This window comes from Xiphophorus maculatus, chromosome 6 (assembly GCF_002775205.1).
Source record: "Xiphophorus maculatus strain JP 163 A chromosome 6, X_maculatus-5.0-male, whole genome shotgun sequence".
In the NCBI taxonomy this organism is placed as follows: domain Eukaryota; kingdom Metazoa; phylum Chordata; class Actinopteri; order Cyprinodontiformes; family Poeciliidae; genus Xiphophorus; species Xiphophorus maculatus.
Window position 1 is genome coordinate 11,166,592 of NC_036448.1, and position 128,835 is coordinate 11,295,426.

At 39.1% G+C, this 128,835-nt stretch overlaps 1 protein-coding gene across 3 annotated transcripts; it reads right to left on the reverse strand.

Annotated features, from left to right (window-relative positions):
* Window positions 1-8,172: 8,172 nt before the first annotated feature.
* Window positions 8,173-113,857, reverse strand: LOC102217912 (ephrin type-A receptor 3-like). 3 transcript variants are annotated; one of them, XM_005797084.2, is made up of 19 exons: window positions 113,679-113,857; window positions 93,886-93,950; window positions 85,261-85,461; window positions 84,079-84,186; window positions 82,036-82,387; window positions 59,528-59,683; window positions 56,566-56,901; window positions 54,801-54,913; window positions 52,742-52,904; window positions 50,637-50,745; window positions 30,844-30,911; window positions 30,070-30,195; window positions 29,309-29,494; window positions 20,187-20,248; window positions 17,320-17,526; window positions 14,467-14,616; window positions 14,155-14,348; window positions 13,052-13,192; window positions 8,173-12,762 (listed from the first exon to the last, which is right to left on the reverse strand). In XM_005797084.2, the coding sequence occupies exons 1-19, from the start codon at window positions 113,794-113,796 to the stop codon at window positions 12,663-12,665; spliced, it is 2,955 nt and encodes a 984-aa protein (XP_005797141.1). In that variant the 5' UTR covers window positions 113,797-113,857; the 3' UTR covers window positions 8,173-12,662. The 3 variants fall into 3 exon arrangements, with proteins under 3 accessions (XP_005797141.1, XP_014331494.1, XP_023191277.1); XM_014476008.2 differs by having other exon boundaries at window positions 17,320-17,529; XM_023335509.1 differs by lacking the exon at window positions 113,679-113,857 and adding an exon at window positions 112,867-112,890 and having other exon boundaries at window positions 17,320-17,529.
* Window positions 113,858-128,835: the final 14,978 nt, after the last annotated feature.

Consider the following 128,835-nt stretch of genomic DNA (forward strand, 5'->3'; position numbering starts at 1 on the left):
TGCTGACATTTAATATTTGTTGTAAGTAGATGGTAGCGAGTGCCTAGGTGTAAGCCAAGTACAGTTAGTAAATAAGACAGCTGAGACCATTTCTGTTGAGAGAAGCAGAATCATTGTAAAAACAATTGCCTTTTTCATAATATTATAGTTAATACTGGAAATGATTAAATATTTAAATGTAGCTAGGAGTTTCACACTAATTTGCAGTAAAAAAACAAACAAAAGCAAAATAAACAATTATTTCTACTAGCCTTTGAAAAAATATCCTGAGACAAAATCAAGTAAAACTATAGTCAAAACCAAAATTTTTAGAAAGTGCTCACAAGATTGGTCATAAAACTAAGACTGGCCTTGATTACCACACATAACCGTGATTTAAACTTCTCCAGAACTGCACCGCTGACTATTGTTTTTCTTGGTCTTTGTAATTGTTCTCTAACCCAGTGGTTTTCAATCTCCAGACCCATTGACCTTCATGTTCTAGATGTTTAACTGCTGCAGCACACCTGAATCAAATGAATACATTACCTCCTCAGCATGCCATTAAGTGCTTCAAAAGCCTGGTAATCAGCCATTTATTTAGGTCAGGTTTGTGAAGGCAGGGAAACGCTTAAAGCATGCAGAACAGTGGATTGTGAGGTCCAGGACTGAAATGTACTGACGCAACTCTAAAGTCTTCACAAAACAGCTGTGAATATACAGAGATTAAATAACACTCAGGCAGACTAATTGACAATTAGATGACTCCTGAAAACTGTGATTTCACTTTAGGGCTGTCAGACTAAATGTGAGTAAAACGCATGCCACACTTTTCAGGTTTTTATTTAGCAAATTGTCAAAAACTAAGTACCTTCTTTTAGATTCACAATTATTTTTAACTCGGGGAAGTTTGTGCTTGTAATTGAACAAATTCCAGATTAGATAAAATTTGTTTTCCTTTGCGTAGCACTGTGAACAGCTAAATTTGCAAATGAGGGCAGAGATCTTCAAACGTGGACGGATTTGCACTGGGCAAAAAACAGCAGTCTGCTTTTGAGGAATTTACATTATATATAGAAGGAAATTAAATTATTATATGCTTATCCTCCAGTGGGAATCAGAACAGTTGTCATAAATATCCTCTTAGCTTTTCATTGATTTAGGCTACAGACACATTCTGAATAATACCACTGATGTCTTTATGTTGAGGCATTTCTAATCCTAACCAAAAGTGGCTGTTTTTCTAACTCTGTGAATGTTCTACTTGCACTCACAATTGCAAGGGGAGAAATGGAAGAGCCAGACACCACTGCAGTCTATATATTAGAGGAATATAAAACAAAGTAGCACCCAAGCTTCTTAAAGTCATCATTCCAGTGGGAATTAGATTCCTCAAAGATAACTGGAATCTCCTCTTTCTGCCTTTATTTAGTTAGCATTTTTAACACAGAATGCACAGAGAGTTTGGATACTGACTTCTGCTGCAAACACAATTTCTGTGTTTTTCCTATTTGTTTTTAATATTTTCACAAATGTACGGGTGTAATACGTGGCGGGAACATTGGGAAGCCATCAACAGTTCAACAGCGTTCTACTGCTGGAGAGTGCATGAATATGGCGTCTTTACTTCTTATTCTCTGCAAATGACGAACAAAAGAAGTTAAGATGACTGAAACAGGAACAAAAATATGCTACACTTTAAGAAAACGCTTATTGTTTTTATTGCATATACAATTGAAAAAAGATAAGCCAAACAAACAAAACATTGCAAAGTAATGTTATAGATGTTGCAGTTCTAAACCTGACCATTGTACTTGTGGCTGCATGTTAATCTCATGCTTCTGCTGCAATGGGTTTTCTTTATGAGAGGCTTATATTTAGTGATTATCCTATTGTGCTATCCAAAGCATGATACTGCTACCACCAAATCTTTCACCGTGGATGTGGTGAGGTACCATATTAGCTTTACACCACATAGCAGTGTGCTTCTTTTTTTTGCTTCTATTGATGCTGTCCAGTAATTTTCTCTAACTGGCCTCTGAGGCTTTCACAAGACAGTTGTTTACAGTTATGTGAAATGCTGATGATATCTTGTTCTGTTCTCTCCTTTGCACAAATAACTAAAAACACAATATTTGAAACATCCAGACCATCCATTGTCTACTTATCAGAGGCCTGCACTTTTAGGAGCTCACTCAGGACTGTGATGAAATTTTAGGGTTTTTGGAGACATTGTTTGCAGCCTGCTTTCATGGTGAACTCATGTGGGTTATTACTTATCTAGCATCTCAGAAGTCCAGAGGATGCTTACTTACTTACACTTAGCAACCCAGAACAGGGATTAGAACTTGAAACCCAGAAAAACTACCTTAGCATTTTTAGACTTTTGAAACACTTGATAATATTAAGTCAGCAGGTTGTGAGGATCATAACTAACATTCTGACCACTTCTCTTACTTCATTACTTTTTGTACTTTTTTTTAAAATTATGTTGCAAAAACTGTTTAATTCCACACGTTCATTTTATCTATTATTGAGTCTCTGCCAGATTCCTGCCAGTCCTTTGCTTATTCAGTGTTATGACGATATAAAACTTTTGTTTATTCACTGGGGAAATGGAACCTGATTAACAGAAGTTTTCCAAGAAATTGTTATTGCTCTTCTTTGTACTGCTTTGTCCAAGGACACAGCTGCAGCCTGAGTTGTAAGGAAACTGTGCTTCCTTTGATAAGCTGATGGGAAGTCCCATGTTTACGTACAAATATTAAAAGTGATGCACTTTATCATTTCTTAACACTCTACGACTAGCCAGGGAGTCTCATTTTCTTTGATTGGCCATTGAATAAATAATAATCAAAATGCATTTTGATTCGTTCTTGATTGACTCAGTGGTTCCCTATAAATAGGATTTATTCATCTCCATAACATCAGTTAATTGCTTTCTCAAACTTAATTGATCTTGGTCGGGATTGAGAGAATATTCAAGCTGTTGGTTGAATTAAAATTTGTTCAGTCATATTTTTTCTGTTAGTGGTCCTGAATGATACTTTGTAATTAAAGCTGTGTTAAAAAAATCTTTATATTAAATCTCTTTTTTAATTATGCAAATCAAGAAAAAATGGTTTTAATTTCCAATAATTAAAATTTTCCCTCTGTATTTCATTTTATGCCACCTTCTGCAATATGTTGAATTCGTTAGACACAGAAAACCTCTTCTCGGCCATTGTTCCATCAAGTTTCACAATCTGCTCTCTCAAGATTTCTGTGTTTTTTGGCTTTTTAACTATACACGACTCCACTAAACTCAACCAATCTGCTATCGATTTGACATTAAAACAAATGCCAGAAATTGATTCCACACACGGTCGGACCCAGGTGTATTATCTCTGATGCTATTTGAACATTCTTCACCACTGTCTGACTTTTCTGCCCCAACAAAGAGGAAAAAAAAACTTGCATGAATCAAATCTCAACCCTGTCAGCATCCATTTTCCCGATCCTCCGCATCCTCAAGAGGACACACAGCGACCGCGCTTCAGACATGCACCCAGGGTGGCGTCTCATTCCTGCGGCTGATGAGAGCCGGCATGATGGGAGTGAGGCATATAATGTGATTTATGGAGCTCGGCTCACTTTTCAAATTCAATCAGGAACTTTGATTACTGATGAAAATTTGAGACAGGAAATCGCTTTGATAGCAAACGAAAACCTCACGAGACACAAGAGTACCGATGTGTGCAAGTGTGCACAGCCAAACAAACACTGAGCCCATCAGAACCTGACCAAATTTGATTAGGGGGAACACACGCAATGTAATCATAATTGACAAAGCAGGAAATCCTGAAAATCTAGCCAATAACTGATGAAATCTCTCCTCTGCTTCAGATCAGGGTGTTGGTAGACACAAAGCCAAACTGAGACAAGATATCTGAATATAAATCCAATACAAACTGATGTTTCTATTTTTGTATATAGATGCATAAACGATGCCTCCATCAGTTCTGATGAACTTTTCTGTCCCTGTTGAGGAAAAACATCCCCACACCATAACACTGCCACTACCAGCTGGTATGGGGTAGTTGATGTGAACTTTTCTGCCACACACATCATCTTGTAGTTTTCACATGGGAAACATCTTTTCCTGTTTTAATCTTTTGTTCAGCTTGCACTCATTGAGAGCAAGAAAGCTTCCTTTGTACAGTTTTTCTTCCGTCTAAGAGTTTTCAGCAACACCGAGCCGACCCATGCGTCTTTCTCCCCAACACAAACCCTCGGCAAGTATCAGAGGAAATGAAAAAATGCGAGAAAAATGATTCAAGCTGATTCACTGACGCTGTTCTACTGATGCCTGTGCACCAGTAAAGCAGTTTTCAGATAAAATCTATGGTTTTCAAATTTCTACGTTGGTAAAATGTAAATAAAAGATGCCATGTTTGTGAATGAACTGCTGTAGGGCTGTTTGTACACTATTGCTACTGCGTGAAGCAGATAACTGCAATGAGTGAGAGTGAAAATAAATAGCGAAACATTTGAGACTCGTCAGTCCACAGCAATTTAGTTAATAAAGATGAACCCATTATGTAACATTTGAGTTAAATGGACAAAGGGACAGTTTTACATGTTGTATTCTGAAGTGTACTAAGGTTCTCTATCTTTATTATTATTATTTTACTTAAAAAAAAAAAACATTTCTAGCCACTGTTAAGATTCATTGCTGTCATGGCTGATATTTATTTAACAGTGAGACTGTTAATTGATTGTGTGAACGTCGGAAAGTTAATGTCTTATTTAAAGGCAGTTATTAATGGTTTGTATGTGATGACACCTATCTTCAGAAAGTGTCCCACTCTGTCATGATGGACGTCGAAACGGCTTTTGCGTTCATTAACTCCTGTAAAGCTAAAAGCAGACAGTTGGTAGCCTGATACTGCTTTTGTTTAGTTGATTTCACTGTGAAAAGGGTCAAATGGTGCTGTGGGGTCCAAACATAAAACATGAGTGCACAAGAAAGAAAATAGTAGCAGGGATGAACACATAGTAAAAGAAACAAATTTTATCTTTCGTAAACGAGAAATCCTATTCAGTGATTATTGTTTTTTACTCAAACTGGCTCCTGATTGCCAAATCTTCTGCAAAAACAAGCCATTCTTTACACTTACATTTTTGATTTGCACTTTCTTGTACTTTTTTTTTAAAGTGCATCCTTACACACTTCAGTTTAGGAAATAAAACGTTCTGTTGAAAACATATCTGTAATTTAACTGGCTCGCAGACGATACGTTCTGGCCCAGTAAATTGGAACTGGTGATGGGTATGATTCAGATCCTGAATCATACCCGCTCTAACACATGCAATAGTTTCAGAAACCCAAGCATCACAAGCACACCGATGTAACTATCACGCGTCTCGCAGATGTGCACATATATGCCCGACTCTATGACAGAAGTTCTGGTTGATCTATGGCTGTTTGGTCTCTTGTGTTATTATAATGACTGCACATGAGGGGGACACTCAAAAATACACCTGACAGCATGACAGAGGGGCCCAATTACCTTTCCCCAGAGAGAGTGTGTGTCACACATGGAGAAAGAGCAGAGCGGAGGAACAGATAGAAAAGTGAAGGTAGAAAATGAGAGGCACACTGCTTGTGCATGTATGCGGCAGAAACACGACAGGCTCATCAGTCACCAATGGCCTTTTAAAGTGTTTTCTGTGGGGACATCTGACCTTTTCACTTGATGTCAATAGCAGCTGCATGATGAATCAATCGCCTAAGCCTGTGGCTCCTGGAAGCCCCTCTTATCCAAAGTAAACATGTGAGATGACATTCTGCCTGTTGCGACACCGGCAGACAAAAGCCGGAGGTAATGGATCGGCTTTTAATGGAGAAAAGGACTGAAGTGGTGGCGGCGAGGAGACTGAACCACATAGTAATCCTCGTAGAGGAAAACCTTTGGATGTATAACTCAATGTAAAGCGCTAGAACTGTATATTGAGTATAAAGAGAGGTAAATGAGCTAATGAGGTAGTCAAGGTCAGAGAAGACTCTGCAACCTTACTGTCTGTCTGCACAGGATGGATAGGAAAGGGGAGGAAAAATGGAACAGAACGCAGCCAGGGGAAAGATAAAGAGGAGGGCAAGGGGATGAGATAGATACTGTGGAAATGGAGAACAGGGCCTGGATTTTTTTGCACGTGTGTGTGTGCGTGCGTGTGTGTTTGCCGAGGAGCCTAGGAGTGAGCAATAGGGGAATATGAAGCCTAATATGATGGGCTAAATGAGGTGGAATGGCGGTAACATAGAGTGACAGCAACTGAGCCAGTGCATTAATGGGTTAACCAAGGCCAGGAGTCAATGACCTCTCTCCTCCCCTGAGACCGAATTATCTTTCAGTATGACACACGCAGGCACCCACGCCATACACACACTGATAATGAAGATGTGGTTGCCAGACCACTATATTTTATCAATCAAGACTACTATGCTATTTTCATCCTTGCTAAAGCTATTGATCAAGAAAACCCGTGACAATAGAAGGAAGGACTGAACAATTATGAAGTAGTCATTGTTTTAATGAACAGTTGCACTTAAAATTATTCAAACTTAAAATAAGTTTTGCTGGTGAACTTGCAGATGTTTGCATTAAACAAATCAGGCAAGCTCAACATAAATGGCTAATCCTCAGAACTGGACCACAAAGCAGTGGAAAAAGGTGGCCTGGTGTTATGAACCACATTTTGAACAATGTCTAGTGCCACTCATGTGACTGTTACTTTGACACAGGGGTGTCAAACTCCAGTCCTCAAGGGCCGGTGTCCTGCAGTTTTTATAAGTGTCACAGGTACAAAACACTGGAATGAAATGGCTTAATTACCTCCTCCTTGTGTAGATCAGTTCTCCAGAGCCTTGCTAATGACCCAATTATTCCATTCAGGTGTGGTGCAGCAGAGGCACATCTAAAAGTTGCAGGACGCCGGCCCTTGAGGACTGGAGTTTGACACCTGTGCTTTGACATATGTCACCTGAGCAACAGTGTTGCAAATTATGCATACCATTTCATGGAAACAGTCATTTCTCTTATAACAGGACATTGCTCCCTGTCAGGTGCTGTGGTGGTGCAGGGGTGAAGCACAACCCACAATAAGGAGGCCTTAGTCCTTGACGTGGCCGCTGCAGGTTCGATTCCCGGCCTGGTGATCTTTGCTGCATATTTTCCCTCTCTCTCATTACCCTACTTTCCTGTCTTAGCACTTTCAAATAAAGGCCCTAAAGCAAAAAAATAAATAAAAAAAGAAATGCTTTGAGAAGCACAAGAAGCTTGAGGTGTTTACCAGAGATGTAATGATTCGATATTAATATCGGTCCAATGTTGAAAAAAATTTGAGATTGATTATCGGTGACAATGTGCCCAATCTTTAAGGGCAGATCTATCCACTCTAACTCTGTGCTCTGTGGGCTGAGCAACGTCATGCTTTATTTTACATCATATTTAGAATTCCTAATTGCACCTTCTGATCCATTTGAAAGGTTTGTTGCAGTTTCTTGTTTTTACATGTTTGACCAAGCTTGTGAAGCTAATGGTGTATGTAAATGTGCTGTGCTGGTTCAGAGTTATCAAATGAAGTTGTAAGTAAGTACGTTTATATCTGTGTTTTTAAAAAGCGAAACACTTTAGTCAACTCAGCACTGTTTTTCTCTATTGATTGATGCTAAACCTCAGATACTGTATCTTCTCTGATATCAATCCCGCCAAGGATGTGTGAGATGTGCTGAACAAACAAGTCAGATAAATGGAGGCCCCATACTTTCATCTTATAGGTCTGAAAGGATCTGCTGCTAACATCTTGGTGCCAGAATCCATTTCAGAGCTTTATGGCCCAATGTAGTTTATATCCAGACGAGTCCCGACTGTTACAGCAGATAAAGTAGGACGGACACCTATTCAAACCGCAGTCATAATGATGTATAAACTCAAATTTTTGTGTAGGAGTTTGCAGATGCTCAATGAAAAAAAAAAGTTCTCCAAGAGCTCTTATGTCCGTCTCATTTGAAGAGACATTTGAGTTTTATATCACTTTGACATTTAAATTACTGTTCCAATAGCTGTTCTGAGTAAGTGTTTCTAAGAGAGACAGAAAAAAAAATAGATGAGCAAAGAATGTGTAAAAGAAAAAGACAGTGCAGGCTGCAGGTGAGAAATTAGAAATATTAGCATATTTATTACAGCAACATGAAGACACAAGAATGCCTACACTCTTTACAACAAGCAATGCAGAGCAAACTGGCATAGGAACAAATAACCTTTATTGGTGGGCAACAAAAGAGAGAAGAGAGATGACCAAGGGAGGAGAGAGAGAGAGATTTGACTGAAAACATCAACTAAGAATCTGATGAACACTTAACATACGTACCTGGTGAGAAACAGAAACAAACACAGCATTTCAGATCAAGAGAGCCAGCCCACATAGCTTTAATTGGCAAGGTACAGATTGACAGTGATGTGGGATTTAAGAAAAGGACGTGGGTATGGATTGGAAGTGCTGAATAAGAATACAAAAAGCACGCCAATGATTTCCTTCATTTTTTGAGGGATTAATTGAACACACGTTCCTTGTAGAGTTTTTCATTTTAAAACAATTATGTAATGAAGACTTTTTTTAAAAAATAAAAATGTTTTTTTTTGTTTATTTGAGATATGAAAAGAAAAACCACTTCCTACTTCTTTCATTTGCTTTTCAGGTTGGGAGCTTGAAGATTCTCTAACATTATTTTAGAAAACAACTGCTGTTCTCTGCTTAAAGGAATCCAAGGGGTGGCTATGTGGAGGTTTCTGCAATGTTACACAAGAAGGGTGCTAATGTGAGGTCACCTTAAGTAATGCAAATAAATACAACCTTTATATACACTTTACTCTTAATATCACCTCTATATGACCATGGAAAGTATATAACTCAGTAAATAAGGCATCTAAAAGGCCAGCAGTCCCAGATAGGCCGCTAGAGTGTAATTATAGAGTTAGGAAGCGTAGAATGAACAGTTTTACTTAATCCCATTTTCTAGGACTTTAACTTATGTTGTAAAAGAAATGTGAAAATTGTTTGTAAGGACAGAAAAATAAATTTAAAATTCTTTTCTTTTATGGTGGAACATTTTTATGAGCAGAAAAAATGGTCAGTTCACTGCCCTTGAATCCTCCATCACATTACACGCTTAGTTTTTAGGATACAGCTGACAGGTTTTTTAAAAAAAAAATAATAATAATAATAATCCATAATAAGGAAGACAGAATAAGCCTTTAATTTCAAACTAACAAGCTGAACTTACTTGAAATGCCCTATTTTTTTCTTTAAGTTAACCCCTTAACTGGCGGCATCCCATCCATGGGACAAATCTAGTTTGAATACTCTGCCTTTTTCGTCACCAGTTAACATTAACTTGGAAATCTGTATATGATTTTGTTATTTATACAGGAAGCTGCATTTAATTGTTCTGGTTTCAATATAATCAATGAAGTTACAGCTCCTATAATATTTTAGCAATTAATATACTTTATATACTATATACTTGATGTAGCATACTGTTGTGCAGTTAGCAGGATTCTAATAATTAGTCAAATTGTAGAAAACAAACATGTTCTTCTGTGCTATTTTCTCAAAAATAAGATAAAATTTTCTACTCTATATATTTTAGGTTTGTTTACAAGGCTTTTCTATGTTTTAAATGTAAAGTTTATTACCCGTTGTATGCGGGTTGCTTCTGCAATAAATTTAATTTGAAGTTTTCTTTTTCCTTTTTAATCCCCATCCATTTTCAAAAGTGGTGTTTTGTGCAGTAATTTAATGATAAACAGAAAATGCTTAAAGTTTAAAGTGGACATGCAAATAAAACAAGCTTGAAAGTCCATTCTACTCTTCCTAACGCCGTCATAAAAACTGCAGTCACTGTCTCTTGTCTTTCAAAGCTGACGCTTTTCTCCTTGCTACATTCCGTGTTCAATCTAATGATTTGCCTTCACTTTTCACCTGTACGAGCCGCCCCTGAACGTAAACCTCGAAATCTCTTTTTCATATTAAAAGCACATCAAAGTCATTGTCATTGTTGTCATTACAAACATTCTAATATTGGAAATTAGCACTGTACATATTTTACACTATGGTACAATCAAATACTATACTTCATGTCACTCTTGGTCCTATGGATTACCACATGTATTAAAACTGAGCTTTGGAAAACATTATGTCCAGGCTCAGTGCTATTGACACAATTAACATGAAACGGGTCCCTTTGAATCTAATTGTGTAATTATCGTCATGAGCAAAAATATCGACAGACGTATTGGCTTATTCTTGTAAACATTGTATTGTAAATTTGTAAGCAATGGGTGGTGACTGAAAATAAGGATGATATAAACAGCTCTGTAACCAGCAAATAAGAAAATACACAGCAGACAAAAAAAAAGAAGTTTTTTATGCAAGATTTACCCTCTTGTGGTGGCACATCTGAAATTCAACACTTCACCTTGTCAATAAAGGGACAATTCTATCAAGAAATGACGTTGGAAAACACAACTCTGTAATCATGGTGAGAGTACTGTGTAGCCATCCAGGCATAAGGACAGAGGAAATGAAAGTGCACAGCTAGAATTAAGGTATGTCGTCGAGATTAACTTTTTCATATTTCTGTACATGGCACAAACCCGTAAAATCAAGTTAGACGTCCTCAACAGTGTCACTGGCTTGCATCGCCTTTGCTCCGCACAAACACTTTGACTGTCTAAACACACCTGAAACACTGGAAGGCTTCATCTTAAGATGAGTTATTCCTTAAAGTATGTTGTAAAACAAATATTCTTTGCACGCCTTTCAAAAGGACTCACACCCTTTGAATTTTTTCACATTTTGCCACATTACAACCACAAACTGTAATTATTTTCATTGGGATCAGCACAAAGTGTAAAGAAATAGAATTATGGTTTTCAATTTTCATTTTCAGAAATAGAATATGAAAAGTATTGTGGACAATTGTATATAGCCTGCTTTGTATTCTGGCAGTTCAAAGTAAAATCCAGTTCATGTCTCTGCACTGTATTCTCAGTATGAATTAAGCCGAGAACAAAAAGCCTAAAGAAAACAATACATAAGAGATATTTGGAAAAAAGTTGTTGAGAAAGCAGAATAGGCTTATAATACCTCTGGAGGATTCGTAGAGATCCACAAGAATCTTTCTACAGGACAACTACAAATCATTCACTCCACAAATCTGGCATTTATGAAAGAGTGGAAGAAGAAAGCTGAAAGAAGTTTTTAAATTGCCACAAGGCATGTACAGGAAACAGCAGACGTGGTACAAGGTGTTCACGAAAAATGAGACCAAATTTTTGCTTTTTAGCCTACATGCAAAACGCTTTGTGTGGTGGAAATCCCAATGCCGCTAATCAACCTGAACACCGCATTTTCCATTTTTTTGTCCAATTTATTCTGAAACCAAATGGGGAATACCTTATAGTGTAAGACTAAAAGAGACCTACTGAAGATGAGTCGCAGATATAATTTTAGCAAGAGCTGATTCCACTGAGTACATACTCAGTGGGGTTGAACACAAATCTAAACAAAACTTTTCATTTTTTGTTTTGAAAAAAGTGAAAACCTTGTATTGTTTTCCTTACACTTCACTATTATGCATAACTTTGCAAAAATCCCAATGCAAGACACTACGCTGTGCTTAATGTGAAAAAACTTGAGGTACGAATCCTTTTGCAAGGCTCTGTAAACTATGCTTATTTTGTCAAAGATATTGGAAGAGTAACATTTCATCACGTTCTGTTATTTCTTTGCAATCTGTAACATCATACAGTAAGTGCACGTAAAGAGGCATACGTGTATTGGATCTACTTTCTATGGAAGTGTGTCTGAGAGCAGTCTCTAAGGAAGCCCTTTTCCTGGCCAAATAAACTTATTAAAACATACTTCCATCCTACACAAGCTAGCAAAATCTACATCCCCCTTATATGTCTACAGGTCCATTTATTTATCTCCTCACTCCCCTCACATTCATGTCATCCATAATCTCTTAGCTTTCTTTGAGCAGATACCAGTGGAAGAGTTCATACATTTACAACAATTGCTGTTAGCGCTGTGCAACCACAGATACAAACGTTAGGTCCATCTCTATGCTTGTGGCATACACCGCCCATATAAACATATATCTACACATATACACGTCTTATGACCCTTTTTGAAAACCTTCATCATGAAAACAGAAAACAAACAAAATGACGGTAAAGCCAACTGTACACCTGACAAACAGTGACAAGCATTATATTCAGTTTTTTAGTCATTATGTTAATTTTTTTTTTTTTTTTGCTTTTTCTTCATTTATGTTTACATGATGTGAAATGGTCTCTGCGTGCGGATTTGATGTCTCTGTGCTGCCCTGACATGGTGAACGGTGTTGGACAGATTCCGAGTGCCCAAGGGCACGTCCAGGATGGGGATTATGGGAGGGTGAAGGAGTCAAGAGTCAACATTGTCTCCATCTTAGTGTGCCTAAAAAAAAATAAAAATAAAAATCATTGGAGACCCAAGCACAAAGTATCCATTACAGCTCCATTTGAGTGGGGGGGAGACTGTCCACAGGAGCGTCCAATTCAACTATGTCTCTCTGTGTGTTTCTGTGGAAACTGTTATACTTGGACGTGTGTCCCCTGGGTTTGTAGGCTCTGCACACTGGACAAAATCTTCTTCTGGTGGCCGGCCAGCGTCACTCCCATCTTAGCCAGTTCACTAGATGAAAGATTTAGGAAAACAAACAAAGATATTATAATGCTGTAAATTGTAAAGGATGCATATTGGCGTGCATTGTTTTTGTTTTTATCTTCTTTGATTGAGTTGGAGTTTTGTTTGAGCTCAATTAGTTTTAATTTGAGGGGTTTTTACGTAGAGCTACAGTTGAGGTCTACAAATACACTGTTATGATCGCTATATTGTACATCCTACACAAAACCACTGGCAACATTGAGGCCCAGAACGAGAGGTGCTTATTTGAGCAGGATAAGGCTCCTTGTGTCTGTACCTGACACTGATATAGAGGATGGAGTCCAAGCTGACATATCCGGCACTGGAAAAGTTCTCCTTGTACTGGCCCATCTTGATGGTGTCCAACCAATCATCCACAGTGCTCACACTGAACTCTGGGGTGGGTGGGTCCTCCCTGCTGAAATGGAAAGCACATTTCAATCCAATGGTAGTTGTAGCTGTTCAGAATTCATGCCAAAAAATATGCAAGTCAAGTTAGAGAAAACAAACTTAATAAACACCCACATTTCAATTTCTCAGAAAAAATCATAATAAGAATTATAATAAATAAAATTTGAATCATAATAAATAAAAGCAAACTTTTAGGATAGAAATGGTACATTATGGTCTGTACAACCATGTCACTTCTGACTTGAAAGCTGTGTAGCAGAGTCACTGACGCTCTCCACAACGCCATGCAGACATCTGTGGTTTGCAAAAGTTTTAAGCATGAGGTTCGATTTATATGATTTTAAAACCCGGCATAGACCGGATCATAAACAGTAAAGTTTTTAAATTACAGTTAGTATATATATATTTTTTAATCATATCTGCCCTGAATTCCTTCCATCGATGATAATGTAAGATGTGTTTCTGGTCCTGTGGTTTATTCAGGCTCTTCTAAACTCTCTGGGGGTATAACTGAAGTAATTTTGAGCTTCTACTGTCTGTTGGTTTGTGTTGAGCCTTGTTTTTTTCTCTCCCCACTTTCTGTTTAGAGCGTTTGTCTCTGAAAAAAAAAATTCATTGTATGCTGCACTGATTCTGAACATCAACTAAGCGCCTGAGGTGTAAAATGTAAATGTAAAAATAATGATATTCTCTGGGTGCGGGCAATTCAGCTGGGGATTCGGAAACTCTAAATTGAACAAGGAGAGGGAAGATACACCAGCCCCCAAACTTATATTCTTTCATTTTCTACTTTCAGAACTAGTTATTATGTTGGAAAACAGCTTTAAAGAATAGAATATATTTGAAAAATAACATTTCCGGCTTACAGATTTCAAAAGCAGTCTCATATTTTTTTTCACACGTTAAACCTTCAGACTGTCACTATTCTCATCCGACTGTACATCGGTGAAATCCTTTGTTTTCACTGACCACGCTGAGCTGTTGGCCAGCTCTCTGAGACTGGCCGGGTTTCTGATGAGCTTGTCCAGGATTGTGACAATCTGTCCAAACTTTGGCCGGTCACTGCGCCCCTTCTCCCAGCAGTCCAACATGAGCTGGTGCAACACCACCGGGCAGTCCATAGGAGCAGGAAGACGATAACCCTCATCTATTGCTTTGATCACCTTCACAGGGAGAGAAATGCAAATCTATTGATCTTGTATTGATTGAAATTAGTAATCATTTTTATTGTTTAGATATGTCTGAAAAAGTGCAAAATGTCTGCTTGTGTTTGGGACTCACATCCTGGTTGGACATCTCCCAGTACGGTCTCTCTCCATATGAAATCACCTCCCACATGACAATGCCGTAGCTCCACACATCGCTGGCTGAGGTGAACTTCCTGTAGGCGATGGCCTCTGGTGCCGTCCATCTGATGGGGATTTTTCCTCCCTGTAAACACACCGCATAGACAATGTACTTTCACTGAAATTGTCAGACGAAAGACAAAAGTCTAAATGCTTTTTCCTGTTTGTTCTGACTAGTCAAAATTCAACATGAAACTGCAAACATGTCAGCATTAAATGGATGACATGTTCTTGCCCTCTGAGAGTGGAGGTACTGTCAGTACACAGATTCATGAAACAGTTCAGTCCTGTGCTGTAGTGAAGTGCAGTTGAATCTTAAGAAGCAATATCCTCTAATAATCAATACTGACTAGTTCGCACATGACCTAAAAAGATCCAACTTATATCCTGGGAACTTAGTTTGTAAGAATGCTTTCTTTTTTTTGTATTCACAAGTACAACACATTACACAAAGTATTCGTAGCCCTTTTTTTTTTATTTTTTAACCACAAACTTTAATTTATTTTGAGATTTTAAGGTGAGAAGGAACAGAAAGGACACTAATAAATAGCTTACATTTTTGTTGTCAAATTTGAAAAGTGTGGCTTGTCTTTGAAATTAAACCCACTATGTCAAAACTTTATACCATTCACATTTTCACTTCCTTTTCAGCTTCCATCATTCTTTCTTCCTGGATGGAGAGTGTCTATAAACGGAAACTTTACAGTCTTGTCAGAGAGTCTAAACTGGATTTCGGTCTTTCCCCGAGCCACTGCAAAATCTGGATATTTTTAATTTACACCTTTTCACTGTAACTCTAGCTTTATGTTTGTGACCATGTCTAGTAGGATGGTGGACATCCACGCCATTTTGTAATCCTTTACAGTCTTTCACTGTTTTATTTAGGTGTATGAAAGTGAAGGGGACTGGGCACAAACTTTTCAGATTTTTATTTGTAGACAATTTTTAAAGGAATGTATAATTTTCCTTCCGCTTCACAAATAATGTATAACTATTAATCTGAATAATCTTCAGATAAAACCCCATAAAATCCATGTTTGTGTTTGCAAGGTGACAAATTGGAAAAAGATCAAGGCAATATAAATGCAGAGGTGATTTAGAGGGAAACATATAATAGGAAAATGTTTGAAATGTCGTAATAAGTGGTGTTAACCAAATATCTGTCTATCATTTTTTTAGCTCCATCATCCTCCCAGCTTTGACCATTTTCCCCGTCTCTGCTTAGGCGCTGCATAATGCTGCCACCACCAAGTTTTACAATGGAAATGACTTTACACCCCAAATCCTAACTTTATTTGCATCTGACCAGACTACATTGTACTTGTATGATGTCTCATTTGAGGCTCAATGCAAACTTTAAAGGGCATTTCTTGTGAAGTCTTGTCGTGCACCTATTTCTAAATTTGTCTAAGAGTCCAAATAACAACTGAGTGCAATATCCCTAGCAGTGTTAAAAACAGTTTATGCTTGTTTTATTACCAAAGATTGTCAGTGTTACAAAGAAAACTGCGCATGATTACACGAGGGGTAACACAGAAAGTGAAAACCCCACAAATTTATATAATAGCAACACAACAGTTTCCTGGGGAAGTGGCGATGTTTTAAAATATAAAGCTTCTTCCATGTTTAGAATTGTAAAAGTAAAACAACGCTCCACTATTGGTAGTCTTCTGGCTGTTCTGAGTGTGGAAAACGCTAACCCTCAGTTCTTACAGTCTGTTCTCATTTAATGAGAGCGGTGGCGGGATAAAGAGTGTGTGTATCAGGTTTTTGGGATAAATTCCCTGAGCTCCCCCTGCCTTTGTTGTTGACACACAGATCAAAAGGATTCCATACAGCCCCCTGTATGTATAGGCACCCCCACCCTCCCTGGTTCACTGACGCACGCAGGCATCGTACCTCTATAGGCTCGTCTCAGCTTTTTAACATGCGGAAGATGCCTCTGCACCACCTAGCATTCCCCACCTCTGCTCGGTGAAAGTCAAATGAAAGACAAAGCTGCCAAGTTGCTCAGCACTGTACTTTAGTTTCCCCCACCCCCTTGCTCACCCCTACCCAACATCATCTTTTTTTTTCTCTTAACTGCTCTCATTGGATCACTATTCTTCCCCTCCCGCATCCTCTCTCTCCCTTTTTCCCTCCCTGGGTCTCTGGCTCCTCTGTCTGTCTCTTCCCCATCTCCGCCTTTGCTACCCTCCTCCATCAGTGCCTGCAGCTCACTATCTAGGTCTATTGACATCAGTGGGAGTTTGTGTGTGATTGCTATAGAGCTGTCAGCGGCTCATCCACTCCTCCTAGGGCAATGCTAATGCCACATTAAGAATAACTTCCCTAACTTTTCTTATGAATATGAATAATGCCATCTCCTTGTGGACATTTTTGATGAGTTACTCCACAGTGGTTTAGCTCATTGATGTTTGAGTTTCTATAGTTTTACTAAGGGCTGGGAGACGATGCCGCAGTCACCAAAGACTGATTTGACTACATAAATACAAAAGTGTTAGGGGGTTGTTTTTTGCCTCTGTCTGCACTGTGTATATTAATTAGTTTTGTGAACAGTATATCTTCAACATCTATATTATTATTTAAGTTAATACTCTGTAGAACCACTACTACAGTGACAACAGAAATGTTGTCACAAGGTTTTGATGGACATCTTTTAGGAACAACCATATTGTAAAAGTGCCACAACGAAAGCCAATCATGTTTTGTGTCTGATTTAGTTTGTGACTGAACTGTAATTTAGAAAACGTGTTTTGGTCAGTAGTAAACAGCGAGTAGGTCTTACCCTCGTAGTGTAGGCGGCCTCGGGGTCGTCCTCCAGAACTCGGCTCAGGCCGAAGTCGGACACCTTACACACCAGGTTGCTGTTGACCAGGATGTTTCGAGCTGCCAGGTCTCTGTGAACGTAGCTCATGTCTGACAGGTACTTCATACCCGAGGCGATGCCGCGCAGCATACCAACCAGCTGGATCACTGTGAACTGGCCGTCATGCTTCTGAAGCAAAGCAGAAATAAACATGAAATGATTTGCAGAAGTCAGTATTTCTGCTGACATCGACCAGTAACATGGCAGGGCACCAACAACAGCTCCAGCTGTAATTGAAGGTTTATGCCAGGATTTGAGTTGCACTGGCAGTATTTCAGAGTCCCCAGAGGTTCCAGAGCATGACATCGTATCGCTTTCAGCTCCTGCTAACCCTGCGCTCTGACCTCAAACTGAGAGGCTAGGGGGGCGGAAAAAAAAGATGAATTTCTGCTTCTAAGGATCAAAGGGGGGGATCATGAGAACAAAAAAGTCCCACTTACAGAGGATTGAACCTGACACAGCAGAGAAGACTTTCCTCTTTAGCACTAAGCTTGTGTCGGCCCAGCTCTGCTTGGATTTCAGATTTTGAGCTGTGGTTGGCAAAGACTTTGCAGCCTGTTGATCGATGATGGTCCAGCTCACCTTCCTCTGCCAATTATTCCTGCCCTGGGCCAACGATCTCTGTTAAAGAGCCATTTATGTTATCGGTCATCCTCTCTCCTTCATATCATTTCTCCTTCTTCTGTCCCTTTGTAATCTCCATCCATCTCCTTCTCATCCTGCTCTCTGTCGCAGAGAGGGGGAAGAACTCAGTTGCACTTTGATTCAGCCTCCGTCTATCTGTCTATGTTCATCTTTCTGTGTCCATGCATCCCTCCCCTCCCCGCCTGTCTTCTGTCTTTTTCTTTCTCTTGTCCCTCGGCAGCTGCGGAGTAAGTTAATTAGCCGGTGGTTTTGTGAGATGCTGATTGATTGGACTGTCTAACAAACCTACAGACTTCCTCTATCAATCTGCCCACCACACTGTACTGCCAGAAAGGAGGAGGCATGGCAGGAAAGAAAGGAGAAAAATAGGTTAGATGGCAAAAAGCATCTTTAAAAAAATATTTTTTTTAATTAATAAAATGCATATCCAAAAAAAAAAAAAAACACTTCATGAGATGATAGATTGTGTTGGACTAAGAAGAGGGAAGCTGGTTTTGTTACTTCAGAGGGATTTCTGCTTAATAAATGCTCATAATTAAAGACAACTGTAAAGATACCACAGCTGAGCTGTTAAAACCATAAAAAGCCAGGCTCTGCAGACACTTTATGACCTTCCTTTCAGCACCTAGTATTGCACAAAAAAACCAGAACCCCCCGCCCCCCAAAAACATGCATGTGGCATCTTTTTATTGTGTGTGAGCGAGTAAGGACGGTTGGGAACAATATCCTTGAGTCGTTTTGTATCTTGTCACTTCATTGTGCTTCAGTGCTACAAATGGGATCTGCACCTACTTAGAAACAGGCCCATCATCACAGCTTTAATGACTTAGCAGCAGTGCAGTGATTTTACTGGCTGACAAACAAGGCTGAATATGAATCAGGGGAATGTCGAACATGAGGCGCACCAGGAACTGTGTGCCATTTCTCTGGGCTGATGCAAAAATGTGTTTCAACGTTCCCCAGTTAAATCAATGCAGCATCTTTGATGATCATAGCTGAAAACATATTTTGAATGTTCAAACACTGCAGAGAGCTGAACATATTTATTAACACTCCTAATAACAATGCATAAAAAGCCTGAAAGTAAATAGATTTTTTTTTATTACAGCTGCATATTCTCATACTAAATACATTTGAAGAGTTCAACCTTTAATTTGAGTACATTTATTCACTGAGTGGAAAGAAATTAAAGTTATTAAAGCATAATACATGGCATCCCTGTATTAAAAGTGACCAATTCTGGCTTTTTTATTTATCCTTTGTTTTTTAAGTTAATAAGTGTTTCTAAACACTTCTAATTAGTAGTAAACATATTATTTCATTTGAGTAGGAAGCAGTTGTGACATATTAAATATTTCAAAGTTCCTGGTCTATTCCTACATTCTCTATGTTGAAATACAGAGAGCAAACGTTTCCTCCTTAAACACTTCTCATGGAAGTTTGTGTAGTGTCTTTCTCATATTACGATCATGTATGTTCTCAGAGAGTCTTCAGTAAGTTTTGTCTGATGTTTTAAGAGTTTTTGGAGACTTCTTTTAGCATAATAAAGTCTACTTTAAGGGTGAATTATCTTGGAAAGCCTGATCTAAGCATGTTGGTAGTTGTTTTTAACGTCCCTCCATTGTAAAGCATTTTTTATAAAGTGGAATGGCTGATTTTAAAACTTCTGCAAATCTCTTATAAGATTTGTAAGCGTCAACAATCTTCTTTTTGAAGGCTAGGATCTCAACATGGTGTCTACTCTTGCACATTCAGGAGCACACATAACTAAATATCTGAGGTTTAAACAGAGGAAACCGTGTTGAAAATACACAGTAACACTGTTTCAGTCATATGCCCCACATGTGAAATAATTGCATATACATTTTAAGTGGGAATAAACATGAATTTATTCCTCCACGGAAATAAATCATTTGTTCAAGTTCACAGAAAAACAAAACTAAAATAAGGAAAACAATCATTTATTCTGTTTGTATTGTTTTGTTATGTTGCTTTCATTTAGGCTTTTTTTCCTTTTTCATTTTAACACTTCAAGTTACATTCAATAATAGCCTTAAAAACGATCTCAGAGTAAAATGTTGTGATGCCGCCATAAGAGAAAATGAAAGTGCGGCGCTCTGTCCTGCTGATACAAGACTCACCTTCAGAAAAGTGTCCAGAGACCCATTTTCCATGAACTCTGTTATGATCATCACGGGCTTACCTAAAAGAGGCACAATATAGGGCAGTCGTTAATAAGCCACAGTTACAAGGGAGAAACGCACAAACTATAAAAAGACGAGGACGGAAAAGAATCAGAGTCCACAGCTGTGACCATCCTCTCTTTTCGTCTCTGTGCCTCTCTCAGGGGGATAACAGGGTATGTCGTCATCAGTCACACTGACAGCTTCTAATCAGCCCTCTCCATAAACGCCAGGAGATAATTAGAATAGACCAATCCACCACAATATATATGTGCATGTGTGAGTGTGTGTGTGTGCATGGGAGCCTCCTGAGATCTCATGAATACTAATCAGCCTCGAGGGAAGTGGAGGGGTAGTGGGGGGATTGCGGTTTGATCGCTATGCACCTGCACGAGTGTGTGTTTGTGTGCAACTTTGCGGGTGATGAAGGGGAGCCTGAGTGACAGACCAGGCACCCTATGATCCTCAGCTTGGCATCTGGTGAGGCTTACAAATGATTAACAAAGTACCTGCAATCACAAGTATGCACACACACACGCAAGCGCACCCAAAACAGCAGTTGTCCCTGGTTTACAGCTATCACCCTCCCCCCGCACTCCACCACCGTACCTCCACCCAGACCCCCCCTGCAGTCAGGCATTGCCAATCACCAAACAAACACTCTGCATGCAGCTACAAATGACGGAGCATGGCTTGTAAACACACAGGCTATGTCACCGATAATGAATAGTTCGCATTTCCCAAATCAGACCTCTATGATGTGAGGGGGAAAAAAATCCTGGGGGAGAAAACCTAACATAAGGAGGAAGAAAGGAAAGAGATGTCTAGACAGGGAGTGCTGTTGTAAATGGGTCTAAACTAAGACAAAGGATGAGCAGAGCTAAAAATAATTTGACAATAAATGGACCTAAAAAAAATATGTAATGGAACCTCCAAATGCCATTTTTTAACATTTGTGGCCAACTTTTGGACTCTGGTTTTTGTACAGCTCTTACATGCTGGTATACTTTTCAGTAAATTTCTTTAGATACTGTGTGAAACAGCAACATTATCTTTTCCAGCATTCCAGCTGTGAGTGGTCTTTATGATTATTTAGATTAGAAGTAGAGGGAGTATCACACTGTGTGTCTGGGAGAGCAGTTATTGAAAATTAGGGTCGTACTCATGTAGATGAGATTGTTACAGTCAAGGTTCCTCCAGGGTTCTTGAAGTTTTAGAATCTTCTGGATATTTACATAAGATGAGCCTTGAAATGGTTTTATAGTAAATGGATCTTATTATATTTTTCCCAATGTGAAAGAAATCTCTCTGTAACAAAGAAAACAGACTTTAAAATATTTCTGTAGTTTATAAATCACTGAATAGCTGAGCACCTAAATACATTACAGACTTGTTATCATTGTGTCAACCTTCCACAACTCTCAGGTCCTCTAGGTCTAGTTGACCCAGCATTCCCAGGATCAGAACTATGCATTCACCTTAGAAGCTTGTTCCAATTTTCTGGAGAAAATGTCAGAAAATTGCAAAACAGCTGAAACACTGAGTTCCTTTAAAACACAACTAAAAATCTACGTGTTTAGGAGTGCCTTTGATTAAAAGATCTGAAGCATTGATTAATACAGTCAATGTATATTTGCTGATGTTTATTCCTGATGATTTTTATGATGGCATTTGACAAAATGTAATGTTTGTCGCTTGTTTCACAACTGGTTATTGTGTTATGATTTTTATATATAATTTAAAGCACTTTCAACTTCCTTGTTGGTGAAATGTGCCATACAAATAAACATAACTTGACTTGACTCTCCTAAAAGGAATGCTCTGATTTTCAAAGTGAGGTACTGGGATATTTACATTTTGGTGACTTTGGGACTAAAATAAATCTGCTCCATTTCAAAATCTACAACTCTTGGACTTATAAATGGTTTTAAATCAAGATTGGGGTGATCTAATTTAATGGAAAAAAAAATACTTGTGAAAGACAAGTGAGGAAAATCAAACATTTTCCATACTTGTTTTTTTTTCAATGTAATCCTGACATGGGGCATGGTCAAAGCAAATGCCATATTTTTTCATACCATTAGTGCTTTCTGCACTAGTAAGTATAAATGTCACCCATTTTGAGTGAATTCATACCGTTTTACCAACGTGGATATTTCAAAATTCAACTGGGCTTCTAATGTCCACACAGTAATGGGTAAATTGACTGAATTTGTATGGGGGGTTTTCTTGTCATAATGACCATTTAATGAAAGTGACCAATTAACCAATGGTATGTTAAAAACAGTCACACTTCTAAAAGTTGCAAGACACAGGATGGAATCTGACAAATGCTTTACTGTATCTACGAATCACACACGCATTTATGCACACGCTGTATGTCTTTGTTTGAATCAAAAGTGAAAGAAAGTTATGACTACTATATAAGTGAAAATGTAATAAAACACATAAAACAAATGAGAAATTAAATACGTGAAAGAAGGTGGCAGTAAAGACATATGAAGTAACACGAAAAAAGAGAACAATGACAAAAACAAAACAAAACAAGAAGTGGCAAGAAGGAAGAGAGGAGAGCAGATGGACTTGAGGGAGGAGGCTGGTCACACGCCTGTCATAGACGGGCAGCAACAACACCACCAAGGCCTACAGTAAGATTGTAGGTAAAGACAGCAATACATCACTTTAAATGAATTCACTATCTTACTGCAGAAAACAGACACACACACCACACACACAAACAGAGTCGCCTGGTCTCTAGTGGTGGTGTCTTCTTTGACAGTAACATTAGTCTCAGGGATAAAAGTGAAAGAGAATTGGATTTTCTTCTGCTGGGGGTGAGGACTGCTGGTCACATTTATCTCCACACAGAGCCTCTGTGTGTGTGCGTAGGCGGGTGCGCGCGCGTGTGTATATAGGAGAAAGAGAGCTGGTTTCAGGCCATGGCATGAGACGGATGGTGCTATAATGACAGGCTGATTTGAGCTCTGTTTAGAGAGGGAGAACATTTGTGTGTTCAGTATGCAAATGGAGCAGTAGATGGGTCTAATGCCGACTGAAAGGACAGCCGACCCCTCAATGCTTTCCTGTTGGTATGTGCAGGTGTGTATCAGTGCTTGTTGGTGTTCAGTAAATGTGAATACATGTGTTTTGTACTGCATACACATGTTACACCGTACAAAGTTAACACCCATGAAATGGGAAAAGGGACGATAAAACATACCTTAAAAACCAATTATGTGTGTGACTGTGTGTTGGGGACCACACATGCAGGTGACGTTGGATATTGCCTTTGGGTCCAAGGTGTTAGATATGGTCAAGAGAGAAGGACAATGAAACACATTCATCCTGCTGTCCAGTCTTAGACAGCTACATGATTTGGGTGTGTTCTCACACACACGCTGTCTATAACAATAATCCGGCATCTGGACTTGGCACAACACCCTTAAAAGGTAGAAGGAGCAGCAGATATCTGAGGGCTTACATTAGCTTGTTTTGTCTTTTCTGTGTGGTGACTGCAAAATCACACTAATGCAGACGTTTTGAGAACATAGTCAATCCCTTTTACATCTGGTACCTTCAAAGAAAAGGCTTTATTCCCCAAAGTCACACACACAAACATAACTTTTCCCACTTAAGGATGTCATGGAGCTACAACATAATTAACTGATCACACTGATATTCATCGTATAGCTATTACCTTTCATCTGCTTTGGAAATAAAGCATTCCTAAAACAATTCTCTCTGCTTCTAATCTAAATATCTCAAAACTTTTCATAGCAGTAAGTCAAGCAGTATTTTGAATGCTGTTTTCTTGTAGAGTAAATGTGATTTTTTTAAAAACTTTAATAAAAGGTAGGTCAATGCTCTACAAAAAAAATTTGATTTGGAATGGGCCCCAAATTTCTGTTTAGTGGATTTCTAGTTTTGATGTTTTACCTATTAGCTTGATATGCAGTAGTCATGAAAGAAGCTTTCAGTATGTTGCAGTCCTTTATGATGGTGGTCGAGGAGAAGGCTGCCGTCCTTTGATAATGGTCTAATTATTTAGGAGTGGCACCTATGTGTGAATGCATTTATCAGCCTGCAGACTAAGCATGCAGTCCAGTAAATTACATTATGAGAGGCAGTTTTACTTTGCGTTGGTGTGAGTGTAAACGAAAGCGATAGAGTCTGTATACATCCGGACAATTACATTACGAGTAGATATCTCTGTGTGTGCCACGAGGCCACATTACTGCTTTATTGAATGAGGCGGCCCAAGGTACAAATGAGAAAATGAAATAACTTCTGCATTGATTAATGTTAAGGGTCTGGACTAAATGATACAAAGCTTTTAACACAGGGCAGATCTCTGTTCTGGGAAGCGCCATGTAAGGATGTGGGGCTGTGGAGAACACGGACAGACAGAAACTCAATAACCTTATCTTCTCTCCTCTCTTCACCTCTCCTCCTACTTCTCTTCTCCGCTCATTTCCTCATGTTTGTCTCCTCTGCATCTCCCCTCTTTCCATGCCACCGTCATTTAAACTCAAGCCTCATCTTCTCTCAATTCCTCACTCTCGTACGTTATCTCATCCATCCACGCCCCCGTTCTTCCCACCGTCCCGCACCCGTCGTCACCTTTTCCTCCGTCCCGTTTCCTGCCCATGCTTTGCAATCTTCAAATCTCCATGTGTATTCAAAGCATGAATAGTTTAAAACACTCTGACAGGAAACACTGAGACTCTTATTGTTCGGCGGACAAAGACACGCAGTTAAATCCAATCACTAGTTTCTTCAAACAGAAGACGCCTGGAAAACACGACTTTGCCAGTTTTAATAGCACCTTTGTAGACCAGCCCTGTAATGACTGCGTGCAGGCGTGCGTGTGTGTGTGTGTGTCAGATGAGATTGAGTCCTGTAATTGAGGGTTTTCCAAATGAGCCGATTGTTGCAGTGATTGTGCGACACATAAAGGACGGATGGATGAAATGAGGTACTGGGGAGATAAAGGGAAGATAAGAAGAGTGAGGGGAGAGGGTTTGGGGGGCAGGGATGAGCGGATGAGGGCAGATTGCTGCACTTTCGTTATGTGTAAAAAGCCCGATAAAGAAAAGAGGGACTTTTTCTGCATGCAGTGGTCTAATTAGCATAAGAATGGCAACAATCAGGTGACAGACAGCGGAGTAGGTTATTAGAGCTGCACATGGCAGCGGCTGGGGGCTTATGAGGTTTTAAGCAGAAAACATTCACCCACCCACATGCACGCAGACAAGCAGAGCAGCTGGAAGTGGAAAATTCAGTTAAGAAAGAGACTCATGCATATACACAATCCTAGCACAATCACCAAAACTATTGCTCCAATAACTACTACAACTTGGTTATTTCAATCCTTTTAACACAGGCAAAAAAGATTGAAAGGGCTGCATGTAATTTTAAAGCTGCTATTAATACAATAAAATCTAAATAATAAAAAAAAGATTAATTCTGCACTACCATTAACAAAATGTCTTATTTAGTATACTGATTAGGTAAGTGGCCATACATCCAGCTCAAGAGGTTTTATGAGAACAATACTTTTGGAAAAAACTAGGGAAGGTTTTTTATGTTTTCATAAACATAATTAAGGCTACACAGGTTGCAAACTGCATTTAATCAAAGTGGAATATTTTTGTCCAGGTTGGATTAGTCCACTTATGGTTATGCCCTGAATTATACCCCTGGCATTTTTAGATTTAAAGTAAACTTTTAAATTTACCAAAATGTTTCTTCTAACTGGAAGCTTTTAAATACTAAAGGGAATCATTGTAGTGAGCTGGTGAGTAAGAAAGCTTTCCAAACTCAAACACTTTTAGCTCACCAAAGATAAATTGTCAAAATTAAAGTGGCAACATGTAAAAAGCTAGTCAGCAGTTATAAGAAAGATCTGACTGTTCTCATGCTAATAGAGTATTTCCCACTAATTACCAAGAAAGATACATTTTTTGACATGCCATTTTTATTAAACTGTAAATATTTATAAGTATGTTTCATACTTTAATTAGCCTTACGAGGTATGATGCTTCATAATAATCATATCAGACTAAGCCCTACTTACAGTTTTATTGTATTAACAACAAAGCTTTTTAGTTTTTTTTCTTTTTACTTAACTTTAATCTCTGCTAGTGAGATCAAAAGTCTACTAGCTCCTCCTGCCTGATATCATATCAGGGCTACTTCAGCGTTTTTTTGTTTTACAGCTTTTGCTGAACTAGCTTCAACGTAGCTCCTACTCCCACCACAGCAGAAAAGCAATTACTCCCAGTCCAACTTAAACCAATACTACTACGGCGTCTACTTCTACTCACACCTACACAAACCAATCCAGCACACCTGAGTCCAGAGCAATCAGGTCGGCCTGTCTGATTAGAGTGAGGGCAGTGTGAGAGGACCAGCTGGGGCCAGAGAAAAGGGGGCCTGAAGGAATTATTGACCCATCTCAACTCTCACCCCCTTTTGCTCGCACATGCACACCCTGAGCTGTGACCTGTGAAATTACTGCACTGCTAGTGAGATTTGTTTCTGCAGGGCTTTATCAGCTCGTCAATGTGCCGTGAAGGCAGGTGAGAAGGGACACAAAGAGACGCATGTGGAGAGGAGACAAGCACTCATTACGTATGGAGAAGCAACGGAGACGCACAAACAAAAATAATCGCATTCAGAGAACACTACAGAGAACTTTATTATGCTGAAATAAATTGCTTGTCAAGTCATTTTTCAGTTATTTAGCTGTTTCTGCTGTCAACCATGTCATTGCTGTCAAAAATCTTCAAGCACTTCGCAGTAATTATTGGATTTATTTTGGTGTTTCAAATTAGACTTGTGAGTTATTCAAGCGACTTTGCCATAATTACATGTCTACGTGTTGCGTGCCTCTCTAATATCTCCACGAAGAGGAAGAAAGGGAGTGAAACAATAGGAAGGAATTAATAAGAAGCTCAGTATGGTGTCATTCATAATACACATGCTGCTGAATATTCATGAGGCTAAAAACACAGCCAATTAACTTTCCCCGAATATAAATATTCATGGTCGATGCAGGCATATATCCGTTTGCTCTTTTGTTGTTTGGCCCGGGTGCTGTAGAGCACTTCTGCGTGAAGGACTGAAGATCTGAGCGTGTGTGGCAGCGGGGTTGGGTGACGGGGGGCAAAAGCGGAGCTTCGTTTGTCTGCCTGCATGTTCAAAAATCCTGCTTCTTTGTACCGCCTCTCTCCATCCCGCTTTCTTTGTTTGCGTCTAGATCCTCTCGCAAACATCTGCATAACAAGATGTCAGATCAGAAGAGTGATGGAGCGGTGCATACTGAGTAACAGGAAGAGCACAGGGATACAGAGAATGTACTGTACTTTAGATCATTAATCTAAAGAGACCGAATGTGCTCACACAAGTGGTACTTATTTCTGCGTAGTTTGGGGATGTTTTAAAGGAGAATTGCATCATAATAAAGTAAAGATGTATAACACCCCTTAATACCTTGTTTAATCACTGGAGGCAGATAGGTACATTTGTTGACAGACTTTTCATAGTGCACTTGTTGTACTGTAGTTACAAAACAATCCTTCTTCAAAAATAAAGTTATTTAAAGTTAAATGTTATTCACATTCAGCAGCAAAGTTAATTCCTTCAGCAATCTTATATGACCTTATGCGATTAAATACACCCAGGTTTATTAGCAAAATGGAATTTCTTTTGGAAGTTATTTTAATGTTTTATTTTTAAATATTACACAAATATTACACAAATGTAATAATAATATAACATGTTTTTTTTTTTATTGTTAACATATTATTTAATGATGGAAAAATCAGATTAAAATATTGTCTGGTTTTGCATTATAGGCCGTTGTCGGTTGGTACAGGAAAGTGTGGAGGGTGCTGCATGTTTCATCATTGGAACACGTGTATGGCTAAAATTAGCATTAGCTAGTGATGTCAGTCAAAATGTGGAAACTTTCTTTGACTTTTTTACAACGCTCTCCAGAAGCATTTGTCATAAAAAAATAAGTAGTAATTGTAGCTGTGTGTTCAAAGACCTTGGAATGGAAAGAATGACTCTGTGGTTTGAAGTGAGGAAGAAAAATAAAATTATATAGCAGGATTTTTTAAACTCTGGTCCTTTAAAGTTGTACTTCAGGAAATGTTCTTCGTTGCATTCCAAGCCTGAACACAAAGTGGTGCTGTCTTTTTAGATTTACTACCCAATACATTTCTCATTTTAACTCCCATGCTTGCTTTTTGCAAAGACTATCATGTGGGGTGGGTGTAATGGGGGCCACAAAATGACGGCTATAATTTCAGATCTCTCATTACTTGCTGCTTTTTCTTGCTGAGAATCACACGAAACTTTAATTTTTGCTGTTTCTGATTTCAGTTGGCAGGAATACCAATTTATAAATCCATATTTTTAGTGTTTTCTTGTAACTGGGCGAGATGTAGAGCCAATATTGAGTATTATGCAAAACAGGACAAAGACATTCATATGTTAGCATGTCTAGATTTGAAATTGCAGAAGAAACAGAACGATAAAGTGAGAACGGAAAAATTAGACGGAAAGAGACACAGAGAGAAAATGAGAGACTGAATGAGACGATTAGATGGACACTGACTGGGAGAGAAAGCAGGAGTACGAGATAGCGGCATGAAAGCAGGATGGCTGGAGAGAGCAGCGATAACAAATCAGCTATCTTGTTGAACCAGGCCTGCGTCTGTCTCACCTGCATCAGCAACACACACGCTCACTCTAATTGCTCAAACACAATCATGTGAAGTAAACAAGTGGCCATTTGAGTGGTGGACAGTTACATCACGTGCACGCTGCCATGCCATGCGTCACCGCTGTGTTGCCATGGTAATGGGGCTTTTATCTGATCCAGGGTCAGCTCCTATTCACATCAATGCCACATCTGCTGTGTTTCAAACAGGTATGTGACAGACAGACTTCCACACCCGCTCATATGGAGAAGAATTAATTAAGAGCTTTGCATGATCCGACCAAAATCTGATTAAAAAGGAAAGCATATTGAAGACAAAGGGATTTTTTTTTTTAACGTGTCCACTCACATTTTGTGACGACACCCTCCAGTCTGATGATGTTCGGATGGTCGAACTGTCCCATGATGGATGCCTCAGAAAGAAAGTCCCTCCTCTGTTTGTCAGAGTATCCGGCCTTCAGGCTCTTGATGGCCACGTAGATCTCCCTCTTCCCCTGAACACGCAGGCGACCGCTGCACACCTCCCCAAACTCTCCTGCACAAACACACAAAAGAAAGATCAAATCTCAAATGAATTGTTTAATATTATACATATGCACAAAGTTCTTAAATTATTGCGTATGAAAGAACATTTTAGTTTGTGGTTGTCTAATATTTGTTTATTGACATTTCAGGCAAAAAAAAAAATAAAAAATTACACATAGTAAAGCCTAATTGTAGAGGTAAAATAGCCCATGGTTTTAAAAATACTTCACAAGACACAATGCTTAAACTGCTAGGTGAACTGGTATTCAGCCCCCCTAATACAATACTGCAATAACAGTGAAAGATATCAAAATCTATTAGGGTTTGCCCCAACTTGTTTTACGCATGTAAAGGGTGAAATCTTTGACTATTTTTCTTTGCAAAGCAGCTCAAATTCAGTCAGACTGGATAGAAAGTGTCTGTATACAGCAACTCTAAAGTCCTACAGCAAATTCTCAGTTGAATTTAGGTCTGGGCAGTGGACAGTTCTGAAAGGGACTGTATGTGCTCTCAAAGTAAAAAAGCATGTACATATTGATTGTAATGTTGAACAGATTTCTGAGTAATTCTTCCGTTCCAACTCACCAGCTCCAATGACTCTTTCTATGCGAATGTTGGAAGCATCTATCTCTTTGGCAAAGTCTCGGACAGCTTGGTTTGGGTCTTCGTAGGTGTGAGGATGAATGTACGTTCTGCTGCCTGGAAGCTTCACTGCATTGGAGGAAAACGAGAGAAAAACATAGACATTACTTACTTCCCAGATAAAAATCATCCAAAGCATGGTTTATAAAACTTCTGATTGATGTTACACACGTAGGGAAAAGCTTTTTGCTACTGCAAATCATGAATTCTGTGTTTTTCAAACAAGGTCATCCCATTTTGTTGAAACTGGAGCTTTATTGTGAATGTTCTCCATATGATGTAACACATAATAACACAATTAGACAATTCATCAGCTATGGTGCTAAAATGAGTCATAATTTTAATAGGAGCCCATATGGAGCAGCACTCTGCCAGAAGACATTTATATAAGATTCTGTGAAAAACAATGACTTTGATTGAGCTGCAAAGTCTGCGCACTCAGAGATCCGGGCCTCGTTCTGTAACTCAATGATGATCAGCTACAAGACAAGCAAAGAAAGTAGTGCTCTTGTACGCAAATAAACAAACAGAGTCAAGTTGTGTTACCCAGCGTTTTCACATTAAGCTTTTCCTCCCTCGGTCAGATACTTCCAGCTCCACATGCAGCACGGAACTGATTCATCTCAAGTGGGTGTAAAGTCTGGTTTTAAGATGAATGTCATCAAGGAACAAATCCTTCATTTATTCATGAGAGTGTGAACGCATTTGTGTCTTTACCTCGCCCATGTTGGAATTGCATCTTTTCTTCATCGGGGTCCTGCTTTGCCTTTATGTATCCACAGTGTCTGAAACAGAAATGCATGGTTGCATTTTCAACCTAGAAAGTAATGACAGTTCTCCAGCCAAAAGCAGTTTGATAAGATTGAAAATCCACTTAAATGTTTGCAGATGATGCAATACTACATCATGTTTTATGTATAATTTTCCCAAACTATAGATCAAAAGACTAACGAATAAAGCTTCCAACAAGAATCTACAAATATTTTTCATACATCAGTATTTTCATGTTGTACATACGTCCTTGTTCTATTCAGGTTTTAAAACTGAAATAAGACTTCAAGACAGGAAAGTAATTTATGATCGATGCCAATTTGAGTTGGGTTTCAGTTGAGGTCATATTGCAGCTAAATCAAAGAATACTCTTTAATGAGTTAAAAGCTAATAAAAACATTTTTACAAAGGATGGTAAAGTAATGATTAAAGTGCAAGCTGACTGACGGATTCTGGATGAAGATTAAAATTTTTGCTGGTTTTCTTTTCCTACGTGACACTTTCAGTGTGAATTAGTGCAGAAAAGGCTTCAAGCTATTTGTTTTTAGCTGTTTTGGTTAAAAATGAAAAAAGGGACTTTTTATGACTTTTAATGATTTAAAATACAAAAATAAAGTAATACATTCCTTGAATTATTGGTTAAAACTTTCCCTGACCTAGCACTTGTGATGTTTGGTTAAAAAGAAGGAATGTTTGTGCCACAAATTTGTGTATTGAAAAAAACATCTTTTGTTTTACCAGTCTAACCACGATCATCAGATACACCCACTAATGTGTGTTACACACCTGCTTCAGCACACTTGTGCACGCCTTTGGGCATGGGTCAATCAAAAGATCAATACAGAAATACTGACAAATTGATCAACTAAATCCTGCAGTGCATCTGTGAGGATGTGTTTAACTTAGACTGTTCTGCAGACCTCGCAGTGGGGATCCATTGCCAGGATGTGTGTTGTGTTTTTTCTAGGCTTTTTTGCAGCTTCTCTGTCAAACACTGCTAAGAGGCATAATCAGCTAGCAAAATAATAAAAAGATTTAGGGATCTGCTTTAATTCTGAAGAAAGCATGAATGTAAAACATGCACTAGTTTACTGCTGCTTGTCTTCTTTTTATTTAGGGAACAGAAAACTGTTTAAGCTAACAATATGACAAAAGAGCAACAAGATTAGAAGGATAATGACTCAAGTTTGGACTCAAATTGCACTCAAGTCAACAACACAAGACAAACAATTGTCTATCGCTATATGATCCAGGCGGAGTTAATGCTGCAAGTCAGTGATTCAATGAAATCTGTTGATTTTCCTTGGATAGAAAACTCTTTAACTAATGTGAAGGATAAGCGAAACTTAGTATTGTTTGATAAGTAGAATGCATTTGAAAAGTATTTACTGGACTTTGAATCTGTCTGCATGATTGGATTGAATTGACTTATTTTGTGATGAAGTGTATTGTGAATTGTTACTATTTAAATAAACTGAGTAGACGTGAAAGATGCTTGTTTGCCATTAGTGCTTACTTGGTGGTTTATTCTTTATTTCTTAAAGGTCATTTTGTTTTACGTATCAGCAGACAGATGGTTTAAAGTTGCAGGTCTCCTGGTACAGGGAGAAAAGCATCTAGTCAGTATACCTGTCCTTCAAGAAGATAAAGTGAATTGGGCTCACGACCAGGGGTAACTGGGAATCTATGGCACACACAGTATGTGATTTAAGAAATCAGCAGAGAAAACGACAGAAGCGAAAACTGAGACTGAACGAGACAGAGAACAAATATTTGATAGGGAAAAGGAGCGGAGAAATGGGATGAAGATGGACAGAAGAAAACGGAGGAGACAGAGGAGCCTGCTCTGACTGAGAATGAGATAGTGGAGCAGAAACAGGGAAAATCCGGGATCTTAGTATGCTCAGCAGCACTCACTCATTTAATGTTTAGTTCTTCTGTTTACTTTACACAGCTGAAGGCCTGCTGTAGCCCTAACATCAATAAGCTGCATTGGGAATACACACATCCACACACGCACGCAGGCACATGTGCATAATGGTGGAGACTGCTGGTTGGTGTCTGAGGATAAAGAGGCGGGGGGGATAATGTTCTTAAGAAGGGCTCATTTGGTCCCACCTGGTTATCAGCTGAGATCAAGCTAGCCGAACACTAAGGGACTATCATTACCCCCTTGACGTCCACTCTCATATACTCAGTGCTCTGGGCCATGTGTGTTAAAACATATGGGGAATGGGGACATGGGTGACACCTCTGCTCCGATTGTGAGAACCCCCAAGGGAGGCAAAGTCATACACAAAGACACACACACACTCGTATGCATGCACATGTTCTGCAAAACCTGTCGGAAACAGCCCCCACCTCTACCTCCGCCACTGCTGGGTGTGTTAATGTGTGTGCGTGACTCACTGAGTGCATGGCTGCATATGTATATGTGTGTCTGATGGGAAATGAACACATTTCCATAGTAATTAGAGAGCAGCTCATTCCTCCTCTCCAGTTAGAAGTGTCATGACTCATTAACGCAGCAGTCTTAAACATGGCGCAAAATCTGACACGGACATGCTTTTTTGTTTCCCTCGACAGCTGCGTCTGGGTGTATACGTTCCAAATAGCTATTTAATACTTTTAACTGACCTTTGGTTCATCTGTTAAACACACTAGAATTGGACTCAGGAGGACAATATGGCGATCATTTTCTGCCAATATAAGTACTTATTTTCCTATTTCTATTCCTTACTTGTGCACAAGGTTTCAGCAAGTTTCAGAACATCAAAATTAAAACCGTGTCCTACTCTCTTAAGCCCATTCCAATTTACATTTAAGAGTTTTGTGACTTACTAAAAATCAGTCCAATAAGTTTAATTATTAGCCTTATTAGATGTATTTAGCTTATTTAGTTCCTTAAGCTAGTTAAAAATCACTTTGTTAACTTACGTTGATGTTTTTGACTTTGGCATACGAGTCTTTAATTCAGTGTCGTCTTACAGTATACATACAGCCTCATGATGGTTATTAAAGCAGATTTTACCCAGCTATTGAAATTAGTGACATGCGGTGAGGTGCAAAGCTGGTGAGGCACTGACTTAATCATAATCAGACATACAAATGTAGACCACCTGCTTGTTATTGTTTACATTAGGAAATTTCGTGCATGCAGACAACACTGGAGGGCAAGAAGACAATTCTTTTACATTCCATGCACAGTCGCGCTGTCGCGGTAGAATAATTACGTTAACTCAATCAAACTTGGAAATGTAGGTATTATTAATTTCGTGCTAGGAAAAACCGTTGAAGTACAACTCAAAACCACGTCTTTCTCGCTCTGTGCATTGGCCAGGCTACACACAGACTTGTTGCCATAGCAACTGACAACAACGCCCCTACAAAACACTGAAATATTTCCCACACAAAGAGCAGGACATTCAGTCTGTTGCAGTGGTATGGTTTTAGGCTTAATGTCTATTTTGCGATTATTAATAAGTGATTGCTGTGGTAAGAGGAGAAAACTTTAAATATATCGCTGCACTTGACTGTATGGCTAGCTCCGTGGCTAGCTCTCTGTTACTGTCTCTTACTCTGTGGAGTCACAATGTCTGGGATCATGAGCGCCCCCTGCCATGAGGCAAGAGAACTGCCTGCCTCCCCTTGAATCTGTTCTCTGCCGTTTATGATCGCTCATCAGCACACGAAACACGTTACACACACAGTTGGTGACAAAAAACACTACATTATATACATAAGCTAAATTATAGAAAATCAGTTCATATATTAAATGTTTTCTAGCCATTTTATTGGAGGCGTACAGACAGGAGGAGCATGCTCCCATGAATGGCAGCCAGTGCAGTTAGCGAGAGGTTGATCAATCCCAGGTGAGGCTCGGCTCGCTGCTGCCTCACCTGCTGCGCTTCCGAGCATTTCAATGGGAAAATGCGAAAACACAGCGATTTTGAAGAAAAATTATCAAAATTGGTTAAGCTAAATAAAAAATAAAAATTTTGCAGTATAAACCACGGGGTGACAATAGCAATATAAATTATTTTATCATTATATGTTCCATTATGACAGGTGAGGCTGTGCCTCACTTGCTTCACCTAACCGCACGTCACTGATTGAAATGTGCCTGAAGTAACATTTTTATTTCAATTACACAGTCCTGTTTTGTCAGAAACAGGTTCAGTATGTTTATGAAATGTAGAAAACAGAACGAGCAGTTAGTTAGATTAGAGAAGGACTCAAACATTATCAACTACCAGTTTGAACTTTAGGCTATAACAACATGATCAAACTTCACTGAACCTCTTCCACAGAATTAAATATAAAACGAAATTGGTAAAATCATGTGAAAGAGTTGTACTGATTGTGTGTCATTGTGTGTTTTTTTCACTGCTGCTAACGTTACCCTTTGAGCTGCTAAATATTTAGCTATGCTTACCATTCAAGCTTTGACCATATAACTGGTCATAAAGCATTACACGTTGAAGATTCATTTTGTCTTGAGAATTTTAACTTTTTCTTAATAGAAATCTTAATAAACATTAAGCATTTGTTGTAATACTCACAGCTAATTGTTAATTGTGGGTATTGATTGGTGAAGGAATCCACAACTGTTTCCAAAACAGACCAAAACCACCATTCAGAAAAGTTATTTCAGTGTCGGCATACATACAGTCTTGAATTTCCTCTATTTCTACCCATCTTTCTCCTGTTGTGTGGTATGAACACCACCAACAATAGGGGGAAAAATTATTGTCCACTTAGTCATCACCCAGCTTCACTAAACTTAGCATGCTTTGCATTGCAAGTACACTCACAACTCCCACCCCCACCACACTTGCTATACATCCAACCCTGATATAAAGTACACACTCTTGCACCAATGAGAAAAACACACACATTAATGGAGTGCTGTATCGCTATCAGAACCCCAGCTCTCACCTTTCTCTCTGCCTCTGTTCTACTTCAGCGAGGACAACAGGCTATCCCTGTCCTCCAAAAGCCACACACTGCACATTTGCATATCAATTTACTTTTTAATATAATACTCTGTCACTTGAGACCCATTTGTCATTCCACTAGCAAGCCCCCATCCATATATTATCGTTACTGTTGCCCCTCCTCCATTTTCCTTTTCTTTTCCATCCTGTCTCACTGCTCTTTATCTCTCTTAAGTTTCCCCTTTAAGCAAAGTATTCCCTCACCCAAAAACAAGTCTATTCTCCTTTTATGTTTGCTGCAATTTGTTTATCCTCTTTAAAGAGGCTGTATCTGCTGCCCTTTTGCAGCTGTGCGACTGTTTTTCCTCCTATTTGTTATAAAGAGTGGACATGAGTGGCTGGGAAAAGGGATGAGGAGAGAGAGGGAGATGGAGGAAGAGAGTGATGACAGGCAAGGAACGCGCAATGGGGGTTCGAGGCTGCATACCAACTAACAAGCAATCAGATGGAGGGAGGAGCAAGGAGAGGTGGAGAGGCAGCTATAGGAATAGAAACTCCAAGGGTACCATAAGAGATGCAGGCAGAAAGTGAGGCAAGGCGGTGTTTGTGCTGCGACAACAAGAGCTGCAAGTTTAAAGGAAGAAGGGGGGAAATGTGCGAGAGGGAATATAGCACAATAGGAAGAGAAACAAACCAGGGATGTTAAATCTTAATAATAGGGACGGGTGAGACAAAGAAGGATGTAGAAGTCAAATACGAGCTGTGTAAATCGAGTATTAACAAGGACAGAGGGCAAGTACAACATAATCAGTACATAACTCAGACATGGAAAGGGAAAGCGAAAAGAGAGAATAAATGAAGGAAGAAAAAGTATGGTAAAGAATCGGCTCTCTAAGAAACACTTTTCCTGCATCTACTATGTTTTTTTAAAAGCTATTTATGTTCTTGAAACTGTTTAACATTTTGTCTCAATATAACAACAAGCCTCTCTAAATTTTATTATGTGTTCATGTGATGCACCAACTTGGGGTACTGAATGATTGACTGTAAAGTGGGAGCACTTAAATTGAGTTTCCTGATACAATCTTTTGTTGCAGCTATTTGCTATTTTTGTTAAGCTCAGTTAGACTGGAGGGAAAGAATAAAAGAACATTCATTATCAATTTCGCAGAAATGACTCCCAGGCCACACTTTAGTCACCCCAGGTCTTGTTTGCTTTGCAGTTGTACCATCCTTGTCATGATTTGCTTTGATTTTTGTCTGTCTGTACTTTGAATATTTCCTTGTTGATTTATTTCAGCTAAGCTCTTGCCTCAGTAGTTTGTTCATTCATACTTAGTTTTGTTTCTTGTATTCTTGGTGTACTTTTGAGTATATTAGTGTGAAGCCCTTTCCATTCCATGTATACTTTCTCCTCAGCTTCCATTAAAGTTTATTAGCAGAGAACGACCCTCAGCCTGCCTGTTTGCTCCCTGCTCTTAGTTCACACCTGCAACCAGTTCCAATTAGTCATCTGTTTCTCATCCAGTAAACAGGTTTGCCTGTACTAAGCCCCTCTCTCTCAGTCGTTCTCTGTTGGATCCTACTGTTGCCTACCTTATTTCTTCCCCATGACTGCTCTGTGCTCGTTTCCCCTCCTGGTATTTTTGTAAGTCTCCTCGTTCTGATATTTAATAAACATTCAATACTACAAATTGTCAGTTACTCTGTTGCTTTATGTTTAAAGCTTTTGATACTGTTTCATAACTTTATCCATGATCCTTGATTTTCATTATGCTGTTTATTCTCTAATATTTCCTGACAAACCTCTTGGGCTTTCATATAAACAGGTGATGTCTGATGGCAAGTTGTTGCGGTGGATTTTATTTAGGGGTATGAGAGTAAAAGGGATGAATACAAATGAACACCATACATTTTTTATTTGAGTTTGTAAAATTACAAAAAAGACATAGCCTTTTCCTTTCTCTTTACACGTCTGCTCTACTTTCTGGGTGGCTTTCAAGTAAAAATATTTCAATGTTTAGGGACAAAAACTGAAGGACACTATTACATTTCTAGAGCATTGAAGGTACAGTGCCTTTACAGTCACTGTTGCAAGAAACTGTGGAGGATGAAACAAGCCACTGAACAAGCATTTAAAATTACACCTTCATTAACTCCACCTCATAAAACTGCACCTCTCAGTCCATGTTCTTTCCCACTTACTCCAGCTTAAGATAACAGGAAGCTGCTGGATCTCGTCCCAGTGAGCACTACCCAGAAATCATGAAAACATGCCGGGCAGTTTGCCAGTCCATCATAAGACGAGCACCAGATTTACTCAACAGCACAATTGAGATTATTCAGTTAACTTGACACTGGGAAGAAATCTCGACCCAGTGAGGTCAACCTTGTGAACACGGGGTAGATAATGAACTTCCGTTTCCGTTGTCAAGTGATAGAGTCAAGTGATAGCTCCATGAAGGTCCAGCAATATTGTTAGCTCTTGCATATGTGAAAATTAAGACAGTATAGAGTTTGAGGTGAAGTGAATGAAAATGATAGACAGCTTATGCATAAAAAGTGAAAAGTGTGGTGCACGTATCAATAAAACTTTGTACAACCAGTCATCTTGACAAGGCAGCTAGTGATCATTCAATCTGTGCATGATGCTATTTCAGTAGAAACACATCTAATCTGTCATTTGGCATTATTGTTTCATCAGATCTGCATACATTAACCTTCTGCCTTTTTGTGTGACGGAAAGCTAACACTGCAAATTCCCCAGAACTCACCACCCTATCATGCTCTGTACTTACATAGCGCTTTATCAAGTCCAGAGGACCCAGATGCGCTTCGCACTACATTCAGTTTTTCACACATTCATACATACATTCAAACACTGATGGTGGCAAGCTATTTGGGAAAAACAAAACAAAACAAAAAAAAACAGGGCAAGTGAATCTGCTTTGCCAGAGCTACAATAGACTGCTTGAGCATATTTGTGTGCTGGAATGGCGTAGTTAAAGTCCCAACCTAAAACTAATTGAGAATAGAGTTTCTGTTGGTTCTTTAAAACCACAATAAAACACACTGAGGTTTGTGGTTGTAGTATGAAATAGTATATTGTATCTGAATACCTTTGGCAGGAACTCTATGGTATTTGTATTAAATATTTTTACTAAAGAGAACAGAAACCTGCTGCCAATTTAAAATACAAAATTGAATTTGATTTTAAAAAATGTTTAATATATTTCATTCTTCAGTCTGCATGGCTAAAGAAGCACAAGAGATAGCTGGCTGTTTTTCTCTTTTGCTTGTATTTTTCATTTCAACATCAGTTGACCTCGGGCTCTGAGGCTGATTTTGCTTCCCTCTCAACTTGTCTCTTGTCTAACCTGATAGACACAACACGCCCCGGCTCTGACTTGTGTTGGCTGGCAAATCCTGTGATTATTAAAATCAGAACTCCTTTGTTGTCCTCTTTCTGCCTTCTGCCCTCTTTCTGCCTTTCTCCTTTCCTCCCCTCTTTTCTTCCCACCTCTAAAAATCTGCCCCCCTCTTTCATTTCCTGTCTGTCTACGTTATTTTCTTCCTGCTAATCAAAATAACTGAAAAAAAAAATTAAATCAGTTAATCATTAGTCACCCCTCCAGTACGACACAATAAACTGACACATCTACCCTACTTTCTCCATCGCTCTCGCCTCGCTCTTTCTCACACAAACAAGCCTGCGCCCTGCTGGGGGTATCTGCTCTCATCATTACTCATGAAAATGGTTATTCCATTTAATATCAAGCCATTGAATCAAAAATAATTACAAGGAATGAAATCAATGGCTTTAATACATTCTCATTATTCCACGGAAAAATTAAGCCTCCTTCATCACCTGAAAAAACTAAGCACGTTTGCTGCTCGGGTGCTAAAAGGCAGAACGTGGAAGCCGAGGAGAATTACACATAAGAAAATTAAAATGGAAAAGTGACAAAAAGTCAGGGTGATGCAAGTGAGCCGATCAGAAGTGAGTGAGCTTTCTTTTCCCGGCCTTCTCCAGCTCCATCCTGGCTCCGGTTCAGCACTCTCTGACCACAGTGTAAAAAGATTTACTCAGCTCAGCCTAATTATCAGGAAGGGGAAATGATTAGCTGGAGACTTATGACTAATAAATCTGTCCATGTTTCATTAACACCCTGTTTGGAAACATTTCATTTGGAAACCGCTCATTAAAGAGAGTGGTAGAGCTAAGAAAGGAGGAAGAGGACTGGGGCCAGGGAAAGGAGCTACGTTGCGGTAATTGGTGTAGCGTAGTAGAAGTTTTAACAACCTGGTTGAAAGGTCAAATGGCAGAAGACAGAAGGAAGCAAGGAGGAGCATGCGATCTGTATCATTAATTGAAGTGTATCTTTATGTTTGATCTGTGCATGGGAGTCAGTGTGAAACTAATTTACCTAATGATTCTAAAGCTACTACACCCACGCATCTTGATTAGGTCAAGTAACAAGTCCATCTGCGCTCGTTGGTGTGTCTCTGAATGCGTTTACAAGAAGCAGACAAATTACTGTCATTTTTTCCGTGACGTTTGCCGGACATTTGATCCATTTTTCTGCAGCAGCTGCTCATTTGCATAGAGCATGTGTGGAGAAAAAGTTCTGCACCTGCTATTATTGCGCTGTTCCTTAGCTACTTTCAAGGCATTCTGCAGACAAAGCTGTATTTAGCTACACCCTGCAGCTTAGCCGCATTAATTGAAAACACCATCGTTCAAGCAAGCACACACAAAATCTGGCTAATGACATTACACGCACCTTGCCATCATTAAGTAAATGTGCACACACACACACAACTCTAAACACTGGCCTGTTTTGTTTCTGAATTTGTAAACATGGGATCTTTTTAGCTGCCAAGTCATTATTAGTGCTATTATCAAGCAAACACCACCTAGAGGGAACAAAATATATTGGTAAATTTTTACCTTCACCTCCTAATGAATATCTCTCTCTCTATGTCTCTCTCTCTCTTCTTAAAGGCATGTTTTCATTAGCAAGCTTCCCCTTTTTCAGTCTGCCTTTCCTTGTTTGTGTCATGAAGTTTTTAATAATAACCCTGGGCTGTATGGCAGCTGCTGCTGCTGAGGTAAAAGAGCTTAGACACTCAAACATACAAGTTCGTGAACAAGACTTGTTAATGTGTAGAGAAACTAGAGCAGTTGACACTCTCTATTAGAGAGACTGAGAAGCCTGACATTATTATAATCAGCCTTTGAATGACTTACTTTGCTTTGTATGTTTTTCCCTCAGCCGTTTTCATGTTCTCCAATGAAAGGACGTCTCAATAAGTTTTTATATAATAGATACAGTGGCCTGCAACCACAACTTTGATGTATTTTTATGTAGTACAGCAGGGGAAAACCTCTGAAGTCAGATGTCATGTTTAGACTCTCCACTGAAGCTTTTTTTTATGCATCCTCTCTTTGGCATTTCAGGCATACCATATAGAGAAGATGGTTGCCTACATGTTGCCTACGTGTCTTTGTAGACTTGTTCTACAAAGACATGAAGACGGTATTCTAATTGCATAATTTACTTTACTGAACCAAGACTGCATCCTGCATCAAAGTGGGCAGGCTACATTGATGAAACAGTAACCTGTGTTTGTCTGACCTTCAGCCACTTGGATTATATGCGTGTCAGTGCATGTGGATCTGTGTGTGTGGGTGGGTGGTCAGAGTGTATGGCAGAAATGATTACTTTACACAAGCAGCGTCCTACAACAGACCCCAGACACTCCAATGCTGCCGTCAGAGGCCCCCAGGTCGTCCCCACACCTCTTGGGGCACGAGCAAAAGAGGACCACGACAAGCCCCTCCAACCCCCTCCCTCCGTCCCACAGTGTTTGCTTGTGTAATTGTGGCAATGTGAAGAATTAGAAAAGATTCAGAAGTGTTTGTCTAAAGTGCTTTATAACTGGGACTGTGGCTGGGGTATGCAAGACTCTACTGCCTGCTGAAAGCAGGGTTCCCCCCAACCTAACCCCAGAGCCCTAGGTGGCTAGAACGCTGGTCTCAAATTGCATTTCTCCAGTCCTGCAACTTCTGGATGTGTTGTTTGAATTAAATGTCAAAATTTTTATTTGCAAGAAAAATCCTCTGTGCTTTTGCTTCTACTTCACAATTTTGTGTTACACTGTTTAGATGTATCACATAAAATCCCAATGAAATACTTTTGCAGTTTGTTATTAAACGAAACCTTTGGAAAAGTTCAAGGATGTTATTCTTTTAAAAATAGTACAACATGTACAGTTGTGGTCAAAAGTTTACATACACTTGTAAAAAACATAATGTCATGGCTGTCTTGAGTTTCCAATAAGTTCTACAACTCTTATTTTTCTGTGATAGACTGATCGGAACACATACCTGTTTGTCACAAAAAACAGTCATAAAGTTTGGTTCTTTCATAAATTTATTATGGGTCTGCTGAAAATGTCACCAAATCTGCTGGGTCAAAAATATACATACAGCAACATAAATTGTCAATTTTGGTGAGGTAGAGAGTTGTGTCAATCAAATTAGCTTCATGTCATCACCTCTTCACTTCTTGTAAGTGATTCTGATTGACTACAGCTGTTGACTTCTCATGAGCCCATTTAAATAGGGCTCATTTGACCCAGTGATTAGACTCAGCCACAAAAGCTACAATGGGAAAGTCAAAGGAACTCAGTGTGGATCTGAAAAAGCGAATTATTGACTTGAACAAGTCAGGGAAGTCACTTGGAGGCATTTCAAAGCAGCTACAGGTCCCAAGAGCAACTGTGCAGACAATTATTCACAAGTATAAAGTGCATGGAACAGTTGTGTCACTGCCACGATCAGGAAGAAAACGCAAGCTATCACATGCTGCCGAGAGGAGATTGGTCAGGATGGTCAAGAGTCAACCAAGAATCACCAAAAAGCAGGTCTGCAAGGATTTGGAAGCTGATGGAACACAGGTGTCAGTCTCCACAGTCAAGCGTGTTTTACATCGCCATGGACTGAGAGGCTGCCGTGCAAGAAAGAAGCCCTTGCTACAGAAAAGGCACGTTAAGACTCGGCTGAAGTTTGCTGCTGATCACATGGACAAAGATAAAACCTTCTGGAGGAAAGTTCTGTGGTCAGACGAAACAAAAATTGAGCTGTTTGGCCACAACACCCAGCAATATGTTTGGAGGAGAAAAGGTGAGGCCTTTAATCCCAGGAACACCATGCCTACTGTCAAGCATGGTGGTGGTAGTATTATGTTCTGGGGCTGTTTTGCTGCCAGTGGAACTGGTTCTTTGCAGAAAGTAAATGGGATAATGAAGAAGGAGGATTACCTCCAAATTCTGCAGGAAAACTTAAAACCATCAGCCCGAAGGTTGGGTCTTGGGCGCAGTTGGGTGTTCCAACAGGACAATGACCCAAAACACACATCAAAAGTGGTAAAGGAATGGCTAAACCGGGCTAGAATTAAGGTTTTAGAATGGCCTTCCCAAAGTCCTGACCTAAACCCCATTGAGAACATGTGGACAGTGCTAAAGAAACAGGTTCATGCAAGAAAACCATCACATTTAGCTGAACTGCACCAATTCTGTCAAGAAGAGTGGTCAAACATTCGACCTGAAGCTTGCCAGGAGCTTGTGGATGGCTACCAAAAGTTGCCGTGAAAATGGCCAAGGGACATGCAACCAAATACGTATGTATGTATATTTTTGACCCAGCAGATTTGGTGACATTTTCAGCAGACCCATAATAAATTTATGAAAGAACCAAACTTTATGACTGTTTTTTGTGACAAACAGGTATGTGTTCCGATCACTCTATCACAGAAAAATAAGAGTTGTAGAACTTATTGGAAACTCAAGACAGCCATGACATTATGTTTTTTACAAGTGTATGTAAACCTTTGACCACAACTGTAAATCAGTTTGTCTGAAAAAACTAATAACATGAATCAGATTTTGGGCAATTTTTCTTTTGCAGTGTTTTTCAGTTCTTGACCCTGCCGAATAATCTGCAGCTCAATCAAAAGCTATCCCTCAGCTAAAGAATTTAGGGAACAAAGTAGATAAAAAATTTAAAAAATGTGCGTCGGTCAAGGCGGAACAAATTTATGCTGACTTTTCTCCAAAACTCCCACATTAAAAAGATACAGACAGAAAAACACACAGGAATCTGGCGCGTAACCGAAGCCCGCAGCAAATCAGAAAAGGAGATGTCTGATCGGCCGTAGGATCATTAGATTCCAAACAAAACTACGCCCCAAACCTGTACACGCTGAGACACACAGACAAAGACACTCAGAGGCAGAAGCTGTAAGATGTTCAACAAGGAGTGGGAGAAAGTGAAGACCAAAGGGGGAGAATGCTTCTTGAGTGAAAGGCCATCTGCTAAATCCATGGCAGTGCCAGTTTCCTAGTCACTCCCCATCGTTTGCACCTGCCAGCCTGCCAAGCCAACCTCAGGAGGACAAAAAGAAAACTTCACACGCAAGCCACACATGCTTGCAAACGCAGACTCGCCGAGCTGAGCAATAATGGCATGCACACAGCAATAACTGGTGTGATTTGTCAGCAGCGTGCTGCGTCTGAGTAGCTTTGGGTGTTTTTTCATGTTTTCCCTCCCGCTGTAACAATAGCATAACAGCACTTTATTAAATGAGAACAGGAGAGAACAGAATCGCCTGCAAATCAGCTTGTTTATGTGGCAGAGTTGTTCAGTACGCTGCCGGCGAAGGCTGCAGCACCATCGCTGCAGCGATGGTGAAAGTGTTTGAAGGTGAACATGGGACAGGAAATGACAGTAACAATTCGAAAAGTTAAACTAATTTTTTTTCCAAAAAGAGTGACATATTTTTGGTGTAAATTTTGAGTATTTTGTTTTGCAGCTAATGAAAGATCAATAAAAAAAGACATTTAATACAGAAGTGTCGGCTCACTGAAAGCATGTCCATACCCACACTATGAAGATTTTTTACTTGATAAGGACTCCTGCACAAATCACTGCATCAATGCGGTGTGGCATGGAGCTGATCAGCTTTTGTCAATGCTGAGGAAACCCAGATTGCTTTAATGACAGTCTTCAATGTGTCTGCATTGGATATGGTGTCCCTGAGATTTCTCACACTGTTCCTCAAACATCATGGATTTGTTGGGATTCTTTTCCACTTTTCCTTCAGACCTTAGGGCTAACATTTCAAATAAAATGGAAATTTACTTTAATCTAAAAAAGGATTTGGGACCACTGAGCAACAGTAAAACACCTTTTTCTCCTTAGCACAGGTAAGGAGTGAGTGTTGTGGCACTATTTTACTATTTAACATTTACTCCACTTGTTTTTTCTACTTAACTTTCCATTAAAATGCTTGGACACTGCACCTTTAGAACACGTATATTCCTTGCCAATGGTGTTTGGACAACTGTGGAGGTAGAGGTCTTCTACATGGTTGTGTATAACATGTCATACCCTAACATTTCTTTGCTAAAAAAAAACCTTTTAAATTTGTCTTTGTTCATGACATTTACTTTTCCAAACAAACTTTAATTTTGATCTGTATTAGTTAGATTTTCTAATAATTAAAATTCTGAGAAATACACATTTGAAATATATCACTTCCAGTGTAATCTTTGTCCCTTCTTTGAAACATTATTGGAATGAATTCACATTTGAATGCATTTTGAATTTCTTGTAATAAACTGTATCCATCAAATACATAATTATTGCTCCAGAAGAACAAAGAAAAAACCCTCAGCACTTTTATTCAGTTTAATGATTATTGAAACAGCTGGCATTTTGGAAGAGACGGGGGTCTTTCGAACGCCTAGTAGAAAAATCAATTAAAACCTGGCTGCCTCTCAATGTCAATTTCAGCCCAATCATTGTTCATATTGAGCCGGTCACAGCGAGTACATGTGATTGTCGATAGATTCATCCAAATGCAAATTCCAAGAACAAAACAGGAAATGAAAGCTGGAGAGTCGGAATAAGAGAAGAAGGGGAAGCATGTCAGAGAGGGTGGAGAGAATTTGAATGACAGATAAGAGGGAAGTGATAAAAAACGGGGAGGAATAGACGACACAAGAGGAGATTAGTTTTAGATATTTTCCCCTCCACCCCCAATTCCTACCAGCTTCAAGGATGACAGCCCTATTGCACCTAACAGCGCAATCGCCCACCCATCATCTCCTCTTACCCTTTTCTCTCCCTGTTTCAAACACACTTGCAATCTGCCTTTTCATCTTCTGCTCCTTGCACCTCCGCTTTCTTTCCCCTGGCTCTTCGCTTTCCTCCATCAATTTCCTCCAGGCCTCCACCTCCTTCTCTCTATCTTTCACATCATCTGAAAATGTGGCTCTCCAGCGGCACCATTATGCTTCAGATGTACCTCTCCTTCCCCCTCGGCTGCAATCCGTCAATCCTAGCAGCTTTCTAATATGTTTATTCTCCACTTGTGTCTCTTCCTTTCTCTTCCTTCTGTCCATCCTGACCAAATTTCTCTAAGCGCACACACTCACGCGCACGCACTCGTCGGCTCTCTCGCGATTCGGCTTTGATCTTTATACTCAAGTCACAAACAAGGCACACGCTCCCACCTGTGAGCGCACACATTTCGACAGATGTGCTTTAATAGAAAGCAGCCATCACCGCATCTTCCTCCTGAGCGTCCAAACCTCTCATCGGACGGAAGATAGAGACAGAGGGGAGGAGAAGAAGGAGGAGGAGAAAGGCCTGAAATTGATGGTACGGCATCGACCTGTCCGTAAAACCTAGTTAACACCTCCCCAGCCTGTGAAATCTGATTAGATGAGTGTGAGTCTGTGTTTGTGTCATCACATGTGTTCATAACACAAAATGTTTCACAGGTTGATTTTTTTTTTTTTTTTGGTTTTTTGGGGGGGTGGGGGGTGAACAAGCCTGTAATCCCTGTCTGATTAAAAACATGTTGATGGGTTCCCGTTTGCGTGCCCTAAGTGCTGTGTGTGTAGGGGTGTGTGTTCCACAGCACCCTCAACAGTCTCTGCTGATTACATCCCTTCGAGTCAATAGTGAATAGAGCACTCAGCCTGATAAGCAATCACATGAATCAATACTAATGTTTTTAGTGTGTGTACATAAGCATGCGCGTGTTTAACCGTGTGTCATTCCTGAAATGCGGGTAATCTAGTCGGAGCGCAAGGTGGATAAACATTTGGTTACAGGTGTTGTGGTTACAGGTCCCCTCTGGTCCGTTACTTCCTCTCCAAAGAGCTTTTTCACCTAACACCTGATGCTTTCATCATGTCACCTCTTAGAGATCGGAGCTCTTTTTATCCCCCCCCCTTCCCTTCTCCATTCTTTCCATCTCATCTATTTCTCCTCTCTGGCCTCCATTGAGGCTGAGCATTAACAAACCGTCTAACCTTCAAAGTGAGTGACCAAAGAAGTCCACGCTTGTCACATTCAGCGGAGCCCAACCTTTAATCAGACTTTTTGGTAAATGTCAGTGATGGACGCCCTCCTTTTTCACACCTATGTGTAATCTCTCCACAGACTGATGTTGAGAGGGATATGAGGGAAAATCCGATTATAAATAGGTAAATGCAGCTTTAGATTGCCAAGCATGGCATCTGATTGCTCTTAGCAGTAAAATGAAGTGATCCTCAAAAAGCTTCCTGTGAAAATGTGTCACAAAAGTGTTCACTCCTCTTGAACATTTCTACATTGAGTTACGCAATTAATTTGGATTTTATTTGCCAGGTCAACAAACAATAATAGTCCATTATTACGAAGCTGAAGCAATACTCCATACTTTACAGTTAAATTAAAGCTGCAATATATTGTCAAGAAAATCCGAGCTCATCCCACTTCCCCATGCTGGAGATTTTAGTTTAACAGTAATAATAAATAAAGTTATCTTTAAAATGAATCACTCAAGTGACATCAAGGCCCAACAGTAGACTTAAGTGTCAATAAAATAAATCTGGTTGTGTGTGTTGTTTTTGTCTCATACAAACTTTGCTTTAATTCTACTTTTTTCTATCTAATCATAAGAAATCATAGTCAGTCAGAGAGAGTCATTAAACAGGAAAAGCAGGTTTCCTGGAAAAAGAGGAAGTAAGTTCCAGCCTGCAGATTTATAAAAATAGCTGAGACTATTCCTTATTTTAAAGCATGAAAGTTTAAAGAATGAAATCTAAACATTTTGGTAATTTGATAAGATTCAAAGTAAAATACTTATATTAATATTGGTTTACTTGTAATAATATTTACATGTACATTTGTGGGAACAATTCCAAGAAAAACAAGTAACTGTAACTTTGGTATCAAATAATTAGAATCATGAATTATTCTTGGTTTCTTTTCAGAAAAACATCTGTAATAACTCACATTAAGATCATAATAAGAGTAACTAATAAGTTATGGTTATAAAATCATAAATGAATGCTAGATCAGAGAAGCTAAAGAAAATAAATGTGATATAAATGTGATTTTGACATTGAACTTGAAATGGTGTAAAAAGGTGTAACTGCAATTAAACATCACTGATATGTTGGAGGTAGAGAGTAGGTGAAAGGTGAAAGGCAAGGAACTAACAGGAGAGCAGAGATTATCAACGCCTTATTTAGAGAAAAGGTCGTGCAGACAACGGACATAGGAGGTTGAGCAACCCTGAGACATTAGCACAGACATTAGGACATAATGTCTGTAAGACAGTGATGGATATGAGATCATCTGTCTAAGCAGACAGCCAATGAAACACGCCCAGCAACAGTGCTAGCCAAAGAAACCCTATAAAAGGTGGGTGCAAAAGAGGAACCTTTAGTTGGATCCTCCGGGCAGCTTCGAGCCAAGATCGAGATGGACAAAGAACTCTGCAGCTGAAGAAGAGCCGGAGCCACAGAGCCGAAGACTGTCCCGCTCATGGAGACCAACCGGTCAGGCCCACAACCTGTGGCTTCACATCGCACTTCTCTCATCGGCTGGGTTCAGACCCCAAAGACAAAGATGAAGACAAAGACAAAGGCAAAGACAAAGAAGAAGAACTGGTGCCTTTTTTCCTGCCAGCACCAAGTCCTGTGTGACCTCGCCATCCATGCGGAGAGGAGGCTCATCAGACCTGCGGAGATCCTGGCCTTCATCGATCGGCATCTTCCTCCTGCTGCAACACCTTCTTCATCATCAAGCCAGGTCTGGGGTTCGAAACACCAAACTCCGTCCGTCTCTCTCAAAGGTTCCCTTTTTTAGTTCTCAGTGTCAGCAGTAGGGAAAGACAGACTAGATGATTGATTTTACTTATTTGATTATTTCTGCTACTGAATTAAGCTGTACTGACCCTTGCAAAAATGCTTTACTAATAAAATATTTAGCATAAAGAAAATCTAAAAGATGTTGTGGACATTCAGTTAATGAGTCACCTTGAAGTTCTTTGATGGTTGTAAAATAGCTGTGATGTTTGATTCTGGAGAGGAAGAAGTGGAAAATGTTTTTAGGTTGCTGGTAGCCCATATGTAAAAAACAACATCCTTGGGACTCGCCCGAGTCACTAAAACCTACCTGGTTCAATAACAAATGCAAGTTGTTAAATAGAGAACGAGCGACCGTTAACAGGTGTGCTCTGTGAAACTAGTTGGCTGTAGGCTGCTCAGTCTGGCTAATTCACAGGGGGAAGAAGGGTGGGACACCTGGATGTAGGCCGTCAAAAATCAGGTGAATCGTTTCTCGAAACCAGCTTAAACAGAGTTTACTTCAGTTCTGGACAGGGTAAATCCCAGCAGATTTAGAAAACTCAATTAACCCGTTAGAAGGAGAGCTGGTAGCACATCTCCCCTCTCAGAAGAGGAAGCAGAGAGTGAGAGAGTACAGAAAGGAGGGGGGGGGGGGGGGTGTTGCGCAACAACAATATTTAGTGAAAAGAAGTCGGTGCTGATGTCACCATTTTTTAAATTTTGTTTTACTGTGGGGATGGTTTGTTCAGGGTTATATGCAGTGTGAGTTTTCTCCCACACAGCAATTTGCATGCAAGTAAAAATAAAACACAATTTTGATCTCCTACCACCATAAAACCCCATTTCATGTTTGATGCCTTTTCTTCAAGGGCTTTAGCAAACTACAAACAGGAGTTTTTATGGCTTTCTTTTTACAATGACTTTCTTCTTGTCACTCTACTTTGAAGACCAGATTTGTGGAGTTCATGACTAATAATTGTCCTTTCTGCAGAATTTCTTTGTAGTTGTCCCTTAATGTTCCCAGTTTCAAATGGTGGAACAAACAGCACTCAAAACATGCTTTAACTTCTCCACTATTCAATCCTTGACCTATTTGGTGATTCTTAGTCTTCATGATATTGTTTGGCAGCATCATGATGTGTCAGTGTGAGCAATGAAGCTAAACAGGAACATATTGGAAGTAAACCAGTTAGAGACTGTAAAACACTTGAGACAAAGACCCTAAATATAGAGCCAAAGCTACAATGCAATTGCTGAGATTAAGGCATATTCATGTGTTTGTGTGGCATTGTCAAAGTTCAGAGCTGAATCCCATCGCAATTGCAAATCTGTGGCGTAAAAACTACTACTTAAAGTAAAAAAATATATATATTTTATTTTAAAGTTAAAGACATAAACCAAGAGATTTGATGATGTAATCGCAGCAAAAGGTGGTTCTAAAATGTATCTCACCAAGGTCAACTATAAAACACCTCCACACTTTTCAGATTTTAGTTCCATAAAACAGAATGAATACACATTACTTGTGTCTCATTTTACTTGCTGTACTGTTAAATTGTACTTTCATATAAAAGTTTGGGTTTTCGGGTGCCCATGTCTTTCCCTTACCTTCCACTAACAACGAAGCAGGTCACCAAGAAGATGAGGAGAACAATCCCTCCTGCAATGGACACAACCAGAATGGTGGACTGGTTTGGGTCCCCAATGGCCAAGACGTCTGCAGAACCAGGGGGAAAAGAAAGTGAACGTTATAAAAGTTTACTAAAGCAGGTCTTGGCGAGAAACGAATGAAGCCCACGGCATTTTCTGTTGGAGGTAAGGTAAGATTAAGGCAGGCTAGAAATGAAAAGACAGAAAATGATACCACGGACATGGCGAGGGATAGAGAGAGCATGAAAAATTATAGTATTAGAAAAGACATAAAAGACAGAGGCAGAAGGGAGAGAGAGAGAGAGAGCAGCAAACAGAGGCACAAGAGAGGAAAGGGAGGTGGATGGAATAGTAAGTAAGGCTCTTGATGAAAAGCTTTCTCCCTCTCTGTATCGCCTGTGAGGGTACAAGAGGAGACATGAAAGCCATTCCTATTCGGCCGCGCTGTCCAAATGGATATGTTAACATTGCACATAACAAGGCTAACGCCAAGAACTTTCTGCAAAGACGCATCGATTTTTACGCCACACCAATCGAGCCATTACTCAAAACAAATACCCCCATTTATCTGGCTTAGCTGAGCATGAGCAGACATCCACGTCTGCAAGTGTGTGTGGCGCACATATGCATAATACGGCTGGGCATCTTGAGAAGTCATAATAATCCAGGTATTGATCTCCTGTTACAGTTGGAGGCTCACACATACACGGATCGTTCATGATCAATGCAGCTGATCTAATTAGATAACTGCATGTGATTGGTACAAGATCAGCCAATTTACATTTTATGATGCCTTACTTTGATGTGAACCTGTTGTGTGAGGAGGCTGTAGACCACAGAGACCCGTGCAGCATGTTGAGGCATCAAATTAATGATAGTTGTTGGAGCGCCGGAGAAGAAATAAGGCTCTGAAATACTTTTATTGACAACTGAATGATTTATAGGCTAATGCATGCCTTTTCTGTACTGCACAGTCAATGTACTTTGAAGCGCTACACATTTACTGATTCACTCCACTCTCCCCGTCTGTCTAGGAATCAATGATCGCTTTGAAAGCCACATTAAAGAGAGTAAAAAAAAAACCCCAAAGAGCTCATGATGAAGCAATATTAAAGGTGGCGAAATGGATACGTGACAGGGAGTTTGACAACTATATCATAGGGATTCCACATAGTATGCATAGTATGAGGCTTATCTGGTCTGAAATAACAGGGCTTGGGACAGCCAGCTCTGTGATAGGGGAGGTTGGATGTAAAAAGATACATAAATCCTTGTTCTATGAATTTGTCCTGACTTTAGTTGGAGTAAACCTGTTCAGGCCTTTCACTTTGCTCCAAAAGTCTGTTTGAATCAAGATCTCCAAAACAATCCCCTATTCACATATTTCTCTTTCTTGTCAAATTGATTTGTCTTTCTTTTACCGGAAAAAGTATTTCAGCACACTTTGAAGCCACTGACTCAAATGCGTGCACGACAACATGCGAGGCTGCCAGGGAGTCTCTGCCTAACAGCCAAACCGAGGAAGGAGCTGGAGTGAAAAGCAGGGAACTTTAAAACCACAAAGTGAATTCATTTAGTGAATTGGAAGGAATGACTCATCTGATAATCATCATGGCAGCATACACGTGTAAATATCTCGTGGCATGAGATCTTGCAATATCAAAACATCATGTCAGACTTCACCGTAAAGTGGAGTGTGTCTGGAAAGGAGTGAATGATTTTCTGTCGGTGCTGTCTGCTATAAGAAATATTTATAAAAATACACACTGTACCAAAACTTATGATCTTCATCTTCTCAAAGTCTGACATTACATCAGACTTATGTTTTCCAACATTGCCAACCAAAAAAATCTCTAATCGCAAAATATCAGAATACAATAAGATGTAAGACAGTTCAAATAATTATATCTGAATATAAAGACTATCCAGCTATTAGAACATTTAATAAGGAGACATTCTGTGTTGCTTCCCCAAAATCCTAGAAAAAACTGAGTTTTGAGCAGAAAAGACAATGGAAGGAAAACAAAAAAGTCAATAAAAATGAGATGCAATTTTGTTTTTACCCTCATGGCTGGTTTCCAGTTCAATCTCCCCACCGTACGTCCCGTATCCCCCATCAGTTCGAGCCCTGACTCTGAACACGTAGGTGGTCCCAGGCTTCAGGCCGTCCACTGTCATCATGTTGGATCGAGTCTTTAAAACCGTGTAGTTCTGTTCCCGCTGGTTCTGAAGAGGAGGATTAAACAACAGGAAACAAAATAAATACTCAAAACAAGGAAGACATAAAAATGAAAACGGTTTTGATCTGGCGCTCTGGGCTGTGGTATCAAGAAAGGCAGAATAAATAGAAATGTTTAAATCTAATAGAACATCTTAAATTGTTGAATTTAGCAGTCTCTCGGAATCTAATGCACTTCACATCATTTTCAGCACTGGTCCATTTGGCCACATTTATATTTGAGCATCTGTCAAATCCCAAATCTTATCTTCTCTTAACTCTGGGGCAATATTTGGTCAAAGCTGCTTCACTTTGTTCCTCTATTACCTTTCAGGTGCGTGCACCCCTACTTAGATATGTGTGTATGGGGGTGTGCGGGCGTGTGTGTGTGTGTGTATGCAGAGGGATGATGAGAGAACAAGTTTGTCCGCCAGTAAGCTGATTCCCTGCTGAGAGAAGACCTTCTACAATACGGACTAACGTGATTTTACTGTTAATACATGCCAGCACACGCAGACACACAGGTCTAATTTCATCACCTTAGCTATGTTTTACAAGGTTTGTTGGACAGATGTGTGGTTAATTACCTTGATGTGAGCAGTGGAGGGGATATGAGAAAAAAAAGGCAGAGGAACCAGAGCGATAGCGGCATGTTTGTGATGAAAAAGTCATTAGAGACGTGGCCTTAGGCTAAACCCATATCCTGCCAACATGTAGGAGGAGCACAAGTAAAACAGGAATGAATGTACTGTATTAAATCTGAAAAAGGTTTGCTGCAGTAATTTAGAAATAGTTAATTTAGAAAAAAAATAGAAACAATGAACAAATTTAGATTACTTGCATGCTACCTGTTATTGTCAAGACGTCTTTTAGGATTAATAACATCCCTAACCACATTTAATGTCTACATGTGCTAAGATAATTCAAATCTTCTGGTGTAATCTTTTTAAAGAACTACAGTATAAAAAAATGATAAATTTATATGCAAATATGAAAAATTTGAGAAAAAATCATTTGAATGAGATGCCACAAAAGATGCTGAAGCAACCACCAATTTCTCAGAGCATACAGCAATGTAGCACTCCTCCTCCCTGAGCTGTTGCTGCACACTTTTGGTCAGCTGGCTGAAATCAGTCTAACCAAACCAGAGACTCCTACTAAAAATCTACTTACATTAACTTGTTGCACTTGATTTTTTTTTCGATAAAAAGCAAAACTGCAAAAACATTTTCAGATTTTACAGCAACAATAAAAACATTTATTTGATAGCAGATATTCTGTACTTTTGTTCTGATCTAAAGTAAAATGACTACACAAAGTAGTGCTGCCTTGCATCAAGAAGATCCCCGAGTCATGGCTTGCCTCCACAATCCAAAAAACATATATGTTGGATACGCAGGTGTAAATAAAGAATAGATGGATATAGGGTATCATATGGCATGATCTTTTTTAGCAGACTCTCAGCATAATATATACCCTCAATGGAGTATAGGAAAGTTGATTTGTTGTATCCTTTGAGTGCTTAACCTCTGTCACTGTTCAATGCAGGAATTGAACATTTTGGCAACCTTTTGGACTTTTCAGCGTTCTTCATTCTCTAGGGAACACACATATAAACTGTGGTTTCAGTCATTTTTAACCATGTTAATGAAAGATGCTAAAGCCAAATTTTGGAGGTGTTCCAATATTATTATTGGCAGGTGAAACGTGCATAAAAACAACAATCTAAAGTCTCAGTAAAACTCTACTTTAGAATCTTTAAGAAATATTTTGATACAAATGTTTTGAGCTTCCACAGAAAGAGGGGACATTTTTATATCATAACACTTTTTTTTCTATAACAGAAAAATCGAATTACTTTATCTCTATCAGCAGAGGACAGTGCTTTTCAGTGCCTCCCTCACCTTCTCGTAGTAGATGACCTCATACTCCACGATCGCCCCATTAGGTCTCTCCGGACCCTGCCAGGCCAATGTTACACTGTCCTTGCTTCGCCTTTCCTTTAACACAACACTCACTAAAATGACAAGAAGAAAGCATGAGCAGCAAGGAGAAAGATAAGTTAAAATGATTACAAAAGAGGAACAAAAAAGCAGATGGTTTGGCCAAACAAAGACATCAGAAAAAGAATGCCTACGACGCTTTATTGCACAAAGCCATATTGCAGTGTGTCAGTCATACATTTTGGTAATCACACAGCCCACGACGTGTTATGTACAGTACACGTGTGTCAGCAGCATTTAATGAAGCGCACATTTATGCTGCTCATAGGAACATTATGTGATCTAACCATTATCAACGTGAAACCACTAAAACTGTGTGATTTCCTGTGCAGTGTTTCCACACTGGGACACCTGCTCTGGTGGGATGACGGTGTGGGTTTACTCGCTTGCGCCTGTATATGTGTAAATGTGTGAAACTCGGGCTTATAGCTGTGAATAGCATGTGCAGCTTGTAATGTGGTTAACAACCTCCTCCACCCCTTTTCACTTTCCACTACACACACATCCACGCATGTAGTAGGAGGCCTATTACTCATCAGCACCTTGTCATGAACACCTATCTTTTACACAAATTTCAGTCCCACCAAATGACAGATGCACATACTATTATGCCTACACGTGTAAGCATAGACACGTCAGGGTCATTTTGTGATATCAGCGAAATTCCCCATTGCAGCAAATTAAGATTGTCACTTTTTTTTTTTTGGACAGTACAGTGCCTTGCAAAAGCATTCTAAATAATTTTACACGTTTTAACATTTTCTCACTATGCAACCTCGAATTTAAATGTGTTTTAATGTGATTCTGTGTAATAGACCAACATAAAGTTTAATGTAAGTTTGAAGTGGACAGAAAAAAATAAACCTTGATGCTTAAAGATTTGTAAATTCAAATTTGGAAAGTGTGACAAATTTTGATTTGTATTTGGCTTCACAGAGAATTCTTTGCAGAACCACATTTCCTTGCCTTGAAAAGTGCACGTCTTAGCATATTTTCTGTACTATCTTTGCACATATAGAGATTAATTTGATCTCCTAGTTGAGTTAGATTAGTGGTAGAGCTTCAGCAAAAATGCACTTTTAAGTGTTACCACATGGCCTTTAGATTTTTGATTGCCTTTAGATCTGGACGTTGAGTCATTTTGGAGTGAGGTCTTCTGAAAAGTGTTCCTCTAGGAATGCCTTGTTTTAGCTACACCATGAGTACACTGTGTTCAGGGTGATGTGAGCCATACATCCGATTCAGCATGTATACCAAAAAGTGCCAGAGTTTCATTTTCAGCATGTTTGCCTAGTTTGGCCTGTGGGAAACTAAAAATGGGACGTTTGTAGCTTTCTTTCTTCTCATCACTGTTTCATTAAGGCCAGCTAGAAGAGAGCACAACTAATCGTTGTAAAGTTCTGGCTCTTTGCAGCTTCTCCAGAGAAACCATGAACTTCCTTGCAGCTTTTCTGATTTACATTTTATTTACCAATAACATGTAATATAAGCTTTTGAAAGGCTCTTTTGTTCACAAGAAAAATAAAATCTTATTGTTACACATTAAAACTTACTTTCTTTGCTCAGGAAATATAATCCGACAGATTTCAGGTTAAAATGTTGCTTTTTGTGTTTTATTAACAGTCATGTTTAAAACCATTACTCCAGTAAATGTGCACGCTCTCACCTGTCTGCGATGTTGTAACATTTATTACCACCGTGCCTCTCAGGGTCGGACTCAGATCTGAAACTCCGTTCTGGCTCTCGATCGTAAAAGTGTAGTTAGAATCCGGCTGGAGGTCAGTGATCAGCACGCTGGCTGACGAGAGCCCGAACTGTCTCGGGACAAAATGGACGCTGCTGCCGCACGGTGCGCACTTTTTGCCTTCGCCGGAGCACTTTCTGCAATGGAGGCTGTAGGTAATGTCCCCTCTGCCTCCTGTGTCGCGGGGTGGCGACCACTCCAAGGTCACGCAGGTCTCATTCACAGAGGAGATAGGGTTCTCTGGAGCAGATGGAGGACCTGATGGAAGAGAATGGAGGATGTATGTTTCTGCACGTGGAAAAACTTCATTCAATTTGTAATTGGCAAAAGAAGAAAGTTGAACCTTGTTTTTTCTTCCCCCTATTATCCTTGATGCCTACTCCTCAGCTATTTCCTTATGCATCCTTTTTGAACTCTATCAATAACCAAAAAATGCTTGAAAACAAAATTTTAAAATCAGAGGAGCAGAAGTGCCCACAGCGAAATTCTAATGGAATCACCTCCACCAAACACTGCCTGTGAAATCTGATGTAGCTTTTAGCTTCTGCCCTAAAGCAGAGATGAATGGTGAGCTACAGAGACACTGGAAGCGCTCTCCCTTTGTAACCCCAGTTTAAATAGCAACATATTGCATTTCCATTTGAAGATAAGTGTTTACTTCCTGATAAGTCAATTGTGGTCTTTACTGCTGAAGCTAAAACACAGCCTCTTCTTGTCGTACATCTAACCAGATGACAGTGTGTCCACTACTAAAGTGTATGAATTCACTTATATTTGGTAGAATGTCACAATTTATTGTTTTGTCTTACACTAAGTTACACATCCCCTGAGTTATTAGCAGTTACTTACAAATGTATGACTCCCATATCAGCCTTTTGTAAATTATTAAAACAAACGGCTTTGTAGCTATCCTAATGTTTTGTGACAGAGGAGTCTCTGCATTCTGCATATTCAGATTCAAAACAATGTATATTATAATATATTTCTAATATATTTGTATATAACTTGTGCCTCCCAAATTAAAAAGACTGTCCCAAAAAAATTTGATCCATATTTGTGTACTGCTGCACAACAAGTTTCAAGGTAATTCAATGTTTTTTTCAAAACATTTCACCTCCAGTTTAAATACATTTATACAAAATATATAAATGTATTGATACAGAGATCTTCTTTATACCTTACAGCTTGTATTTCTGATAGAGGTTTTGATAGTTGAGAACCCCTGCGTCTGCTTAAATGACGCTCATTTTAAAAAACCCTTCAGGAAGTTATTCACTACGGTATTTACACCAACAACTAAGTAGAGGTAATGTCAATTTCTATTCAACTCAAAAAAATTTTCTTGTGTGTTTATTTATAGGACAGTTCTAGAGCTATTCCATGGCTGTCTTGGTCTGGCTTTGAGAAGATTCCAGCACATCATCAATGAACACTGAGCTCATTCAATGCCATTCATTTTCCATGGAAACCACTTGAGAGGAAGCCTCTGATTTTGGCTGCTTACAGCCCAGCGTGGTGCAGGGATCTCAGCCATATGAAAATTTTGCTGGACACAGATGCCAATTTCTCATGACATCTCATCAGGTCCCAACTGAGCAGCAAGCCTCAGGGGGTTGGGGGGATCAGCGGGGTCTGGGACTTTGTCTGATTGGTTTCCCCGATAGTGAGCGCCTCTTCGTGCTAGAGGACGGGTGGGTAAATGTTACTGATCTGCTAATCCTGCCATGGTCTTTTCGCCATCCCCCAACTTCATTGAGTGATACTCGAGTCTGTCATCACCATTACTACTGATCAGCCTTTTTTGACACTTTTATGACACTTAGATTATATGACTTTTATAGACTCCTATTTCCCCCCACTGTTCTATTCTTTTCCTGGGTCTCAAGTGTCATTATCCATGTCTATGAATAATTCTTTCACCTTTTCTCCTTATTTTCTCATTTTTCACTCTCAAACCTGAAAATGGTGCTGCTAACCACTCAGCAGAGCACATGTGTGCGTGTGTGTGTGTGTATGTCTGTGGCCGTATATATTTGAACAAAACCGTTACTCATTTCCAGCTGATAACATCAGTCATATCTCACCTGCTACAACGATTAATGAGTGTAATCTACCATAACCCGATAATGGGTTTGGGTATATCTGTCCGTGTTGGGGTGTGTGCGGGTGTGTCATATGTCTGCACGTGTGTATTCCTCCACACTTCCTTTTTCTCTCCAACATGTCCAACATGCCATTGTCGTAAATCCAAGTCTTATTGTTTACTTCCCCTGCGTGTTTTGAGAGAATGTACAAAACATAACGTAACAAGATTGTTCATATTTTTTGAACTTTTTACATTTTGTCATGCTATAGACACAAGTGTCAGTGTATTTAATTAGTACAAGAAATAATAATTTAGTGGAAGGATGAAAAGAACCATGCTAAGGTGCAATTATACCTGCTGATTTTTGGGACATGTCTCTATCCACTTTCCATATCTAGAGAAATTTCTGTCCAGTCTTCGCTTTCTTTGTTACAAAATAGCTCAGTCGTGTTGCTAAGACAGTTTATATTACCCCTTGGACAGTTGGAGTTGAAAACAAAGAATGAAAACTTATTGACTGCAATCACAAAACTACACTCCTTGGGTGCATGTGTTTTGCACTGTAAGTGTGCCCGCTGGGAAGTGTATACATTTAAAATGGCAAAGCAGCCATGCATTGCAAAGTCTTGTAAAAGTTTATCAACCTATTGAAAAAGGTGAAATGAAATATTTCCATAACATTAAAATATACAAATCAGCACAGTAAACAAAGAGCATTAGGGCTGTTTGTGTAAATGACATGTTCAATGTAGCAAAGTTTTTTTTTTTTTTTTTTTTTCCAGTGTTTGTATTACTCACGTGTGCAAGCCATTGAGCGCGGGTCGGTTTCAGCACGGTAGAACCCTTTCTCACAAATGCACTCCATGGCCTGTTCATGTGGAGACGAGCTGTGAGGAGGACATTTGGTGCAGTAGGCATCTGTGGCTGAAGCTTTGTACGTTCCAGGTCTGCATGCTGGAGAATAGAAATAAAGAATTAAATTATATGGACTTTAAATATTAGCCAAGCAATAGCTGCTGAAGAATTAAAAGCCTAGCAGCCAAATAACTTTATTTATTTTATAACTTTATTTTAATTATAATGCCCGCCGTGTATATGAGGTTCAATGCATTAGTTTTAGAATAAAGTTATCCCTTCTTCAGTAAATATTATATGCCTTGTTTGTGCTGCAGGTGCAGTGATGCCCCTCTTGGCCAAAAATGCCCTGAAATAATTTGTATTTTTTTAATCTCAATAATGACCTGAATAATTCTGCATTATTAAAATGTTTCTCCCACTGAAGCAATTACAGCAGTCTCTGTAGAAATCCAAAACATAAAAAAAGCCTTTTTGGCTCAGTTGAATGTTATGAGTTATCTTTTAAAAGTGGGCGCTTTTCATTTTTAATGATTCATAAATTAGAGTTCACTAGCATTAAAAAATAAAAGGTTTATATCTATCATATGATTAAATTGATATCCAAGAAAAAGAAAAAAAAATTAAAAAGTGTTGCCTTAAATAACAGGTTAGGGTTTTCGAAATTAGGTTCTGTTAAAAAGTTATAATGAGTTAACATGTTATCTTTAACATGTGACCTTTAAGAAGTCTTAGTGCAAGTCCAGATTCCTTTGACCCAAAGACTGAAGTTAATGGCTAATCCAAGAGAGGCTAAGACGAAATTGAACTTCTAGCATCGCTAAACAATTAAAGTCTGTAGATGTAGTTTATGCAATGACCATTCAGACCATCATCACATTGGCAAATTTAACATTTTTTAAAGCCGCTTAATTATTCACATGAAGTGTTATGATGTTCTTGAGATTTGAATTGTTCCAAGATGGTACGAGGTGATTTTATAATTTGCCCCTTTAGGACTAGAAATTAGTTTTACTGTTCACATGTTACTAATTGATTTAGACAAAATAAAGATGCCATGAGAGTTTTTTACTGCAAGTAAGAAATGCTCATCATCTTTCAACAGAACCACATTGAAAAAAGATTCTGTGCTAACAATTAAGAAAAATGACTAAAATTTTATCAATGCTGCTGATAACAAAGGCACTGTATCTGTGTCAGTCATTGGCAAAGATATAAAATGCAATTAATACATTAAAAAAATAAAGTCAGAGCAGTGATTAAAAGCAGTGATTATCTAAATCGGACAAATAACAGCTCAGTTTTGTTTGCATTAAACAAATAACATTTTAAACTGAAAGAAGAAAGAATATGTCCACAGGTTAAAAAAGAAGAAGAAAAAAACAATCTGCCAGGCCGTTCAGCACCCATGGCAAAGAGAAAGCAAACAATGTTGGATTTAATTTATTGTGACATGAGTTCCACAAGAGATCCTTTCTCATCAGGCTAAAGGCTTGCAGAACTGCAGGCCGTTACACTACAATAACCCGACGCAACAGAAAGATCAGCCGCCTTTCCTCCTATGTAAGAATTAGATTTTGACAAAACCAGGAGAACAACAGTACACGGCCTCGGTCACAATAATAATCGCAATAACGTAGCACGACTGTTGCTCTTGGTGTTTCCGTGGTTGCATATTAGTCATTATGCGCAGTCATAAAAGTGAGGAGGGAAAACCCTGATATAGCTCAATGGAAGCAGCCTGGGGACTTGAATGATTTCCCTCTTGCATCCTAGGGAGGGAGAAGGAATTCCTGGCTTTCCTTTCTAGCACCATGACTCCAGATTACACATGTATTTATTTACACATCTGCAGGCCTGGCAGTCCCGTCCAGGTAAGCTATTCTTACAGCTGTGCTAAAACACTATTGTGGCATGAAATGATGGTGTCTCCAAACATTGTGTATGTATTTACATATACTGCAGGTTTGCTTGTGTGTATGGATCAATAATGCGGCGCATTCCACCAGGTGCTGATTACATGTTTGTGTGCCAAGAAGGTGTTAAGTATGAAGCAGGTGTGTGAATGCACCAGCTGATTGCTTGTACCGCTGGTGAAGGTCATGGATTTAATCAAGCGACACGTCACTTCTCGCAGGAAAGCTGTAGATTCTCACATAAGTACAAACACCCACCCATACACGCCCACACACACCAACACACACACACACATAAATTTGCTCGATGTTTCTGTAAACCGAGGGGCAGCAGAATGGAAACAGGGGCCTAAAAGTAATGTGAAATGTCCCTATGGCTGGAACTTCTTCCACCTGGATGATGTACTCTCTTGCATACAGACAGTATTTTTAGGCAAATCATTCATCATACAGGAGCCTAGTCCACTGGTGCAAACCCCAAGTGACCCAAAAGAACACCGAAAAAAAGGATATGTGTGTCGGTGTGTGTGTGTCGGCGTGTGTGTGTGTGGAGGAAATAGAAAGTAAAGGAGTAGGAAGAAAGGGACAGGAGTGATAATTCTCAGGGGCTTTCAACTCTTTCCTCCATCCTGTCGGGTTCTAAGGTATAGGGGTGCCTGTGTGCTGTGCTGGTGACCGTGTTTGTGTTCCTGTTGGCTGGGCTGTAGGAGTGCGGTGGAAAAAGCAGCTTTTCTCTAGAGGCCGTGCATCCGGAGAGTCCTGGCTGTCCAGCCAGAGAGGCACAAAGGATCCTACTGCTAAAGGACAGACATGGCAACACATGCCAGGCCTGGCGACCGTACAACCGCCTGATCTAAAACTTTTTGCAAGAATGGCAGCCTGGCTATATGTGGAGCCCGCTTGCTGCTCTGGAGTTCCGCCTGACTCTCATTACAGTTTTTATTAAATGTCTAAGGACATCTTAGACTTTTAATTTTACACCACTGCACACGAAAGCTGGGTTTGCAAGCCATTACACCTGTATGTGAACCGTTTCTCGCAGTATTTTATTTCAAAATTCCTTATATTTCTAGCACAAATTTCCAGAGCTCTCTGACTCTATTAGCCCATTTTTTAGGTATAAATAAAAATGAACTGATGGGATGGATGGATGGACAGACATCTGCTCAATGGAGGGATGGAATAATGGATGGTTAGGATGGATAGACAAACAGATGAACTATACAACAATCAAACAAGGGGATAAGAGAATAATGTTTGGAAATAAAAATATTTTTCCATACCCTCTTTTTTTTCTGTTCGACATGGAAATTACTAGAATCAAATTTCCTGTCATTCAGGCTATATTTGAAATGCGCTCATTAAATTATTTTCCTACAGTCCTGATAAAAACTGGCCTCAGATGCAGGGTCCAATTAATTATTCATGTGGTCACCAGAGAGAGTAAGTGTATTCATGCCAATCGATAGCTCTTAGATATGATATAGTGCTGTTGTTGAAGACACACCCTCAGTCACCACGCTCTGATTGAGATGGGAAAAGGACAACTTCTTCCCTCGGGAAAACAAACTGATTGGAGTCTGTTGATTCAATGTCTAACCTATTCTACTCTTTATAAGTCTGAAAATAGTTTCATTAAACTTTCAAGGAACATCAGAAAATGGAAACGCTGTCCCATAAGATTGGGTCATTTACTGTTATCCTACCAGTTCCACTGATAAAATTTGTTTCATACATAAATATATAAACATATTTTATACATATATGCATAATTGTGAAGAGGAAGGTAAGAGAATAATGTAGTTTCAAATAATCTATTTTGCTTAACTTAGCATCTTTAATTCTGATAAACCTAATACCACTGTTCACTGAAGGTTTCAATGGTCTTTATATGGTCAGCAGGCAGGTCAGGGGGAAAGTTGTGTACAACTTTGAAACAGGGTTAGGTATGAAAACAAATTCTCAGTTTTGAAGAACTCACAGAGCTCTTCTCAATCCACCATCTGTGATGCATTCACTAATGTAGCGTAAAATAGTTTAAAAGTCATCCCAATCAATGTTTTGACTCTGTGACAGACTGGCGACCTGTCCAGGGTGTACCCCACCTCTCGCCCGAAATGTCTCGCTGGAGATAGAGACCAGCACCCCAGTACAGAAAATGGATGGATGGATGTTTTTGACTTTTACAAAATAGTTAACTACAATTTATTGCAACTTTATTTATCAGTTTAAGAACTTTTATTTTATTTCATTTATCAAGTTGCACCGCAGTCATTCTGATATGCGGAAAATTTTAACCACCAAGCGCTACAGAAATCCATAATATCTGTCTTAAGATTAAACAAAAAGAATGTCTTGAGATATTTTTTTCTTATTTGCCATATGACTTAAAATAACAAAGTAATATCAATATTATAGTGAGTTTTAGTTTATGGACAGACCATAAACTAAAATTAAATAGGAAACCAGAAAATTTTATAATATACTGCAACTGAGGTTCTGAGCTTTTCCATAATCATCATATCTCCTATCAATACATACCAGGTTTGTGTTGCAAAGTCATTATTCTCAACTGTACTGAACTTTATTGAAAAAAACATAATCTGTTTTGTGTGTTTTGCACATATGCCTGATCAAAATACCAGCTTAGGTCTACAACAAAGCTTTATCCTCCATTTCATTCAAGTGTTACTCCTAGTTTAGGCTCTGATTGATCTGTTTTCCTGCTTTTTGTGGCACTTGGTTCAAGTCAAACATTGGCCCGGTCCCAGCTTTAACATAAAGGGCAGAAAGAGGATGTCTATGTGTGTTTGTAAATAGGTGGGGGGTATAGTTAGGTTGTTTATGTGTATGTATGTGTGTTCAGCGAGTGAAGTTGTGTAAAGCTTGCTGGCCCACGGGGGATGAGCTCCATAATGGTCACTATGGCAACAGGCTTTCAAGATAGAACCCTTCGAGTACCCCTCGAGTGGCACAGCTCCTGGAGCACAGAGCAGTCTGTGTGCTTGCATGAGCGCGCATGTGTGTGTGTATACAGGCGTTAGTTGAGGCAAGCTATTTAAAAATTGATACATCAAGCGTCAGTGGAGAGATCTAACAAGATTGAGTCTGACGTCCTTCGCGGCCACCGAGGTCGCGTCTCCGCGTGTGTTTATGTGTGTTTGTGCCCATGTGTACATGCCCGTGAAAAATGTCTCGGATCGAATTGACATTGCACTGAATGAACTTTGCACAGATGCTAATGAAAGTTGTACTGCACCTTATGGGTAAAAATAAACATGCAGGTGAACCATTCAACGTGTCATTAACAGCATAAACAAACTCCCTAAGCTGGTGTTTGCTTAGCAAAGTGGGATCTTTAGATTTTGCGTCATGCATATGTAATTTAGTTTCTGATAGGAAAATTGATATACAATTGTCCTGAATCAACTGGCAAAAAAATCTGTCAAATGTCCTGTTAAATTTGCTGCTATTTTGGATGATTTTTCTGTTATTTTGACAGCTTTTTGTTAGCAATGAGGTTCAGTTCTTTGGGTTTAAAAGGCCTCCTTGCCATCACCCTAATCTTTAGCTCCCTCCACAGATTCTCTATGGAACCACTCCAAAGTATTAACATTACTCACAGTCAGAAGAAGCATTGTGATAAAATAAATTAAGGATTACTTAGGAATGGGTTATGAATAATTTTGGCTTAACGTAGCAAAAGAATATATAACTACAACACAAATATTGTACTGCTGACAATGATGCAGCAGCAACACTGACCTAGAGCTGCAAAAAGCATTCGCTAAATTCACCTGTACATCAGCATGCTGGACGCTTGAAACTAGCTGTAAACTGCAGCTCAACCCATGACCCACCTTCCTATATATATATATATATATATATATATATATATATATATATATATATATATATATATATATATATATGTGTGTGTGTGTGTGTGTATGCGGACTTGATGTCTTACGAAATCCCCTTCCTTTCCGCACGTTTGCACCCTCATGTCATGCACATATCATGCAGATTGGAAAACATTGTGACAGCAGCTTACGGGCACAAGATGTACCACAGAAATTACTTCTGCCCTCAAGAGGCCACTACTAGAGAAAGACAGGTTAGCTCCACGTGTGAAAATTGGACACGGGCAATGACCAGATGGACACTACAGTGCTCCATGATTGACATTTCAGAACTGGTTGTAACTTTTCCTATGGAATCTTTTGAGTCCCACTTCGCTTCACAAACACACTGATGCACACGCATCCATGCACAGAGGGTCAGACCAGATATGAAATGCTTTATGATGACCACTACATGAACCACATGAGTACACGCCGGCTGCTTTCTGATCCACTCTGTCTTCTGGATACCAGCCAATTACTGAGAGCGACCAAGAGGAACTTAGAGGATTCCTGCCTACAAACTCTCTGCGTATCTGTCTGTTCTCCATCTTTTGTCTGCCTCTGTTTTTTCCTTATCACTCCACTTTCCTCAATGTTTGTCAATTCATGTTTGGTCTTTGTCTGTGCCTTCCCTGTGTTACATACTTTCTCTGCATCTTTAGTTGAGTCATGTGTCTGTGAGTCTGCCTTTGAATGTGTGTCTTTATTTCCCACTGGGCTGTCTGTCATACTTTGACCCTGACCTTCTCTAGAGCTCCTGCACAAATATTTACTCTCTTGCTGACAGACACACACACATACATAAACCCCTCTGAGGAAAAAAAAAAATTACAGGAAAATAGAGAAAGCTCAATTTCATTGCAATTACGTGTCGCACACATCCACACAGACAGACACTTTTCTCGCAGTAACCCAAGCTGATGGCACACTAATTTTGAGCCCGGGTGATTATCTTGCAGTCTAAAAACAGATTAAATTGATACCAGGTGCATGTGTTTGTGAGAGTCTGTGTGAAAAGGGTCATGGACGAGAGGTGGATGGTGAAGGAGAGACGAAGAAAAGGAGGGAGAAAACATGACAGGCCTATAGTGGTCTGCTGGGAGTTAGCTCCACAGTCTGAATAACTTATTCTTCTGTTTGTGAGGCTATCAGGTTAAAAGGCCAGCAGAATGAAAGGAGAACTTGTCTCTTTAAGGAACTTTCATTGCTTAAAGATCTCCAAATCCAGTCAAATGCACATGTATGCTATGGTCACACCGTTCCCTCACGCAAACCGTTGCAGTAAACGTGCCGACATCAGCCAGCCCCGTGACCACTGGAGTGCACGAGGAGCGGTGCACCTCTTTTCCTCACCCACGTTATTTTCAGTTCATCACTCTCAATAATTCATCCTCTCGGGTAGAGAGGGAACGGAGAGCTCCATGGTTCTTTTCTCTGTCACTCTCTCTCTCACACACGCACACGCGCACGCCCACACACAGTGTCAGAGGTAGCTACAAAGCCATATTCTCTGTGTCCTCAAGCTAAAATTGTAGCCGATTGAAGCAAAATACAGTCCATGATTTGTTTCCTCTTATTCAATAAATGCTTCATAGAGTTACAGTTCCTGGAAGAAGCTTTCCAGCTCCTTGAGCTTTTCAGACTTTTTTACACTCCATCTGAAATCTTTTAATGATGTTATTGTGATTTTATGTGATAGTAATGTGTAGCTGCGGTGGGAAGAAATTGGACATAATTTTTGACATTTTTTGGTCATAAGGTTCAATTATAGTCTCATCTGACCAGAGCACCTTGTTTGCTAAGTTTTGAAAGGATATTACTATATTCTTTCAATTTTCTCTGACATTCCACAATTAGGTGCAACTTTTTGTTGGTCTAATGCAGGGGTGGAAATTAAAAATTTTCGAAAATTTTTCACCGGCCACTGTTTTTTTAAAATTTTTATTACAAATACTGAAAGTACAAGCAAATTATAGAAAATGTATGCTTTATTCTTAACTCTATGAAAACCAATTTACTGACAATAAGTTTACCATACAGATGTACATATACAGAATAATTTAACATAAAGCATGGACACTTTACCAGGGTTGTAATGCAATAAGTTAATTTGATGTAATTACTAACGGCAAACTTTAACTACACAACCCTAACATTCTTGCAATCATATGTTGAACATTTCCAAATTTTGGCAACGACTCTCCCTAATAGTATTTATTAAAGATGTGTCTAGAATTTTTAAAAATATTTTAAAATTGTATCAATAGCTGTTTTCTAACGGTTTTATTTGTTTTCCCTTACTTATTACGTTTTCTATTGAAATCAACAATTATTACTAAAATATCTCAGAACGTGATCATTATTAATTCCACGGGCCATCATCATCATCATCATCATTCTTGTATTACTCCAGAGTTTTTCTGGTTACCTGGAGCTTAGTGTTAGCTTCCCCCTCACACACAGATGCCTTCCTGCCTACATGAAACTTTTTCTTTATGGACATTTTCACTCCTTCTTACCAGGCAGCAGCAGCTAACCTGAACTCTTCCTCCATCTTGTCCCTGGTCACGTCTCTCTCACCATCCTCCTCCATCGATATTAAAGCCCCTGAATCGCTAATTCCCTCTTCTTGTCCGCTACTGAATGTCCTCCAACGGTCAAAGTCAGTGTTTTAATTAACATATCGGTTAGTTTGACACATTTTTCTGAATGGGCTTATGCGCTTTTTAGCTTTTGTCGTAATTTTTCCTGATCCGCCCCGTCTTGTATCTAAGGAAGAGGATTAGGGCCACCGAAAAAAAAAAAAATAGAATTTTGAGATTAAAGTCAGAATTCTGACATTCTGACTTTAATCTCAGAATTCTGACAATTCTGACTTCAAAGTCAGAATTCTGAGATTAAAGTCAGAAAGTCAGAATTCTGAGATCAAAGTCAGAATTCTGACAATTCTGAGATTAAAGTCAGAATTCTGAGATTAAAGTCAGAAAGTCAGAATTCTGACAATTCTGAGATTAAAGTCAGAATTCTGACAATTCTGAGATTAAAGTCAGAATTCTGACAATTCTGACTTTAAAGTCAGAATTCTGAGATTAAAGTCAGAATTCTGAGATTAAAGTCAGAATTCTGAAATCAAAGTCAGAATTCTGACTTTCTGACAATAAAGTCAGAATTCTTTTTTTTTTTTGGTGGCCCTAATCCTCTTCCGTATGTATCCGCTCATTTTCTCTGACTCCGGTTAGCTGGAATGGCGGTATTTATAAACTTAGAGGGGAGGGGCGGGCCAAGGAGGACTGAGGAATTTTATTGGATAAGCCCAATGTCCGTCAATAAAATCAACCAATGGGCTGTCGCGGTCGATGAAAATTTGATTTAATTTTTTTTTTTTGTTAAATCATGACAGTGTAGGGCCGCCAGATATGGACATTATGTACATCAGTCTGGACTCCAGACGGTCAGTCCTCCCCTGGACGCTTTTTTTTTTTTTTCTGTTCAAATTGTCAACCCGCCACAGTGGCGGGTGCTTTGCTCCAATTCACACGTCACTTCATACTCATACTCATTTGGCGAGTGATAGGTGCTAATTTCCACCCCTGGTCTAATGACTAAATGGCAAGTAAAAGTTTCTGCTAGTTAAATTTGAGGAGAGAAAAGGTGGAAAACTTATTTTACCAAGGCACTTTCTAATCAGGATTGACAGTGACTAAATTTGATTGAGTTTATAATGAGTAATAACCAGACATTTGGTAAAAAAAAAAAAAAAATTGCTAGCTCTTGACCTTAAAATGTTGAGGTCTTGGCCTTGAGACCTCCTGAGTAAATTGGAGCAGAAAGACTTCAGCCATCATTAGTCAAAGCGTGCTTCTTGCTGCACTCCCAAGTGATGACGTGCTGTAAATTTGTTTGCGCTCCCTCTAAAATGCAGTCCAACATATGCTCACCAAACCTTGTGATCAAAGCAGCGCTTAGGAATGATCTCACTTCCTGTATAGTAACAGGGCTTAATTTAGTGGTGGTGGACAAAGGCTTTTGAAAAGCCAGGTTTTGTGTGGCTGCTCTTGGGAGGCTTGGTGTAAAGTTTTGAGCCAATGTTGGTGAAGATTAAAGAAAAATAAAGAACGAGGCCTGGAGAAGATTTTTTTTTTTCATGAAATCCAGTGGGGCTGAAAATCCAATATTGGAAAATCTGACAGCACAGAGTGCAAACAAATACATAATGAAAACATGACCTCCCTGGCAGAGGTAACTAACACTGAGGCTGCAGAAGAAAGTCACTCTGTCAGACAGCTACATTAGTGACAGATCAAGGGAAATTATCCACCTGGATATTACTCTAGATCAATATGAATGACTCTATAGGCTTCAAATATTATCATAACCCTCCTAGTGCAGAGCTGTCTGTCAACGAATAAAGCATCCCATAAAAAAACTTTCTACACGCATCTTTGAGATGCATGCCCCTGTGAATCCATTCAGCCTGCTCCAAGTCAAGGGTGTCGCATACAAAAGAAGAAAATTGCCACTGCAGGTAGTTTTTTGTGCTAAACAAAGTCCAGCAAAGGCTTTCCATCTGAGTAAGTCTTATCAAGATAATTCTGTCGATAATGCCACCTTGAAAGGTACAAGAATCCATCGAGCTTGATGCAGCTCCTTTCACACAGCAAGGCACCGGCGTGAAAGCCAGTCATAAAAAGAGACTATGGTGGTGGTAGACATTACTCTCATGAATAATGCTCCTGTTTCATTTAGAATCATCAAGCTAATCTATGTATGTATAAGATGAATTCAACAAAGTGTAAATCCCATTCCTGTCTAAAAATGTTTCTTTCTTGGTTCTTGGTTTTGAGAATCTACTGTAGTATTTCACACCACCTTTTATTCATGAACTGTTAAGTATAAACAACAATGTACTTAGACACATGTAATTCTGAGATGTTCAAGAAATATATTTTTTGCATGCTTACTGATTACTCCGGAATATGACTAAAATGTTATACTGTTAAATTCTAGTTGTTTTCACAGCTGTTAATTTAAATTTACTGAGGGATGTTACCAAAAATCTAGCAAACTTTAAAATATTTTAAAAGTGTTTTACGTAACAAAACAAAAATGGTGCATATTTATGAATTGTAAAGAAATTATATTTTACAAGTAAAATCCTGTAACTAAAGTTATGCTTAGTTGTGTGCACTGCTAGTTGTCAATATATGTAACATTTTGGATGAAGGGAAAAACATTAAATGTTGTTCTCATCTGATCTGTATGTGTCTGCTGTGTCCTATTCATGGTTTTTATCAAATTGCAAACAGGATTTCTTACGGCAAAAGTGACAAATGAAGGAAACTAATTGAGCTGCACTTTATTTTGTGGTATTATAGTTAATTGGGCATAGCAGAAATTTAAGCCACATTGTTTAGATTTGCATGTAAAAGCATTTTTAAAAAATCATACATCACTTTGATTTTTAGTATGCACTAGTTTGGGCTGGTCAATCACATTAAATCTCAAAACCATACATTGAAGTTTGGTTTTCATGTAAAAAAGTATGAGTAGTTTAGTAAGAAATTACAAAAAAACAAATAAGCTGGCCATCCCAGACACCTGGTAGCTTTCTTTACACTTTACACACTTCACACTGACAAAAACTAAGCAGTAAACACACAGAGCAAAACTCAAACCCAAGTTAAATGTACCTCTAAATATTTGCATTTTAGAGACCTCTGGACTGAACAGACTGTTATTAATAGTGACAATGAATTTGTTCCATCTTTCAGCAGTCTTTGTGTTACGTTTGTTTCAACAATTTCTTTGTTTCAATTAATTAGTGGTTTCTTTTGGAGGCAGAACAAAGGAGCAGCTGTAACATACTCAAACACAGAAACAAATTGGATTTCAAACACAGTCACATCTGTTTGTATAAAAAAAAGAAACAACAAAAAAACCCCAGCCTGTTTAGCGCCGATCCAATCGTACATCTGGAAGCCATCCATGAACTAGAGAGAGAGTAAGGGAGGGGAGTCGGGGGGGAAGGGTCAATGGCTGCCTTCCTGTCCCTCTATTTCCTGCCCAGCAAACCCACTGGCAGCCTGAACGTCTCCTCTGCTATCTGAATTAACACGGATTTAACACTATGGAAATGTGAAAATTGTTAACTTCCCCATGAGTACGTAGATATTTATCCCTAACTGGAGCTCAGTAGCATATGGAAGACAACCAATTAATGAGAAGTGTACCCAAAGGCAACACGCTCTCCCCTCTACACCTCTCTCCTTTTGTACCGTGTCTCCCTATAGGGAGTAGAGCTATATAAGGATGTGCAGAGCTGAAACATGCATGAACAGTTCTCCAGTCCTTGGCCTGCTTTTTCTGCTTCTCTCCTGGGGGTTGCTTGCACAGCTCAAACCACTGCGCCAGACCCAGCCCAGCTTCACAGTATCCACTCTCCTCCAAAGCCAACCTTTTTGTCCTCAGGTTTGGCTTAGGCTAACATCTCAATGAAGCAGACACCCCCTCTCCCCCCACCATGGTGCTAAGGGGGCAACCTCAGCTCACTGTATGCGCGGCGAGCAATCGGCCATGGAGTAAGAGGGACTTGTGCTTGTGGAGAGTCGGTGTGAATTGACATTATCTGGGTCAGTGCAGTGTGGGTACGTAGACTGGGACTACAAGCATAGGGAGGATACAGTGAGAGCCTAAGCCTTTTTGTGGCTTTTTTTTTGTCATTTATTCAAACACAAAAGAGAGAAGATGAGACCGAAAAATGGGGAAAGGGATGGAGTTGAGGAGGGACATGTGAAAGAGAGGAGATAACAGGGAATAAAAGAGAAATTAGGAAGAAAAAGGTGGTTGTGATTAACCAAATAAATGAACCTGGACAAGCAGAGCAGCAGCAAGGCTCACACAGGCAGGTGGAGGACAGATGACTGGCCTTTACATGGACCATATATCTGTTTGTCCTTTAAGTACATCTGGCTTGTAATAACACCCTGCTGCCTGACACCTCAACAGCTTAATGCCCCAAAGCCTGCAGGGTGTACACGCATACACACACATTCACACACTCCACAGACTGTATACAGCAAAAAAATAAATAAAATAAAATAAAAAATCCCCTAGCAAGCTTTTTAAATCCTTCTGTTAGCTGCCCACCACCTTCCTACACACACCTCTGAGCTCTCAAGTTTCCAAGCTGTCGAAAAGAGAAAAAAGCGTGTCGGTCTTTGTGCATGAGAAGAGGCTACTGGAGGGCAGCTTTTTGCATCTGATCTACATACTGAGGGGCACACAGGCGGATCAATGCAGCCACAGCTACAAATACATTTGTTGTTTGCAAAAGTAGAGAATGAAATACACTCATCGGCCACTTTATTAGTTCTGCTTGCATTCAGCTTTCATTCTGTGGCTAGACGAGGTAAAGATGAATTGCTGAAGTTGATACAAAGAATTAAAATGCAAAAGAGAGGCAATTTATACAGATTTGAACATGACATACTTGTTCAAATCTGTTAATGTTAATTCGAATACTTTAGGAACTGTGAGGATTTTCCAGAACAGCCATCTCTCAGGGTTAGAGCGACTGGTGGAAAAGAGAAAAGTATCCAGTAGACCAAACTGCTTTTGTCATGGTTATTTGGAGGAGTAGTAGATGAATTAACCACTTCCTTCAGCCAACGTAAGCGAAATTCTATCTAAATGAACAACCTGCAGAACCTCGAAGAAGGTGAGCTACAGCAACAGACAACCAAACCAGTCACGACTCCTGTCAGGAAACTGAGGTTATCTTCACACATCCTCACCAAATTTCAAACATTTACAGATTGTGAAACTTTTACCTGGTCCAATGAGTCTGGATTTCAGCAGCAACACTCAGATGTTTCATGTTATCACAACAATGCCTTTCCATTTGCCGTTTATAGCTGTTCTGAGGAGTGTGGGACTGAGAAGTAGTCTGCATGCATGAAAGAACCAAAGCAACACTCCAGATATATATTTTGATGAGGAAATAAAATCAGAATATAAAGTTAAAAAAAAAAGTCAATTTTACATAATACCCTCCTTTATGTCCATAATATTCCTCATAAAACTTTGAGTTTTCTCTGCACAAAGTGAAACTTTTCTCCCAGACAACAAAAGTTTTAACTCTAACTTCTTCCCTGCTGGGCTGCCGTCAGACCTTGGTCTGATTGACTGAGCAGCTGAGCAGTGGGCCTTTGATTGCTTCATGTTATGTACTTCTTGACAGTTTTTCTTTTTTTTTTCATCTCCATCCCTTAAAGCAGAATTTTAACACTGGGCTTTTTATTATGACTCACAACTGTTTCCTCATGCAAGAACTCCTGTGCAGCTTTGGCTGGAGTTTTCCAAATGGAGCCACTGAGCACATCATTTGGTTTTGATTTCTGCTACCGTCCAAGAAAATAAAAAAAATGCACACATAACCACTTGAAATGCAATAGCATGTGTTACCATACAGTTTATACACAAGTTCAAGGATATAGCGCAAACCTGAAGTTAATAGGTAATTTAACTCCCTTGGTTTGTTAAGCAGAACCACATGAAGAACTGACTGGTTTAGGAGAGCTTTGAAAAAGTACAGTGCCTTCTGACATTATTGAAAGGCAGAAATAAGGAAAAAAGTCTCAGGATAAAAACTTATTTCACTCCATGAAAAACAGTGAATTTTCTTTTAAATGTTTATTGTAAGAACATTTATTACAAAATCGTCGATGCCACAATCAATGTCCCTCCCTACAATTCAAATAAAGTAAAGCTAGGTGGCAACTGAATTATGTTACATTTTAAGTTGATCACAATGCTTAAGAAGATTTAATATGTGGTTGCCTAAATGTGAGCACATTTCTTTTAGCCATTCTTCAAAACTGGAAAAATAAGAGAACACACCCTTCAAGAAAGTCAAATGTGTGCTTACTGTCGTGATACCATAAAAATGGACACTAAACTTGTTCATATCTACATTTAGACCACTAAACTCTGACACCAGATGAGAACCCAATTTTATATTTTGATCACATACAGTGGAGAAAATGTTTAGGGAGTTAAAAGAAAAGATCAGACTCAGAGAATTTCAGATGCCAAGACTCAACAACAAATATTTAATTTCATGCTTAGATAAAAAAAAAATGACTGTCTACTATAAAATGATTTTATTCAGTAAGGTCACCCAAGATTTGGTAGAGAAAAGCCAAGAGACAAACTTTTATAGGTGTAAATCCAGAAACAATCCTCGGTCTTAATATGTTGTTGCTTTCATGTTGTCCTTGTATAGCATTGGTATCAATTCTGATGTATTCCTTAGTTGTCATTGTTGATAGTAATCCTTTCCAAATCAGTCTATTGTAAAATGGTCACAAACACCAAACCTAGAGGTTCTGTCGCCAAACTGCAGGATTATTATTTTCCCAAAAGCTAAAAAATAAAGAGTTCCAACTCCCTGAATCTGCCTGACTTCATTCAAATTAAGTCCATGGCTGAACAGGTGATTCACACAAAACCAAAATGCACACTGGACTCATTCCTGAGTGGTTTGAACTTTGTACAGTGAAAAGAACAGTGGGAGCGCTAAGTGGAATCAATGACAGAAAACTCTGAAAGGGTCCTCAGGTAAACTAAGCTCTTGCTTCATGCTGACAGCATCAAACAGACAAATGAGTAAGAACAAAACGAGAGAAGGGAACCCATTAGACAGCTGTAGCTAGCAGGAACAAGTACAGATAGACGTGTCATGCTGACCCACATTGCATTTGCCTGCTTTGGAAAAAGAGGAGATGAAAGAAGGAAAACTTGTGTTAAGGTGATGAGTGCCTGTCCTTTAAGTGCTCTCCTCCATCTCTCTGGCATCTGATGAAGTAATTGGGGCTGTCAGGCACACCAAACACACAAACATACACCTGGATAAAGGCGTATATTTGACACACACACTCCAACCCTTCAGCATGAGTCCCTAGAGGTTTAAAGACAGAGAGGTTCTACAGAAGCATTCACTACATTCCCTACCAGCTGTAAGAGACAGAGACAGCAGGAGAGGGCAGGGGAGTACCAAGTGGAAACGGAGGTGCTGGAGGAAACAGTGGCAGACAGACACCGAGAGGGCAAACAGGAACAGAATGCACAAGAGACACACACGGAGGGAAAAGAAAGCAAGAGAGAGAAAGAGGCAGAGGGCTACTCCAGCACAGGGGGCGGGGAGAGATGGAGGAGAAGTGACAAGTGTGTGAATGTGAAGAGGAAAGGGATGTCTTTGATTTAGTGAGAGGAAGAAATAAATTAAACAGCTCCAGAGGCAGCAAACAAAGCAGAGCAGTGTGATTTCAACAGAGCAGAGAAGCTATGACCTCTGAGTAACAGTGCATTCGGAATGAAACTCAGTAAAAACCATTTAAAAATTGTTGCTTTTTTTGTTTTTTTAAAGCACCGATTATGTCATAATTTCTTGTTAAATTAGTCTTTACAAAATGTCCTTTTGTGTGAATGCCGCTACACTGGCTCAGCAAATGTCAACCACTGCTTTAAGCCTGCCAACTCGCTGCTTATTTCCAGCAGCCTTGTTCCCTCCTTGCACTGTCTGCACGTTAACATTTTCAGAATCCCCTTTTCGCTCGAGAAACAGCAGCCTCAGAAAGAGCAACCTAGAAACTGAAAATGGCAATTGTAAGTAAATCCATATCTATCAATAAGGCCTTCAAGGGGCAGTAATATGTATTTTCCAGACACATTGTGCCATTTTATAGAAAAATCAAGTAGCTATGTCATCTTCAGTTGCTATAAAAATGCTGCATATATCAAACATGACTTAAAAGAAAAATGACTGCGTGATATGACGCTTTTCTGACACTGCCTTCAGCATGTCATTGTAACAATGATTTTCATGATGCCGTTAACAACAGTTGGTAGGATCATTGGACTGAGAAGCAGTTCATATGAAAAGCTCTGCAAACACTCAGTTCCATCAGGTCTTATAACATGATATAAAGATTTAAAAAGTCACTTTTACATACAACCTCCCCTTTAAAAAACATTGATTAGTCATCCTGGAGTGTTGAACTGTACTTCACATAGTCAAGCGTTCTATACCCTGCCGATACATTAAATCTCATAACCCCAACCATGGGGAGGTTCCAATATCACCATAGGTCCTTAACATAGGACTTGTTAAGCTCCAACTGAGGTAATTAGATTTCATTAGTTAACCATTTAGTTTGTATTTAATTGAGCTGAACCCAAACACATAGCCAGCCTACTGATGGATCCACTCTGAAATACCTCAGAAAACACCAGACAATTTGACAAAAGTACTTCAAGCTGCAGATCTCAGATAAAAAACTTGTAATCGAGGTCATTTTATTTTATAGAGAATTATTCATTTTGATTTATTTTAAACAAGTTGTTTCAAAAGATTATTAAATTTATTGGTATTTGTGTGTTATTAGTTTTTGCTTCTGTAACAAGTTAAAGTCTTTTCTGAATGGCCTGAAGGCCATGACGGCTCACCATCAAGCAGTGAAGACTGCTTCAGATAGAATCATTGTTGATGATTCAGCAAAAATACACAGACAAGATAAAAAATTGTACACGCGGGAGAGTTCAACGGCAAATCTATTCCGGAATCTAAAATAAAAGAACATAAAAAACATCCAATGTAAGCCAAAAAACATGTTTTTCTAGAAAACATTATCTGCATTGCAGAGAGAAAAGTGAAACTTTCTAGGAGGTTTGTGAGACACGTTATATTTGGTGCCAAACTAAGACAGCGTTTTTAGAAATAGTACACCGTGCTAACAGTCAAACATGGTGATGGCATTGTGATTGCATCGGGGTGCCTTTCTATTTAAGGAAATAGACAATCTGGAGTGGAACCATGACTACTGCTCTCCACCAGAAATCCTGAAAGATAAGATCAAGTCATTTATTTGTGACCTTACGCTCCAGCGTACTTGGGTAAGGCACCAAGACAATGATTCAAAGGTCACTGACAGGCCCATCTTTGAATGGCTAACATTAACAAGACAATAGGATTTAATCCAATTGTGATATTGTGGCAGGACATTCATGCTTGAAAAACCCATCACTGTGACTGAACTAAAACAATTCTGCAAAGAGGAGTGGACCTAAATTGATCAACAGTGATGTAAAAGATTCATTTACAGTTTTTGCAAATGTTGACAGCTATTGTTGCCAACATGGTTGACACAAGTATTATTAGGAGTAAGGGGAAATTACTTTGTAGCATATAGTGCCAGATTATTTGGATAGCTTTTTCTCCTCAGTTTTGAAATCATCATTTATAAATTGCATGTTGTAGCTGTTCAGACTAGTTACTTTATTATTTATTGCTTTCCAGTGATAACGTTTTGATAAAAACCATGCAAGTGTGACAAAAACACCACTTTACAACCATTATCGCCCTAAACAGTGATTTTTTTTTAATTATATGATGATAAAAATGACCATTTTTACTGCTGTCTTTAATTAGGACAGCACTTTCAACAAACTCTGCTGCAGCCCGTTTCACAGTCTGATGATTCTTCATCTGTTTACACGACAAAGAAAGAGCCAGTTTGTGGGGTTTTCATCTTTGTCCATGCAACCACTCATCCCATCAACACACACTCATTTATGCACACTTCCCTTAAAGGGATTATGAAACATTGGGTTGGAAAAGACAAAAGGAGAAAGATGAACCCATGATCTATAAATGTTTAACGAGAGCAGGCGGTGAAGATAAGGCATGCTTGAAGAAGGAGAACAGGGACAGAGAGAGGAATGGTGAGGTGAAAAAGGAAGACAGTGCCAGAGAAGATGAGTGAGAAGCAAAATGGGTGGCTGGTAGAGAGCAAGAAGTGGAGAATGGTCTAATTATAGAAGCAGACATCAGAGCATAGCCAGAAAGCAACAGACAGAAAGGGGAAAGAGCAGGAGATTTGGGGGGGAAAAGGGCCGTAATAGGAGGTGTCTGGTGTTTGTCTAACACAGTAAGGCCAGTAATGATTCCATTAGTGCTTCAGACCAAGACAGAGAAACAGAAGGAGAGACGGAAAGAGTGGATGGGACGGGGTGTGAATGAGAGGCATGCTAAGAGATCAAGATTCACTAAGAACATTTGAAGACAATGTTGAGTATTGGAGTAGGGAAGTGATAGAGGAAGGAAACCTGGACCCACAAAAAAGAACAAGAGGGAGAAAACTCGGGCCCTCCATTAAGTGGCTTGCTCACCTCCACGTTGATTATACAAATGAAACTCCAGGCCTTTCTGTGTTTCTCTCTCCCACACTCACCCCTTTGTGTGAAAGCAAACTAGAGAGGATCATTTGAATGCATTAGTGGCGCGTGTCGTCCCCATGGTAGACCTCCAGATTGTGTCGGGGCAGGAACCTTTTGTTCAGAGCCGGTGCAGAGCGCTGAGAGGAGCTCTTTAGAAGTGCAGGCTTCGTTCTCACAGGGACACATTAAAGCGCAACGCACCAAGCTGCCTTACTGCTCTGCACCCTCTTATGTCTTTTATGAATCCTCTTGTAAAAAGACGGCTGATTATGGATGCAGTTACATTAGCTGGCTAAGTGAGTTTTGACAAGAAAAAGAGGGGGAAAAAAACACAAAAATAGAAACATTTGTATGGTTTGAAAAAAACCCCAGCACAAGCACCATTGTTATTCAGGATAAAAGAAATTGTGTCGCATTATTTTATGAGCAGCAAAAACCCATGGGATTTGATTTGCTGACATATGCGGGGTACGGAATTCTTTTGCTTTGTGGTGGTGAAACTGCAGTTCTATGGAAATGTTCTCCAATAAATAAAAAACAAATACTTCAACAGTGCACAGTAGCCAAATCCCAACACCTTTCTCAGGCCTAAATCCACTCTAAGGTGGCACGATACAAAACCCCTTCTGGTTCACACCCAACATTATTTTTGGTCGGTGCATGTGGAAAGATAAGCCCACTCTTCCAGTTCAGGATGGTTCACAGAATAACAAACAATATATAATCTATATGCAAAGATCTCAAAGTAAGGTGTTAAGTTTAGGATAAGGCAGTGGTTCCCTATTAGGGGCACATTGCCATTGCAGGAGGAGGGGCACGGAAAGCAGTATGGATGAAAAAAAAAAGTTACACAAAAGGGTTTCACTGTAAAGATGGTTTATAGTTTGTTTTGTTGCAACCTGAAGTGTGAAATAAACTTCAGTGGAGTTTGAAAACAAAATATGTTTATAGGTTTATGTCTGGTTGAACGATATGTGTGCCCAGTAGATTTTTTTTTCTTTTTGTTGGGGGGATTTTATTGTAATCCATAGGGGGGCCCAGAAAATCTTTGGGAACCACTGGGATAAGGCATTTGGTCATCAAAGTAAGGAATTTGGAATTCCCAAGCAACATTATCCAACTCATTGCAGGGTTTCCCAGAGTGTTGCAGGCCATAAGTGATATATATTTCAATACTTGCCCAGGAGGCATCTAAATAGGATCAATTACTATTTTCAGATGAAATAGAGCAACAGAATGATGGCAGAATTTCTCATCTTATCTCCAAGTCTTAGCTCGGCCCCCTTTTTCAGCTGCTTGTATCCAGATTTTCCACTTTTTACAACCATTGGTGACAGTTTGAAAATAATATTTCTAGTAAATTGAGAGCTTTGTTTTTTAGCTTAGCTCTTTACTCATAACGATGGACAAGAGCACTTTGCTTGTCTCGAAGGACCTTCACGCCCATGTGTCAGTCTTTCCGTAACTCGGTAGACAAGGGCCACATATATTTTCTGACCTCTGACCTCAATGTCAATACGACTATATCATTTCAAATCAATCAAGCACAGAAATATAAACTAGTCATTTGCCACTGGGTTAAAAAGCAAGCTTGTTAAATCTTGGTCTATTCTCTTTGGAGTGATAACGCTAAAGGGCCCAAATGATGAATTCATGAAGGTCAACTGTTTCACACCATAAAGTTGTATCTTGGTCCCAAAATGTAGAAAGTGACATAGACCCTCACAGTGAGGAGAGTGAAATTATTTGAAAAGCTGTCAGGGAGATCACCTGATATAACCACAGCAGACAGACAGGCAGGACAGGCAAGACAACTCAGCAGTCTGTGCCTCATGATTGAGATGCAGCCAGCATTCTGCCACGATCTGTGCGCATTACCAGTCTGCAAACTGCAGAGCACATTTTGTTCTTATTCACTTGTCTCTAAGGACCAACTGCCAAGTTTCTGAGTGTCTTGGCGGCTGCTTCTCCAAAACAAGTGAAATTGCATCGTGTGCACCCATTTCTACTTTGTTGAGATGAATATCTGTGCTCCAATTTTCCCAAGGAAGTGAGTCCTTGGGGATAGGTGACAGCATGAGCATAATTCAAAATGTACGCATGCACAGTATGCTTGCATGCACACGCACACATGCTAGCTCGCACTCATGCACCACACACACCATTTGAGAGAGTTTTACAACTCAATAATCTTCCTCCACAAGGCAAACCTTTTCCCTCCACAGCACACATCAATGAACACTGCCTTATTCTCTCTCTCTCTCACACACACACACATGCACACATGTGTCTTTCTGTATTTACAAGGACTCGGCATTGATTTCCATTCACTTTTCATTCATGTCTGTAACCTAACCCTGACCCTTACTCTAAACCTAACCATCAACAGAACATGTCGAACCCTAAACTCAGTTCACACTGTAGTCCTAAAACCAACCCCTAACCCTAAAGCAGCACTTCATCTTATGGAGCCCAGGCTGTGCGCCCCCCAACGAGCACTGGGTTGTCACAACATAAGCAACTATTGCAAAAACTGGGCCTTACAGGGTGAGAAATGCCAAAACACACACGCAGACACACGACGTTTCTCCATGAACATTAGATATTCCCCTTTGATAAACAACACACAAAAAAGACTTTATGCTTTAAAGAAATCCCTACCTGTTCCTCTCTATTTGCTGTCTGTGCTTTGTTAGGAGTGATGACACACAAAGTATCATCTTCTCCATTCTGGGTTAATTGCTTAACTTAGAAGGCAGAGGGTTTTTTTCTCCCCCTTTCGGACTTTAACTTTTGTCTGTTATGAAACATGTTGGATTTATAAATGTTGGCAACCTTTTGAAAAGAATCTACATTCTCTCCATGCAACACACACTATTAATCCTTGATACATGTAATCATTGATTTGCTAGCAACGCTAATCAGTTACCATTTTATCTTCCTTCAAAAGGCATAAAATGCTCCTGTAAAGGATGATAGGAAGAGTTCAATACTGTTGTTATATGTTTGTGTATTATAGTTCTTAAGGAAAAACTGCAATAAGCTAAAAACTTTATTGGCTCGTCAAAACTCTGGAGATCAGAATTCGCCCACAAATCTAATTGGTGGATCTTAAATCTTTCCTTAACTTTGACTGACTTGGTGACACCTTGACATGTTTATAAGGATTCCTTTGCTTATACCACCACAGAGAGCATAAACGGCAAACTTACTTTGACAAAATATGTGACTTTCCAGCAATAAAACATATCTGTTGTGTCTGCATTGTTTAATTTATGTCACTTTTTTTCTGAGACACAAATATATGTCATCTATTTCCATTCCACTCAAGCCTTGTCGTCCCCACCCGACTCACGTTGGCAGATGTCCTTGTTCTCCTCAAAGCCTGGTTTGCACACGCATCTCCCTATGGGGACCAGCCAGCCTCCGTCTGCGCTGCAGTACATCTTGGGCGGCTCAAACTCCTCAGAGGCATTTACACAAACTCCATGGACCTCCACCAGCGCCGTTTCTCCTCCTGTTATTGTGTCGGGGAACTGGGCCAAGTTGCGCACAGTCAGAGGACACTTCTTGTAGAAGACCCTGACTGAGACCAAAGCGATACAAGCACCCAGGTCTTGGAAGGCCAGGTAGAAACCCTTTTTACTCAAGTTGCTGATGTCTCGCACTTCTGTGTTCAGCTTCAAGACACGGTCACCAACGTCCACCTGTGAATGAACAATGCATTTTCTGTTAGTTTCTTTGAAAGACATCTGAGGTTAGTGCATAGCCACACCTAGATAAACAAGCAACAATCAACTGGCTACTTAACAAAGTTGACTGTTTTTCCATTTATGATCATCATTTGCAACATTTAGCTTCACTGATGCACCACAAAATCAACTGGTGACTGAAAATTGGTGACTTTCCTGGCTGCGATCAGTGACTGGAGGTTTGCAAGCTAAAAATCGTATTAATTTTTTTTTTTACCATCAGCTATGACTCTAACAGGCTGTGTAAAATCCACACTCCTAGGTGTAGGCGTTTTACCTGAGAAAAGTTGTGTTCAGCTTTTTTCTGTATTATTGAGGTGTTTAAAAATTGAAACATATAAGAAGCCATTTAAAGGGAAAGTGTATTTCCAGTTCATTCAGGCAGCTACTTTAAACAAGAACGATCTCCAGCAAATAAAATGAAGCTGAAAATATTGCAGCAAATATGCACCGTCTTATCCTTTTGAGACAAATTTTACCATGGGTGATGCTCGATACGGAAATGTTGGCAGTCTTGGAAATTTTACCAATTAAGGTGAGGCTGCTGCTTGCAGGGAGCAACGCTAATGCCACTAATCCTATTAATCATTTTAAATACTAAAGTAAGAAACAAAATATATATTAAAATATCAAACTTTAAATCATTTTTATTTTAATTCTGAAATATGTAATATTTAATTCTCTCCTGCATATATTCAGTGAATTGTTACCTTCAGTCCCAAATAACTAAGTAATCAGTCATGACAAAAGATTAATAATAAACTAACCCATGAAAGCAAAAAGAGTCTTTTTTTCACACAAATGTTAAGAAGGAGACAGATTTTTGTTGAATTGTTGTCATCAAAAAGTGTAATAAATTGTAGTTTTGCACCCTTCTACATATTGAGGTGCAAAAAGATCTTCAGCATTATCTTGTAAAGGAGTAATATAATGTAATTCATTTTAGCTGGGTTCTTATTTTGATGAATTGCTCTGTCAAATAATTTGAGGATAATGTAATAAAGCAGCAAGCAGTCTTTTATTTGGATGGAAATGTTTCAAGTTATGTAGGATATGTAGTTTTTAAGGATGAGAATAAGGAAGTTGGAAGTCAACAAAGTTAGTAACTTGAAACTGTCCACAAAATGTCTTGATCTGTGAATTTTCAATTAACTGATGAAATCATACTAACTTCAGTTGCCAAAACAGGAGTTGTCAGATGACACCTCAACAGAAAACAGCTCATCTCTACCGAGTACTGGTAATTTCCCAGCTAAATAGAGCAGGATACCCAAGTTTAAAGTTCAATTTTATTTATTACTCAAGAAATGTTTATTGTTCAAAAGCCTATCTTATCAAGTTTCATTATGCAGCCATTCCATTTTATGAAATATATCGTCAAATTTGCAAATATAATTTTAAAAAATCTGTTCAATTTAAAAATAAGAATCGTTGTAGATGTTTATGTCGGTGGGCATAAAGGCTCTCGTATATTTGTTTGCATTACATTGAATCTGAGGAGTATTATCTGGGATATCAGTAATAAGATGACCAACTTTTGTAACAGAAGTGTTAAAATTATAGTTTGTCGACCATAACACTAGAACTGATTCATAAATGCAGGACATGAGCTATTTCATTCCAGGTAGGTCAGTGTGTGCCCATACCTGTGTAAAGCTCTCGTCTGCAGCGATAGTGTCAATCTTGACATATTGGCTTTCCTTGATGAACCACAGGTTAGCATTGTTGGACTCATAGTAGTACATGTTGAAAGTCTGCAAAACAAAAGCATCTGTCAATATCCAGGCTGGATAAATGTCAAGCAGGCAGACTTTTAAACTTTAACCAGTGATAAACTAGTATTTGTTCATTCGTTAAAATTCCTGCCAGTTGTCTGAATGTTTGGAAGTGTTTTCACTGTAATGCACATGTAGCTGTGTGGGTGTGTTACTTCAAATTCTCACCTCAGTAACCACATGGACAAAAGAAAAAAAAAAGTTGTAGAAAAACATTCAAATACATGTAGAATTTTAGGAATATCTTGTTTCATCCTTTATTTATTTTCGTGTCTCATAATTCTTCATCTATTCAATATCTGTCAAAGTGCACTTCAGCTTGTATGTGTTTGTTTTTAGTGCTTATTCAAGATAAAAGGCAGACAAAATGAAACAATGCTCTTTTGCTGCTCTGCAGCATAATGTGTTACGCTCAAGAGAAGCACTAATTTCATCCAAGTGATAATTAAATTATAAACATTTCAAGTCAACTCTCCATAAGCCTGACATGAATAAATATGTTAATGTGCTGCCTACGAACAAATTAAGAATGCAAAATGTTGTAAAATTATCCAGCATAATGAATTAAATGTTTATTTACCGTTGAGGGACTCCATTCAGTTCCCATCATAAAAACACTAATCTTTTGTCTCTGAAACTTCCACTGCATGTGCTTAGGGATTATTTATTCCCAATTTATAAATGTTTCAATCATAAATATAGAATGTTTCCCCATATTTAAAATGTCAAAAGTAAGTCAGATTACTATGGACCCCCCCCAAAACCCCTCTGATTCAAGTAGCCCAAAGAGGCAGATTTACAAATGTTCTATAACTTTGTTTCAAATCTGACTGTGATATTGATTCTGTCTTTATAAAAGACAAAAAAAGCTGTGTTTGTTCAAACGGTCTTCACAGCGAGCAGTCACAAAACAGCAGCAGCATTGCTGGACAATTTCCATGTGTTCAGGGGGAACAAAAAGCAACAAAAAGAGAAGATCAGGACACAGACGTTTCTTATATCTCAAGCTCGAATAGTATCCCTTTTATTGCCTGTCTGCAAAATGATCCAGACCTCTTTACAGGTGCCAGAGACCCCAGGCAGGCTGTTGCAGTCTCTCAGGGTGAATTTGATTTCGATGTAGACTCGCTGCGCTCCCTCCCGGCTGATGTGCCGCGTCCGCAGCCAGTTGTTTTGATTGGCCTCCATTACACTGCACACCTGGTAAGTCCTCATCGGGGTGTTCCTCTCATCCATCACACTGATCTCCTCCCACTGAGAATGATAAAGAGAGGGATGTGTTATCTTACTCTTTCAATTACATTTCAAAGCTGGCTCAAGGTTTTAGGACACTGTGAGATTATTGCTTTTTATGTACAGGTGTTTCTAAATACACCACAATATCCATTAAAAACATTTTCTTTTAACAACTATATTCAATAGGCGAAACTTACATTATATGTACAATTGATACATTACTCTCTGAGTGATACGTTGTTAATTTTGATGACCGAGGCTTACAGTTAATTAAAACCCAAAATTCAGTTTTTTGGGAAATCTGGGTTTCTTGCAAGTAACCTAAGAACAAATGAAAACATTTATTTAATACAGAAATGTTATTTTATGTCCTAGTTTTGGCTTAGACTATCATGAAAAACACTGCCGACTTGACAGTTGTCCAGCAGACAGTCAATCACACCTTCCACAAGGAGCACAAGACATAAAAAGTTATTGCTGAAAAAGCTGGTTATTCACAGAGTGCATATTAATGAAAGGTTAAGTGGAAGGAAAAAGTGAGAAACAAACATGCAGTAGGGGTAATCAGAGCCTTGAAAGGGTTGTGAAGCCAAACGCATTTAAAAGTTTTGGTGATTCACCAGGTCCAAACTGCAGCTGGCCTCAGTGCTTGAAAGTCGCCATACAGACTGGGCTACAACTGTTTGAAGTCATCTACTAGTGAAAATATTACAATGTCTGAAATGTCTTGCTTGAACTTTTGATTTGGTTCCAGAGTCCGGAGGAACAGGAGAGGCACAGAGTCCCAGATGTTTGAGGAGTGATGTTTCCAGAGTTGATGATGATATTGTTTGACATATTATTTGCTGGTATCAAGTCAAGAAGCTGCGAAAGAATTGGACTACTCACAGAAAACCTGCAAGCACCTGAATAGAAAGTTGAGTGAAAAAAAAATGGGGAAAAAAGGTAAACTAGCAACAGGAGTAAGTATAGCCTTGTGAAGCAAAATCCATTTAGCCACGTTGGTTTAAAATTGAAACAAATATAAACCTGTACATTTTTTATGGTTTATAAAGATGATAATTTCTTCTTCTAACATGACTTAGCACTGTATTAACTGAACTAAAATATAACAAACAGTGTAGAGCAGGTTAACATTTCTATAATAAAACTATATAAAAATTTTCATTTAATTTACAACTTTTCAGAGAGATTGGATTTTGAGTTTTTATCAGCTGTATGCCATTTTGATAAAAAAAAAAATAAAGAAACAAATGCTTAAAAGTATCACGACATACAATAAGTAATTACATAAGTTTCACTTTAATTAAAATCAATAAATTTACTTTTTGATGACATCCCAGTTTCCTGAGAGGGGAATTAAAATATTAAAAATGAGGGACAAAAAAGTGAGGATTGAAAATAAGAAGGAAAAGTATGATGAAAGGTGGTTTGGAAGACTCAGCAAATGTGCAAGTGATGAGGGGACGGTGAGAGGAAGAGCACAAATGGGAGCGATGTAGAGAAAAATATGTGCTGAAGTGAAATCTCTTTAACTAAAATATAAATCTCTAATCAAAGTCGATGCAGCTGAAGCCCAGCAGACGTACATTCAGCCACTCACGACTCGCCTGACAACAGCACTACTCAGCTGTAATCTTGTTTATCATTGCTCAATACACAGAGACAATGTAATTCAGTCGCTGCTGCAGGGAAAACTTGGCCCAAGCTCCTTGAACTGTGGTTTAGAGTAAACCAACACTGAGGCCGTATGTTCTGTTTTCATGTCTGCCTGAATATGTGCGATTATCTGAGTCAGGATAGCTGAAGGAATGTTATGACCATGCTCCACATTCGCTCAGACCTAGCGAGTTTTTCTAGAAGGCGCGTCTTTCTAGAACGCTGATTAAGAACTTTAGAAGCAGAAGCAGTTGAACGACTGAGACACAATGAGAGAAACCTGGAGAAGAAGGGAGAGAGAGGAGAAGGGGTAGGTAGGACAGAGCTACTTTGTCTCCTGTCATCTGCTACCATCTGTTTCCACTTCTGACTAAGGCTGTAATTGAGAACACTTCTTGCATGAACAGAAAAACATTTCTATCCGCACACACACAAAGAGAACATTTCTGCTCCATAAAGAAAAAAAAAGGAGAAAAGAGAAAATAAACCAATGTGGTTTCAGTGACTTTAGCTATACGATCCATACAAGTGCAGGATAAATGAATTTTCTTCTGCACACACAGAACCTCTCAGACACCATCTGGACGAGTTCTGGTCTGCGGTGGAGAAAAGAGAGAGGACCACCATCTTTGTTCTGAGCTCCTGTCATTGTCATAAGACTGAGGCTTTGACCTCCAAAGCGATGGGCACACTTCCACCTACAGCTGGCAAATCTCCTAAATCTATTATGCGCATGCACATATGCATGCACCTGCAGGAGCTTAAGTATACACAAATCAATCTCTCTCCCAACCAATGGAAAATTGAGCAGAATCCCAAGACATTAGATTATTGCCTTTGTTCTGTGTCTTTTTTATACTATGTGTACGCCAATGGATCTGAATAAAAGTCCCCACAATCAGGAGACGAAGGCGGAGGAAGGAGAAGAGGAACTGGCTACTTACAAAGCCAAAATATGAAAAAACTACAATGTACTTTTGATGACTAACTCTAAAGAGATAAAAACAAAAAGCTAACACGGTAACAATACAAATAGTTTTTAGGTCAGTCAAATTGAACATTTTGGAGTTTACAACCGTTTTTTTAATAATGTAGCAGGAGGATGAATGGGGTGAACTTTGTGATTGTGCAAGTAGGTGTTTGAGTGGAAGACCTCAAACACCTACACCTACATACACCTACTTGTTTGTACAAAAGGCTAGCATCCATGCTAATAAACTTAGGAATAAAAGTAATTTCTTTGTTCAAAATTTTAATTTCTCAACAGCTGTTATATTGTCTAATTTTTATATGTTTTGGATTATTTAGTGATTGCCTTTAAAAATGCACACTAATACTTGCTGCAAGTTAACTAACTAATCGCATAGTATATGAAATCCATGAAAATATATATTTTTAAGCGAAAGGAAGCATAAGGAAATGCTGTGTTGGTTTCAAAGTTTCTAAAACATTTGAAAATTAATTTGTTTTAAGGCAGCATAAGTCCACATTGTTCTTCGCCCCTTTCAGATGAACCTGACAAAGAAGGGAGCTTCAACCTCTGGGTCCAATTAATATGGACTTATAGAGAATGGAAATGATATGAAAGTTAATCTCTGACAGGTAGGATATTGGCTGCTTTCAACCTGTTAGAAAACCTCTGCTATTTCTTCAAATAAAAAAAACGGGTGCAATCAAAATTCGGAGTTTGTTGTAACAACAGGAAATGGGAGACGAGGGTCAGACTGGACAAGTTCAATGTTAGATAAAATAAATCAAAAATTCTTATAATAAAGACAATCTCAGTCTAAAGTGAATAAAACAGCAAGGCTGCTTCAAAGCAACCATCCGACGACCAGAGTCTGAGCTGAGATTAAATGTCTGAAGTTAATCTGATGTGAGTGCTCACCATCACATCAAAAATTTGATGCATTTTCCTTCTGAGTCCTTAGCACTAAAACACAACCACACACACATTTCGAGCTCAAAACATTCAGATGCTTTTAATCCACTGCGTATGAGTTGGAGCTCAAACAAAACCGGCTCCTTCTTGATCCAACTGCTTCCCACCAGAAACCCAACAGTCTAAAGAAGAAGAAGTAAAAGACAGACACCAAAGTCAAGCAGCAACTTAAATATTTAAAGAAAACACAAATTATAAAGCCTGAACCACTCTGCACGAACAACTTTGATAGCCATTGTGATAAGCAACACTCCATTCAATTAAAAGAATGCAACACAAAAAAGAGGAAGAAAAAGGGATTGACGGAGGGGAGGGGGAAATAAGTGTTGGTAAATTACAGGCGCCTGGCAGCTAAATAGACCCATCTGTGCGGAGCTGAGAGCAGTCGGACATCACAGGACGGTCACACACATCCACCCACACAAACGCAAAGAGCTGAGCCCCAAGGGATTGGTGATTAAAGCATTTATGGGAATAGTCATTGAGGGATAAAGAGGGCTTTATAATAATGTCTTTGTTTATTTCTTTGTAAGCAGAGTTTGGAGTGGCTGGATTACTTCCATTTCCTGGTGAGCGACTTATTTCCCTAGTTGGAGAGTCTGTTCATCATCACTTTTTTCTGGTGTGAAGGACAGGTGTGTGTGAAGCAACTTTGTTGCCACCAATATCGGCCACTGATACAAAAGCCTAAAACAGGGGTGTGCAATCCTGGTCCTCGAGAGCCAGTGTCCTGCAACTCTTACATATCTCCCTGGTCCAACACACTAGAATCCAACAGCTGAATCACCTCAAAAGTGCAGTCAAGTTTTCTAGAGTCCTGCTAAGAACCTCATTATTTGATTCAGGAGTGTTGAAGTGGAGATACATCTAAAAGTTGCAGGAGACCGGCCCTCGAGGCCTGGAGTTGCCCACCCCTGGCCTAAAAGCTGAAAGTACAACTGGGAAAAGTGTGGGGAGTTAACTCTCCTTTTGTTCTTCACGTCCCATGTCCACAAACGTATACCGTACATGCAATCTTCATATCATTCAGTGTTCATTTTGTTCAAAAGTCAATTAAAGTTGAGAATGATTTTTTTTAAAAACGTCTACTTGGTCCATCAGCCTGAAGCTCATCTGATTGCTTTGAAGTGAAGCAAAGATGTCAGATTGGGGTTGAAGTTCAACCATTCACCAGCTTAAACTAATATCCGTTCTTCTGCAACCATCTGATGGCTACACCTACGAGGACATAATTGGCCTACAAGCCTTGGCTTAACAGAATGAGGAGTTTGGGAAAAACAGACATAGAGCCTGGGAAGGAGAAAAAAAAAGGCTCTTGGGGAGTTGAGAGGCTGTGGGGGCTCCTCTTTTCAAACATCATTAGGACGTCTCTGTTTTATGTCTCTCGAGAGGAACAACCCCCGCCAAACGGTGACAGAAGTGGGTCGCTCTGCTTAGTCTCGGCCATATCCGGCCCTACGCGACCTGGATTAACGATGACCTGTGAGGGTCAAGTGTCCTTTTGGGCTAATTCAGGTAGACACTGGTCACATATTAGTGGGAATTGGCTCTCACTGGGAATAATCCTCAGGATTATGGTTCAAAGGTCAACTAGATAATCCTCTGATATGAAACACAGAAGCTTCTCACAAACCTGGCATCTCTTCTATCATTTTGAATCGCTCTCTCCGTAAGCAAACCTGGAGGCCATTTATTTGCACTTACGGTACCTTGCGGAAGTTTTCAAACTTTTTGAACTATTTCACATTAAGTCACGCTACAACAACTAATTTCAGTGTGTATTTTTTGTTGGGGACTCCATGTGATAGACCATAGGAAAGTAGTGCATAAAAATAAAGTGTAAAAGCTATATGGCTTTTAAGTTATACTAAGAAAAGTCTGAAAACAGTGCAAGCCCAACCTTTGTCAAACTGGACTGGTATCTTTTGAGAACAGCAACTTTCCCAAAAGTAGCTGTTTTAAATTGAATATAAATTGAATTTAAGTATGTACTTTAACTGGGCCATTCTAACAAATTACCATTTGAATCAATTCCACTGTAGCTATGCCTCTACTCCAGCCTCTAAAGCTGTGTTCGAAATCGTCTGCCATGAAATTGTCTGATTGTGAAACCTCTCTGGTTGTGAGCAACAAGTCATGCAGTCTTTCTTCTATTATGCGAGTAACTATAAAGTTGACCTCGTACAGGTTGATGTGAGTCAAGTAATGTACAATTTTTTAAGCTGCATAATGTGTGCTGGGCTTAACAAGTCTTGCAAGTCTGTACATAAAAAATTGAACTGCAACTCACACTGTTTACAGACAGTACTAATATACATTCTCATAATAAAAACACATTCAGTAAAAATCAATCTAAAAAGAAAATCTTTTTCCACATGCTTGTCGTATCCCCTACATGGCTTGAAGAATACTTTAAGCAAGAAATATGGTTTTCTCTTTGCCAAGGCCTGTCAATTTAGGAGGAAAGTAAATTTACAAGACCTACAAGTACTGCAGTTCCCTCTCATCATCTTCTTGGCTTCAAAGAGTTGCCTTATTTGTGCCAAAATGATTGTTTTAGGGTGAATGTTGAAGATACAAGATGGATTTCTGCAACTAGACTCATAAATTACAAACCCTGTAGCCAATACATCATATCCGTTCTTGTTTCGCTGTTTTTTTTCCCACTCGGGGAAGATGTTAATGGCTAATCTCTATGGGATTAAAGTGGACAAAGGCGTGCATGCACCCATAAAGGCACAAAACAGCAAACGATAACAGACAGGAATCCTTTTAGCACAGCAGACCAGACTGCAAGACAGCAGGAATGTGTGCAGATGTTCCCATAACCTGGTTAACTATTAAAATCTTCATAAACGGTCCCCGACACACTTGAGGTCTGTTCTACAAAGTATTCTGATGTCTAAATGGCTCAATTGCAGTGTTTGGCACAGAGATGCAACACCTCAGATGGATTCTTCAGGGGGATGTTTGGGAGAAAATAATAGTCTTGGATAAATGAAAGATATCCTAGGTTTCCCAGTCGTCTGAACATAGCTTTAATAAGTTATCTGTCAGTTTTGTCATTATATTTGGAAATCTAATTTTGCCTTTTGCTTTATTTTGGTATTTAGATTCGGCTGATTTCTTTGGTTCAACTTCAGTTACTCGCTTTCCCTCACAGCTGCACCCAGATTCTAATCAACTACCTGCTCCTTGTCCAGTAATCAACTCTCCAGTTTAAATATCCCTCAGCTGGTCAGCTCATCTTGTTGCCTCCATCATGGTTTCTGATGGCCTTTGTGTGTGTTTCTCTTGACTTGATTCTTTTAAAGTGTTGCTTTTTTTTTTTTTTTTTTTTCAAACATGTGTCCTCTCTTCAGTTGGGTCCTGCTTTTCATGGCAGCTTTATTTTTGGGAAATCAGGTGTAAGCTTTAACAACTAAGTTTATCAGAATCCATCATGTAAAAATGTTTAAACAGAAGGTAAAATAAGAAGATACTTTGACAAAGGTATTTTAATAAAGTCAAACACCACAGCAGTTCTAATCAAAGTGAAGCTTGTCATGTAAGTAGCTATGTAGATGCTGTCAGCATGTGAATTTGACTGTACAAATCAGCTTCAGAAAGTGAGTACTAAAAACTGTAACCCAGAATCTGAGGGAAGAAATGTTGTCCTTGTTGTGCCTAGAGTGCACGAAAAACGGCTTGTCAAACTGTTTAAGAGAACTTGGACAAAAGGGCACTGAAAAAGCCTCGACCACTTCAATTGTTTGTGTTGAAGTATTTTTGTTAGTGGTAAATTTAAACATAAATTTTACTTTTCAGAGTTTGTTTTAGGGAAAACATTTCCTCACTGAAAATTGCGTTTCTAAAGAAGAAATTGACCCTAATGTTGAAAACATACTCAGAATTAAGTCGGTTAGTTCATTTTTTGTTTGGAAACTGTCAGTCCACACTCACCTGAATCCAATACATATTCTAAACTGAACTGAACCGCTTATCCCTATCGAAGCAGAGTCCCAATCAGCTTCAATAGAGACTCTGAACGAATGCACACACCAACATCCACAATATGACCCAACAAATGGAGCATTCCACTTAGGAGAACTTTACACACTTGATTGCTTGGGAAAACAACATTGCTTGGCTTTGCTCACTTTAGTTGTTTCTCAGCTGCACAAAACCATGAAACCGCATGTGGCATCCTGCAATTTAACACACCAATGCTGAATGGGGAAGCGAAGGATGAGAGGAAATAGAATTAATTCTGAGCCAATCAGCAAGCTACAGTGACATACAGATCTCAGGCTATTGAATGTGCCCTTATGCTTTCCCCGCTGCGTTCTTACTCTTTTCCCTCTCCTCTTCTTGTCATTTTCTGAGTCATGGTGACTGCGCTGTAGGCTCCCCTGGTTCCTGTACCTGAAAAAGGCCAGTTATGCAACAATCCCCACCACTCTTCCCCCTGCATGTTGCACTTGAGCACCAGAAATCTGTACACACCATCTTTTCTTAAGTAAGAATATTTACACCCTTACAGTGGTCCCTTCAACTCACCCCAAAAGTTACAGCACCACCAGGAATTGATGCTTCAATGCGAACGTGTTTTCAGCACAGCAGAAATAATCCGTAAATTCCCCCCACCACTCAAATTTAGCATCAGGTGCCTAAGATGCCTTTGCTTTTTGAAATACTCCCCAGTTGAACTGTTAATGTCATGCCTGTTTCCCAAGAAGGAGAGCACAACCTGCTTGATTTAATCACTCATACTTTTGGTGGCAGCTCCAGCATAAAAATAGTTTGTGTGTGTGCGTGCATGTGGGCGTCCAGCGGTGCGTGTGTGTAGAGCAGATACTCACCCCTTCATTAGGGTAAGCCTCCCAGCCGAGGTCAGCCAGTGCCGACATGGAGTCTAATAAAGTAACTGCAACAACAGAAGAGGGGGAAAAAAAGCAAAAACATTAGCCGTTAATGTTCAAGAAAAAAACAAGTACCGTAGATATTTTGAGTTTCTTTCAAACATTATGTTCAACTAAAAACAACCACCTAAATGCTCTCAAAATGTTTTCATGAGTCATGCAATGTGTCATGTGTTGCTTTTGAGTGTTTTAACACTGGAATCACTACCAGGTTTGGTTTGTAATTTTAACTTCAAAATAAAGATGTAATGGGAAACAAATATAGTCTAGGACAAAGCATCACAAAAACAAAACACAGTTTTTCACTTAAAAAGGTAATGTCATATCTTAGAGCCAGAAAAGATGCAAATTTTCAAAATGTAATACATAAATAACAAATTGACTTTCAATTAATTTTCAAAGCATATTAATTATTTTAAAATGCATTTTCTGAGTCTTTGGATTCAAGCATTTCTACAAAATTACTACCATGTATTGATGATCCATATGGATATGAAAATACTCAAATTAGTAGCTTCAAGAGGTTGAGAAACCCTATGAAGGCCAACTCCACAGGAGCTAGCATCCAAATTAGTCCAGCAGTCGTTTGTGAGCATAATGTTTAGTACGTAAAAAAAAAAAAACTGCACTAATTGCCACAGACATTGCTTTTTATTTTTCCTTTGTCAGCACATAATGTCTGCCAAGTATCCTATCAAATCAATATACACTGACTCCAAAAGTTCCTTCTTCTTGCAGGTAAGATAATTAGGAGCAGCTGTGACTGTTTTCATTTTTCAGCAAGTCAAATGAAGGAGAGAGCAGATGACTGCTTTTTGATCATCAGTCTATTGGCTTCACTCTTAACTTCTACAAGTGTAGCATTAATATGATGTGACTTTTGGGGCGAAAGTAGATCTTGTTACAGCTTAACTACAGTAGTTTAGCTATTATTACATATGGTGGCTTTGGAATAACATTTCAGTGAGAAGTGAAACCTGACATGATTTTGTGTATAAAAGTGAGATTTTCTGCTGCATCTATTCACCCTTGCAGCAAGGTTTCTTAAGGAGCTGGAGTCCTACCACAAGTTTCCATTGCGTTATGTATTGATAAAGCCCTAAGCTACCTTGTACTCCTTTTATTCCATATTTCTCACTTTAGACATAGAAAGAATGAAACTCATAAGCAGCAAGACCAAGCACAAATAAAGTTTTAAAATAAAGATTTATTCCTGTGAACTCTGCATTTTTTATTAACTCATATTAACAAAATTGTTTTTCTAGGCAAAGTAAATCATTTAACTCACGTAGAAACATTTTTCATTTAAAATTTATTTTGAACACAGTTAAATCCTCTGCAACTAGGCTCAATAGAGTAATGAATGCATAGTGTATTAGGTGAAAAAAATGAGTCAACAAAGCACCACAAAGACCCGCAGGAGGCGCAATAAAAATATAGACAAATTGTCGAGGAAAGTTCAAGGCCAGTACATGCAACTAGTTATTACCTGTTTAAGTGAGGGGATTTATTCAGGACTGACTCACTCAGGTCTTAATCAGCACCTCTGACCATCAATATTTAATCAGCATCCATCTGCAGAGACCGCCGCGTCTCTACCTTCAGTTTTTCTCTGTCAAACACAACGTGTTTTCTGCCAGGTTATATGTTCTCTATTAAAAATCTTAAGGTTAATACCTTCAGTCCCCAGAACACTGATCAAATTCGTGAGCAAAGATTTAGCGCAGTTTAAAGTAGTAAACATTTAAAAGTAAAACGTTATTTTATGAGAAGCAATAATCTAAATGCATTACACTTTTGCAAATGTGACTAAGTGCTCTTGGAGAATTATAAGGGCTTGTACTGCTGATGTATGTAACTAACTTGCTTTTTTTTTTTTTACTACTTTCTGTCCCTCTCTGCTTCTGGTTTTCATGCTGTTCATCAGACAGCTTTTTTTTCCAACCCAACACCCCATGACAGCAGGGTGGGCTGCCATGCTGTGGAGATGTTGGCGTATGTGAATTTTGTGCGTGCGATAGTTCACCTGGTCTTTCTGCTTGTGTCTGTGTGCGCTCGCAAATCGCAGACAAGCAATATAATCTTACGCATTGTATAATGAAGCAGACAGAGACGTTGCCCAGCGGAGCTGAGCTGATAGATTAAATGAGAGGGATGAGACCGACAGAGCAGAGGAGAGGTGCTGTGCGGCGAAAGGTCAGAGTAGACCTCCAGCCTGCGCGTGTATTTAGAGCAGCTAAAGACTCTTTAGAGTGTTTTCCTAGGGTTTCAGGGCTTTAGAGTCCCATGCTGAAACAGGACATAATAGTGTAATCATATATGATTTTAAGCGAGTGGTGAGCTACATACTCCCCAGTATAATCATCTATCAGGGATTGACAGAAAAGAGATGAAGGCTTGTCAGTGTGGTGTGATAATGGTGTTTTAATGCTTTCACAGATTACAATATTCTTGAAACAAAGAATGTTAACACTGGGTAGTTTAACACTAACTTTTTTTTATTTACATTTACTTCAACTGATTTATAATATATTCTAGTTTTCCTCATTGTAGCCAAAGTGCATCTTGTTGTTCTGATGTAAAACAGGATCTGATGTATCACATTACATTAAAAAAATTGTTGTAGACTAAATGTGTCGAGTCTACTTACATGAACTAGAGTCATTGTTTTGACAACCGTTTTGATAAGCAATGGAGACTGTTTAAATCTTTCATTCATCAACTCTCTGCAGTTGTCTGGCTCTGCTGGTAAATATGTTGTTCTCTTTGACATTTGGGCTGGTTAAAATAAACAAATGCATTATTTTCTCATGTTTCCATTCACTGTGTTAATCGGTGCAAATCAGATGAAATACTTTACATGCTTAATATGCAACAAAGTTATTTACAAAAACTACTGGAAGGCAGCTACCTGGACTTTAGAGAACCGAACTGGCCTGCTTTACTATCCCGTGAATCAAACTTTTTTGTCTTAGAAGATGGTGCTCCAGCTAAATTATGCAGCACAGATGGACACTTAGAAAAGAACTATGCATTCACACTTACATACCCATTTAATTATTCAAAATGAGAAAATTTCAAAAGACAACCACTCACTGGTACTAACTTGCTGTCACAAATCTGATGAGTCTTTGGCAACATGACTTCTGCAAGCTAAAGCAGGATTAAAAAAAAACCTGACTGGTTGTTGAGTTGGTTTAAATCCACAAAGTGATTTCATACATACCGTTGTTCAGTGTAGTTTGCTACAACAACCATTTAGTTTTTAGCTTAAATCTTCTGAATAGCAGCGTGTTGTGATCATACTAGAAACACTCACCTCTTTCCAAAGCATGTTGTTAATGTGTAACTTTAACGTATTACAGATTTGTTTTAATACACCAACAGGGGTAGCATCACCTTCTCAATTTTTAGGCTAGTTGATATTTTGCTCTGCACCAACTTTTTACAGTTCGTGTAGACGAGTTGCAATCACGTGACAAAACAGATTTTTCCCAGATGAAAAATGAGAAACTAGGTGGTGTAAATTACAAGACAGGAACTGCAAACCCTGGCAAATGCTACCGAAATATTGTGCCGCACAATAAAGTGGCAGCTTTACACTCTTATAAAAACACTGACAAGATTTGCAAACAGCAGCAGATGGATGCACTCAATTTAACTAATCACATGTGACTAGTTTTAATCCTTGGAGCAGTTGTTCAAAACGACCACATACTCGACCATTACCAGTCGATGTTTGAGAAAAAAAAGTCAGACTTGACTTTGTGCAACTTTTCGTTCCATGGTGGCAGAAGATAATGTTCTGATTTTTGCTCTTTTTATACTTCATAATGGACTTGAGTGTAAGATGTCATTCTTTAATGTTTGCTGTAAATAGACAATAAAACCTGTAAGTTGCTTCGAAGCCGTCTCTCCTGCACTTCAATGATGTCACAGTGACTAGTTGAAGTCAACTTGACCTGTTGACCTTGACTTAGAATATGAAGACATGCGACCCCTACTCACCATACTGGTTTGTGGACATAATAAACAAACCTTTTGGAAATAAAATCCAGATGATCTGCACCTTCGACCAAAATGCAAAGCTTCCAAAAAGAGCTTAGAGCCACTAGTTAATCTAAAGTGCTACTAATGTCGTTACATATTCAAAAGCCATTTTGCAGCCTTTGCGAAACTGTAGCCGACATAAAGCTACACATAAACCCTTTTTCTCCACTCTTCACACTTATTGTCAATAGCACTTATTAGTTGCAATCAATGACTGGACTCATCAATAATGTATAACCTATGGTTTCCAGTCTGCTGACACAGCCAGTACGCAAATAGCCTGTGTGTGTGTGTTTTGCATGCATGTGTGTGTTCAAAAGATGAGAGAAAAATGTAAAGCCTGTATTGTGTTTAAGTCTGACAATCATAAATCTCGCTGTTTGTTGCCATGTAATCAGATTACTTCACCTTTGCTCCATGTGTTCTATAGGGAATTGGTTTAATAGGAACTATAAACCTGGGCAGAAGTGGAAGACTACATTGAAAATCACTAGAGATAAGACAGATATCAGAATCAAACAATTTTCAGCAATTAGACACTCAAAAATCTATTTTTTTTTTCCTTTTTAAAAATACTAAGCAAGAACTACAAAGCTGCGTTGTCATCTCTGACAGGGAGGTGTGAAGAAATGAAATCAGAGGAAGAACAGTGATGTAAGAAGCTACTTATGAAAAAAATGGGCAAATGTTTGCATGCTGTGAGAGGCGAGACTTTGGCGGACAATGAGCCTAAATGTCTAGTTAGCTTAGGGAGCTAAAGATTTAGCAGCATATACATCATAAATCTGCAACAAAACTAATTCATGGTTCTCTTTTAATAATCTAAAACATAATCACTCACTCTTAGACATGTTTTGTGAAATCAAATCCCTAGCTTGATTAACAGCCAAATATGACTTATTACGCCCACGCTGCAGCTTCTTTCAAACGCTGCTGCTCTGAGATGGCATAAGAGTAAAAATGTGAGTCATGGACAAACATTACCTTCTCTTTCCCAGGCTCTTACCAGTGGAACTAAACGCTCAGCTCCGTGGATATACACATGTGACCTGATTACTGCGAAGGCTGTTTGGTTACAGAGAGACAAGCTGTCTCATCGATTTTCAGCATCAAACTGTGAGGTTTACATTCTGGAAGTGAAAGATGAGGAGAAAGTGGGGGTGGACGGTGTGAACCTTTGAATCACAAATTCCTCTACAAACGACACTCTAAAATTCTGAAACCTCAACATCCAAGTGTCATTTTTTTGTCTCCTCATCTCCCTCTGCGTCTATTTTTTTTTTCCTCAGCGCCGTTTCCTCTCTCTGGGGTGTCTGTGTCTCCCGTGTTTTATTTTTCTTGTTCCCTCTTTCTCTCTGCTCAATGTCTCTCCACCTCTCTCTCGTTGGACGCCATCCATGGCTTCAGCTGGGCGGCGAGAAGCTGCAATCCACACGCCAGAAATCAAACAAAGCTGCCAACAGCCAGACTGGCACACAAAAGAGCCAGGACGCTTACACACAATCAGCCACACGCACACACAAACGCACACCCACAAAACAAGACAAACACACACCTTAAGACGATGCCAGGGCCACAAAGACAAAGACCGCTCAATAAGACCACCACACAGCCTGGGCAGTGAGGACAATAAGTGACTACATAATGAGTTCATTAGATCTTTTCAGCTTAAATCCATGACAGTTAACGTAAAGCAGGTAGATGTGGGCCACCAGGTGGCTCAGTGGTAGAGTTAACCTCGGTTCGATTCCCATCTCTGGACCATTTACTGCATTTCTTCCCCTTCTCTCTCTGCCCTTCATTCTGTCCAGCTACTAATTAATAAGGGGTGCAACAAAAACATTTACACCAGAAAGAAAAAATGTAGAAGTGCAAGAGTTTAAATCAGTTCCACTATGTTCATTATGCAAAGTTTTTTTTTTCTTTGATTGAGTTTCTCCTTTAATAAAACTAGTTTTTTTCTTCAAGAAAATGCTAATCAGAGCTCCGAGTAATCAAGGTCCAGCAGTGAAAATCTTCTGCAAACAGAAAAATTTAAAAGAAAATGTAAACGAGTTGCTGATCATTCATTTTGAGATAAACTGCAACACAGTAGTGGGTGTTTTGCAAATAGCATGAGTGTAATTATTTCCATTAGTATGGAGCCTGATATTCATATTTATGCTGGGTTTTTTTTCAAATAAAAAATAAAAAAACTTGTGGATTTCACAGAGTCTCACGTCTGTATGTTATAAAGACAAAAGTTGTGCTTTGGTAATAATTTGACATGCAGCTGTTCAATTTCTATATAAAGTTTAAAGTTCACTGCAAATGAACACAATCCAAGACAACAAAGCTATTAACATAAAATATTTTTGCCACGTTTTGCTTCTTCTATAATATTAATTATTCACTAAATGTCATAGAATCTGTTGCTATTTTCATGTTATTAAAGAATCTAGATTTCTTCTGACAAACGCTGATTCCCATATATAATACTTTATGTCCTGAACTTAACAAAACCAGTAGATTGTTTTGTTGTCAAATTGGGGAAGTTAGTGATATTAAAAGCTTGAAACATGTCAGATGGACTGGTATTGTTTGTGGTGTGTATATATCCACAGACGCACACGCACACACGCTGAAAATCTAATAATTAGCCAGTCACTGGAACTAACACCATGATTGGCAATAATAACACCAATTAATGTCAACCTGTGGAGCAATCTCCAGGAAGTCTTTATCGACGGACAAATCTCTTATGCAACTGTTGCTCAATGATTTGAAATCCTGATTTGACATCAGGTAATAAAACACTTCAAAATCACTTTGTCTTTGTCTGCTTTCATAGAATTTAGCCACTTTATAGTTTTTGTTTTTTTTCTGAATCCCAGAATTATATTTTTTTATCTTATTTGCACCATTTCTGCCACCTTAAAACACGATACCAAACCTCTTCAGCACCTAAACTCTGCTGAGTAACAGCACCAGTAGACGGACACATACACTTTTAATATCTCTGAATATTCCCACGACACACACGCAAACCTTTCCCCCTTCCTCCTCTCCAGTGAGAGTGCAGTTCAACAGGCGTTAGTGTTGTCAGGGCAACAAATGAGCGGATGGAGAGCAGGATGAAGGAGTGGGAGGACTTGAGCTCTGAACTTTAAGAATAAATGGGCATCCTACCAAGACAGCTACACTTGCTGTCTTTTCATCAGACTGCTCTCCACTCATCCACAAACCACCAGAGGCTCTCAATCAGTCCTTGAGCTCTTTCACTGTGCACACTCTCATCTTTTCTTCATCTAGTCTTATTGAAGCCGGGTGCCGCAGCATATCCCTCCAAGATGACTTTTACTATATGTGATGTTTTTGTCAACATAAACCACTTTTTCCACCCTTTGATAAAGAAATGAACATTTTTGAGTAAGTTTTATAAAATCTCAGCATGTTGGAAATGTGTTACAGTAAAATAAAATGCAGAGAAAGCAGCTGCAAATAGATATTTGCCAGCAAAATCCTTACCATTTCATAGTCTTCATCAAGCATTTTAGTTTCCATTTAAAAAAAAAGATGTTTTCAAGACATTTATTTTCTTCATATTTCACTAAGTGAATTTCTATATATGCAATATTTTTCATTGAAATTCTAATTGGCTTTTTAACTGTGTGGGAAGTTTTCTTTTTTGCAGTAATGATACTCATTTAATTTCCAAACTGTTTCTTTTGGAAGAAAACAGAATCCAGATTGATTTCAGAGAAAAAAAACATTATTTGAGCCTTATTGCCTTTTGCAAACTAATTCTATATATGAATAATTTAATTGGCAAAAATTAAAGTCTAATCCTGCTCCTGCTTTGATTCACCACATTTTTCATAGCTACCCCACTATCTATTCTCTATGATTTTGTAAACCTTTATAAAGAAAAAAGTTAAATTCATTTCAGTTTGGCCTGGACTAAATTAGGAAAATTAAAATCAATTATAATAAGAATCATGTAGGGAAATATCACTGGATTTTACATCTATTTGCATAACATAGCAGCTGATTCTGCTGAGGAAAATCCAATTAGGTTTTACTTTGCATGCATAAATGATGGTTTCTGAATCATAGTTGGCTGACTTACAGCATCAGAGCAAAAGATAAAAGCTGTTTAGACAGAATATCACCTTTAATTTTTCCCTGAAATAGCAAAATTACACTTGCAAACATCTGGTTCAACAATTGGCTCCTTTTTTGAGATAAATTACTACACACCAGATGGTAGATTACATCATTAGACTGAATAAAAAAAATTTCTTCCAGGTAAATAAAATCTAAAAAAAAATGCATTCATGTCTCTGACAACTGCTTATTGACTGTTATTAATGGGGTAAAAAAAACAAATGGATGCAAACAGAGAGACATTAGCTTTGAGAATATTTCAACTACATATAAAGTTAAATGAATGGGACATGTTATATGCCTTAAAACAGTGCGAGCCAGCTAGCAGGTAAAAATAGCACTAGTCAAGCTGTGCCATTTGCAATATTGTACAGAGAAGCATTCAGCACTTTCAACAAGGCTTTACTCACTCAAGAGTTTAGGTTCCCTAATATTCTGAGTCATAAGGTCATGGAAACCACCAAACCAATACCGCTTCAAAGTAAATACAATCAGCACAATGTATATGCCCATGAACTCAATAATTAAGTGGACAGTACAGTGACAGTATACACTCCATCGGTATAACATAACGAACATAAGTATTATGATTGTGTTCCAATATCCATTTTATAAACAAAAGATTCTGAAGGATAGATTTAGTATAGTGCCTCAGCACAGGGTTAATCAGACAGGTCACCAAAAACGCATTTACAGCATTGTAATGCGTCCATGGCAACAGTTTTTCAAACAATACACCCTGATTTTTGAAAATTGCTAAGTCTAGACACATGCCTTTTTTGTAGTGTGACTGACTTTAAATGATAGACAGTAAACCAACAGAGATCACAAGCAGGTTCAGTCAAGGACGTGACTGACTGATGGCAATCTTTTAAAAATGTTATTATCTGGAGCACATTAAATATCCTTACTTTCAAAGAATGCTACTCTGACAGACACCTCTCATCAAATTGCTAAAGAACATCACCAGGAAAATGTACCGCCACCCAAAAAGAAAACAAACAAAAACAAAACTTCTTGGGAACACGAAATAGATCTTCAGGCATTAACTCAGTTCTAAACATTACAGATCCTAATCTGACTAAACATCTGTGGGAGGCCCTGGGCCAAACCACATCCACAAAGAACTCCCTCATCCACCCACGCTGTTTATATACTCCTGTCTTTGCCCAAATCACATTTGTTTTAACATCATGAAATGATGTAAAAGTACTCTAGACAGCTGGCTTGAAAGAGGTAAGGGTACAGTAAAATTAACAGGGATGTGGCTGTCTACATTTTTGCCAACCTTCAATTTATTCATTTTAGATCTGCAAAAGTAAAAACTTTGAATATTTCTCACATGAAAAGCTTGCACCATTGGAGCTCCACTGCAGCAGAAGGCATATTAGCCTGTGCTGCTGACAGCGTTAGCAGGGACTGAAAGGAGGATATTCTTACAGACAATGACAGGAGCACTGCACTAGTTTGTCGCTTGAAGAGGCTCCGGAGTATGTGGAGAGGGGGGGATTGGGTCTTCGGTTCGCCTGTGCATGCTTGTTGAATGCTTACAATGTTGAACTCTGACACCCAGTCAGATCCAGACACTTGTTTTTCTTTAATAAGCTTCTTCCCTCGGTACGTACACAACTCATCAAGGGAGCAGAGTAACAAACACACAAAACAAAGCCCACGAGCACGCACAAAGAAACCTTGAGAATTCAGAAATAAGTTGCTGTACAAACCAGAGATGCATGCAGATATTGTGGCACGCTCTGCTCAGCTGAATTAAACAACTATTGAGAGCCGAGAGCAGAGAATAAGAGGTAAGGTAGGTAATTCAGAGCTAATGGTTTAGGAATGTCTCTAATGTCGTTTACTTCAAATGTGCATTTCTTTTCTGCTCTTCTTGACCTTTTTTGTTCTCTGTCTTGAGACATTCCATCTGACAGAAAGAGCATACACACTCACACTCACCCACACCGGCACAGAGAGCTGTCACACAGTGGTTGGTCACAGGAGGGTAAATTGGCCTGGAGTCTCTGGAGTTGGCTGTAGTGTTAGAGGCAAAGAAGAAATCACATGACACATAAAAGTGTGCTCAGGCCGGCTTCTGTTGTGGATGCTCACATCAGTTCAAAATGATGAGACTTTGTGACCTGCACCTGCATCTCAAAAGCAAAAATTATAGAAAAGTATTGGTTTTGCACATGCAAATATAACACGTAACATTTATAATTTTAAGAGGTACCGATCAAAGGTTTGTGAATAAATAGGAAGACCTTCCGAAAATAATTTCAGCAGATTACGATTTTGCTTAAAGCACTTTATTAAACAACATACAAAATAATGTTTTCTACTCTTTCTGAATAGTTAATGAATGTGATATTATACATATTACAAGCAGAAGTGACTTCTCACTGCCTGTGTGTGAAAGAGCAGTGATGGAAATACAAGGGACAAAATGATTTAAACTGTGTTGTTCTTTATAGTAAAGATTAGCATACAATAAATATCTCCATAATATTAACAGGCAGGACATGTGAGAGGTTTTATTTTGAAACTCCGTTTACTCAATACATTAATTGTGGATGTGCATTTTGAATCAGTCAATTGTTCCATCAATCAAAATGTTTTGTGGAGATATTTTCTCATGCAGAACATGCATGTGTAACACAATGAATAGAAATAAAATACTAAATATATATAATATAATATTGCTAAAATTGTGACCAACTTAAATAGAAACAAGATAATAAACATGAGTGATTATATGGTGTTTGCTAAAACTATTAATAAATTAAATGCAAATAAAGGACGTTTTAAGATCACAAACAATTTTCATTTGGAATAAAGTGATGAAATCTAGTCTTTTCTCATTGCTTGAGAAAAGACTAGATTTGCCAGCAGACAGACTATACCCATAAACTAAATCCGAAGCTGAACGCTACTCTATCATTCACAGGCGCAGCACAAAACAAGCCTGTAGAACAAACATGAGAATAACAGAAGGATGGAAAGAAGGAAGTAAACAACATTTGATTCAAGCAAAAATGTTCAGGACTAGGTGGAGAGGGAGCAAGGGAAAAAGAAAAAGAAGAGGACAAGCTTGACAGTGGTCAAGGCCCACTGATCAGTGATTGGAGTAGCAGTTAAGGGCTTGTTCAGAGAGGGGGAAGGGGTCAGTAAACGTGCTGATGGTGAAGAGGTGGGAGCCCACTTACACCCAAACCTCAGCACAGCCATCAGATACCAGAAAATGACAGAAGGGTTTCTCTGACATTAATGAACTCTGCATCCTACAGGAATCATTCAACCTTACGAACTGTCAAGAATTACACGAGCCCCCTTACTGTGAGAACTCAAGTGGTACTTTAAGTTAAAGCTAAAACGATTCACCGTTTAGTTCAATGAAATTGCTTTTTCTTTTTTTTTTACATGAAAAGGTTATTCTGACCAAGTGTGTTCCAGCAGCACACATTTCACTCAGAAAATGATTAAGAACACAGATTTGAAGTAAAGACAGTCTCTGAAATATTGGTGACATAAAAATGGCAGAAAAACACATTACAAATGGCACTGTTGTCACTACCTCTTAATTTGCTAATAAAAACTCAAAACTATGGCGAATCAAAGAGTTGTGCTGCAGGTATAGCTATGGGAAAGGGATATTACTATAAAAAATAGATACGTCATTGCTGCTTTGGATTTAAAAGGAAGGACTGAGCTGGGATCTAACAATAAACATATCTGCCACATATGGTGTTTGATCACCAGTAGGCGTGATCTCTTCCATAAATAAATTAACTATACATTTTGTTGGGCTGGAGAACAAAGTTATATATCACCACAGTGCCAGGGAGGAAAGATACTGCAATTACCTTACAGAAGCAATAGTTTATCCCCATCAATCTGGGAGAGGATTTAAGTTACTTGTAAACAATTTAAATTAGTAAATAAACAATAATTATTTTTTGTCACAAAGAAAAATAATATACGAGTGGAAAATACTGAGGATAGTTGTTCATTTTTGAAATCCCAGCAAATTCATGTAGAGGTCCAAATGTCAAAGGTCGTGACAGGAGAAATATGAGATTCTCCTGTCTTCTCTCTACAAAGATAATGACGGCATCATTTAGGTGCATCATTTTGATGGTTCATTTTGATGCAAAATGAACCAAAGGTTTTTGGAGCAGGGTCCTTTAGGCATATTACTAAAGTGGAGATGCTTCGCCATAATGCACCTCTCCACACATAGCCAAAACCAAGCATGTATGGTATATCAGTACAAACACCTCATACCAACTGTGAAGCACGGTGAGGAAGGAGTGATGATGTTTGCTTATTTTACAGCACCTAGATTGTGAGTCATGTAAAAGAACAAAAACACAAATGTAAATCTACAATGAAATGAAAAGCAAAAGAAAAAAAGCCAACTGGGTCGGCCCAGACCTCAGCCTATTAAAATGGTGTGGTTGGGACCTTATGATAGCTATGCATAAACAAATACCCACAAACCTCAAGGAAGTAAAGCAATTCTGTAATGAAATGTGAGTAAAATGCCCATCACAACACTGTAAGAAACTGATGAAGTTATACGGAAAATAACAACATCAAGATGAAGGCGGTTACTGACTACTGAGTGACTGGGTGCACTTTTCTTATGACTGTAGTCACAGTAATGGAAACTTTCTATTCCTATGTTTGTAAGATAGTTGCTAAATTTTAAATGTTCACTTACTCACTACGTCACATTTCATGCTTTTTATTTTACTTAACAAGGAACCCAAGAGAGATTTACTATTCAGGTTAGGAACAAAGGTTTAGTACACATTTCATCTTAATCTGGAAAAATTAATCTATCTCAGAAAAGTGGCAAAGCAAAAAACAGCTCGTATATGGTAAATGACCAGACAAATAAAAATTCTGAGCCATTCACCTTTTGATCTCCATTCTGAACGACCCAAAAAGCTCTGAATAGTAGCTAATGCCTGAACAAACATGGAGAAGACATTTAACAGCTTGTTTGTTGTTTTTAAGGAAACATGAACCAGTAAAGTTGGTTGCTATATACCGGTACCTGAAAGGAAATCTGGTACTACCCCCTTCATTAACATTAAAAGAAAGTTCAACTGCTACTCTGCCACTTCATTTGGTCCTAATGAGCATGACTTGCTGCATCTTCACAATATAAGTTTTATGGGGACTGTTTTATCTGCCGAACCAAATTCAGTGCTGTTATTTCACAGCAACAATGAGCTTGAACACCATAAACTGCACATAAAACCACAAGGAGCTATTTGATGTGTTAATTCAATGAGTTGATTATGTTTTGTGCTTTGCTGTCTGGATTAATATTTGACGGCGATGTCATATAAAGCATTACCAGGCAATGTTTACCAAGAATGCCACTACAAATGCTTGCACATCTTCACATTCAAACCGCTGCAGTGACAAAACTTGTGCCCAGCAAGGCAACACAAAGGCTCAGGATAGAAGCTGAGCTGTTTATTTTATCTTTTGCTACCTGTCAGTCTTTGTTCTTCTTGTCCTTCTCTCGTTTGATTTGTGTCCCCTCAGCTCCACACTGTACCGCCCAGAAGCACACACACACACACACACACTCCCAAACGCACAATGAATCCATGATGAGGCGAAGCCCTCGTGGTAGAATCATTTTCTGTCACTGGCTCATATTTATAACCCTATCTATCAGTCAGCCCCCGGACTATGTGACACTATTCTCTGACCACCTAACTGCCCCCCAACCATACATTAAAACAGGATGAGTGGGTGGAGTTATGGATGTGTGCCTTGATTCTGTGGTTTGTGGGGGTTTGTTTTTGATTTTTATCTTCTTCGCGTCTTGTTTTCATTTACTTGTCGTGTCTGTGTTTTGTTTTTCATTAGTTTTGGTTTTACGGTTCTTTGTTTGTGTCCTTGCTTGACTTCCAGAGTCTGTGTTTTCCAGTTGGTCTAGCTCGCTGCTTCCTGCACACCAGGATTGAATTTACGTATTGGCAAGCTTCCCATGGTTACTTTGTCCTTTAGATTCTTGTCAGTCTGTGTGTTGGTCCTTTAAATGTCAGACTCACTTTTGTTTTTGCGTTGTTCTGCTTTGGACTCGTCTTAACCTACACACGTCGGTGCATCCTGTTTTATCTCAGGTAATAAAATTTATTTGTTGCACATCCTCCATTCTCATGAATACCAGGTGGTGCTTGGGTCTCAAACGCACCATGCTGACATTATGTGTGTCCTATGAACAGGCATCCATTTGGATGTGTTTTTAGATGTGTTTGTGCAGACAAGCAAAATGGTTTCAATAGTTGCCTAGGATCAGTTGAACAATGAGAAACTCAAGAGTAACATCAATAGCTCATCAGCTAAAGCACTATTCCAAACTATTGCCAGGTCATCCAAAACAACACTCTTTAGTATGGATGCTATTGCTAAGTAGCGAACACTTGGAGCTGGTAGATTTCAGTTTGAGTGGGATGCTTAAAAATAAATTAAGAGATGAAAAATGCACCAAGATGCAAGCAGCTATTTAAAAGGAAACTGCAGGTCAAAGCATCTGCAGCTCGTTTAGGTTCAGAAAAAGCAAAAAAGATTGAGAATCGTATTGGAAAACTTTGAGGAAGCATTTAAACTTCCAACAACTATTTTTCAAGAAAGCAACTTCCACAAATGTAGAACCTTTCCATCACAAGGACCATCATGAGGCAACAAAGAGAGAAAGTATACACTTATTCTTGGGAAAGCTTAGAGAGACTAATTAACTTGAAGAGAATGTAGGAGTATCCAGAGAGAGAATATGTGTGCAAGGGAAGAACATGCAAACTTCATGCAAAAATGTTTCAGGCTGGAATTTTTCCTAAGATGTTGTTGATTGAAGGCAACAGTGTTAGCAACAACAGGACTGTGCACTCTTCTACACCTTCCCGTTAGTGTGAAATGACCAATGACCAATTATACAAATAAGCGGCGATATTATTTTGCAACTTCTAGACACTTTAAAGATAGCCAATAGCTATTTTCCTTACTAATGGTACAGAAAGATTCTAAGAGTTAAGATAACTTTATCTACATTATCTAGAACACACAGGTACAAAAAAGAGCAATCAGAATCTGGCTATAATATTGATTGGTGTATCTCTAAGCTCACCAATCAGTCTCATTACAGAAGCTATGTGTTGGCTCTGCCCAACTTCTCATGCAAAGTCACAATAAATGTAGCAAGACAACCAAAGAGAATACAAGCAACTAGAAGGTAAGAAATGGAGGGCACGAGGGAGGGCTGAAAACAGAAAACAGAGAAGAGCAGTTATAAAAAAAGGGGATTAGAGAGAAATTGGAGCAGAAGTTATAAAAAAAGGAGAGGATGCTCATGCTTGCTGCTCCAGTCTGCTGCTCTCTGATGAGAGGGGAGATCTATATCCTGTTTGGTCCAAGGTCACGGCTGTTACATGGGAGCAGAGCAATCTCTCTGCCTCACTCACACAGACGCACACACGCGCACTGAGGTATGGCTCTGCCGATAACTACAAGCAACCATTATAGATTGAAGCAATTAAAGCAGATGAGACCTTTGACCCAACATTATACCTAAGTCAGGAACTTGTGTGAATCGCAGCAAGTGTGTGTACGTGTGTGTGACTAAAATCGAGGGGAGGCTTAACATAAAACATGCTTGCCTTTGCACTAAAACTGCTCACCCTCATGTTGACCCTGTGAGGCAATAAAGCAATTTCCCTGCACACCCTGAGGCCAGTTCAATGAAAAGCTGTATTTTCCAAACTGCGACTGAGTAAAATTTTTTTTAGTGTTGTGCTGTTTTTCTCCAGCCTCCTTTTCTTTAATTCAGTTTCATGTTTGCACATCCAAAATAAGCAATTAAATTATTCATTTGCTTTTAATTAGTGTACAGTCATCACTGCTCAGTTGCACGAGAGGAAATCAAACTCCTTCTTAGAGTCTAGGGCTTAGCAGTTAAATTAAGCAAAAAGAACATGATTCTGCACAAAAGCAACAATATTGCCAGATAATGCGCTATAGGCTGAGGTAAAGAGGACCCAGAGATGAGGACACTCCTAGAAAAAAGGAAAACCTGTGAGCATCCTCCCTCCAATTACATCAGTAAGCCCTCAGGGTCCAGATGGAGGGTGTTTAGGGCTCCCTCTGCTGGTGCGCCACAGGTCATCATGTCCTCTTCTTTTTAACATTCATAACTAAGACCGTCTGTAAATCACTCCCTCTCTTAATGTCTGAAGAAATCCATTCCCGTGTGCCGTGGTACCTACACGGGAACAATTCTGTCGCAACAAATCCACCTTCAGCTTTAAACTTCCTTGTAAATGTCAACAGTTTTGGACCAGATCAATGTCTGGTACTAAAGGAAGCTTTTAAAACCCCTACAGTTTTCTAATAGTGTTCCTGCTATCAGCTCAGTCAAAGGGGGTATGTCTTTCTTTCTCATTTCTTACAACCCCATTTTGCCAGTACTGGAACTCAAAAGGAGGATTCGCTGGAATACAATGAACACTGAGAGGAATGAGTGTGAAACACACACACACACACACACACACACACAGAGATGCAGAAGGTATAAAGGTGTGGCCACAGCAATAACTGGGAGGCCAGACGGTGAAGCCAAAATGTGCTTTATTGAATTATTCTCCCGCTGGACCAAATGAATGCTCGCTTCACTAGCACTTCTGCAAACACAAGACGAGCTATGGGATTTAAGGTGCAATTTAGCTCGTGAGCTGACCAAATACACCAGAAACAGATAAACACTGATATATATACTCCAGCTTGCATCATTTGATAAATGTTTAAAAAATGTGAAGCAACTTTAACCTGTAAGCGACCTCAAAATGTATCATTCTGAACATGAACCGCGCACAGACCAAATCAGGGGCTGGGTTTCACACTGTATGATACTCCTGGGTAAAAAAACACTAATGTCAAATTGCATCAACATAAAACTTTTAGTAGAAAATGTCTGGCACTAACCGTTTTCATTTAAACCAGAAAAGCTGAAGTGTAGACTTAAACTGATATAACATATTTATCATTATGTATAATATTCATTTAATGTTATTTTGATACTGATACGTAGCCTTTAAACACAAATAATTCAAAGTGTGGTATTATGAGAAATCATCTTTTTTAGCTACATATCATATTATGTTATTCTCTCATCAAAAGCAGACCTGGAATGTTGCTTTGATTAATTCAGGGATGTTTGAGAAATCATTGAATCTCCTGTGGCAACCACTAAGGAGTGTCTAAAGTTCTGCTCACCCAAAGCGCCGCCTATTTCCACGCAGCTCCTCCTTGGAGCCTCTGCCTCACAGATCACCCCTCACCCGCGCCTCCCCCACTCTCCTCCTCCAGACAAGTGGCAGCAGCAATTAGCAAACTCCAGGTTTGAACTGCGCATCTGCTGAACTCAGCATAGAACTACTTCTCAGTCCAGCGCTCTTAATAATGGGTGTAAATGGCATAATGAGAAGCACTGTTGTGAAGACGTGCTGAAGGCAGAATGTCGGAAGAAGCAGACGTTTCTTAAAGAGGCGGAGGCCACTTTTAACACGTCAAATTTCTAAGTTGTATTTGATATACGCAGCGTACGTGATTGGAAAATACATAATACTGCCCCTTAAATAAAAATCCACTAATTTTACCCCTAGTTCTTTAGTGCTTGAAGTGCAGAAACTTATATCTTTTGGCCATTCTGGTCTTCACAGAGCAACACCAAATGCTATGAACCTATATTAGATTGTTAATTAGTAGGGCTTCCTGTTCTAGTAGCCAGCCAACTGTCCACTGCCTAACTGTCTCTTGATTCTCATAACTTGACAACTAGACCTGCACAATATATTGAATTCCAGTCATCACTGAAATATCAGGGTGTGCAAATTATCTCAATCACAAGGCATGATCACATAATGTTTGTATGCAGTTTTTGTTAAGATGCTATATATCGATGCTATCAACGATATATGCTCCGTATATCGTTGATATATCTAGCCAGAAGAATGAACTTTTCTGTATCATTTTTAGTTTTGCTAAAGGAAAAGCCTCCTCCACTGCATGACGCTCCCACCACCGTGTTTCGCCACGAGGACCCATGCTCCATTACCCTACACTCCATTAAACCTGAGAAAACTATAACCATTTAAACATTTGGACAGGAAAAGAATGGGCAATTCTGAAACTGAATTTTCAAACACTGTCACCTATAATAAGCGCTCGCCTACACAGACCAAAACACATGGCTAAATCCTGTTATCTAAATCAACAGGAGTTTCCTTTGGCTTCCAGTTGGTTTCATCATACATGCTGGTCTCAATTAATATTTCAGCAGTGTTTTAGAGTCTCCTTCACGTGTATCATCCTCCTCAACCACTCCTCCTCCTCCGTACCTACACATCCTCCTGAGTCTTTGTTCTGTGTGCGCAGCTCCGGGCTGTGACATATGTTCAGCACAACTTATGTACAAACATCTTATACAGTTAACTCAGGCAGAGACAGGAGGTCCCATTACACCTTCCGCTGTGCGATGTGAGTCACTTGACTGTGACATCTATCAGTGAGTGAGCCTGGAGTTTATGTTTTCTGTGTGGTTGAGAAAAGAAAGTATCACAGGGATGGAGCGCTTTGTTGAGCAATCAGATCAAGAGTAACTGGAGATTTCAGAGAATATCAAATGAAAAGATTCACAGAATGACAACTCACAGCTGTATCATCTTCAGTCAGACTGTCTCTTCCAGTTTCCATCAAGTCACCCAGAAAAAAAAGAAAGAAAGCAGCTTCACTGACAGACTTGGGTCACGTTTTTGGGGGGAGGAAAATAACTTCTGGATTTAGTTCGGGTTCCCGTGAAGGCAGCCCAGCTCCCATGTTTCATTCCAACAAGCAGTCAAGAGTAGTTAGAGAGTAAATGTATTGGCTAATTTCAGGCTGAGCATCGATGTTAATACAATAACCCGGAGAGGCTCAGCAGCAGCGTGTGACAAATTTAATGTAATTGCTGCTCCTCATTTGCAGACTGAGGCAAGAGAAGCAAAAAAAAGAAAAAGAATTTAGAAAATCATCATTTATCTGTATTTAAAAATGAAGATATCAATAATTAAGAAATGTTTTGGCAGATATGTCAATGTTGTTTGGAATAATCATGATTAAGTTAAGTCAGGGGAAGATTTGTAACGTTAAAGAAAGAGAAAAAAAAACCTTTCTCGGTGTCAGAAAGTGAAATGTCTCCAGTCATCTCTAGCTGTCTCTCAGTGTACATACAATACAAATTTAATGCCAGCATGCTCGGGAATGAGAAACGTGACGAACACTCCCCGCTTCTCTCAATGCATGATTTATAACCGAGACGAGCACTTAACGGGAGTTTGTGCCGCCGCGCAGCGCAGCGCTCCGCTCCGCTCCTTCCCCGGGAAGAGGGACCGCCGGGATTATGGGGCTTCCCATCCGCCGCCGACACGGCGCGCGAACACCCAAGTCATCCCACTCAACTCCTTCCCGAAGGCTCGCACACCCACCTTCATTCTCCGGGTAATTCCGTAAGGCCGTGCTCGGCGGAGACGCGTGGAAAACGAGGAGAAGGGAGGACAGCAGGGGAAGGGATGGATAGATCCACGGGACGCGTGGTGGTGCCATTTTCAGGCTGCGCTGCGCCCTCGCTGCATCCCTGTTGGCGGTGTCGAGTCGTTGAGCGCAGCCTCGCGAATGAGTAGGAAAAGGAGAGGAGAGAGAGGAGGAGAAGCTGGGAAGGAGGGTCCACAATCAGCAAAGTCCTGTCAATCAGTCTGACTGTGGTGTGATCCAGAGGCCTGTGGGGACTTGACAGTTTTACACTCTAACTAATGATATTTGATTATCATGTAAGTTATAAAGTTATATTTTATAGTTGATGAAAATAACAACAATTAGAGATAAGCTACACAATTTCGTAGCAGAACAAGTTAAAAAAAGAACATTAAACGATAAAAAAGGGAATAAGAACTGTTATAAAAGAGACATTTAAAAGGCAACCGTCAGCATATCTCCCAAGGAGTTATTATTTCACCAAAAGATAGTCCCTTGAAAACATTTTTGTTACCCTTTTGGCTCACATTTGAGTTGGCACTAACATCGGGAGGCGGGAGAGTCGACTTTATGTGGTAGACCAACATGGAGTGGTGTCTGGTTGTGAATAGGATGGAAAATAATGGTTTGAAAAATTGTCTACAAATAATTATCTGGAAACTATGGGGGACGCATTCGCATTCAGTTAAATTTCCGTGGGACCAACATCTGCTGCAGTTACAGCAGCAGGTCTTTTTTAGTAATATATCTTAGTTTTCATCAACATAAATATCTGCCCATTCTTCGCAGCCTCAGTCAGACTGGATGGACGGTATCTGTAACACCAGTTTTCAAGACTTGGTGAGACTCTGTATTGTATTTAGCCGTGTGATTTGACTGGGTCATTGCAACAAAAAGCATGCTTTGATCCATTGTTGCCCCTATTGTATGTTTAGGATTGCTTTGCTTGAAGGTGAATATCTGCTCCAATCTACTGTCTTTAGTAGCATTTTCATCCAAAATCGTCCTGTATTTAGTCACATCCATTTTCCCATCAAGTGTAATTGGCTTCCTCAGCAGATCAGACCTACATACGGCCACCATATGCGGCCACCACCATGTCTACAATAGGTGCTGTGTGTTCAGTGGGATGTGTAGCATATCGTTTTCCAAGAACCATAATGTTTTGCATGTTGCCAGAGAGCCACATTTTGGCATCACCTGACCAGAGCACATTTCCACATGTTTGCTGTGCATGGCTCACAGCAAATAGGACTTTACATGTCCTTCTTTCCTTCAATAGTGTGTTTTGTCTTATCACTCTTAATAAAGGAATGTATGACTGACAGTTATCCAATTACCAAATTCTTATGCATCACCTGGTGCAATAGCTATTGTTTGGTATCAGAGCTAAGGGTCGTGAGTACAAATCGATACAACAAACTTTTTTTTTTGAAAACCATTCATCTTTTTCCTGCTCTGTTGGTCTGTCCCATACAGCAAACAAATAAAGATAAACTATTAATTGAAGATTATGCAATGTGACGGAATGTGAAAAAGCTCAAGGGGTATGATTTCTTTTCAAAGGCAACATTTTTGACAAATTACATGAAATTATCGAATGAATAATTTAGCAAAAGAGCTTCAAAAATTACAGCATTTGTTGTTGTTTTATAAAAAATGTTCGGTTCACTAAAAATAAAATCGCACCCACAGAACCAGAACATTGCTTGCCAGAACAAACCGTGACAAAACCAGACCTCTCATTACCAATCCTCTGGGTTGGGATCACCTGGATAAACAGTCCCTTCCCACATTTTTTGAAAACGCTGTCAATTATTTTGATAAGTGACACGGCTCATGGCAATTACTGCTTGGCCTGCCTCGTTCTTCTCCGGGCCTTTGCCCAGCTGTTGATGCTGTACCACTGGATACCAGCAGTATCAGAGAATGCAGATGCTTTATGGAAATGTATTCAACCCCCATGTTATATGTATGGGAGAGCCTGCTTGTCTGCATGTGCAATGCTTTAGTGAATGTAGCTGTCTTTTAAAAAGGGAAAAAAATAATGGGTGGAAGTTGTCTTGGGAAATGTTGGAGGAAAAACTGAGGTTAGGTGTGCAATCTTTACCACAGCTATGGTTAAATCTTAGGTTTAGTAGCAAAATAAACATAATGGTATGTTTCATTTTTGATGCAACTTTACAACAATTACTTATGGAATACTTTAAATTAAGTTTTAAATGATTTAGTAGAAGTTTTGGATGCCAAAACCAAGGTACGCTTTTGTAGATTTGTCAAAAGTATTTGACACTGTGGATCATAACCTGTTATGTCACAGACTTTGTGATATTGGCTGTTCAGACCAAACTATTACTACTTATTACTGATACTTATTACAGATAGGTAAAAAAAAAAAAGGTACACACATGCAATTTGCATCTGGTAGCAAATATCTAGGGATTTTCAATCTTTTGAGTCATATTGATAATATTTTTCTTTTTTTGAAAAATAGGATATGTTCATTAATAAAACAGCTACTGATCACAATATTGTATTACTTTAGCTGTTCCCTCAGTTTGGACAGAATTTGGAAAAGTGGTATTTTCTTATAATGCTCCCCATAATTGAAATAAATTACCTGAAACCATGCAGATTAATTTAAGTAAAGGATATTAAACATATCTTAAGGTCAGTGAAAGAAACTCTTAATGTTTTATTGATTGCATATTTTTCATTCTAGTTCTAGCTGGTCAAGATAATTAGAAGGATCTGAATGACTTTGCATGTTTTATTATGCTCTTTTTTGAGTGTGGATATGTAAAACAGGTGTCTCCTGAAAATGAGACTTCATGTCTCAGTGAGATTTACCGACATGAGTAAGGTAAAATAAAAAAAATAAAAAAAAACAGATGCATTTAAAATACACTTTCATATTCAATTTGGCATGTTTCTTGCTTGTGAATGTCCTGGGGGTGGTGAGATGGTGGGATGAAAGAATGTGGACTGACATCCCACAGGTCAGCTGATGCATTGGAATCTTTTCCCCTCATGCTGCCACCAGGCAAATGTGATGCATCCACGCCATGATTTATGGTAAGATCGTGACCACAATTATATTTGCCACGAGTAACGTTCTTCTATCATGCTTCTGTCCCAAATGGGGCTCCTGAAAGAGCAATAAACCTGTCAAACATTTTCTGATTTATGCCAAAATCCTATCTTAACCCCTCCCAGCCTCTTGAGTTTTTGCTGCTGAAGTGTGTTTTGGTCGGGGTGTTTGTGCGTGTGAAACGGCCACCTTTACACACTTTTAAGGATCCAATTATGATGATGATTTGTTCCCAGCAATTGCTTCACTTAGGATGACCTAATTTCCTCACCAAGCACATGTTGAAGAAAAAAAACAACAACATATTTTTCTTTTTCGCCCCTCCCCTTAAGCTCATGCCTTTCTCCTTCTTTTTCTTCATCTTCCTCTCCTGCCGTGATGCTGCGCTCGTCCATGCAGTGACAAAACACTGCTGTCATGCATTCCTCCAGAGACGTGGGTGACACGGCCCCTAAAACCCATGTCGCTCCCTCTATCGCACACGCTCACACACCCCTTCTGCATGGCTTGTTCAAGAGTCTGATTGTGCATAATGACTTTTTTTAGGCGACATACACACGCATGCATCTACAGTGACAGAGTGCTGACAGAATTGAGCGATAGCTCCCTGATAAACATTTCAGACGTGGGTGTTTCCTTATGCATGTATGCTTATTTTGCGCCATCAGCTTTCTCTAACAAGAAGGAATTCATATCCAGTTGTTGCTGAAGTGTCCCCAGCCTTTCAATTATTTTGAAAATGCACAGTTTCTTTTCTATTGACCTCTCAGTCTAACCCCTCACCCTGCTTGGCCTGGTTGGGTCAACCATTCACTAACCATCTAACCAGTTTATCTTTTGTAAGTTGATCACATGCTACTGTGTAAATGTAGAGAGCCTCACTCTGGCGGGGGAAAAGAAAGACGGTTACAAACTTGTTTAGGTGCAACAGGCCGTGCGGCAGGAGTTTGTGTAAATGTGTGCGCCCGATGCATGCACCATTGATGCCGATCGGTAGTTTGACATGGGGCAGAGGTAATGACAGGGTCGTCTGCCTTGCCATGAGCTCCCCCATAGCCACAACACTCAGTATACACACACACCCCGAGCCCCATTCAGAGCCACTCACTCATGTGGTAATGTCTCTATTGTGACAACCCAAACACTTTATGGGCAACAGCTTGGTGCTGGCATTTAGGCAGAGGCCTGGGTGTGCATATGAGCATGTGTGTTAGTTTTTGAGCCTGCGACTGACTCTCCCACTGTGAAATCTGCACATTTAGAGCTTGACTTGTTGAGACCATTAGTTTACTGCTCCAGGGTGCTACCAAGACTTGTAGCAGAGACAAATGTGAAAAGTTGCAGCTTCAAATAAGTGGAAGATTTTGAAAAAGTATTCATACACCATTAACCTTTTCACTTAAAAGTGTTTTTTTTTCTTCATTTTCATGAGTTAAAACAGCACTAAGTGTAGTGTATGACTGTACAATGGGAAAAATGGTCTGGTTATTTTTTTTTTTTACAAAAGAATATGCAGTGTGTCTCATCCTCTTTTTGCTGACACATATTTGTGTGGCTCATTCTTAGTTGCAGAATAGTTTGAGCTGAGTTGGATTGTTTTGGTAGCAACTTCGATAAATCGTTTGTCTTGCCACAAATTCTCATGTGGTCTGAACTTTGACTGGGCTATTCCAACTCATGGCTAAGCTTTTATCTATAGATTTGATTGCATATTAATGATCCTTGTCCTGGTGGAAGTTGAAAGTCTGTCCTAGTCTCAAGTCTGTTATCACTTCTAGCATTTGTAGAAGTGTCTCCCCACAGTATGATGCTACCACCACCATGTTTTGAAGAGGCGATGGGGTTTTCAAGTAGAGGTGCAGTGAAGCCCGACACCATCATTGAATTTTATTATTAGCTAAGTGTCTGACAGGTTTGCTGTGTTCTTTGGACTTCACTAACGTCTATTACAGGTGGAATCTATTTACCGATTGAGTGGGTGGTCAGTGGTCTTGTCTGCTTCTTCTTTTTGCTGGATTTTATTTATGGGCATCATTGTAAAGGGAGTTAATGGAAATGCATTTCATACTTTTATATACGGTATTTATTTGTAAAAAACAAAAACTGCACATAACACTTTCCTTCCACTTCACAATTATTCACAACTTTATGTTGGCCTATTACTCTCAACAGAATACACTGGAGTTTGTGTTTGTAAGAGACAAAATGGATGTTCAGCTTTTTTTTTGCAAGACACCCTAATATTCATCTTTAAATTCCACTTATTTTCCAGTTGCTGTTGACTCAGTTAAGCAGGCAGAGCGATTCGTCATGTCAGAGAGCCCTGGTCTTTCCTCACAACAAAAGGTGAAAAGGAGTGTGGGAAAGGGCGGGTGCACAAAGCCCTGCCTGCCCCCGTCTGTCTCATCGTCTCGATTGCATACGCGAGTCAGGAACCCGTTCAGCATCCCCCAACCAGGGCCAGACGTGGCCCCTGTCTGCAAAAACACAATCAATCTTCCCAAACCTAGATATATTTCTATATTTACACTCCGGGATGGAGTGGTTGTTTTACTTCCAAATTCTTTAAAAAAATTCTGAGAGTGGCAATATATTAACATCAGAGCTTTTCAGCACTCAAAACAAAAAGATGCCTAAACCTCAATAGAGACTGTCTTTCACACAGGAAGAGAGGAAGAGAATGTTGGGTAGAGGGAGTGAAAAAGAGATAAAAAAAGGCCATTCAAGGAGGAAAATCTGCTGCTATCTGCCAGCTCTGCCCGCATAAATACGGGGCACTGGAAAGAGAAGGAGCCTCTCCTTGAGACTGAAGCCAGCTTTGTAGACAGGGAGGCAAACAAACAGGGCAGACAGACAAACTGACAAAGGGTGAGAGAGGAAGACATTTACACCATTCCAAGCGTCCTCTCTTTTAGTGCTGCTCATTGACCTGCTAAATCGTTGGGGTTGTATACTTAAGTGCAAACCCACCAGCACCGGGTATAGATTCAGAAAATGCTGACTTGAGAGCACAGTGGATATTGTCCGTCATATACAGCAATGGAAGCATATTTATCGTAAGTCTATTGTGGAGGAGCTGCCAGTGTCTTCCCTTCTCAAAGAGAAAAAATGATTTAGCAATCAATGAAAGCCAACCTTGCCTTCTTGTATCACATCCCCTCTGGACTTGACCTATTATCCAATGATGAGAAAACTAGAAAACATGTAGATTTACCAGCTGGGAAGAGGCAACAAATGTTTGTGCTAAGTAGAATGAGGTCAAGAGGAAAACATTCTTCCTGCTGAATCTACCTGTTCTGTATGTTCCACACAAAGAATATTTTCTGAACACAACAGTAATGACATAGAAGCAAGTAGGGGCACTTCTCTTATCTTCTCACGTTCTTCAGCCAGTGTCACATCATTTAAAAGGTGTTAGAGGAGACAGAAAAGGGTGGATTACAAAAAAAAAGAATGTAGTCATCAGGATGAGTTGGAGCATGCCCAAGCCCTGTCAGTCTGTTGGCAGAGAGAGTTAGGAGAGATGCCCGGCTTGGAAATCTATCACTCTGTGAGTCCTTTGTGTCGAGGCAGTGGCTGAGATCAAATAGAAGATAAATCAGGGGTCAGACTTACTTTTAAATATGCAATTGTAAAAAAGATATTTACACAAACTGTATATAGAGGGAATTACCTTTTTTTCCTCATTGAGATTTTTTAAGTCAGCATTTTTCTGTTTTATGTCTTTAACTTTCTTTTTTCTCTCTATATAGATTTTCTTATAATTTGATACATTTTCCTTCTTAGCTGTATGCACTGGATCAAAGTTGCGTTTTTTTTGGCAAATTTCATCAAGCGTCCGAAATAGTTTGCTAGAATTTTGGCCCACAGTTTTGACGTACAGTGAGATGTTGCTTCAATATTCAGAATATGTTTTTCAGGATGACATGTATGTTTTGTGGAGCGCTAGTTCCTAAAGCATGATACTGTCACTGACATTGTAAACATCAAAATACCAGTGAAAACATGCAAAGTTTGACAAAGACTTTGATGTCTGCAAAGTCAATAATGATTGTTGCATTAATGGTAATGGTATACATAACTTCAAAAACACATTTTTGCCAAAAGGTTAATAAAACAAACGTTTTTAAGTCAAATAATGCTTATTTTAAATTTTGTGTTTAACTTTAGTTTTTCTAGTAGCAGATTTTCCATTTTAATGAGTTGTGGCATGAAAGACTCTTTTTGAGTCAAAATATGTATTTTGAAATCATCTCTGCTTTGGGAAAAAAAAGAAAAAAAGGCTCATTGTGAGTGAAGCATGTTTCTCGCTTTTAAGGTTTCTGGTTTTAAAATGTATTGACATTGGCTCTTTGGAAATACATTTTAACAGTGAAGGGTGAACTGCATGGCGTCTTTCAGCTTCTGAGCTCCTTTCAGTTACCCTTCTCCAAAAGTACAGGGCTACATAATAGCATAATCCAAGCCATCAATTTTCCTGCTGTTTTAACTTAACTCAATAAAGTGGAGTAACAGACAAGAGAGTTCCAACCTGCAAAAATCACTTCAACTCTTTGAAACATTAAAGCTGATCTCTAGGTAGATGTAAGCTACAGGTATGCTGATTGAGAGTTAGAAATAAATGATTTTCTAATAGCAGACACTTTTCCTTTCAAAGCCTATTTTCTCTTACTTTATACAAAAAGATTCACAATAATGTGCACAGATCAGATACTCACGTTGGCTTGATTTGTCACCATTTCCCTTGGCACGAACAGCCTCTGTCCTAATGGACAGACACTCTGTGCCAGCTAAACAAATTAGCTCCATTACTAAGAAGCAGACAGCTAGAGTGAGATGGAGTCAGAAACAGAAGGGGGACTTTGAGAAGAGCTAGAGAAGCAGATAAATGTAGTGAAAGGTAAACGTGGAAAGACAGAGGAGCAAGGAAGAGAGACGTGTTCCTTACAGTTTTTCGGTGAAGAAGTTAGAAAGCCGTCTTATCTGACACAATTCTTCGAGAGTAATGTGTGAGCCTGGCCAGACATTCAAGCTCTCCCAGTGCTTGTGAGAGGGGCCAAATGTGCATTATCGTCCATCCATCACTCACTCATTACTGATTCACTTACTTACAGCCAGACTCACACACACCCAAACGAAGACCATACATGAATGCTGATACGGCCTAATACGTGCACTTAACACCAGACTGGATGCGAGTGAGACACATTTATCTCCATACAGCTGTGTGGAAATGACTGTGAGTGCATCTGTTGATGTGTACGTACGTGTGGGAGCGAATGCGATCTGCACGGTTTCAGGTCAAAGCAATTCTCTGTCAAATGATTGGTTCATAATCTGATTGACAAGGAGACTCCCTCCTCGTCTCTGTCTTTTCCCCTTTTTCTCATCGTTTATCATCCATTGCATCCTTTTCTTATTATCCCTTCTTCCTCCCAAGCCCTTCCTTCACAACCTCTCACCTCTGCACATTCACTGCTTTAAATACTTCTACTCTGCTGCTTGCCCCATCCTTCTGCTCATCCTCTTTCACCCTTGATGATGTAAACACATTATTCTGATCGCATTACCTGTGCTAACACGACTTACACCTCTGCCATCTGGAAAGTGAGTTTGCGTAAGCTCCTCCATTCAGACACGCAAGGTTGTAAATAAAAATGTGTTCTGAATGGTTAAAGTGTGTGGATACACGCTGTAGTGGCCTTGAATGCTTTCTAAGGGATTATTACAGTCACAAGGAGTTGTGTGAAGGCGAAGGTTGATGCTTTTTGTTGACAACATGCTGGATAACTGCAGAGATGTAGCTCAGACCACATAGCAATTAAACCCCGCACTGCAAAATGTTCCCATTTAGTCTTGATTGGTTTTAAATTTTGCCATCAGAGGCTAATATTAACACAGATAAATAGGGATTTTCTTTCTTGGCATAAAAATAATTTATGTGTGTGAGAAAATGCCAACCAGTGGAATCAAGACATTAACATTTTCTAGTGTGACTTTTGCCATTTATTTTCATTTGGGCTCATCCACAAGACTAGAATACTGATTCAGACCAACATGTCCACAGTTGTCCAATAAAGTTAAGAAACAATATTTTGTATGAATTTTCATGAATGCTGAAAATTATCCTGTTATGATGTACGGCGTATTTCAAAAGTGTTCATACCTTCTTAACTTTTTCCACATTTTGTCAGATCACACCCATCAATTTTAATGTATTTTGCTGCATAATTTTGGTTGTCTTGTTGTTAGTGTGGAAAAGAGGAAAAAAAATAACCATGCAGGTCATACAAAATTTGGACAAACAAAAATTGGAGCAGTGTGTGCACTTATGTTCAGACCCTTAACTCCAATACTTCTAAATAAAATCCCACGCCACCAATAGTTTTCATTAGAAATTCAATATAAGGCTCAGGGTCAGGCTTATTCAAGCAATACCAAACAAGACATACTATCAAAGTTCTAAAACCGAGGGGAAATACAGTGTACAAAAACAACATCAATAGCAGTCCATATGACAGGGAGATTACCAACAGTGTATATTGTCATCAGCCAATTATTACGACCAACATCAGTAACATATGTGAAGCAAATAAAAATAGATATCAGCTAATCAATCAACCAATCAAATTTAACTCCCCTTGTCTTGTCCTGTATTAAAAAGGGAAATTGCTGTAGGGATGAAAGAGTGATTGTATGTCTTATGTTTCATACAGAGAAGCCTGAGTTGGAGGCCGGCAGGCAGAAACTGGAACTCTGTGTGTAATGGATGAGAACTGTCAGCAAGAATGGCACTAGTTTTACTGATTACCTTTCTATTGAACAGTTCTGCAAGTGTGCATTGTTCAACTCCCAGAATCCTATTACTTACATGTATTACTCTGCGTAGTGCATTTTTTTTTAACCTGATGTTGAGGTTGCAAAACCAGCAGAGGAGCGAAAAGGTCAGCACAGATTCAATATATGATCCATAAAATAAGATCATCAATGATGTATTGATCTGAAACTCCAGCTGTTCTGCAGGGGAATCATAGATTTGCTGAGAACATTAATGAAAAAAACAGCATCATGTGATTAAAGAAAACAGTCAGAAGTCCCATGACAACTCTGGAGGATCCACAGATTCTTAAAGGTTGAAGAAACTGACAACTAGCAGTTGTTCACTCCACATGTCTGGTCTGGTAGCATCATGGTGTAGAGGTGGTTTTATTGGGATTGGATGTGGATTTTGGTACGAGCTGAGAATGGTTGAAGATAAAATCAGGATAATAAGGGAAGGAAACTTGTTAGAGGCTGTCAAAGAGGTTGAACATCCAGTAAGGCAATGCAAAACTGCTAAAGATTCCATAAATATGTATTAGTTTGTGTTTTGACATTAGTATAAAAGCATAGCAAAGCATAGAAAAGTGTGTGACTTAATATATTTGAATATTTACAAAGCACTACATAATACAGCTCAACACAACTTCTCATATGATAGTGAGAACTCTGAATATATATTGCAAAGCAGATGGCAAAGGATATATTTTTATGAAATTTTAAGAATTTGGGGCTGCACTGATGAATGTTTTATATACTTATACACTTTAATTTGATTAAATTTCCTGTTAAAAACATCACTCATTTACTTTGAACAGCAGCCACTGCAATGAGTAGAATGGTGTTTTTACCTGTTGGAGAAGTGTTAAAAAAATGGTTAATAAATAAAGACACAAGATGATCTAGAAGCTCTGTTAAAGTTTCTTTTTTTTAAACCAAGGCCAGTGCTCTCTTCATAAAAGAATTGTCCACATCTGACGTTGATGAGTAGTAGTTTTTTTCATGTAATCTTGGTGACAGACAAAAACACAAAAGAATTGCACTCAGCGTGCATCCTTTGCCAAGGCCACTGCTTTATCTCCCTCTTTTGAAGATACAGTGATCTGTATCTGCAGCGATATGTACGATAATAGATTTTTCTTTTGGCCAAGTTCCATCTCACTACCAAGGTACATGAAATTCAAATTGGACTTATGGTGTAATCCTGCTGACAGACTATTTGGGCAATAAAAAAAGCCTTCAGTCCTTTCTGTCCTGGAAAAAATTAGGAAACATATGTTGATCAACCTAGACAAGATACTATGAATCAACATAAATTCATAAGTTCAGAGATGCAGAATAAAGCTTTTTTCTTTGTGAGTGTGCATGAAAATCTTTAAGTCATGAAATGACATAATATATTGCCAGAGTATTCTGACAGCAATCAGCGGGGCTGTTTTACTTGATCTGAGATATTCACACTATGAAAGCAAGGAGAGGACGAGTGCAGCCCTGAACAGCGTATTAGTATTTTTGTAGTCAAACCTAGAAAAAGCCCTAATTCTTCTCTTGCATCTACTTTGACATTATCACACCATTTCAATTATATGCCACGGGCCTCATTTAAACCCCTTTACAGCTGCTCGAGATCTATACCGCCATGACACTCGGCAATCAATATCTCTTATTCACACACAGACCCCAGGAGGAATTTCTCTTATCGGGAAACATCAGATCAAGCAGATACACTTGAATGGCTATTGGGGCCAGATTGACTCACAGTGAGGGGACTGTGGATCAATGTTTTTACTTGCAAGCCAAACTCATCCTGTTGTTTTCTTGTGTGCTAAAGTGTGTGTCGAGGGAGTGTTCGGGCTGCTTCTCCAGCTGGTTGCTTTATCAAGGCACATTCACATTAGAATGGAGGTGGCAAGAATTAGTCGACACACGGCAGTTCTGGGCCAGGTCGACTGTGTCTGTGGGCTCTCAGAGAGACGGAGGCCCAATGGCCGAGGTCCCCCCCATTCGGTTTCACAAGACAAAGACAGTCGACTGTGTTTCCAAACATGGGCCCCTCTTACTTCCCGGAGGTCAGGAACTTGGAATAATCTCGCCAAAGCAGGAGGGACAACTCTTTCTCATGCACACAAACACACACGGACACACATTTAGGGATTATATGACCTGCTTAACCCAGGAGCCAATGGCAAAATCTCACAGAGGGAAGCGAAGGTTGAAAGAATTATTTTTTTTTTTAAGGGCTAACGGGGTCATTGTGGGCAAAAAGACAACAAAGTGGCGGTGGTTGGAGGGACGAGGATGAAAAACAGTCTGGTGATCAGTTTTTAGTAGAAAATACATTTAAACCAATGTGTGAATGGTTGGTCGACTGATACACACTGAGGGAGAAAGAAATGTATCAATTATTAATTTTGAGTGAGAATAATAATTTTTGATATATACAAATTTTCTTAGGAAAAAACACAACCTGTACAGCTTAGAAGATTCAACAAAACTTATAATGCATGTTGTTTCTGTCCTCTACTTCCTTACAAACAGCCACAGTCAGTAAACGTTAGTAAAGTTAGAATTTCCACGAGACTCATTTGTTGGAGCAGGAGTACCTTTTGAAAATAACCTTTAGCCAGGTGTTAAACACACTTTTCATTAGGCCTATGTTCCTCTTTTACATTGTTTTTATTGATCTGATGTAGTATTCTAATCTTAAATGTCATGTTTTCATTAACTAGGTTGAAAATCAACATGGTCAACAGAAAGAAAGCCTAAAAACATTCCTTTATGTGTATTTAATCTATATAACTGTGTTTCACTTTGTGAACTGAGTTACAGGAATGAACTATTTAGTAATATTCTGATTTATTAAATGGGTCTGTGTGTAAATATCTTTTCATACTTGCAATTATCCTCATTTTTAGCTGATAAGTGAAGACATATGCATTATTTTATTATGCTATTATCCATTTTAAACGATGGAAAAAAGGTGAAAGTTATTCACTTTTCTGTTAGCATGATATACAGATCTAATTTATCGAGACCACTTTTAGACCAGGCAGTTTTGCTCAAATGCAACATGCATTTAAAATTAGATGAAATATGTAGATCTAGATCAACATCAAGGCTACATAGACTTACCACATGTACTGCATAGCTCTTTTTGTTAAAAAGATAAAAACAACTATGTAAAATATGAACTGAGTGGACGCAATATTTAAGCCAGACAAAAAGGAACGCCATGAAGCAACAGGGGGACCTGCATTAAGATATGAATGGGCTTTTGTGGTCTAAGGAGGATGTTTGATCTCCCTTTAATAAGGTTTTTAAAGCACAGCCTCATTTGATGCATCTCTGCCAAAAGGAGACAAATGGCCGACAAGCAGACAAATCAGTCAAGTCATTAACGTTTCAACAAATTTTGAAGCACAGCTTCAAACTAGAAGTCAACAATTTAGGAGAGTCTTTCTAAAATGGAAGCCCAAATTATTCAGGACCAATTGATATTTTATTGCTATGAAGCACAGAATAATGCCAGCTGTAACCTCAGGGTTCCAGTCGTTGCATTTTATCTCCTTTTAGCTGTTAAATCTGGTTGACTTTCTCTCTGTCACAGTGCCAGCCCTCCTTTACTCACTGTAGGAGAAGTGCGCCATCTAGTGCTCCTACATTAAACTCCATGAAGGAATGAGGTGCCACTCACTGTGTGCCTCACAATGAAAGAATTAAAGCATGATGAGGACATGCTTTAGTTCAATCTGTATCAAAAGGAGGTCTTTTCAAAGAAAAAAATTGCAGATGCCTCATGATCACATGATAATCAGATTTCCCAAAACAGAAAAGAAAAACATGGAAATATGAGCTACAGTAGAACTTTAGAAGAAATGCATAGCGCATAAAGAACTGCACTGAAAAATGTGTGGCAGCAGATGATATTTGTTCATATCTGTCTTAGTTTTAAGGCAAAATTGTGCAATAAATGTCAGATCGTAATATTTAACTTCATTTTCAGGAAGAGAATGGACTTGTTGCCAAGTTGGAAAAACCTATTCTTTCTCAGTAAGCTACAAAAATTTTAACATTCTCAAAATTTAAAATAAATAACAGAGACTTATCTTTTCATAGAGAGCATGCACAGTAGTGTTTGATTATTTGTCTATGCATAATATTAAATTCAGTGTACTGACAAAACTCCTAACACATTAGACATGTGAGATGCTCTCTGGTAACAGTTGTTACTGGAGAACAACAAACTATAAGCTGGAACAATAAAAACAATCTATGAAACCCATATTTGAAAATACTAAACCATATTTTCAAACATAGTTTTAATATGCTACAGTGAGTACTAACAATTCACCATTAGGACAAAAACTGTGACTCAGCAGATATTTTGTCACAGTTTTGACAACTCCAATCTGATTCTTATGATAAGGAGAGGCCATAAGAAGAAAGTATGAATTTCATTTCGCAGGCAACAACAGCAACACACACACACACACGCACACGCACACACACACACACACACACATTCACACACAAAAACAACTGCCACCTTACTACTAATGGGCCCATTTTACCAAATCCATAGAGAGGAGTGGACAATTTGCTGTCTATAATGGTGTTGGCCAGAGACAGGTTACTGAAGCGATGAAAAAGTCACTCCATCTGAAATGATCATGCTGGATCAGCTGTGCTACCGTGCGTCTCCCAACCGTGAAGAGCCGCATGCCGTGGGCCGCTATAATTAAAGTGCTTATTGATTAAACTTTGTGCGCTCCTGCGTCCCCTGAACCGTGAGTCGGTCACTCTCACAGACATTCAAATCACCTCAGAGCCGAGAGAGCAATGTCTATGCTAATGCGTATGGTAATGTTTCCCTCCTGCCCCCAGTTTAAGTCGATTATTGACGCCTTCCCTAAATGGACGGTTGATCCACAATTCAAGCTTCATAGAAAAGTGTCAATATGAGATTGATACTGGGGCATGAGGTCAGCTTCATTTGAACTCCACCAGTTTCAGGTAATGAATTGGGCATTACTTACCTAATTGAAATATTAATTGGAAAGTAAATGATAATTCTCAACTCCATGTGGGATTTGAGTTTATCCATTGATATTGCACAAGAACAGACAAAAGCCACACATCAGGGGCCTGGGAGAAAAGGTCAAAGGCCTTTATCTGTTGAGAACCATCCACTCAACATTTTA

What these genes read in the sequence shown, in the direction of transcription:
- LOC102217912 (XM_014476008.2), bottom strand. Translation starts at nt 113,796, where the DNA reads ATGGCACCACCACGCGTCCCGTGGATCTATCCATCCCTTCCCCTGCTG. An exon ending in GAACAAGGACATCTGCCAAC is followed by an intron (nt 59,684 to 82,035) that starts GTGAGTCGGGTG and finishes TCTATTCTCCAG; the next exon opens with CATGCAGACCTGGAACGTAC. An exon ending in AGGCCGCCTACACTACGAGG is followed by an intron (nt 14,617 to 17,319) that starts GTAAGACCTACT and finishes GTGTGTTTACAG; the next exon opens with GGAGGAAAAATCCCCATCAG.